This window comes from Chiloscyllium plagiosum, unplaced genomic scaffold (assembly GCF_037043375.1).
Source record: "Chiloscyllium plagiosum isolate Xiang-an unplaced genomic scaffold, Cpla_swu_hap1 HiC_scaffold_11, whole genome shotgun sequence".
Taxonomy (NCBI): Eukaryota; Metazoa; Chordata; class Chondrichthyes; order Orectolobiformes; family Hemiscylliidae; genus Chiloscyllium; species Chiloscyllium plagiosum.
The window spans coordinates 402968-525368 of record NW_028270149.1 but is presented as its reverse complement, the minus strand read 5'-3'; the positions used below and the strand labels follow the sequence as shown (position 1 = coordinate 525368).

The 122401-nt window shown below is 44.0% G+C and overlaps 2 protein-coding genes across 2 annotated transcripts; one reads left to right on the top strand and one right to left on the bottom strand.

The window, feature by feature from the left end:
- The first annotated feature begins 19075 nt into the window (after window positions 1-19075).
- Window positions 19076-95910, top strand: cab39l1 (calcium binding protein 39, like 1). Its single transcript, XM_043715212.1, has 6 exons — window positions 19076-19148; window positions 27320-27489; window positions 27569-27628; window positions 27729-27794; window positions 28159-28302; window positions 95722-95910. Exons 1-6 carry the CDS (start codon window positions 19076-19078, stop codon window positions 95908-95910), a joined length of 702 nt encoding a protein of 233 aa, XP_043571147.1.
- An 18471-nt stretch (window positions 95911-114381) lies between these two features.
- On the bottom strand, window positions 114382-120124 carry ccdc160 (coiled-coil domain containing 160). The gene has a single exon (XM_043714238.2). It carries the CDS (start codon window positions 120114-120116, stop codon window positions 119145-119147), a length of 972 nt encoding a protein of 323 aa, XP_043570173.2. The 5' UTR covers window positions 120117-120124; the 3' UTR covers window positions 114382-119144.
- Between the last annotated feature and the right edge of the window lie 2277 nt (window positions 120125-122401).

Sequence of the window (122401 nt, the reverse complement as noted above, 5' to 3'; positions counted from 1 at the left end):
GCACTTCTACCCTGGGAAAAAGGCTTTGACTTTCCATTCTATCCATGCCTCTCATAATTTTGGAAGCTTCTATCAGGTCACCTCTCATCCTGAAATGTTAAAATTCTCCTTATATCTCATACCCTCCAAACCAGGCAACTTCCTGGTAAACTGTTCCTGTTCCCTCTCCAAAGCCTCCATATCCTTCTGGCAACCACAACTGTGTATAATATTCCAAATGTATCCTAACTAAAGTTCTATACAACTGCAACATAACTTGCCAATTTTTAATATTCTATGCTCTGACCAATGAAGGCAAATATGCTATCTGCCTTCTTGCCTGCCTTATCTACTTGTGTTGCCACTTTCAGGGCACTGTAGATCTGTAAAGCTACTAAGAGTTCTGCCATTTACAATATACTTCCCTCCTGCATTATATCTCCCAAAATGCAACACTTCACAATTATCCAGATTAAACTCCATCAGTCATTAGTGCATTTTGAGAAGATTTGTAGCTCAGGTTGAGGTTCTCAATGTAAGTTTGCTCATTGAGCTGGGAGGTTCGTTTTCAGATGTTTCGTCACCATACTAGGTAACATCATCAATGAGCCTCCAGTGAAGCACTGGTGGTATGGCCTGCCTTTAAGTTTCCTTGGATTGGTGATGTCATTTGCTGTGACAAAGTGATTTCCTGTTCTTTTTCTCAGGGAGTGGTAAATGGGATCCAAGTCAATGTATTTGTTGATAGAGTTCCAGTTGGAGTGCCATGCTTCTAGGAATTTTCACACATGTCTCTGTTTGGCTTGTCCTAGGCTGGATGTATTGGCCCAGTCAAAGTGGTGTCCCTCTTCATCTGTATGTAAAGAAACTAGTGAGAGTGGGTCATGTCTTTTTGCAGCTAGTTGATGTTCATGTATCTTGATGGCTAGTTTTCTGCCTGTTTGTCCAATGTAGTGTTTGTTACAGTCCTTGCACGGTATTTTGTAAATGACATTAGTTTTCCTTGTTGTCTGTATAAGGTCTTCCAAGTTCATTTGCTGCTGTTTTAGTGTGTTGGTGGATTTGTGGGCTACCATGATGCCAAGAGGTCTGAGTAGTCTGGCAATCATTTCTGTGAGAGTGTCTAGTGCTTCTGGATGCATTTTGTCTGCTTATTTGGGTTTGTTGCTGAGAAATCAGCGGACTGTGTTCATTGGGTACCCGTTCTTTTTGAATACATTGTATAGGTGATTTTCCTCTGTTCTTCATAGTTCCTCTATGCTGCAATGTGCGGTGACTCATTGAAATAATGTTCTAATGCAGCTCCTTTGTGGGTGAATTCTTAGAAACATGGCACTCCAACCAGAACTCTATCAACAAACACATTGACTTGGATCCCATTTACCACCCTCTGAGAAAAACAACAGGAAATGACATCTCCAAAGGAAATGACATCAGCAACCCAAGGGAACTTAAACTCATGAATAAAACACAGGTCATACCACCAGTGCTTCACCAACAGCTCACTGATGATGTTACCTACTATGGTGACAAAACATCTGAAAATGAACCTTCCAGCTCAGCGAGCAAACTTACATCCATCTGCCATTTCTCTGCTCAAATCTCTAGCCTATCTATACCCTGCTGTATCACCTGCCAGTCCTCTTCACTATCTGGATCTCCCCCAACCTTTGTGTCATCTGAAAAAATATTAATCAGGCCACCTACATTATTGATCGTGTACATTTATGAGATGTTTGTTCTGTACTGTTTCTCTTGCAGAGAGGTTTTGCCATACTGGTGGTGGAATGTCTGTTGCAGAAGCAATGGGTAAATATTTTTCGGCTCCCTAAGTGCTTTTTTTTCAAATTAGACAAAAGAAAAATGCGTGGATTGAGTCAGACTCACACGCACCCAAGGTTTTAGTTTTGCTTTCAGTTGGGCTTTGGTGTTGCTATTGAAGCTGAAAGATACAGCTCTCTCTATGCTGCAGCAAAATACTTGAGCTCTCTCTCTTTTGTAGCAAAATACTTGAGCTCTCTCTCTTTTGTAGCAAAATACTTGAGCTCTTTCTCTGCTGCTAGATTGTTTCTTTCAGTGTTCTTTTCTCCTGGACTGGAAAGGAGATAGCACATGAGGAAATCTGTTTTGCTGAATATGATTCCTGAAGAAGGGCTTATGCCCAAAAAGACGATTCTCCTGCTCTTTGGATGCTGCCTGGCCTGCTGTGACTTTCTAGCACCACATTTTTCAACTCTGAATATGCCTTTGCCAAGGGTATGTTTATGGGATGCTACTGTATTGGAACAGTTGATGATTAGTAAGTGAATAATATAGTATTTTGTTAAATATTTCACTAGAGTTAAAATTATGCCAATCCATTTTTTTGTATTTTAATTATAAGAATAAAGTGTATTTTGCTTAAAGCCCAGTGGTAGGACCAATTGAATAACGTCTGGAATAGGGCATCTTAACTTGCCTTTAAATAAAATAAAAACTTAGGGTCTAGGCTATCTCCTTGATATATTTTGAGGCGGGTGGGGGGGGGGGGGGGGGAGTGTTTGGTCTGGTCGATAACACTACATTCTCCTCCCAATCATTTATGTATATTACAAAGGATAGGGTCTCAACACTGTTCACTGTGAAACACCAGTGATCACAGATCTCCAAGCTGTAATACGCCCTTCCACCACTATTTTCTGTCTTCTGTGACTAAGTCAGTCCTTTATCCATCTTACCAGCTCACCGTGGTTCTCATGTGACTTCACATTTTGTATCAGCCTGCCATGAGGGACCTTGTCAAAGGCCTTGTTAAATTCCACATGGACAATATCTACCATCTTGCCCTCATAGATCAAGTTGTCACTTCCTAAAAAACCTCATTCACATTTGTGAGACAATACCTTCTCCTCACAAAGCCATGCTGCCTAATGCTAATAAGTCTAACTTCTTTCCAAATATGAGTAAATCCTATCCCTAAGAATCTTCTCCAGTAATTTCTGTGCCATAAATATATGTCTCACCAGCCTGTAATTTCCCAGACCTTCCCTCTTCCCCTTCTTAAGCAAAGGAGCAATGTTGGCTATTCTCCAGAGAACGCAAAGACCCCTCAGATCCTGGGCACTTGTCTATCTTAATGCTTTTCAAAATATCTTTTTTTAATATTGACATGTCCTAGAATATCAACATACCTCTCCTGAGACTCACCACCCACCTTGTCCTTCTCCTTTGTGCGTATTGCTACAAAGTAATTGTTAAGGACCTCGCTCCCTTCATCCAGCTCCACACACAAATTCCTTCTTTGTCCTTGGGTGGACTTACCCTTTCCCTCGTGACCCTCTTCTCCTTATATATTTATATATTTATATAAAATGCCTTTGGATTTTTCTTAATCCTGTTTGCCTCAGACATTTCAAGGCCCCTTTTAGCTCTCCTAATTTCTTGTTCAAGTGCTTTCTTGCTTTCTTTATATTCTTCGAGCTCTGTCTGTCTTCAGTTTCCTAAACCTTACATCTGTCTCCTCTTTCTTTTTGTCTAAGCTTTCAATTTTTCTTGTCATCCAAGGTTCCTGAATCTTGCCATCCTTATCCTTCACTTTCATAGGAACAGGTTGGCTTTTAAAAGATTCCCACATGCTGGATGTGGGTTTACCCTCAAACAGCTGCTGTCAATCTACATTCCCCTGTTACCACCTATTATTGTGGTAGTTAGACTTCCCCAAATTTAATACCCAAGGGCTACTCTTGTCCTTATCCATAAATAACTTAAAGCTTACAGAATTATGGTCACTGTTCCTGAATGTTCCTTAAATTTTGATCACCTGGCCAGCTCATTCCTCAAAACCAGGTCTACTGTGGCCCCTTCCTTAGTTGGACTATTTACATATTGCTTCAAAAAATTGTCCTGAACTCACCATCAAATTCACCTCCATCCAAGCCCCTGGCACTAAGCAAGTCCCAGTCAATATAGGGAAAGTTAAAAATCAGCCATCGCAAAAACCCTGTTGTCTTTACATTTTTCCATAATTTGTCCACATATCTGTTCCTCCATCTCCCACTGGCTGTTGGGAGGCCCGCACTACAACCTCTTCAAAATTATTGCTGAGCTCTACCCATATAACTTCCCTGGATGACGCCTCTAAGGTGTCCTTCCTCTGTACAGCTGTGATATTCTCCCTCATCAGTAATGTAACTAACCCATCTCTTTTGCATCCCTCTCTATCTCATTTGAAACACTTAAATTTCAGACTATGAGTCCTGCTGTATTCACTGACCTCTCCCTACCTGTTCTTCCTCTTAGTCTTATTGGCCTTAGTCTCGGACTCTTCCTTGCTGACCTACAGCTCTGGTTCCCACCCTGCCTGCCCACACTAGTTTAAACCTTTCCAAGTGGCACGAGCAAACCTTCATGCCAGGATATTGGTGTTCCTCCAGTTGAGGTGCAACATGTTCTCCCTTTACAGGTTCCGCTTGCTCTGGAAGGTTTGTCAATGATCCACATATCTGAAGCCTTTCTTCCTACACCAGCTCTTGAGCCATGTATTTAACTACTGTCATCCTATTTGTTGCCTCACTGGCAAGTGGCATTGGAAGTAATTCTGAGATTACAACTCTAGAGGTCTTGCTTTTCACCTCCTGCCTAACTTCCTGAATTCCCTTTTTAGGATCTTGTCTCTCTTCCTGTTTTTGTTGTCAATACCATTATGGACCACAATCTCTGGCTGCTCACCCTTCCCTTTTGAAATATCCTGTGCCTGCTTAGAGACATCCTTGGCCCTGGCACCAGAGAGACAATACACTATCTTGGAGTCTCACTTGCAGCCACAGAAATGCCTCTCTGTGCCCCTGACTATAGTGTCCCCTATTGCTACTGCTTGCCTACACTTCCATTCTCCCTGTTGTACAACAGTATCAATCATCATGTCACCAAACTGGCTGCTGCTGCTTTCCTTGAGAGGCCATTGTCCTCCAATGGTATCCAAAACGGTTTTGCTGCCTGAGAGTAAAGATTGGCCACAGGTGACTCCTGCACAATAGTCTGCGCACACTATTCATCTTCCTGTGGTCACCCAATTCTTCTCTGTCTATGTAGCCCTTACTGGTGATGTGACCTGCTCACTAAACGTACTATCCACGACATTCTCAGCCTCATGGATTCTCCATAGTGAGTCCATCTGCAGCTCCAGGTGCTCCACGTGGCAAATCAGCAGCTGCAGCTGAACTCACTTCCTGCATATGGAGTCAGCATGGACACTGGAAGTGTTGCTGATTTCTCACATATTGCAGGAGGAGGAACATTTCACAGGCCAGAGTTCTCCTGCCACTATGAACCTTATCAACTATAAACAGACACTCCTAGACTTCCCTAGCAGACTACAACAAAATGTAAGTCTTTTTATTTTCAGAAATGTATTTTAGATTAGATTAGATTACTTACAGTGTGGAAACAGGCCCTTCGGCCCAACAAGTCCACACCAACCCGCCAAAAGCGTAACCCACCCATTCCCCTACATTTAACCCTTTACCTAACACTACAGGCAATTTAGCATGGCCAATTCACCTGACGTGCACATCTTTGGACTGTGGGAGGAAACCGGAGCACCCGGAGGAAACCTACGCAGACACGGGGAGAATGTGCAAATCCACACAGTCAGTCGCTCATAAAAATATACTTACGTATATATCATTCCTAAAGCAGTTCAATTCTGTACTGTCAGATATGGGGAAACAAACAAACAATGGAGTTTGACTCTATCTAGCAAACAAACCAAAGGCACCTCTTACTTGTACAAGACTATACTTTCACACATTTGAGACATTGGAAGGGTCTGATAACTGAACGGACGCCCAGTTAACTTTGGCAGAAAGACTTTCGATGGTGGTCTTTCCCCACTGCACCTAGGCAGAAGCTGTCCCAAGCATTAGTGTGTCCCTCAGCATGTAATCCTGGAGCTTGGAATGCCAACTACAAAAAGTAAATATTTTATCGTTCTCCAGGCCCTGCTCACTCAGTCTGCAAACCTGAGCCCTCTCTGTAATATGAATGAGTGTGTGAGTGTTGAGTTGGCATTAAGGACAAGAGTGACCATTGCGAATGTGTGGGAGGTCATGGGTTAGGAAAACTTGGAATGGATGTGATATTAGGGCTAGAAAGCCTAATATTTCGCAAAATGATTGAAACAGTCCCAGAAAATCATGGGGCACTTGGTATCACCTGTGGCAACCTCCCATCTGCATTTGAGAGCAGGGAGTAACAGAGAGGATAGCCCCCACTTGCAACCCTTGGAAAAAGAAATAGGGCCATTTAGGATATGTTTTACCAAGGTGAGTGGACCAAGCTGGGAAATTTCCCAATGTGATCCGTCAGCCTCCATTATGAAAATTCAGCCCAATGCTCCAACTTCAGAGTTTCACCATGATGTCATAGAGCCATAGAGATGTACAGCACAGAAACAGACCCTTCGGTCCAACCCGTCCATGCCGACCAGATATCCCAACACAATCTAGTCCCACCTGCTAGCCCCCGGCCCATATCCATCCAAACCCTTCCTATTCATATACCCATCCAGGTGCCTGTTAAATATTGCAATTGTACCAGCCTCCACCACTTCCTCTGGCAGCTCATTCTATACACGTATCATCCTCTGCGTGAAAAGGTTGCCCCTTAGGTCTCTTTTATATCTTTCCCCTCTCACCCTAAACTTATGCCCTATAGTTCTGGACTCCCCCTCCCCAGAGAAGAGACTTTGTCTACTTATCCTATCCATGCCCCTCATGGTTTTATGAACCTCCATAAGGTCACCCCTCAGCTTCCGACACTCCAGGGAAAACAGCCCCAGCCTACTCAACTCTCCCTATAACTCAAATCCTCCAACCCTGGCAACATCCTTGTAAATCTTGTCTGAACCCTTTCAAGTTTCACAACATCTTTCCGATAGGAAGGAGACCAGAATTGCATGAAATATTCCAACAGTGGCCTAATCAATGTCCTGTACAGCTACAACATGACCTCCCAACTCCTGTACTCAATACTCTGACCAATAAAGGAAAGCATAACAAACACCTTCTTCACTATCCTATCGACCTGCGACTCCACTTTCAAGGAGCTATCAACCTGCACTCCAAGGTCTCTTTGTTCAGCAACACTCCCTAGGACCTTACCATTAAGTCCTGCTAAGATTTGATTTCCCAAATGTACTTGTGATGTACTCTGCCATTCAATATGATCATGGCTAATCTGACTTTAATCTCAATGCGACATTCTCGCTTATCCCCAATTCCTTTGGAAATCAAGAAGCTATCTTCCTCTGCCTTAAAATTATTTAAAGATTCTGCATCCATTGCATTTTCAGAAAGGGAGCTCCAAAGACTCACAACCCTAAGAGGGAAAAACCTTTGTGTCAAGGTGCCACACAGGACGCTGCTAAATAAAATAAGGACCGATGGTGTTAGGGGCGGGATACTGTTCTGATTGTAGTTCACTAAAACCACAAACAGAACACAAGGTAGAACACAAGAACAGGGAATACTTTATGCATTCTCTCAGCTCCACAGTCAGTCCTAGACTGTCTCTCCCAGCTCACCTGACCATTCTCTTGGAGCAGCAACACCACACAATTACTGAGATAACACATATTGTTATGGATAGAGGATTGGCTGACTGGCAGAAGGCAGAGAGTGGGGATAAAGGGGTCTTTTTCAGGATGGCAGCTAGTGACTCATGGAGTTCTGCTGGGTCAGCATTGGGACTACAATTATTCACATTATTCACATTCACAATTATTAACAATCTGGATGAAGGAACTGAGGGCAGTGTTGCTAAGTTTGCAGATGACACAAAGTAAGTGCAGGGAGAGGTAGCGTTGGGGAAATGGGGAGGCTGCAGCAGGACTTGGACAGGCTAGTGGACTGGGCAAAGAAGTGGCAGATGGAATACAATGTGAGAAAGTGTGAGGTTGTACATTTTGGTAGAAAAATTAGACTATTTTTCTAAACAGGAAAGGCTTTGGAAATATGAAGCGCAAAGCAACTTGGGAATCTTGATTCAGGATTCTCTTCAGATTAACATGCAGATTCAGTTGGCAGTTAGGAAGGCAAATACAATGTTGACATTCATGTCATGACATCTAGCATACAAGAGCAAAGATGTACGGCTGAGGCTGTATAAGACTCTGGTCAGACTGCATTTGAATATTGTGAGCAGATTTGGGCCCTGTATTCTAAGGAAAAGAGTGCTGACATCGGAGGGGGTCCAGAGGAGGTTTACAAGAATGATCCTGGGGATGAAGGTCTTGTCATGTGAGGAGTGAATGAGAACCCTGGGTCTGTTCTCAATGGAGTTTAGAGGGATAACGGGGGATCTGATTGAAATTTACAGGATACCGAGAGGCCTAAATGGAGTGGACCTGGAGAAGATGTTTCCATTTGGAGGACAGACAAGGACCCAAGGGCACAAGCTCAGGGTGAAGAGACAACCCTTCAGAATAGAGGTGAGGAGGAATTTCTTCAGCCAGAGGGTAGTGACTCTGTGGAACTCAATGTGCAGAGGGCTGTGGAGGCTAAGCCATTGAGTAGCTTTAAGACAGAGACAGAGACAGATAGATTCTTGAATAGTAAGGGGATCAAGAGTTATGGGGAGAAGACAGGAGAATATGGTTGAGAAACATATCAGACAGGATCAAATGGCGGAGCAGACTTGATGGGCCTAATTGGATAATTTTACTCCTGCATCTTATAGTCTTAGGGTGGACCGATTAACAACTAGGGTAGGGTCTTAACAGAATGACTAGGGTAGGAATAGGTCCAGTCAAGGATAGTAGTGGGAAGTTGCGTGTGGAGGCTGAAGAGATTGAGGAGACACTGAATGAATACTTTTCGTCAGTATTCAATCAGGAACAGGACATTGTTGTCGATGTGAATACTGAGTCACAATTAAGTAGAATGGATGGCTTTGAGGTATGTAGAGAAGAGGTGTTGGAAATTCTGGAAAGGGTGAAAATAGATAAGTCCCCTGGGCCTGATGGCATTTATCCTAGGATTCTCTGGGAAGCAAGGGAGGAGATTGCAGAGCCATTGGCCTTGATTTTTATGTCCTCATTGTCTACAGGAGTAGTGCCAGAAGATTGGAGGCTAGCAAATGTGGTTCCCTTGTTCAAGAAGGGGAGTAGGAATAACCCTAGTAACTATAGGCCAGTGAGTCTCACTTCTGTTGTGGGCAAAATCTTAGAGAGAATTGTAAGGGATAAGATTTATGAACATCTGGATAGGAATAATGTGATCAAGGATAGTCAGCATGGTTTTGTGAAGGGCAGGTCGTGCCTCACAAACCTTATTGAATTCTTTGAGAAGGTGACTAAGGAGGTGGACGAGGGGAAAGCGGTAGATGTGGTGTATATGGATTTTAGTAAGGCGTTTGATAAGGTTCCCCATGGTAGACTACTGCAAAAAATACGGAGGTATGGCATTGAGGGTGAGTTGGAGGTTTGGATTAGGAGTTGGCTGGCTGGAAGAAGACAGAGGGTAGTAGTTGATGGCAAAGGTTCATCTTGGAGTGCCGTCACTAGCGGTGTTCCGCAAGGATCTGTTTTGGGACCATTGCTGTTTGTCATTTTTATAAATGACCTGGAGGAGGGCTTAGAAGGTTGGGTGAGCAAGTTTGCGGATGATACGAAAGTTGGAGGAGTTGTAGACAGTGAGGAAGGATGTGGCAGGTTACAGCGGGATATAGATAAGCTGCAGAACTGGGCAGAAAGGATTAGATTAGATTAGATTACTTACAGTGTGGAAACAGGCCCTTTGGCCCAACAAGTCCACACCGACCCGCCGAAGCGTAACCCACCCAAACCCATTCTCCTACATTTACCCCTTCACCTAACACTACGGGCAATTTAGCATGGCCAATTCACCTAACCCCTGCACATTTTTGGATTGTGGGAGGAAACCGGAGCACCCGGAGGAAACCCACGCAGACAAGGTGGCAAATAGAGTTCAATGTAGCTAAGTGTGAGGTGATTCACTTTGGTAAGAGTAATAAAAAGATGGGGTACTGGGCTAATGGACGGATACTTGGTAGTGTGGATGAGCAGAGGGATCTTGGTGTCCATGTACACAGATCTTTGAAAGTTGCCACCCAGGTAAATAGTGCGGTGAAGAAGGCATTTGGCGTACTGGCTTTTATTGGTAGAGGAATTGAGTTCCGGAGTACTGAGGTCATGTTGCAGTTGTATAAGACTCTGGTGCGGCCGCATCTGGAGTATTGTGTGCAGTTTTGGTCGCCATACTATAGGAAGGATGTGGAGGCACTGGAACGGGTGCAGAGGAGGTTTACCAGGATGTTGCCTGGTATGGTAGAAAGATCGTATGAGGAAAGGCTGAGGCACTTGGGGTTGTTTTCATTGGAGAAAAGAAGGTGACATGATAGAGGTGTACAAGATGATTAGGGGTTTAGATAGGGTCGACAGTGAGAATCTTTTTCCACGTATGGAGTCAGCTATTACAAGGGGGCATAGCTTTAAATTAAGGGGGGGTAGGTATAGGACAGATGTTAGGGGTAGGTTTTTTACTCAGTGAGTCGTGAGTTCATGGAATGCCCTGCCAGTAGCAGTGATGGACTCTCCCTCATTATGGGCATTTAAGCGGGCATTGGATAGGCATATGGAGGATAGTGGGCTAGTGTAGGTTCGGTGGGCTTGGATCGGCGTAACATCGAGGGCCGAAGGGCCTGTACTGCGCTGTATTCCTCTATGTTGTATGTTCCAACCAGAGTGAATAAATTTAATACAAAAGGCAAAAGAAGCAATGACGATGTGAAGAAAAGATTTTATGCAGTATGTGGTTGGGATTCAGAATGCACTGGCTGACAGGCTGGTACAACCAAAGCTTTCTCAAGGCAATTGGATCATTACCTGAAAAGGAAAGAAATATCAGCCAATGGGAAATGGTGGTGAAGAAGCACCAGATGAATTGCTTCCTTGGAGGGGCAGCAGGAGCAAAGTTGTGCCATACCTGCCGGCGGTTTGTAATGTAATTGAAACTGCAAGGTCTTTCCATTCACCGTCCTTCTTGTTCCTGACCCAGTTACTGCAATTGACAAGTTAAGTGCTGTTTCCCACTCACTCTCAATTTGAGGCTGGGCAGGAGTAGTTCCTGGATGGAGATAGGGATGGGGATGGGGATGGGGATGGGGATGGGGATGGGGATGGGGATGGGGATTCAGCAGGCCACCCAGCTCAGACATTGTGCAGGAAAGAGATCAACTCTTCAAGGACCCCTTTTCCACATTGGGTATACCTCAGTATGTGTTGCTCATGCAAATTCCCTCCCTCTATCTATCCATCAAGACTCCTAGGTTTCTTCCCTCCTACATGGCCCTCAGCACCTCTCCAGCATGGGAATTCGACACTTTGCCTGCCCTGCATTCTAAGACTGCCTGTAGGCCCAGTGCTGTCAGCTGCTGTCAATGTGCTCCTGGGGCAACAGTGGTGCCAGTCAATCACAATGGCTGCTGAATCTTTGAAGAGGAAGTTCTGTCTGAGTGAGGAGCAAAGTTCAATCTGCAGCTAATTCATCCTCCTCTGAGAATTGAATGTCTTTGGAGCTTCTGAATTGGTGATGATGTGTTCTTTGCCGACACATTAGGAAATGTTGCCATCCCATAGATCCTTTCAAAAGGACTTGGCCAAAAGTAGAGAGAGCTGGAAATGTGTTGCTGGAAAAGCGCAGCAGGTCAGGCAGCATCCAGGGAACAGGAGAATCGACGTTTCGGGCATAAGCCCTTCTTCACTCCGTTGCAACCCCAACCTCACTATCAAACCAGCAGACAAGGGAGGCGCGGTAGTAGTTTGGCGCACCGACCTCTACACCGCTGAGGCCAAACGCCAGCTCGCAGATACCTCCTCCTACTGCCCCCTTGACCATGACCCCACCCCCCCACCACCAAACCATCATCTCCCAGACCGTCCATAACCTCATCACCTCGGGGGACCTCCCATCCACCGCCTCCAACCTCATAGTCCCACAACCCCGCACCTCCCGCTTCTACCTCCTGCCCAAAATCCACAAACCTGACTGCCCCGGCCGACCCATTGTCTCCGCCTGCTCCTGCCCCACCGAACTCATCTCCTCATACCTTGACACCGTCCTGTCCCCCTTAGTCCAAGAACTCCCCACCTACGTTCGGGACACCGCCCATGCCCTCCACCTGCTCCATGATTTTCGCTTCCCCGGTCCCCAACGCCTTATTTTCACCATGGACATCCAGTCCCTGTACACCTCCATCCCCCATCACGAAGGACTCAAAGCCCTCCGCTTCTTTCTTTCCCGCCGTACCGACCAGTACCCTTCCACTGACACCCTCCTTCGACTGACTGAACTGGTCCTCACCCTGAACAACTTCTCTTTCCAATCCTTCCACTTCCTCCAAGCGAAAGGAGTAGCCATGGGCACCCGCATGGGCCCCAGCTATGCCTGCCTCTTCGTAGGATATGTGGAACAATCCATCTCAGGCAACAGAATCAACATGGACATCTACTACAAACCGACCGACTCCCACAGCTACCTGGACTACACCTCCTCCCATCCTGCCCCCTGTAAAAACGCCATCCCATTCTCCCAATTCCTTCGACTCCGCCGCATCTGCTCCCAGGAGGACCAGTTCCAAAAACGCACAACCCAGATGGCCTCCTTCTTCAAGGACCGCAATTTCCCCCCCGACGTGGTCAACGATGCCCTCCACCGCATCTCTTCCACTTCCCGCTCCTCCGCCCTTGAACCCCACCCCTCCAACCGCCACCAGGACAGAACCCCACTGGTCCTCACCTACCACCCCACCAATCTCCATGTACAGCGCATCATCCGCCGTCATTTCCGCTACCTCCAAACGGACCCCCACCACCAAGGATATATTTCCCTCCCCGCCCCTATCAGCATTCCGTAAAGACCACTCCCTCCGTGACTCCCTCGTCAGATCCACACCCCCCACCAACCCAACCTCCACTCCCGGCACCTTCCCCTGCAACCGCAGGAGGTGCAAGACTTGCGCCCACACCTCCCCCCTCACCTCCCTCCAAGGCCCCAAAGGAAACTTCCATATCCGCCACAGATTCACCTGCACCTCCACACATATCATCTATTGCATCCTCTGCACCCGATGTGGCCTCCTCTATATTGGGGAGACAGGCCGGCTACTTGCGGAGCGTTTCAGAGAACATCTCTGGGACACCCGGACCAACCAACCCAACCACCCTGTAGCTCAACATTTCAATTCCCCCTCCCACTCCACCAAGGATATGCAGGTCTTTGGACTCCTCCATCGTCAGACCACAACAAAACGACGGTTGGAGGAAGAACGCCTCATCTTCCGGCTAGGAACCCTCCAACCACAAGGGATGAACTCGGATTTCACCAGTTTCCTCATTTTCCCTCCCCCCACCCTGTCTCAGTCAAATCCATCAAATTCAGCACCGCCTTCCTAACCTGCAATCTTCTTCCCGACCTCTCTGCCCCCACCCCAGTCTGACCTATCACCCTCACCTTGACCTCTTTCCACCTATCACATTTCCGACGCCCCTCCCCCAAGTCCCTCCTCCCTACCTTTTATCTTAGCCTGCTGGACAAACTTTCCTCATTCCTGAAGAAGGGCTTATGCCCAAAACGTCGATTCTCCTGCTCCTTGGATGCTGCCTGACCTGCTGCGCTTTTCCAGCAACACATTTCCAGCTCTGATCTCCAGCATCTGCAGACCTCACTTTCTCCTCAAAAGTAGAGAGAGACATACATGGTGATATTAAATGAGGCAGAAAGTAAATCATGTTGATTACAGCAGAAAGCTGCAAAGAGAGTTTGATAGATTAAGTGACTCCACAAAACTTTGGAAAATAGGATACGTTGTGGAAAAATATGAGACTATCCACTTTGGATCCAAGATTCACATTATGAGATGCTAAGGACTGAAAAGGACCTGAGCGATTGAAGGTTGAAATCACTCAAATAGTGAATAGGTGCAAAATATTATTCAAGAGGCTATTACATTTTTAATTCTCTTGGTAGTGGAAATCTTGACTTTATTCTCACCAACAAGAAGCTGTTGATGCTTGAGGTGAACTGAAAAGATTGTTTCCATTTGTGGGAGAGTCTAAGACCACAGTAAGGGGTTGCCCATTGTTAAGAAACAGAGCAAAAGCCCTCACAATATATTAAGAGGGTAGCCTAGATCCCAACTGTTTCTTACTTCTAAAGGCATGTGTTAGGTGTTATGTTCTGGATGCAATTTGGTTGATCAAACTACTAGGTTTTAAGCAAAACACGCTTTATTCTTACACTATAGTTAATATATAAACAAAAGAAAGAAGAATTCTATTCTACTCTATTGAACTCTATTAGAAAACCTAAAGGAGAATAGCAAATTATTTAAATAGTAAACAACAACTCTTCCAATATATAACATCCCATAAATGGCACGGTGGCACAGTGATTAACACTGCTACCTCACAGCACAAGAGACCCGGGTTCAATTTCCGCCTCGGGCAACTGTCTGTGTGGAGTTTGCACATTCTCCCTGTGTCTGCGTGGGTTTCCTCAGGGTGTTCTAGTTTCCTCCCACAGTCCAAAGATGTGCAGGTCAGGTGAATTGGCCATGCTAAATTGCCCGTAGTGTCAGGTGAAGGGGTAAATGTAGGGGAATGGGTCTTGGTGGGTTGCTCTTTGGAGGGTCGGTGTGGACTTGTTGGGCCAAAGGGCCTGTTTCCACACTGTAAGTAAGGGATATTGACCAAATATGGGCAATTGGAACTAGCTGAGTGGGCACCATGGACAGCATGGACCAGTTGGGCCGAAGGGCCTATTTCCATGCTGTGTTACTCTATGACTCTATAACTTATTAACTGCAGATCGCACCTCATTCATATGCAGCTTTCTATTCTGTCATCTGCCGTGAACAAAGTAGATCCTGAAAATTCCCAATGTGGAAGTCAGAGCAGGTACCTTGCTGCTGGCTGTGAAAAGCCTTCATGTTGTTCACCAAGTAAAAACATCTCAGAGCATGATCCATGGGCACCAGCCACATACCCACCTTACCCATAGACATAGGCATATGGTAACTGCCAATGACTCTGGCTCTTCATGGCTCTTCTCTGATCAACCTGAAGGATGCTTAGGAAGTACTGCAGGGTGCACTAGCAATTTGCATTGAGTTGCTACTGAAGGACACTTTGTACACATGGATAGGTGCCCAGCTCAAGGATAAGACTGGGCTACATCTCAGGCTGCTCAACCACAAAGCTGGGTGCTCACCCAAAGTCCTGAAGAAGAGCAATAAAAGACTTGAGACATCAACTTCCTCATTTCTCTCTGCACAGATACTGCCAGATCTGCTGAGTTTCTCCAGCATTTTCTGTGTTTGTTCCAGATTTCCAGCATTCACAGTATTTTGCTTTTGTCCCTATTTTTTCTTGCCATACCTTGCTGTGCCATTTATTGCAGTCACACAAATAGGCAGCTTGCCTTGCAGGTCAGCAGTCCTCTTCCCATTGTCAATCTCACACCTGCAACATGTGCCAGCAGTTTACGGTGATAATACACTGCACATGCAGCAAGCAGGCAGCCAGGTCTTAAACAGTCCCTATCGAAACCCCCAGCAGTCAGAGGTCCTAGCACAGTAAGTCAAGAACAGCCTCCCATATGAGCCCAGGGATTGGCCATGATCAGGCTTCCAGGCAGGATGTTCCCAATCAGTGTGTCTGTGCCTCTGAAGTCTGGGAAGTGGATCTTAATAAGTCTGGAGTGGAAGTCTTGAGGATAGCATTAATGTGGACATGGAACTGTACAACAAAGGTCAGGGCACTTCTGCTTTGGGGCTGTCCAGTTAGGTCACTCAAAAGGAGTGGGCCATGGTCAGTCCACTGAATCTGTCCTGAGAAACTAAAGGAAAGAAAGTTTGGGGTATAAGGGGAGCCACTGCCAGGAGAAAGACACTTGGGAATCTGCTTGTGGGGATTGAGTTCTACAGACCTGGGGAAGGGTGGATAACAATTGTGACGGTAGTAACAGTATTTGTAAGGGGGTAGATTACAGGACAGTATTAGATGGGAACAGCATAACGTGGGAGGGGAGTAGTCATCCACAGTCAAGAACATCAGACCTTCAAGGGATGGACAGTGAATGATCACATTTGACATGGTCACCTCATTACTTTTGGATACAGAACCCAGGGAAAGAGTGGGGATGCTTGATCAAGAGGGTAAAGTTACCAGCCAAACTCATTGTCCTATGTAAGCCTTATTCATTTTGCATCCACTAGCTGCAGCAGTCTCTCAGCACAGACATCAATCCATGGTACATTCTACATGGCCAGCAGCACTGTGGATATAAAACTGGCTGAGTGATGGGAAACAGAGAGTAATGGTCAATGGATGTTTTTTGAGTTGGAGGAAGGTTTGTGGTGAAGTTCCCCAAGAGTCAGTATTGGGACCCTTATTTTTCTTGACAAATATATTAATGATCTTGATGGGGACAATTTCCAACTTTGCAAATTATACTAAACTTTGAAGAACTGTGAGGAGGGCAATGTGGAACTCTGTAAGGACATTGTCAAATTGATTGAGTGGATGGATAGGAGGTAAATGAAGTTCAATGCAGTGAAGTGAGAGGTGATGCATTTTGGTCAGAGGAACATTGAAAGGCAATATAAAATGAGGTACAATCTCAAGGGGTTGCAGGAGAAGGAGGACCCAGGTGTTTACGTGCAGAGATCATGAAGGTGGCAGGACAGGAATTAAGCATAGTGTTCTTGGCTTTATTAATTGGGACTTAGAATATGAGAGCAAGGAGGTGGTGTTGAGCTTGTACAAGACACTTGTTCAACCATAGCTGGAACATTGAGTACAGTCCTGGATGTCACAATATAGGAAAAATGCGAATGCATTGGAGAGAGATTGCAGAAAAGATTTACTAGAGTGGTTCCAGGAATGAGAAACTTGAGTGATGAGGACAGAGTGAGGAAGTAGAAACTGTTCTTTCATTGAAAGAATAACATTCATTGAGAGAATAATGTTAAGAGGAGATTTCATCAATGTTTTCAAAACATTGATGAACAGAGTAGATATAGAGAAGCTATTCCCACTTATAAAAAAATAAAGTAATAAGAAGGCATAGAAATAAAGGAATAAGAGGGCATAGAAATAAAGGAATAAGAGGGCATAGAAATAAAGGAATAAGAGGGCATAGAAATAAAGTGATGAGCAAACAAAGCAAAGGTGATGTAAGAAATACCTTTTCAATCAGCAAGTATATGGAATACACTGCCTGGAGAAGTGGAGGAGGCTGGTTCAATTAGGCATTCACGAGAATATTGGATGATGATTTGCACAGAAATGGTGAGTCAGGCTATGGGGGGAAAGGTAGGAAATTGGCATGAGGGGATAGCAGGAATGATGCACTGAATGGCCTCCTTCTGCGCTATAGCAATTCTGTGATTCTGTGAAATGAAGTTAGGCATCACATTGGTACAGTTAAATTCAGGATGTACACTGACTCACACAAACAGATGTATTGTAAAACCAGGAACAATTATGAAGTCATGAGATTTTATACACAGTGAAATATCACCAGTGCTATCCAAAGTGCCCTCAATTATTTTCGTTCTCTCCCACTACATCTCAGTGTTCCCCAGGTTGTGCAGCTGAAGGAAGGAGCCCTCTCAGTACTAGAATCTGTTACATTGAAGTTGGATAAGCAACCCCTGGGTGTTTGTGTCTGGATAGTCTAGAGACAAATTACTTAGAATTCCAAGGAGAAAGTGAGGATTGCAGATGGTGGAGATCAGAGTGAAAAAGTGTGGTGCTGGAAAAGCACAGCTGACCAGGCAGCATCCAAGAAGCAGGAGAGTCGATGTTTTGAGCATAAGCTCTTCATCAGGAAATTGGGGGAGGCCCAAGGGGGCTGAGAGATAAGTGAGGGCTGGGGGTGGGGGTGGGGGAAAGGTAGTTGGGAATGCGATAGGTAGATGAAGGTGGGGGTAATGGTGATAGGTCAGAGTGGAGGATGGAGTGGATAGATGGGAAAGAAGATGGATAGGTAAGACATTTCAACAGGGCAGTGCCAGGTTGGAGAGTTGGATCTGGGATAAGGTGAGGGGAGAGGAGATGAGGAAACTGGTGAAATCAACATTGATCCCTTGTGGTTGGAGGGTCCCAGGTGGAAGATGAGACATTCTTCCTCCAAGCAGAGGGAGGAGGAGAGCTTCTTCAAGGTAGGCATCCTTGCAAGAGGATTCGCAGTAGGTTAAGATCAACTAGGAGAAAGTGAGGACTGCAGATGCTGGAGTACCAGAGTTGAAAAATGTTGTGCTGGAAAAACACAGCAGGCCAGGCAGCATCCGAGGAGCAGGAGAATCGACGTTTCGGGCATAAGCCCTTCTGCTCCTCGGATGCTGCCTGGCTTGCTGTGTTTTTCCAGCATGACATTTTTCAACTCTGGTACTCCAACATCTGCAGTCCTCACTTTCTCCTAGTTCTTCCTCCAAGCGTTTGGTGGCTAGAATCTGGCAGTGTAGGTGGCCCAGGACTTGCATGTCCTTGGCAGAGTGGGAGGGGGGAATTAAAGCGTTTGGCCACAGGGCAGTAGTGTTGTTTAGTGTGTGTGTCCCAGAGATATTCTCTGAAATGTTCTGCGAGTTGGCCTCCTGTCTCCCCAATGTACAGGAGACCACACTGGGAGCAACAGATATGGTAGATATTGTGTGTGGAGGTGCAGGAAAATCCATCCAAGGTCCCGAAGGATCATTCCACATCAGACAGACACCTCCACACACGTTATCAACTGAGTCCACTGCACCTGATGTGGTCTCCTTTGCACTGGGTAGACAGGATGCCAACTTGCAGCCTGACCGGCTATGCTTTTCCAGCACCACACTTTTTGACTTGGAATTCCAAGGGTCAGAGGGAGCAGGCAGACTGGAGGTGAAGGACCAAGACAAGACTTCTGATGATTCATCTGGCTGGAGACCTCTTGGAGCCACCTTTTCTCCATGTGAAGAATGGGCATCCAGAGTGAGTGCCAGGTTCCTCAACTTCCACACGCCATGCTTTCAAGCATGTGACCAAGGTTGGGACAATGAAGTGCCAATGTATGGGGGTATCCAGCAGACCCTGAGGTGGGTAGCAGTGCAGGAGGTGGTGTTGCCAATGCTTCTTAAGGGCCTTGGGATCTCTTCCTCAGAGATCAAATAAATGGTATGGTGGAGAATATTCTGTTTCTTCTCAGAGATCATGGACATTCCACTTCAAGGCTCAAGAGAGAGAATGTGTTGCAGCCAATAGTTTGAAGTGGTGTCCTGCCATGGTAGGATCCAGAGACTGGTTCTGTCAGGATTATATTCACTGGCGTTTAGAAGAATGAGGGAGATCTCAGAAACCTATAAAATTCCAACAAGACTAGACAGGATAGTCAGGAAGGGTGTTCCCAAAGGCCAGGCAGTGCAGAACCAGGGGTTACAGTTTAAGGATTGGGGTAGCCCATTGAGGACTGAGATGAGGAGAAATTTCTTCACCCAGAGTCTGAAGAGTCTGTGGGATTCTCTGCCACAGAACATGTTTTCAATAAAGAGTTAGATATATTCCTTAGGAGTAAATTGAACAAAGGTTATGGGGAAAAAAGTGAGAGCAGGGGACTGGGTTGGATGATCAGCCATGATCATATTGAATGGTGGGAGTAGGCTGGAAGGGTTGAGTGGCCTATTCATATTTTCTTTGTTTCAGTGTGAGCAATGAATGAAACTGGAGGGTTACTGTGAGAGTTGCAGTGAAATGAAAAATGGCATTTATTCGGTTGGTGGGTCATGGGTCTATAGCATCCCCACAGAAGTGATCGTGGTCTTCTCCTGTGAGGGATTTGCTTTGATTCTTTGCTCAAAGTGGGTGAGAAGCCAGGTGTCAGGTCCCTCTCCATCTGACTTGGCTCTCTCTGCCTTTTTATGGGCTGTTTTCTCCAGGCATGAGTGAAAGACTGAGTAAGATAACAATGGTTGGCACAGCAATTTGTGCTGGTGCAGAGGGACAAAAGGTGTCCGGATGAGAAAACAGGCAGCATTGAGGCCACACTGGGTCAGTGATGGTGGGAGATTGGAGGTGAGTGAGAGTGAAAGAGAAAATGTGATTGTAACAGAGGCATACCATATGACTTGGAGCAAGGTGAGCGCAGCTGCAGAGAGAATGAGTGTGACGTTGCATAGAAAAATGAAGTGCAGCACTTACCCTGGAGGACAAAATTAGGTCATTCACCTTTTCGTGGCACAGCTGGCCATTCCTCTAGACTATGAGGACTGCATTGATCCACATAGTGACCTTGGACCAGATTACAATGGTCTAGTGGCATGGCTTCCTTTATCCTCTGGTCCTAAGGGCTTGTCAGTTTTTAAGTCAAATGGTTTTCTCAGAAGACAAAGAAACATGGAAAATAGGTGTAGAAGAGTCCAATCAACCCTTCGAACCTACACCACCATTCAATGTGATCATGGCTGATTGTGCAATTTTAGTATCCCATGCCCACTTTCTCTCCATACCCCTTGATCCCTTTAGCTGCAAGGACCACATCCAGCTCCCTCTCTGATGTGCCAATCCTGTATAAAAGAGAATATATCTAATGAACTGGCCCTAACAGCTTTCTGTGGGACAGAATTCCGCAAGTTCACAACTCTGGTGAATTCAGGCTTACCCCTTATTCTTCAACTGTGACCCCTTTGTTCTAGACCTCCCCAAACGTACGGATGCAAGATGGCGCCGGATATGGTCAACTCCTTGCGAGCTCCTGCATGCAGATCTAAGTTTCCTATTTCCCACAATCTTCTACACTCTTTAAACTTAATAGCATACTTTTAAAAATTACTAATAACTATGTTTTATCTAAACTCTTAAACTCAATCCCCCAGTTAATGAAAGCCAAAACACCATATGCTTTCTTAACAACCCTATCCACTTGGGTGGCAACTTTGAGGGATCTATGCAATTGAACACCAAGATCCCTCTGTTCCTCCACACTGCCAAGTATCCTGTCTTTAATCCTATAATCAGCATTCGAGTTCGACCTTCCAAAATGCATCACTTCGCATTTATCCAGGTTGAACTCCATCCGCCATTTCTCAGTCCAGCTCTGCATCCTGTCTATGTCATGCTGCAGCCTGCAGTAGCCCTCTATACTATCGACGACACCTTTGTGCATCTGCAAATTTACTAACCCACCCCTCAACCTCCTCATCCAAGTCATTTATAAAAACTACAAAGAGCAGAGGCCCAAGAACAGAGCCCTGCGGGACCCCTCTCAACACTAACCTCCAGGCAGAATGCTTTCCATCTACAACCACTTCTATCAGCCAGCCAATTCTGAATTCAGGTAGCCAAATCTCCCTGTATCCCATACCTCCTGACTTTATGAATGAGCCTACCATGGGGAACCTTATCAAATGCCTTGCTGAAGTCCATATACACCACATCCACTGCTCGACCTTCTTTGACCTGACTTGACACCTCCTCAAAGAGCTCAATAAGATTTGTGAGGCATGACCTGCTCCTCACAAAGCCATGCTGACTGCCTTTAATCACACTATGCTTTTCCAAATAGCCATAAATCCTAACCCTCAGATTTATTTTCAAAACTTTGCTGACCACAGGCATAAGACTGACTGCTCTGTAATTGCCAGGGATTTCCCTATTCCCCTTCTTGAAAAGAGGAACAACATTCGCCTCCTTCCAATCCTCTGGTACGACTCCCGTGGAGAGTGAGGAGGCAAATATCCTCGCCAGTGGCTTAGCAACCTCCTTTCTCGCTAAATCTGGTCTGACCTTGGGGACTTATCAACCTTAACGTTTTCCAAAATTTCCAGCACATCAACCTCATCAATCTTGATCTGGTCAAGACTGTATACCAGCTCCTCAAAGTTCTCATTCACAACAAGTTCCCTTTCCTTGGTGAAAACCGAAGCAAAAAACTCATTTAGGGCTTCCCCTATCTGCTCAGACTCCATGCACAAGTTCCCTATGCTGTCCCTGATTGGCCCTACCTTCTCCCTGATCATTCTCTTATTCCTCACGTATGAGTAAAATGCCTTTGGGTTCTCCCTAATCCTTCTTGCCAAGCCTTTTGCATGCCCCCTCCTGGTTCTCCTCAGTCCATTTGTGAGCTTCTTTCTAGCAAGCCTGTAATCCTCTAAAGCTGTGCTAGATCCTTGCTTCTTCCACTTTACCTAAGCTGCCTTCTTTCTTTTGACGAGAAGTTCCTCTGTTCTCGTCATCCAAGGCTCCTTAATCTTACCCCTTCTTACCTGTCTCAGAGGAACAAATTTGTGCATCACTCGCAACAACTGCTCCTTAAATAGTCTCCACATGTCTGCTGTGCCCTTTCTGTGGAACAATTGCTCCCAGTCTGTACTTCCCAACTCCTGTCTGATAGTGTCATAATTTGCTTTTCCCCAATTAAATATCTTCCCTCGGTAACTGCTCCTTTCCCTCTCCAAGGCTATGCTAAATGTGAGGCAGTTGTGATCACTGTCAGCAAAGTGCTCTCCCACCGTGAGATCTGACACCTGTCCTGCCTCGTTGCCAAGCAACAAATCCAAAATGGCCTCTCCCCTCATCAGTCTGTCTACATACTGAGTAAGGAAACTCTCCTGAACACACCTGACAAAATCTGCTCCATCCAAACCATCTGCACTAAGGAGGTTCCAGTCAATATTGGGAAAGTTGAAATCCCCCATAACAACAACCCTGCTATTTCTGCATTTTCCTAGAATCTGCCGGCCTATGAGTTCTTCAATCTCTCTCTTGCTATTAGGTGGTCGGTAGAAAACCCCTAATGCGGTGGCTGTTCCCTTGCTGTTTCTAACTTCCACCCATACTGACTCAGTAGACAAACCTTCCTCAACAACCTTTGTTTCTGTAGCTGTGATGCACTCTCTGATTAGCAATGCTACACCCCCTCCTCTTTCTCCACTCTCCCTGTTCTTTTTAAATGTTCTGGAACATTAAGCAACTATTCCTGCCCCTGTGAAACCCATGTCTCCGTTATGGCACAACATCGTATTCCCAAGTACTGATCCATGCTCTAAGTTCGTCACTCTTATTTCGGACACTCTTGCATTTAACCGATCCCTTTGTTTTATTGTGTGAGAAACCTTCCTGATAGATTCAATACATCCTGGCACTGCCCCATCTGTAACTGACCGCAGAAGTCCTTTGCTCCTCCCTTGCACCTCTTGGCAAATTTTACCTGCAGCATCGGAGGCTGAGGGGTCACCTTCTGGAGGTTTATAAAACCACGAGGAGCAAGGATAGGGTGAAAAGCCAAGAGTGACTGAGTCCAAAACTAGAGACCATAGAATTAAGGGAGAGGGGAAAGATTTAAAAGAGACCTCAGGTGCAACTATTTCATGCAGCGGTTGGTGCGTGTATGGAATGAGCTGCTGCAGGGAGTGATGAAGACTGGTACAATTGCAATATTTAAAGGGCATCTGGATGGATATGTGGATAGGATGGGTTTAGAGGGATATGGGCCAAAAGCTGGCAAATGGGACTGAGTTAATTTAGGATATCTGGCCAGCACTGACAGGTTGGACCAAAGGGTTTGTTTCCATGCTGTACATCTCTATGACTCTAATATAGTGTTACAGCTACTGAGAAGCAGCAGAGAAAGATCAACCTAATATCAAGAGTTCATAAGTCTGTTAACAGCGGGAAAGGAGCTGTTCTTGAATGTCAAAGTTTTGTGTCTTCTGCCCAACGAAAGAGAGTATAACTAAAGGTGGGAAAGGTCATTGATTATGCTATGCAAAAGTGAGGACTGCAGATGCTAGAGATTAGAGTCAAGGGTGTGGTGCTGGAAAAGCACAGAAGGTCAGGCAACATCTGATGAGCAGGAAAATCAATGTTTCAGGCAAAAACCCTTCATCAGGAAAGGTGATGTTGGCTGCTTTCCTTAGGGGCAGCACATTGGCTCAGTGGTTAGCACTGCTGCCTGACAGGGTAGGGACCTGGGTTTGATTACAGCCTCAGGCAACTGTCTGTGTGGAGTTTGCACATTCTCAGACCGCAACTTCCCTTTCCATGTGGTTAAAGATGCCCTCCAATGCTTCTCGTCCACATCCCGCCCCTCTGCCCTCAAACCCCACCCCTCCAGCTGTAACAAGGACAGAAACCCTCGGTGCTCACCTTCCACCCGAGCAACCTTCGCATAAACCACATCATCCGATGACATTTCCATCACCTCCAAACGGACCCCACCACCAGGGATCTATTTCCCTCTCCACCCCTTTCTGCTTCCGCAAAGACCATTCCCTCCATAACTACCTGGTCAGGTCCACGCCCCCCAACAACCCACCCTCCTGTCCTGGCACCTTCCCCAGCCACCGCAGGAATTGCAAAACCTGCACCCGCACCTCCTCCCTCACCTCCATCCAAGGTCCCAAAGGAGCCTTCCACATCCCATCAAAGTTTTATCTGCACATCCATCAGTATCATTTATTGTATCAGTTGCTCCTGATGCAGTCTCCTCTACATTGGGGAGACTGGAACCCTCCTAGCAGAGCGCTTTAGGGAACATCTCTGGGTCACCTGCACCAATCAACCACACCGCCCTGTGGCCCAACATTTCAACTCCCTCTCCCACTCAGCCGAGGACATGGAGGTCCTGGGCCTTCTCCACTACCGCTCTCTCACCACCCGACGCCTGGAGGAAGAACACCTCATCTTCCGCCTTGGAACACTTCAACCCCAGGGCATCAATGTGGACTTTATCAGTTTCCACATTGCCCCTTCCCCACCTCACCCCAGTTCCAACCTTCCAGCTCAGCACCGACTCCATGACTTGTCCTACCTGCCTATCTTTCTTTCCACCTATGCACTCCACCCTCCCCTCTGACCTATCACCTTCATCCCCACCCCCATTCATCCATTGTACTCTTTGCTACCTTCCCCCACCCTCCTCTCTGACCTATCACCTCTATCCCCACCCCCGTTCACCTATTGTACTCGATGCTACTTTCTCCCCACCCCCACCCCCATCTCATTTATCTCTCCACCCTGCAGGCTTCCTGCCTCTATTCCTGATGAAGGGCTTTTGAAACTTCAATTTTCCTGCTCCTCGGATGCTGCCTGACCTGCTGTGCTTTTCCAGCACCACTCTGATCTAAACTCTGGTTTCCAGCATCTGCAGTCCTTGTTTTTACCTACATTCTCCCCATGGCTGCATGGATTTCCTTCAGGTGCTCTGGTTTCCTCCCACAGTCTAAAAATGTGCAGATTAGGAGAATCTGCCATGCTAAATTGCCCGTAGTGTTCAGGGATGTATAGGTTAGGCACATTAGTTAAGGGTAAATGTAGAATAATAGGGGAATGGGTCTGGGTGGGATACTCGTCAGAGGGTTGGTATGGGCTTGCTGGACACTGTAGGGATTCTATGATTCCTGAGGCAGTGGGAAGTATAGATGGAGGCAATGAAAGAAAGACAGGTTTATGTGATGCGTTCACAACTCTCTAATTTATTGTGGTCTTGGGCAGAGCAGTTGGCATTACATGCTGTGATGCATCCAAATAGAATTCTTTCTCAGGATATATCCTGAGTGAGGCAATGCAATTGCCCTCACATGAGTGGTGTTCCCTAAGCTCAGTTGGACTGGCAAGAGCATCCATTTCCATCAGAGTACCCTGCAACTCATATGCTCCATTTGCTGCATTTTCCAATGATAAAGCCAATTGTAGCGTCTATTTGAAGTCCAGTTGGGCTTCAGCTCGTAGGTGCTTTTGCAAAGTTACATCATTAATCCCATATGTTATTAAGGATTAAACTAAAGTCACAGGCTTCTGTCAGTCATCTTGACCTCATCAAAAATCCTAATATGGATTCCCCAAGTTCACAACTTGCTGAGTAAAAGTGACAGCATCTCAAAAATTAGAGGCGGCTCAGGGTTGTAATATTCCTTTACTATGTCCATCAATTCTTGAAAGGTTTTAGTATCTGATGACTCAGGAAAAACAAGGCTCCTAATATCAGAAAAAGCTGCAGTTCCATGGGCTGTTAGGAGAATTACTTGTTTTTTTTGTCTGTCACAATGTTGTTTGCCCAGAAGAAATAATAGTCTTTCTGCAATACTGGGCTCAGTCCCTGAGGACAGGGTTGAATGAGTTAAGCTTCCCAAACAAAGGTATGATCTAAGAAATATTTACCCCAACTCAAAGATGACTATTATGAGTGAGTTTCTTCAGGATCATGCTTTATTCTCAATGCCACTGAAATAATTCCACAGAGGCGAGTATCTGTCCCCAAGTCACTCTTTATTTACATATGAACAGACTTTATCTTCAGTACTGCCTCATTCAGAGTCAGGTACCAGAATGTCAGTATCTCTGGCACTCACCCTTTTTTGTTCTTTTTTTTTCTTTCTTTTAGTGAATAGGATGTCTAACACTCCTACTTATTTTTCTTTAGCTCTTTTTATATGTAAGTAAGGACTCCCTGATTAGAATAGATTAACAGCCACAATCAGGGAAATCACAATCTATGTGGTCCAGCCGGCTTACCTCAATACAATTACTACAATTGGGAAAGGACATCATTTTGGAAAGGTAAAGCACAAAGCTTTTTAAATGAGATTAAAATTGCTTTTATGGCCTTAATAGCTAAACGTGAAAAGCCATCACAGAATCTATGCTACTGTCAACTAGTAACAGCCTCTGGACTTTGGTTTCTAATGGACAGAAAGCCAGCCGATGAGATTTCTCAGTATTTTCTGGGAATCAGAGAAAGTTCCAGAGATCAGTGTCTCTGATCTCTCATAAACCTTAAAATCTGAACCATTAACTCAATCCAATGATCTGGGTTAACTGATTCGCCACCTTAGCTGAAGGTCTTCCATTATTCTGCAGCTGACAGCAGCTTAATCTCATTGATAGAAAACTGAAGAAACTATGAGAAATCAACTCATTCCACCCTTTTACTCTTGATCTACAAGAGTGTTTTATTTTCCAATTATTTTTCCCACCCATGATACACCTGCTGTATCCCATTCTGTCTGTATTAATGCATGTTTGGGATTAAGAGGATATTGTTTAGTTCTGCACAGTAGTTATTCACCCAGTTCTGCTGTCTACCTAAAGAACAAGTTTGTTTTGAATAAATCAGTTTTGAATTTCTTGAAGAAATCTGGTGACAGTCTCCTTTTTTCTCGATGACAGCAAAAAAAAAGAAACAAACTGAGCATTTTGGTAATTTTGCACATCTGGTCTTGCTAGTGGAGGAGTCAGGCTTGATTTCCAGTGCACTTCTCTCAGAGCTTTGACATGTTAAATTGAAAGCATTTAAATCATTTCCTTTTTTGTTTCATAGATATGAAACACCAGAAATTGCATTAAATTGTGGCATTATGTTGCGAGAATGCATTCGTTATGAGTCTTTGGCAAAAATAATTCTCTACTCAGAACAGTTTTATGATTTCTTCCGATATGTAGAACTGTCCACTTTTGACATAGCCTCAGATGCCTTTGCTTCATTTAAGGTAAGTGATTGTTCCTTAGTAGATATGTGATTAATGTTATAGTCATTTTTCAATAACTGATATTTCACAATGTTTTCAGGATTTGCTCACCCGACATAGGCTTATTTCTGCACATTTTTTAGAAAAGAATTATGACAAAGTAAGTTTAATCAAAATTCTTAAATATCTTAGGACTGCTCAAATGATAAAGGCATGTACAAAAGTAGAAGGTCTGAACACGACTTTTGGCTTATTTTTAGATATTTATTGAATATGAGAAACTGCTGCATTCTGGAAACTATGTGACCAAGCGTCAGTGTCTGAAGGTATGGGAATTCTTTTGTCATTACATTCAATTCACTGCACTGCACTTTTATTTTTATTATAGTTTTTTCTGTTTCAGATACAACAGAATGGTTTGTCAGATTATTTCAGTGTGCTTACTGTGAATAGGTCAAATCAGGTAAAGATAGCAGATTTCCTTCCCTCGGCCTATCAGTGAACCAGCTGGGTTTTTAATGAAAATATGCTAATTTATGGTTATTACCAATACCAGCTTTTTCGTCAAATTTTATTTCATTAAATGGTTTTAATTTCTGAAGCTGCTGTTGACCATTGGAACTCTTGGCTCCAGACTGTTAGCCCATGCCTCTGGATTATTGATTCTAATTCCTTTTTTTTAACCAAAAGCTTCTAGGGGAATTGCTGCTGGATAGACATAATTACAACATCATGTCAAAGTATACCAGTAAACCAGAAAATCTGAAGCTGATGATGAATTTACTGAGAGACAAAAGCAGAAATATCCAGTCTGAAGCTTTTCATGTATTTAAGGTAAAATATTTTCATCTCAATCTCAATCCAGCATTAGCTGAAAGATTATAAAATGATAAGAACAGGAGAAGGCCATTCAGCCCATTAAATATTTCCTACTCTTCGGATGGATCATATCTAATCTACGCAGCAACACCATTTTCCTGCAGTATCACCATATCTCTTAATGTCACTTGTCTCCAGAAATACAGCAATTTTGGTCTTGAAAATGGTCAATGATTAATCTTCCACTGATTTCTGGGATAGATTTACTAGCCTCTGAAAAATACCCTATTCTGGATCAGTGGTGCTGGAAGAGCACAGCAATTCAGGCAGCATCCGAGGACAGGCAAAATCGACGTTGTTTTTACCTCTGAAAAATACCCTGCCCATCTCTGTCTTAACTAGCCTATGCTTTATTCTGAGATATGTTTCCTGATATGGACTCACAAGCCAGAAAAAATATTCTATTTATATTCATCCTCTCAAGCCCTATTACAACTTTGTAAATTTCAATGAGACCATATCTCACTGTTCAAGTTTTAAATATTCATTTCTGGAATTTGGGAATGACTGGCTGGGCCAGTCTTTATTGTCCATGTAGGAATGGTGATATGTTTCCAAGTCAAAACTGTGAATGGTCTGGAGGGGAACCTTCAGAGGGTGGTGTTCCTATTTGGAGTTTAATATAGGTAAGTGTGAGGTCTTGCATTTTGGAAAGTCAAATCAAGGTAGGAGTTTCAAGGTGAATTGTAGGGCCTGAAAGAGTATAGTGGAAAAGAAGGGACCTTGGAGTTCAGGTACACGATTCTCTAATAGTGGAGTCACAGGTAGACAGGACAGTGAGGAAGGTTTTTGACACACTAGCCTTCATCAGTCAGAGCATTGAGTATAGAAGTTCAGAAGTTATGTTGCAGTTGTTAATGTACCTACCTCAACCACTTCTGCTGGCGTTGGTGAGGCTACACTTGGGAGTACTGTGTTCAGTTTTGCACCCCTTATTATAGGAAGGATGTTATTAAACTGGAAAGAGTGCAGAAGAAATTTACAAGGATGTTGACAGGACTCAATGGTCTAAGTTATAGGGAGAGGTTGGACAAGCTAGGGCTTTTTCTTTTGAACATAGGAGACTGAGGGGGCATCTTGCAGAGGTGTATAAGATCATGAGAGGCATGGATAGGGTGAATGCACTCAGTCTTTTTCCCACGGTTGGGGAATCAAGGACCAGAGGGCATGAATTTAAGGTTAGAGGGGAAAGAATAAAAGGGAACCTGAGGGGCAACGTTTTTACACAGAGGATGATACACAGAGGATGATACACATGTGGAATGAGCTGCCAGCAGAAATGGTTGAGGTAGGTACATTAACAACATTGAAAAAGCATTTGACCAAATACATGGATAAGAAAGGTTTAGAAGGATATGAGCCAAGTGCAGGGAAATAGGGTTAACATGGATGGAGGATTGGTTGGCTTGGATCAGTTTGGGCCAAAGGGCCAGTCTCCATGCTGTAGGACTCTATGACTCTATCTGCTGCCCTTGTGTGTTCCCAGATGAGAATGGACAGGTATTTGGAAGGTGCTAACAGAGAAAACTTGGTGAAGTCCCACACTGGAGGTTACCATATATGCTTGTGTATAGGTCAATGTATAAGTCAGTCCCATTTTTTGGCCAAAAAAATCTTGTATTTTCCATATAGCTCATGTATACATTGACCCTAGTATATTGCATTATAAACATCTAATAAAGTTTGTCCAATGTGTGCAGGAGGGTTTCCTGACACAATATGTAGATAGGCCAATAAGAGGTGAGGCCATACTGGATTTGGTTCTGGGTAACGAACCAGGCCAGGTGTTAGAATTAGAGGTAGGTGAGCACTTTGGGGACAGTGACCACAATTCGGTGACTTTTACTCTAGTGATGGAGAAGGATAAGTGTGCAGTACAGGGCAAGAGTTATAGCTGGGGGCAGGGAATATATGATGCGGTGAGGCATGACTTAGGATGTGTGGCTTGGAAAAGTAAGCTTCAAGGCAAGGGCGTAATTGATATGTGGAGCTTGTTCAAGGAGCAACTATTGAGTGTCCTTGATAAGTATGTACCCGTCAGGCAGGGAGGAAAGGGTCGTGTGAGGGAGCCGTGGTTTAATAAGGAATTGGAATCCCTTGTTAAATGGAAGAGGGCGGCCTATGTAAAGATGAGGCGTGAAGGTTCAATTGGGGCGATTGAGAGTTATAAGGTAGCCAGGAAGGACCTGAAGAGAGAGCTAAGAGCAGCAAGGAGGGGATATGAAATGTCCTTAGTTAGTAGGATTAGGGAAAACCCTAAGGCTTTCTATAGGTATGTCAGGAATAAAAGAATGACGAGGATAGGAATAGGTCCAGTCAAGGATAGTAGTGGGAAGTTGCGTGTGGAGACTGAAGAGATTGGGGAGACACTGAATGAATACTTTTCGTCAATATTCACTCAGGAACAGGACATTGTTGTCAATGTGAGTACTGAGTCACAATTAAGTAGAATGGATGGCTTTGAGGTATGTAGAGAAGAAGTGTTGGAAATTCTGGAAAGGGTGAAAATAGGTAAGTCCCCTGGGCCAGATGGCATTTATCCTAGGATTCTCTGGGAAGCAAGGGAGGAGATTGCAGAGCCATTGGCCTTGATTTCTATGTCCTCGTTGTCTACAGGAGTAGTGCCAGAAGATTGGAGGCTAGCAAATGTGGTTCCCCTGTTCAAGAAGGGGAGTAGGGATAAGCTGAAACTTTATTGCTGGAACAGCACAGCAGGTCAGGCAGCATCTAGGGAACAGAAGATTCGACGTTTCGGGCACATGCCCTTCTTCAGGAATGAGCAGAGAGTGTTCAGCAGGAGAAGATAAAAGGTAGGGAGGGGGGACTTGGAGGAGGGGCGTTGGAAATGTGATAGGTGGAAAGAGGTCAAGGTGAGGGTGATAGGTCGGAGTAGGGTGGAGGCGGAGAGGTCAAGAAGAAGACTGCAGGTCAGGAAGGCGGTGCCGGGCTGGAGGGATTCGGCTGAGACAAGGTGGGGGGAGGGGGGATGAAGAAACTGGTGAAGTCCAAGTTCATCCCCTGTGGTTGGAGGGTTCCCAGTCGGAAGATAAGACGCTCCTCCTCCGACCGTCGCGTTGTTGTGGTTTGGCGGTGGATGAGTCCAATGACCTGCATATCCTCGGTGGAGTGGGAGGGGGAGTTGAAATGCTGTGCTACAGGGTGATTGGGTTGGTTCGTCCGGGTGGCCCAGAGGTGCTCTCTGAATCGCTCCGCAAGTAGGCGGCCTGTCTCCCCAATATAGAGGAGGCCACACCGGCTGCAGCGGATGCAGTAGATAATGTGGGTGGAGGTGCAGGTGAACCTGTGGCGGATATGGAAGTTTCCTTTGGGGCCTTGGAGAGAAGTGAGGGGGGAGGTGTGGGCGCAAGTGTTGCACCTCCTGCGGTTGCAAGGGAAGGTGCCGGGAGTGGAGGTTGGGTTGGTGGGGGGTATGGATCTGACAAGGGAGTTGCGGAGGGAGTGGTCTCTACGGAAAGCTGATAGAGGAGGGGAGGGAAATATATCCTTGGTGGTGGGGTCCGTTTGGAGGTGGCGGAAGTGACGGCGGATGATGCGCTGTACATGGAGATTGGTGGGGTGGTAGGTGAGGACCAGTGGGGTTCTGTCCTGGTGGTGGTTGGAGGGGCGGGGCTCAAGGGCGGAGGAGCGGGAAGTGGAGGAGATGCGGTGGAGGGCATCGTCGATCACGTCGGGGGGGAAATTGCGGTCCTTGAAGAAGGAGGCCGTCTGTGTTGTGCGTATTTTGAACTGGTCCTCCTGGGAGCAGATGCGGCGGAGACGAAGGAATTGGGAGAATGGGATGGCGTTTTTACAGGGGGCGGGGTGGGAGGAGGTGTAGTCCAGGTAGCTGTGGGAGTCGGTCGGTTTGTAGTAGATGTCCGTGTTGATTCGGTCGTCTGAGATAGAAACAGAAAGGTCTAGGAAGGGGAGGGAGGAGTCCGAGACTGTCCAGGTGAATTTGAGGTCGGGGTGGAAGGTGTTAGTGTAGTGGATGAACTGTTCAACCTCCTCGTGGGAGCACGAGGTAGCACCGATACAGTCATCAATGTAGCGGAGGAAAAGATGGGGGGTGGGGCCAATGTAGTTGCGGAAGATGGATTGTTCCACATACCCTACGAAGAGGCAGGCATAGCTGGGGCCCATGCGGGTGCCCATGGCTACTCCTTTTGTTTGGAGAAAGTGGGAGGATTGGAAAGAAAAGTTGTTCAGGGTGAGGACCAGTTCAGTCAGTCGAAGGAGGGTGTCGGTGGAAGGGTACTGGGTGGTACGGCAGGAAAGGAAGAAGCGGAGTGCTTTGAGTCCTTCGTGATGGGGGATGGAGGTGTACAGGGACTGGATGTCCATGGTGAAGATGAGGCGTTGGGGACCGGGGAAGCGGAAATCCTGGAGGAGGTGGAGGGCGTGGGTGGTGTCACGGACGTAGGTGGGGAGTTCTTGGACTAATGGGGACGGGACCGTGTCGAGGTAGGAGGAGATGAGTTCGGTGGGGCAGGAGCAGGCTGAGACGATGGGTCGTCCGGGGCAGTCAGGTTTGTGGATTTTGGGCACTAGTAACTATAGGCCGGTGTGTCTCACTTCTGTTGTGGGCAAAATCTTAGCGAGAATTGGAAGGGATAGGATTTATGAACATCTGGATAGGAATAATGTGATCAAGGATAGTCAGCATGGTTTTGTGAAGGGCAGGTCGTGCCTCACAAACCTTATTGAATTCTTTGAGAAGATGACTAAGGAAGTGGACGAGGGGAAAGCAGTAGATGTGGTGTATATGGATTTTAGTAAGGCGTTTGATAAGGTTCCCCATGGTAGACTACTGCAAAAAATACGGAGGTATGGCACTGAGGGTGAGTTGGAGGTTTGGATTAGGAGTTGGCTAGCTGGAAGAAGACAGAGGGTAGTAGTTGATGGCAAAGGTTCATCTTGGAGTGCCGTCACTAGCGGTGTTCCGCAAGGATCTGTTTTGGGACCATTGCTGTTTGTCATTTTTATAAATGACCTGGAGGAGGGGTTAGAAGGTTGGGTGAGCAAGTTTGCGGATGATACGAGAGTCGGAGGAGTTGTAGACAGTGAGGAAGGATGTGGCAGGTTACAGCGGGATATAGATAAACTGCAGAACTGGGCAGAAAGGTGGCAAATGGAGTTCAATGTAGCTAAGTGTGAGATGATTCACTTTGGTAAGAGTAACAAAAAGATGGGGTACTGGGCTAATGGTCGGATACTTGGTAGTGTGGATGAGCAGAGGGATCTTGGTGTCCATGTACACAGATCTTTGAAAGTTGCCACCCAGGTAAATAGTGCGGTGAAGAAGGCATATGGCGTACTGGCTTTTATTGGTAGAGGAATTGAGTTCCGGAGTCCTGAGGTCATGTTGCAGTTGTATAAGACTCTGGTGCGGCCACATCTGGAGTATTGTGTGCAGTTTTGGTCGCCATACTATAGGAAGGAGGTGGAGGCACTGGAACGGGTGCAGAGGAGGTTTACCAGGATGTTGCCTGGTACGGTAGGAAGTTCGTATGAGGAAAGGCTGAGGCACTCGGGGTTGTTTTCATTGGAGAAAAGAAGGTTTAGGGGTGACTTGATAGAGGTGTACAAGATGATTAGGGGTTTAGATAGGGTCGACAGTGAGAATCTTTTTCCACGTATGGAGTCAGCTATTACAAGGGGACATAGCTTTAAATTAAGGGGGGTAGGTATAGGACAGATGTTAGGGGTAGGTTCTTTACTCAGCGAGTCGTGAGTTCATGGAATGCCCTGCCAGTAGCAGTGGTGGACTCTCCCTCATTATGGGCATTTAAGCGGGCATTGGATAGGCATATGGAGGATAGTGGGCTAGTGTAGGTTAGGTGGGCTTGGATCGGCGCAACATCGAGGGCCGAAGGGCCTGTACTGCGCTGTATTCTTCTATGTTCTATGTTCTATGAAACTGCATGTTACCATTAACTTATTTTGCTGAAATTTCATAGATTTTTCAGAACGTATCTGCTTAATGAAGAAAGTAAGTCAGTGTTCCCATTAACCCACTTAAACTAAATCGCATTCGTTCACTCATACCAGTAACTCTATTCATTGCTCTTTGTTTACTATATCACATCTCAATTCGTTCATTACTCAGCTCACCTGGTTTACTACAGCACATTTTGATCGATTGATTCATTCAGACCAGTATCAAGTCTATCAGTACTAATTGCACTTTGTTCACTATACATCCAGAAGTTAATATCATTACAAAGTTAATCATTTTAATTGCGCCATTATATCTGAATAAAAGTGAGATATATTAACTACATACTGCTATATCTTTAATTCTTTGACATTTCATTGTACTGCTTTGTTCAGTTCCAAAACAATGAGGAATAACATTAAATCCACTCATAGAGGATTTTACAGGACACATTGTTCCTCTTTTAAAATCCAATTTTGTAGATAGGATAGTGAAGAAGGCATTTGGTATGCTTTCCTTTATTGGTCAGAATATTGAGTACAGCAGTTGGGAGATCATGTTGCGGCTGTACAGGACATTGGTTAGGCTACTTTTGGAATATTGCGTGCAATTCTGGTCTCCTTCCTATTGGAAAGATGTTGTGAAACTTGAAAGGGTTCAGAAAAGATTTACAAGGATGTTGCCAGGGTTGGAGGATTAGATACAGGGAAAGGCTGAACAGACTGGGGCTGTTTTCCCTGGAGCGTCGGAGGCTGAGGGGTGATCTTATAGAGGTTTACAAAATTATGAGGGGCATGGATAGGATAAATAGACAAGGTCTTTTCCCTGGGGTCGGGGAGTCCAGAACTAGAGGGCATAGGTTTAGGGTGAGAGGGGAAAGATATAAAAGAGACCTAAGGGGCAACGTTTTCACTCAGAGGGTGGTACGTGTAAGAATTGAGCTGCCAGAGGAAGTGGCGGAGGCTGGTACAATTACAACATTTAAGAGACATTTGGATGGATATGGGCTGGGTGCTGGCAGGTGGGACTAGATTGGGTTGGGATATCTGGTCGGCATGGATGGGTTGGACCGAAGGGTCGGTTTTCATGCTGTACATCTCTGTGACTCTATGACTATAATCAGTGTTAGGTAATTATTATAAGTTAATTTACAATTAGTGCTTTCTTTAGAATAATAGTGTGGGTGTGCAGTTTAAGTTTCATTTCTTTAATTCGAGCACAGCTTGTTGACTGAGCTGCTGTGTAACAGGGCCTTTCCTCCTTTGGCTACCCTACCCCTCTCTTCTTCTTCTCCTCACCCCCCCCCCCCCCAATTCAACACTAGGCTACAAAACCTCCAGCACCTTCCATCATCACGGCCCCATGCAGTATCATGACAGGGAGGTAGTGCTGGTCCCCGTCCCAATGACATCACTGCTCGCCAGTCAGAACACCTGCATGCCTGACGAGCAGGATGTAAGCCAATCAGAGCTGTGGCCTGTGGGCAAGGAACCCACAGAGAGATTGGGGAATCCATGTACTGTATCAGAGAATGTAGCAAATTGATGAAAGTTTGTGTTGCTGACTCAGACATGACAGGAAGGTGAGCAATAGAAGATTAGAATTCAGTAACTATTTAGGATTCTGCTTTACAGGGATTAGTTGTGTGATCAAATTGACTTCTGCTAATAATATTGTTCAAAGTTTGTGCGAAGATTTGTAGCTCGGGTGCTCGTTGTTGTGGTTCTGTTCGCCGAGCTGGAAGTTTTTGTTGCAAACGTTTCGTCCCCTGGCTAGGCGACATCCCAAGCACTGATGATGTCGACTAGCCAGGGGACGAAACGTTTGCAACAAAAACTTCCAGCTCGGCGAACAGAACCACAACAATAATATTGTATTTTGAATGACAGCATGAATTTCAGCCCTCGAAAACAATACCCCATGTATAAGCCGACCCCCAATTTCAGCTTAAAACTATTTTCAAAATTTGACCTATACGCGAGTATATACGGTATTTTTCAAAATTAAAGCACGTGGGACTGAAGATAATAGTCTAGCATGAATTAAAAATTGATTAACGTACAGAAAGCAGATAGTTGAAACAAATAGGTCATTGTCACATTGGCAACCTGTGACAATATGTACTGCAAAGTATATTCCTGATGAAGAGCTTTTGCCGGAATGTCAATTTTCCTGCTCCTCGGATGCTGCCTGACCTGCTGTGTTTTTTCAGCACCACACTAATATAAACTCTAGTTTTCAGCATCTGTAGTCCTCACTTTTGCCCTGCAAAGGTTATTGCTTGGGCCAAACTTTTGGATGTGGGGACCAATTACTAAATTTGCAAGTTTGCAAATGATATAAAACTTGGTGCGAATGCTGAATTAAAAACAGAAAATGTAGAGGAATTCAGCATGTCTGGCTACATCAGTGGAGAGAAAAACAGTTAACGTTTTGAGTCTGAAATGATTATTCTTCAGAAATGAAAGGACTGGAAAATGGTGTGTTTTTATTGCTGTTGCCAGAAAGGGAAAGGGGAAGAGCAACTGGAACATTTGGTTGAGGATGCCTAGAGCAAAAGATACAGGGAGTAATAATAATGGTAAAAAAGGGACTGAAATGCAAAATGAGTGCAATTGAAATTGTAATTAAGGAGAAAATAGGTCCACTCTCCTGAGAACAAAGTCAACAAGACACAAACAAAGATGGCTGTAGAGGATGGGGATATAAGAAAAATGAAGGAACATCACCTCATTTTCTACTTAGATATTTTACAGCCTTTAAGACTAAGTATTGAGTTCCACAATTTAGAGAACAATTTTCATCAAACTGAATGAGATCAAGAGGGTGACAGTCTGGTAGATGGAATATGATACAGGGTAAGTACGAGGTTATTCACTTTGGTATGAGGAGTGGAGGTGCAGTTTTTTTCTTAAAACGTGAGAGATTGAAAAGTACCTTGGTCCCTTTAGACATCAACATAAGTCCTTGAAACATAGATGGAAGGCACAGCAAGAAATTCAACAAGCAAACAGTGCATTAGCATTTCTTGCTAGACAGTTTGAGTTACAGGAACAAAGAAGTCTTGCTTCAGTTTTATAGAACATCAGGAAGGCTATACATCACTTTGAGGCAGTGCAGCAGAGATTCACCAGAATGATTCCTGAAATGGTGGGACTGTCCAATGAGGTTGTGGAAACTGGGCCTGTATTCTCTGAACTTTTGCTTTTGTGTGATTTAAAGGAAATTATGTTTCACCAATCTGTTGGGAGTTCTTTGATAAGGTAACATGTGCTGTCAATAAAGGGGAACCAGTGGACATAGAGTCATTGAGATGTGCAGCATGAAAACAGACCCTTCGGTCCAACTTGTCCACACCAACCAGATATTTTAACCTAATCTAGTCCCATTTGCCAGTACCCGGCCCATATCCCTCCAAACCCTTCCTATTCATATACCCATCCAGATGCCTTTTAAATGTAATTGTACCAGCCTCCACCACTTCCTCTGGCAGCTCATTCCATACACGTACCACCCTCTGCGTGAAAATGTTGCCCCTTCGGTCCCTTTTATATCTTTCCCTGTCACCCTAATCCTATGCCCTTGAGTTCTGGACTCCCACACCCCAGGGAAAAGGCCTTGTCTATTTATCCTATCCATGCTCCTCATGATTTTAGAACCCTCTGTAAGGTCACCCTTCAGCCTCTGGTGCTCCAGGGAAAAACAGCCCCTGCCTATTAAGCCTCTCCCTATAGCTCAAACTCTCCAATCTCAGCAACATCCTTGTAAATCTTGTCTGAACCATCTCAAGTTTCACAACATCCTTCCAATAGGAAGGAGACCAGAATTGCATGCAATATTCCAAAAGTGGCTCAACCAATGACCTGTATAGCCACAACATGACCTCCCAACTCCTATATTCAATGCTCTGACCAATAATGGAAAGCATACCAAACTCCTCCTTCACTATCCTATCTACGTGCGACTCCACTTTCCAGCAACTATGAACCTGCATTCCAAGATGTCTTTGTTCAGCACTCCCCAGGACCTTACCAGTAAGTGTATAATGCCTGCTCTGATTTGCTTTTCCAAAATGTAGCATCTAGTTTATCTAAATTAAATTCCATCTGCCACTCCTCAGCCCAATAGCCTATCTGATCAGGACCCCTCTATACTCTCAGGTAACCTTCAGTGTCCACTAAGCCTCCAATTTTGTTGTCAACTGCAAACTTACTAACAATACATCCTATGTTCACATCCAAATCATTTATATGTCAAAAAGCAGTGACACAGTAACAATGCTGTGGCACACCACTACCGTCCAGTCTGAAAAGCAACCCCAGTTCAGTATCCAAATGACTAGTTCTTCCTGTAATCCATGAGATCTAACCTTGCTAATCAGTCTCCCATGAGGAATCTTGTTGAACCCCTTACTGAAGTCCATATCGATCATGTCTACTGCTCTGCCCTCAATCCTCTTTGCTACTTCTTCAAAAAACTCAATCAAGTTTGTGAGACATGATTTCCCACATCCAAAGCCATGCTGACTTTCCCTAATCAGTCCCTGCCTTTTCAAATACATGTAAATCCTGTCCCTCGGGATTCCCTCCAACAACTTGCCCACCACCGACGTCAGGCTCACTGGTCTACAGTTCCCTGGCTTGTCCTTACCACCCTTCTTAAACAGTGGCACCACATTAGCCAACCTCCAGTCTTCCGGTACCTCACCTATAACTATCGGTGATACAAATATCTCAGCAAGAGGCCCAGCAATCATTTCCCTAGCTTCCCACAGAGTTCTGGGTACACCTAATTAGATCCCGGGGATTTATCCACTTTTATGCATTTTAAGACATCCAGCACTTCCTCTCTGTAATATAGACATTTTCAAGATGTCACCATCTATTTACCCACATTCTACATCTTCCATGTCCTTCTCCACAGTAAACACTTACGTAAAATATTCATTTAGTATCTCCCCCATCTCCTATGGTTCCAAATGCAGGCTGCCTTGCTGATCTTTGAGGGGCCCAATTCTCTTCCTAGTTACCCTTTTGTCCTTAACCGTATTTCTAAAATCCCCTTGAATTCTCCTTAACTCTATTTGCCAAAGCTATCTTATGTCCTCTTTTTGCCCTCTTCAGTTTCCTGTGAAGTATGCTCCTACTGCCCTTATACTCTACTGATTCACTCAATCTCTCCTGTCTATACCTGACATATGCTTCCTTCTTTTTAGGGTGTAGGTTTGCTCGCTGAGCTGTAGGTTTGATATCCAGACATTTCATTACCTGGCTAGGTAACATCATCAGGGGCGACCTCCAAGTGAAGCAAAGCTGTTGTCTCCTGCTTTCTATTTATGTGTTTGTCCTGGATGGGGTTCCTGGGGTTTGTGGTGATGTCATTTCCTGTTCGTTTTCTGAGGGGTTGATAGATGGTATCTAGATCTATGTGTTTGTTTATGGCGTTGTGGTTGAAGTGCCAGGCCTCTAGGAATTCTCTGGCATGTTTTTGCTTAGCCTGTCCCAGGATAGATGTATTGTCCCAGTCGAAATGGTGGGTTTTTTCCTCCGTGTGTAGGGCTACGAGGGAGAGAGGATCGTGTCTTGTTGTGGCTAGCTGGTGTTCGTGTATCCTGGTGGCTAACTTTCTTCCTGTTTGTCCTACATAGTGTTTGTGGCAGTCCTTGCATGGAATTTTGTAGACGACGTTGGTTTTGTCCATGGGTTGTACTGGGTCTTTTAAGTTTGTTAGTTTTTGTTTGAGAGTGTTGGTGGGTTTGTGTGCTACTAGGATTCCGAGGGGTCTCAGTAGTCTGGCTGTCATTTCTGAAACTTCTTTGAGTTATGGTAAGGTGGTTAGGGTTTCTGGCTCTGTTTGGTCTGCTTGTCGTGGTTTGTTCTTGAGGAATCTGCAGGTTTGTAGTTCTCCGTTGTCCGTTCCTGATCCCGCTATCAGGATTCATAGCAGAAGCGGTAATGCAAAGACTAGAACAAACAGCCCTACCAACCACCAAACCAAAAATCTGGGTCCGCTATGTAGATGACACCTTTGTCATCACAAAACGGAACAAGATAGAAGAGACATTTAACATCATCAACAACACCCTCACAGGCATAAAGTTCACCAAGGAGGAAGAAACCGACAACAAACTCGCATTCCTGGACGTCACAGTCGAAAGAAAGGACAACGGAGAACTACAAACCTGCGTATACAGAAAACCGACAAACACTGACCAAATACTTAACTACACCAGCAACCATCCCAACACACACAAACAAAGCTGTATCAGAACACCATTCCAACGAGCCACCACACACTGCAGCACAGACGAACTTTGGAAAACAGAGGAGAACTACCTATATAACGTATTCAAGAAGAACGGATGTTCAAAAAACACAGTGCGCAGATTCCTCAAGAACAAACCACGACAAGCAGACCAAACACAACCAGAAATCCTAACCACCTTACCATACATCAAAGAAGTTTCAGAAATGACAGCCAGACTACTAAGACCCCTCAGAATCCTAGTAACACACAAACCTACCAACACTCTCAAACAAAAACTAACAAAACAGTCCAAAGATGTGCAGGTTAGGTGAATTGGCCATGCTAAATTGCCCATAGTGTTAGGTGAAGGGGTAAATGTAGGGGAATGGGTGGGTTGCGCTTCGACGGGTCGGTGTGGACTTGTTGGGCCGAAGGGCCTGTTTCCACACTGTAAGTAATCTAAACTTAAAAGACCCAGTACAACCCATGGACAAAACCAATGTCGTATACAAAATTCCATGCAAGGACTGCCACAAACAATACGTAGGACAAACAGGAAGAAAGTTAGCCACCAGGATACACGAACACCAGTAGCCACAAAAAGACACGATCCTCTCTCCCCCGTAGCCCTACACACGGAGGAAAAAAAAACACTATTTCGACTGGGACAACACATCTATCCTGGGACAGGCTAAGCAAAGACATGCCAGAGAATTCCTAGAGGCCTGGCACTCCAACCACAACGCCATAAACAAACACATAGATCTAGATACCATCTATCAACCCCTCAGAAAATGAACAGGAAATGACATCACCACAAACCCCAGGAACCCCATCCAGGACAAACATATAAATAGAAAGCAGGAGACAACAGCTTTGCTTCACTTGGAGGTCGCCACTGATGATGTTACCTCGCCAGGTAATGAAACGTCTGGATATCAAACCTACAGCTCAGTGAGCAAACCTACACCCTAAACCTCAACCTGAGCTACAAACCTTCACATTCCTTATTTTTCTTAACCAAAACCTCAATTTCTCTAGTCATCCAGCATTCCCTACACCTATCAGCCTTTCCTTTCACCCTAACAGGAATATTCTGTCTCTGGACTCTCTAATTTCATTTTTGAAAGCTTCCCATTTTCTAGCTGTCCCTCTACCTGCAAACATCTGCCCCCAATCAGCTTTCGAAAGTTCTTGCCTAATACCATCAAAATTATCCTTCCTCCAATTTAGAATTTCAACTTTTAGATCTGGCCTATCCTCTTCCATCACGATTTTAAAACGAATAGAATTATGGTCGCTGGCCCCAAAGTGTTCTTCCACTGACACCTCAGTCACCTGCCCTGCCTTATTTCCCAAGAGTAGGTCAAGTTTTGTATCTTCTTTAGTTAGGTACATCCACATACTGAATCAGAAAATTTTCTTGTACACACTTAACAAATTCCTGTCCATCTAAAGCCTTAACACTATGGCAGTCCTGGTCTATGGAAAGTTAAAATCCCCTACCATAACCACGCTATTATTCTTACAGATAACTGAAATCACCTTAAAAATTTGTTTCTCAATTTCCTGCTGACTGTTAGGGGGTCTGCAATGCAATCCCAATAAGATGATTATCCCTTTCTTATTTCTCAGTTCCACCAAATAACTTCCCTGGATGTATTTTCGGGAATATCCTCCCTGAGTACAACTGTAATGCTTTCCCTTATCAAAAAAACTACTCCCCCTTCTCTCCTGCCTCCCTTTCTATCCTTCTGATAGTATTTGTATCCTGGAACATTAAGATGCCTGTCCTGTCCATCTCTAAGCAACATTTTTGTAATTGCTATGATATTCCAGTCCCATGTTCCTAACCATGCCTTGAGTTCTATATTGCATTTAGATTTCCAGAAGGCATTTGATAAATTGCGACAAAAGGTTAATGCAGAAAATAAAAGCTCATAGTGTATATGGTAACGTATTGGCATGGATAAAAAATATCCACCAGGAGCAAAAAGTAGGCATAAATGGGTACTTTTCAAGTGGGTAAGATTTATTGAGTAGCGTGTTAAAGGGGTTGGTGGAACCTCACCTCTTTCCACTTTATATTAATGGTTCAGATGAAGGGATCGAAAGTATTGGAGCTAAATTTGCTGATGACACAAAGATAGGTATGAAAAAGTAAATTTCATAGAAAATACAAGGAGGCGATAAAAATATATAGATAGGAAAAGTGAATGGGCAAAGATGTGGCAAATGGAGTAAAATGTGGAAAAATCTGAAGAGTCATAGAGTCCTACAGCACGGAGATAGGCCCTTTGGCCCAAAGTGGTCGACCAAAATGTCCACCTACGCTAATCCCATTTCCCTGCACTTGGCCCATATCTTTCTACTCCTTTCCTATCCACATATTTGTCCAAATCCTTCTAAAATTTGTTAATATACCCATCTGAACCACTTCCACTGGCAGCTCATTCCACATGAGTACCACCCTCTGTGTAAAAAAGTTGCCCCTCAGGTTCCCTTTTATTCTTTCCCCTCTAACCTTAAACTGATGCTCTCTAGTCCTCAATTCCCTAAACCTGGGAAAAAGACTGAGTGCATTCACCCTATCCATGCCTCTCATGATCTTATACACCTCTACAAGATCCCCCCCTCAGTGTCCTACTCTCTAAAGAAAAAGTCCCAGCTTGTCCTACCTCTCCCTATAACTCAGACCATTGAGTCCTGGCACCATCCTTGTAAATGTCTTCTGCACTCTTTCCAGTTTAATAACATCATTCCTGTAGGAAGGTGACCAAAACTGAACACAATACTCCAAATGCAGCCTCACCAACGTTCTGTACAACTGCAACATAACTTCCCAACTTCTAAACTCAATGCCCTGACTGATGAAGGCCAGTGTGCCAAAAGCCTTCTTCACTGCCCTGTTTACCTGTGACTCCATTTTCAGGGAACTGCGCACCTGAATTCCAAGGTCCCTCTGTTCCACTACACTCCTCAAAGCCCTACCATTCATTATGAAACTCCAACCTTGATTTGACTTTCCAACATGCAAGACCACATACTCATCTATGTTAAACTTCATTTGCCACTTCTTGGCCCACTTTCCCAGCTGATCAGGGTCCTGCTGCAATTTCTGATAACCTTCCTCACTATCCTCAATACCATCTATTTTAGTATCATCTGCAAACTTACTAATCATCATGACTTCTATATTCTTATCCAAATCATTGACACAGATAACAAACAGCAATGGGCCAAGTATGACCCCTGAGGCACTCTCCTAGTCACAGGCCTCCAGTTCGATAAGCATCCTTCCACTATTACTCTCTGCTTCCTAACATCAACCAGTTGTGTATCCAATTTGATAGCTCCCCCTGAATTCCATGCAATGTATCCTCCCAGAGCAGCCTGCCATGTGGAACCTTATCAAAGGCCTTACTGAAATCCATATAGACTACATTTATGTCTACCACCCTGTCCTCGTCAATCTTCCTGAGTCACTTTATCAAAGAACTCTAACAAATTTGTGCAGCACGATCTCCTATACACAAAGCCATGCTGACTACTGCTATTCAAACCCTGTCTTTCCAAATGCCTGTATATCTTATCTCTCAGAATCTTCTCAAATAACTTACCCACCACAGAGGTTAGGTTTACTGGTCTGAAGTTGTCCCTTATGCTTCTTTTTTATTCTTTCAGCAAATTATCTAAATGGTGAGAGGTTGCAGAGCTCGAAGATAGAGTCATAAAGTCAGAGAGCTGTACAACATGGAGACAGATGGTTTGGTTCAACTCGTCCATGCCGACTAGATATTCTAAATTAATCTAGTCCCATTTGCCAGCATTTGTCCTATATCCCTCTAAATCCTTCCTATCCATGTGTGCTGAGGAATCCAGGTATCCTTGCCCGTGAAATTAGTATGCAGGTGCAGCAACTAATTAGGAAAGCTAAAAGAATGACTACTTTTTTTTTGCAAGAGTAATTAAATACCGAAGTAAGGAGGTTATGCTTCAGTTATACAGGGTATTGGTGAATCTAGAGTACTGTGGACAGCATTGATTGCCTTATTTAAAGGAAGGACGTATGTGCATTGGAGTCAGTTCTGTATTAATCCCTGGAATGGAGTTTCTTGTCTTAGGATGAAATCTTGAACAGGTTCAGCTTGTATCTGCTAATGTTTGGAAAAATAAGAACTTACTTGATTGAAACATAAGACCGGAGGCATCTTGACAGATGTGCAGAGAACATTTTCTGTTATGGAGAATCTAGAAATATGTGTCAGGGTTGACCATTTAAAACAGAGATTAGACTCAAAATATCTTTCAGAGGGTTGAGAGTTTTTGGAACCTCCTTCCTGAAAAGGGGATGTACGCAAAGACCTTGAATATTTTTAAGGCAACGATAGACTTTTTTAGAGATTAGATTACTTACAGTGTGGAAACAGGCCCTTCGGCCCAACAAGTCCACACCGACCCGCCGAAGCGCAACCCACCCATACCCCTACATTTACCCCTTACCTAACACTACGGGCAATTTAGCATGGCCAATTCACCTGACCTGCACATCTTTGGACTGTGGGAGGAAACCGGAGCACCCGGAGGAAACCCACGCAGACACGGGGAGAATGTGCAAACTCCACACAGTCAGTCGCCTGAGGCTCATTTTATTAAGCAATGAGGTGAAAGGAGTGGATTTGAGGTTACAATCAAATCAGCCATGTTCATATTGAATGGGGGAGCAGGTCCAAGGGCCTGAATGGTCTACTTCTGCTCCTAATTCATATGTTCAGGTGAGCTTAAAAAGGGTGAGAGACTATCTTATAGAAGCTTACAAAATTCTTAAAGGAAAAGAGAGTAAAATGTACTTCTTTCCTTATGGTGGAGGTAAGGTTATTGATGAAGCAGCTGAAGATGGTTGGGCCTAGGACACTACCCTGGGGAACTCCTGCAGAGATATCTTGGAGCTGAGATGACTGACCTCCAACAACCATGACCATTTTCCTTTGTGTTGCCGTAATAGAGTCATCAAAAGGCCTTTTGGTCAACAAGTCTGTGCCAGTCAAAAACAAATCACTTAACTATTCCAATCCTATTTTCCAGCACTTGGTCCATAGTCTTGTATGCTTTGGCATCACTAGTGCATATCTAAATAACTCTGCAATGTCATGAAGATTTCTGCCTGTACAACCCTTACAGTCAGTGAGCTCCAGATTCCCACCATCCTCTGGGTGAAAACAGTTTTCCTTGCGCTCAGTGTAAACCTCCTGCCCCTTACCTTAAATCTATGCCGCCACCCCCCCCCCCCCCCCCCCACCCTCCCCCAGTCTCTGATACGTCATTCAAAGGGAAAATTTTCTTCCTCTTTTTCGGTGGCAGTTGGAGTGGGAGGAGTGACAGTGAGAACCAGAGGCCCGACAGGAAGGTAAATTTAAAATATAAAAACTTACCTCATGTATAGGTAGAGCGCACACTGAGCAGGTGTGGACAGTGGGCTGCTGGGTAAGTGAGGCTTTATATTTGGACGGTTGCTTTACCCAAAACATTACTTGGGTAGTGTCTCCCACCCATCCTCCTCCTCAAACCACAAAAAAAAAGATTTTGCGTACAGGATTGGTACGGTGAGTTTTTTACTAGTCTCGTTGGGAATTTAGAACAGTGGGAATGGAGGTTAGGGAGGTTGAATGTTCCTCCTGCAGAATGTGGGAGGTAAGGGTCACCACTAATGTCCCTGCTGACTACATCTGCGGGAAGTGCACCCAACTCCAGCTCCTCGAAAACCACGTTAGGGAACTGGAGCTGGAGCTGGATGAAGTTCAGATCATTCAGGAGGCAGAGGGGGTTATTGAGATGAGTTACAGGGAGGTAGTTACAAGTCAGGTAAAAGAAGAAGGTAGATGGGTTACCATCAGGGGACAGAAAGAGAACCGGTCGGCAGTGCAGGGATCCCCTGTGGCTGTTCCCCCTCAATAACAAGTATACCAGTTTGGATACTGTTCGGGGGAGGGAGTCTGGCACAGAGTCTGTCCCTGTTGCTTAGAAAGGAAGGAGGAAAAGGAGCAGAGCATTAGTCATTAGGGACTCCATAGTTAGGGGGACAGATAGAAGGTTCTGTGGGAATGAGAGAGACTCATGGTTGGTGTGTTGCCTCCCAGGTGCCAGAGCTCGTGATGTATCGGATCGTGTTTTCAGAATCCTTGAGGGGGTAGGGGAGCAGCACAAAGTCATGGTTCACATCAGCATCAACGACATAGGTCGGGAAAGGGATGGGAATTTAAGGCAGAAATTCAGGGAGCTATGGTGGAAGCTTACAGCTAGAACAAACATAGTTGTTGTCTCTGGTTTGTTACCTGTGCCACATACTAGCGAGGCGAGGGACAGGGAGGGAGAGGAGTTGAACATGTGGCTACAGGAATGGTGCAGGAGGAAGGATTTTGGATTACTGAATAATTGGGGCTCTTTCTGGGGTAGGTAAGATTGCTACAAACAGGACGGTCTTCACTTAAACCAGAGGAGTACCAATAACCTGGGGGGATTTGAAGTAATTCATCAGAGCTAGTCCATTCCACAACCACCAACACCACTCGGCCTCCCCACAGCACCTTAACATGTAACCACAGAAGGTGCAATGCCTGTCCCTTCACCTGCTCCCTGCTCCTCATCAACGGCCCTAAATAGTCTTTCCGGGTAAAGCAGGACTTCACCGGTACCTCCTCTAATCATGGGGATTGTATTCACTGCTTAGAAAGTGAGGACTGCAGATGCTGGAGATCAGAGTCAAAAAGTGGATGCTGGAAAAGCACAGCTGACCAGGCAGCATCTGTTGCTTGACCGCTGTGCTCTTCCAGCACTAAACCCCTTGACTGTATTCACTGCACTCAATGTGGCCTACCCTAAATTGGAGAAACCAGTTACAGACTGGGTTACTGCTTTGCGGATCACCTCCAGTCTGAGTACAAGCCATAACCCTGATCTTCCCGTCGGCAGTCATTTTAACACAGCCTCCTGCTCACATGCCCACATATCTGTACTCAGCACGCTGCAGTGTTCCAGTGAATCACAACTCAAACTGGAGGAGCGGTATCTCATCTTCAAGTGAGGCCTTTTACAACCTTTTGGACTCAGTATTGAATTCAACACGTTCAAATTGTGAACCATTTCTTCCCTTTTTCTTTAGCTTGTTAAATTCTGTTATCATGTCCTCTCTCCCCTCTCCCCATCCTAGTGGGAGTGTCTGTCCTTTCAGTTCTGGCAGGAGGCGCACTATTGTGCAGCCATTCTCACCTTCCAATCACTTAACCTGAACTAATAACAGATGTTCTCCACCAGCATCTTCCACCCAATACCCCCACACACACACCCCCTACTCCTCCAAACTATACCATAAACTCTGACCTCTCCATACTTCATTTCAGCTCTGATGAAGAGTAATCTGGACTGAAAACATTGGCCTGCTCTCCACCCATGGATATTGTCCGACCCCACCACCCATTTCAATTTCCCCAACCACTCCCTTTCCCAGATGACCATCCTTGGCCTCCTCCATTGCCAAATCAAACCACTGCGCCAATTGGAAAAGCAACACCTCATCTTTGACCCGGGCAGGCTACAGCCTGGAGGACTCTACACTGAGACCTCCAGTTTCAAATGACCTCCTTCCCCCTTCCCATCGCCTCTTCCTTCCACACTTACCTGCCACCGATTGATTCCTCCCATTAACCAACCAGACCAACCTCTACCTGTCTTCGCCTATCCCCACTTCACCACTCTGCCCCTGTCACCTCCTTTATCTGCAGCACCCCTTACACGGCACGGTGGCAGTGGTTAGCACTGCTGCCTCACAGCGGCAGAGACCCGGGTTCAATTCCCGCCTCAGGCGACTGACTGTGTGGAATTTGCACATTCTCCCCGTGTCTGTGTGGGTTTCCTCCGGGTGCTCCGGTTTCCTCCCACAGTCCATAAATGTACAGGTTAGGTGAATTGGCCATGCTAAATTGCCCATAGTGTCAGGTGAAGGGGTAAATGTAGGGGAATGGGTCTGGGTGGATGCGCTTTGGCGGGTTGGTGTGGACTTGTTGGGCCAAAGGGCCTGTTTCCACACTAAGTAATTTAAAACCCACCTCCAGTCCTGAAGAAGGGTTACACCCGAAACATCGACTTCTCCACCTCCAACTGCTGCCTGGCTTGCTGTGTTCTTCCAGACTCCAGCCTGTCTACTTTGGATTCCAGCATCTGCAAGTTTTTTTTTGTCTCTGATAGCTGTAATCTCCAGCATTTGCTGTTTACACCATGTTGTTCAATGCATTTCTCTAGCTCACTGTTGGATTACCAAAGTAACTACACATCCATCCTACTGCACATAATACCAAGACACTGCCCATGAAGATGATGCTGTTCCTGAGTGGGATGCCTGGGGATTGTAACTGTTGGAGCTGCAATTTGTTTTTGGGGCCCTGCACCTGGGGAGGGGCAGGTCTCCATTTTATGCAGTTTCAGCATGACCTCCCTGCTCTTAAACTATATGCCATGGCTAAGGAAGTCAAGTATCCCATTGGCTTCCTTAGCTACTTTATCTACTGAACCCTACTATTTTAAGAAACCACTGAACATGCACACTGAGGTCCCTCTGATCTTTGATGCTTCCAGGGTCCTACTGTTCATCATGTATTCCTTGCCTTGTTTGTCCTGCCCATGTGCATCACCTCACACATAAAGTCCTCCTGTAAAGCTATCCTCCTCTCTATTTACCACCCCACCAATTTTCATATTATCTGTGAACTTACTGATAACCCTCCTGCATTCAAATCAAAATTGTTTATATAAACCTCAAACAGGAAGGGCCCAATACTAACTCCTGTGAGACCCCACTGGACACAGACATCAAATTAGAAAAGCACCCCTCAACCACCACTGTGTGCTTTCTGCCACTCAACCAATTCTTGATCCGAATATCCAAATTTTCTTGGATCCCATGGGCTCTTACCTTTCTCATTAGTCTCCCGAACAGGATCTTATCAAAAGCCTTGCTGAAGTCCAAATAAACTTAATTGAATACATTACCCTCATTCACAAAACTGGTCACCTCTTTGAAAACATTCATTCAAGTTGGTCAGACATGACCTCCCCTTAACAAAACATGCTGACTGGTCTTAATTAATCCCTGCCTCTTCAGTGTAGATTAATTCTGTCCCTAAGAATTGCTTCTTAGATATGATTCCAATGAGTGGAGAGTTTTCCCATTGAATTCCATTGACCCCAGTTTTCTAGGGCTCCTTGATGTTACATGCAGTCGAAACAGGCCTCGATGCCAAGGGCTATCACTCCCTTACTTCTGGAATTTAGCTCTCTTTTCCATGTTGGACAAAGGAGGTAATGAAGTCAAAGTTGAACAGCCCTGGGGGAAGCCAGACTGAGCATCATGAGAAAGTTATTGCTAAGGGAAAAAGTGAGGACTGCAGATGCTGGAAATCAGAGCTGAAAATGTGTTGCTGGAAAAGCGCAGCAGATCAGGCAGCATCCAAGGAGCAGGAGAATCGACGTTTCGGGCATGAGCCCTTCTTCAGGAAGGGCTCATGCCCGAAACGTCGATTCTCCTGCTCCTTGGATGCTGCCTGACCTGCTGCGCTTTTCCAGCAACACATTTTCAGCAAAGTTATTGCTAAGTAAGTATCATTTGATAGTTTCTTGGACTACTTTTGCTAAATTCTAAAATGCTGAAAATCCTCATGTTTACCATTTTATTTGGCATTCAATATAAACCATTACAATTTATAAAAATGCTTTGTATCCAAATTTGTTGTTGATACAAAGATAAATGAGAAAGTGAGTTGTGAATAAGACATAATGAGCCTACAAAGGAATACAAATGGGGCGGCATGTTGGCTCATTGGTTAGTACTGCTGCCTCACAGCACTGAGACACGGATTTGATTCCAGCCTCAGGTGACTGTCTGTGTGGAGTTTGCACATTTCTCCCTGTGTCTGCATGGGTTTCCTCTGGGTGCTCCGGTTTCCTCACACAATCCAAAGATGTGCAGGTCAGGTGAATTGGGCATGCTAAATTGCTCATAGTGTCAGGTGCATTAGTCAGGGGTAAATATAGGGTAGGGGGGTGAGTTACTCTTCGGAGGGTCAGTGTGGACTTATTGGGCCAAAGGGCCTGTTTCCATACTGTAGGGAATCTAATCTAATCTAATCAAATAGGTTAACTGAGAGGCAAAGATCTGACAAGTAGAATGTATAGTGGGAATGTGTGAAATTGTCCATTTTGTAGAAAAAGTAAAAAAGCATGTTATGTCAATGGTGAGAGGTTGCATGGTTCTGCAATGCAGAGAGATCAGAATATCCCAGAACACGAATGACATAAGGTTCTTACAATAAGCAATCAGGAAAGCAAATAGAAGATAGAACATTGCAGCGCAGTACAGGCCCTTTGGCCCTCAACGTTGCGCTGACCTATGGAACCAATCTGAAGCGTATCTATCCTACACTATTCCAATTTTATCCGTATGTTTATCCAATGACCATTTCAATGCCCTTGAAATTGCTGAGTCTACTACTGTTGCAGGCAGTGTGTTGCATGCCCCTACTACTCTCTGAGTAAAGAAACTACCTCTGACATCTGTCTTATATCTATCACCCCTCAATTTAAAGCTATGTTCTCTCGTGCTAGCCATCACCAACTGAGGAAAATGGCTCTCACTGTCCCCCATATCTAATCCTCTGATTATCTTATATGTCTCAATTAAGTCACCTCTCAACCTTCTTCTAACGAAAACAGCCTTAAATCCCTTAGCCTTTCTTCATAAGACCTTCCCTCCATACAAGGCAATATCCTAGTAAATCTCCTCTGCACCCTTATCAAAGTTTTCACATCCTTTCTATTACGCGATGACCAGAACTGTATGCAATACTCCCAGTGCAGCTGTACCAGAGTTTTGTAGAGCTGCTGCATGATCTTGTGACTTTGAAACTCAAGCCCTCTGCCAATAAAAGATAACACATCATATGCCTTTTTAACAACCCTATCAACCTGGGTGGCAACTTTCAGGGATCTATGTACATGGACACAGAGATCTCTCTGCTCATCTACACTACCAAGAGTCTTACCATTAACCCAGTACTCTTTATTCCTGTTGCTCCTACCAAATTGAATCACCTCACACTTTTCCACATTAAACTCCATTTGCCACCTCTCAGCCCAGCTCTGCAGCTTATCTATGTCCCTCTGTAACTTGCAACATCCTTCGTCACTATCCACAACTCTACCAACCTTAGTATCATCCACAAATTTATGAATCCATCCTTCCATGCCTCTCCAAGGTCATTTATAAAAATAACAAACAGCAGTGGCCCCAAAACAGATCCTTGCGGTAACTCACAAGCAACTGAACTCCAGGATGAACATTTCCCATCAACCATCAGCCTCTGTTTTCTTTCAGCTAGCCTGTTTCTGATCCAAACTACAAAATCACCTCAATCCCATGCCTCCGTATTTTGTGCAATAGCCTACCGTGGGGAACCTTATCAAATGCCTTACTGAAATCCATATACACAACATCAACCGCTTTACCCTCATCCATATGTTTGGTCACCTTCTGAAAGCACTAAATACGGTTTGTGAGGCACGACCTACCCTTCACAAAACCATGTTGACTATCCCTAATCAACTTATTCCTTTCTAGACAATTATAAATCCTATCTCTTATAATCTTTTCCAACACTTTACCCACAACCGAAGTAAGGCTCACTGGTCTATAATTACTAGGGTTGTCTCTACTCCCCTTCCTGAACAAGGGGACAACACTTACTATCCTCCAGTCTTCTGGCACTATTCCTGAAGACAATGTTGACAAAGATCAAAGCTAAGGCTCTGTAATCTCCTCCCTGGCTTCCCAGAGGATCCTAGGATAAATCCCCCCCCTGCCCAGGGAACTTATCTATTTTCATACTTTCCAGAATTGCTAACACCTGCTCCTTGTGCACCTCAATCCTGTCTCGTCTGGTCTAGTCTGGTCTAGTCTAATAGCCTGTATCTGTGTATTCTCCTCGACAACATTGACTTTTTCCAGTGTGAATGCTGATGAAAAATATTCATTTAGCACTTCCCCTATCTCCTTAGACTCCCCACTACTACCCTTGATTGGCCCTAATCTTTCTCCAGTCATTCTTTTATTCCTCATATACCTACAGAAAGCCTTAATGTTTTCCATGATCCTGTCTGCCAATGACTTACGATGGCCCCTCATGGCTCCTCTTCGCTCTCTCTTTAGGTCTTTTCTGGCTAATCTGTAACTCTCAATCACCCTAAATGAGCCTTCACATCTCATCCTAACATAAGCCTTCTTCTTCCTCTTGACAAGAAATTCAACTTCTTTCATAAACCACAGCTCCCTCGTTTGACCACTTCCTCCCTGCCTGACAAGGTGCATACTTATCAAGGACACGGAGTAGATATTCCTTGAATAAGCTCCACATTTCAATTGTGCCCATTCCACGCAGTTTCCCTCCCCATCCTATGCATCCTAAATCTTGCCTAAATGCATCATAATTGCCTGTCCCCCAAAATTAACTCTTGCCCTGCAGTATATACCTATCCTTTTCCATCGCTAAAGTGAACATAACTGAATTGTGGTCATTGTCACCAAAGTGCTCACCTACCTCCAAATCTAACACCTGGCCTGGTTCATTACCCAGTACTACATCCAATGTGGCCTTGCCCCTTGTTGGCCTGTCTACATACTGTGTCAGGAAATCATCCTGCACACATTGGACAATAACTGACCTATCTAAAGTACTCGAACCATCTTATACACACTCCAGGAATTCATACTTCATAGCATTAGTTAGACCCAGTCAATATGTAAATTGAAGTCGCTCATTCTTTTTGGACTACCACATGACACACAAAGCTGTCATTTCTGATTTACACCAGGGCCGCACACCATCACTACCATTTGGTGGGTGACCAACTCCCACCAATGAATGCTGTTGATTTTGGCGGATGTGGGATTCATGACTACAGTTACTAAATACAACAATTTGTCAGCAATTTTCTAATAGGTTATTAAGCAGCAAGAAGCAGCAATTTAGATATGATATATTAGTTAATTAGATTAAAAAAAGTATAAAACCTTGATAATCGGAGATGGGATCACTGCTACTAAAGGAAAAACAGGCTGTCAGTGCAGAATGTTTCAGTCTCATTAAAGCTGTGGGGCAACATCCTGCTCTGTAACCAAGGTGTTAGGGAACTTGTCCCTCAGTTGTCTTTCTCTGCTTCTGGTCCATCCTCTCTCTGGAGAAAACTACTTTCTGAGGACCACTTGAGCAGGACTATTAGATAAAGACTATTCAATGAGGACTGCACAGTGAAGACTGCCTAATGAGGGTCTGCTTGATGGCGACTGTTCAACATGGAGACAGTCAGCCAAATCAAATCAGCCTCCCTATCCTTATATTCACAACACAGTAAAATTAAAACATTCGGTGACCCTCAAAATTGATCTCAATGGTTCCTAAGCAGACATGAGGTTTACAGCTTAAACAAAATAATTTATAATTTATTTAAAATATAATAATTTGAACAGAGTAAGGTTAAACAAGAACATCTAATTAATTATGGTTCATATTTTTTTTAAGCATTTTGAAATTGGGGTGTAATGGGGCACACATTTTGAAGTTGACCTTTGAACAGTGACTAATGGTGTAGCAGTTTTCATTTGTACTGAGCAGTCATATTATGCAAGTATACTATCAAATATTAGGTAGCCTTCGGCATCCATTAACTTTGATATTAGCTGCCAAACAAACAGTCAGACAGACATCGTTAAGGAATAAATTATAGAAAACGAAAAGAGATATAACAGGCCAGTTCACTTTGGCAGTTTCCACAATGTATAGTAACACAGGCACATGGGATTGTAGCTTCCTTGATTTCTGATGACACTGATCAGTGCAAACAGCTTCTGGTAGGCTCCAAGTAATATTCATTTATTACTGAGGTGAGATTCTATTCTCCAAACTTTCAATAAATTGATAATGGGAGGATGACCAAAGAGCAATCAAACTTCCATCTTGTCGCTCTGGCAGTTACAATCATTCGCCAAAAAGCACAGTTCAAAACCAGTTCAAACTTTGGTTTCGCTTTCTGTTTTTACAATATTCTCTTTGTTAGACTGAGTGGCACTAGGCCCAGGTGATGGCACTTGCTAACATTGGAATGTTTGCCAACATGACCTCTCAACTCCTGCATTGAGTATAAGAGTTGGGAGGTCATGTTGCAGTTGTGCAGGACATTGGTTAGGCCACTTTTGGAATATTATGTGCAATTCTGGTCTCCCTGGTATCAGAATGATGTTGTGAAACTTGGAAGGGTTCAGAAAAGATTTATAAGGATGTTGCCAGGGTTGGAGTGTTTGAGCAATAGAGGGAGGCTGAGGCTGTTTTCCCTGGAGCATCAGAGGCTAAGGGGTGACCTTATACACAGAACATAGAACAATTCAGTGCAAAACAGGCCCTTTGGCCCTTGGCGTTGCGCCGACCTGTGAACTAATCTAAGCCCATTCCCCTACACTATGCCATCATCATCCATGTGCTTATCCAAGGACTGTTTAAATCTCCCTAATGTTGCTGAGTTAACTACATTAGTAGGCAGGGCATTCCACGCCCTTACCACTCTCTGAGTAAAGAACCTGCCTCTGACATCTGTCTTAAATCTATCACCCCTCAATGTGCAGCTATGCCCCCTCGTACAAGCTGATGTAATCATCCTAGGAAAAAGACTTTCACTGTCTACCCTGTCTAATCTTCTGATCATCTTGTATGTCTCGATTAAATCCCCTCTTAGCCTTCTTCTCTCCAATGAGAACAGACCCAAGTGCCTCAGCATTTCCTCATAAGACCTTCCCTCCAGGCCAGGCAACATTCTGGTAAATCTCCTCTGCACCTTTTCTAATGCTTCCACATCCTTCCTGAAATATGGCGACCAGAACTGTACACAATATTCCAAGTGAGCCCGCACTAAAGTTTTGTACATTTCTAGCATGACATCACGGATCTGGAACTTAATCCCTCTACCAATAAAACCTAACACACTGTATTCCTTCTTAACAGCACTTTCAACCTGGATGGCAACTTTCAGGGATCTATGTACATGGACACCAAGATCCCTCTGCACATCCACACTACCAATCGCCTCACATTTAGCTGCATTGAACTCCTTTTGCCACCTCTCAGCCCAATTCTGCAATTTATCCAAGTCCACCTGCAACCTGTAATATTCTTCCACACTGTCCACCCCTACATCGACTTTAGTGTCATCTGCAAACTTACTAACCCATCCACCTATGCCTGCGTCAAGTAATTTACAAAAATGACAAACAGCAGTGATCCCAAAACAGATCCTTGTGGTACACCACTAGTAACTGGACTCCAGGCTGAATAATTTCCATCAACCACCACTCACTGCCTTCTTACAGAAAGCTCGTTTCTAATCCAAGCTGCTAAATCACCCTCAATCCCATGCCTCTGCATTTTCTCCAAAAGCCTACTATGTGGAACTTTATCAAAGGCTTTAATGTAAGTTCATGTATATCACGTCAACTGCCCTACCCTCATCTACATGCTTGGTCACCTTCTCAAAAAACTCAGTGAGGTTTGTGAGACATGATCTGTCCTTAAAGAAACTATGTTGACTATCTGTAATCAAATTGCTAGATGATAATAAATCTTATCTTTTATAATCCTTTCCAAAACCTTTCCTACAACAGGCATAAGACTCACTAGTCTATAATTATCTGGGTCATCTCTGCTGCCCTTTTTGAACAAGGGCACAACATTTGCAATCCTCCAGTCCTCAGGTACTAAATCTGTAGACAATGACGACTCAAAGATCAAGGCCAAAGGCTCTGCCATCTCCTCCCTAGCTTCCCAGAGAACACTTGGATAAATCCCATCCAGCCCAGGGGACTTGTCTACTTTCACACCTTCTGGAATTGATAAAACCTCCTCCTTACTAACCTCAATCCTTTCTAGTCTAATAGCCCATATCTCAGTCTTCTACAATGTTCTCCTTTTCCTGCATCGAAACAGATGAGAAATATTCGTTTAGCACCTCTCCGAACTCTACAGGGTCCTCACTCAACTTCCCACTTCTGTCTTTGACTGGCCCTATTCCTACCCTTGTCATTCTTATATTCCTCACATACCTATAGTAAGCTTTAGGGTTTTCCTTTATTCTACCTGCTAAAGACTGCTCATGTCTCCTCCTTGCTCTTCTTAACGCTCTCTTTAAATCCTTCCTAGCTAATCTGTAACTCTCCATCGCCTCATCTGAACCATCTCATCTCAACGTCATATAAGCCTCCCCCTTCTGCTTAACAAGAGATACAATTTCTTTAATAAACCACAGTTCCCTTACCTTATCACTCCTCCCTGCCTGACAGGGGCATACCTATCAAGGACACACGATATCTGTTCCTTAAACCAGCTCCACATTTTGTTGTCCCCATCCCCTGCATTTTGCTACCCCATTCTATGCCTCCTATGTCTTGCCTGATCGCATTATAATTGCCCTTCTCCATCGATAACTCTTAACCTGTGGCATGTACCTATCCCTTTCCATCGCTAAACTAAATGTAACTGTATTATAGTCACTAGTGCTATAGTGCTCACCTACAACTAAATCAAACATCTGGCCTAGTTTATTACCAAGTACCAGACCCAGTGTGGCCTCCCCTCTTGTCAGCCCTTCAACATACTATGTCAGGAAACCCTCCTGCATACGTTGGACAAAAACTAATCCATCCGACGTACAAGAATTATAGCACTTCCAGTCAATGTTGGGGAAGTTAAAGTCCCCCATAATGACTATCCTGTTCCTTTCACTCCTGCCCAGAATAATTTTGCCAATCCTCTCCTCCACATCCCTGGAACTTTGCAGAGGCCTACAAAAAACCCCCAGTAGTGTGACCTCTCCTCTTCTGTTTCTAACCTCAGCCCATACCACTTAATAGACCAGTCCTTGTTAAAAGTTCTTTCAGCCATTGTAATACTATCCTTGACTAACAAGGATATCTCCCCCTCTTTTACCGCCTTGCTGTTGTAGGACATAGAACATAACAGCGCAGTACAGACCCTTCAGCCCTTGATGTTGCGCCGATCAGTCATACTAATCTGAAGCCCATCTAACCTACGCTATTCCATGTATGTCCATATGCTTATCCAATGACGACTTAAATGTACTTAAAGTTGGCAAATCTACTACCGTCGCAGGCAAAGCATTCCATACCCTTACTACTCTCTGAGTAAAGAAACTACCTCTGACATCTGTCCCATATCTATCACCCCTCAATTTAAAGCTATGCCCCCTCGTGCTCGCTGTCACCATTCTTGGAAAAAGGCTCTCCCTGTCCACCCTATCTAACCCTCTGATTATCTTATATGTCTCTATTTAGTCACCTCTCAACCTTCTTCTCTCCAATGAAAACAGCCCTCAAGTCCCTCAGCCTTTCCTCATAAGATCTCCCCTCCATACCAGGCAACACCCTAGTAAATCTCCTCTGCACCCTTTCCAAAGCTTCCACATCCTCCTTATAATGCGGTGACCAGAACTGTACACAATACTCCAAGTGCGGCCGCACCAGACCTTTGTACAGCTGCAGCATAACCTCATGGTTCCGGAACTCGATCCCTCTATTAATAAAAGCTAAAACACTGTGTGCCTTCTTAACAACCCTGTCAACCTGGGTGGCAATTTACAAGGATGTGTGTACCTGGACACCGAGATCTCTCTGCTCATCCACACTACCAAGAATCTTGCCATTAGCCCAGTACTTTGCATTCCGATTACTCTGACCAAAGTGAATCACCTCACACTTTTCCACATTAAACTCCATTTGTCACCTCTCAGCCCAGCTCTGCAGCTTATCTATGTCTCCCTGTAACCGACAAAATCCTTCGTCACTATCCACAACTCCACCGACCTTAGTGTCGTCTGCAAATTTACTAACCCACCCTTCTACGCCCTCGTCCAGGTCGTTTATAAAAATGACGAATAGCAGTGGATCTAACACCGACCCTTGTGGTACACCACTGGTAACTGGACACCAGGATGTACATTTCCCATCAACCACCACCTTCTGTCTTCTTTCAGCAAGCCAATCACTGATCCAAACTGCTATGTCTCCCACAATCCCATTCCTCCGCATTTTGTACAATAGCCTACTGTGGGGAACCTTATCGAATGCCTTGCTGAAATCCATATACACCACTTCAACCAGTTTACTCTCATCTATCTGTTTGGTCACCTTCTGAAAGAACTCAATAAGGTTTGTGAGGCACGACTTACCCTTCACAAAACTGCTGACTATCCCTAACCAAATTGTTCTTTTCTAGATGATTATAAATCCTATCTCTTATAACCTTTTCCAATACTTTACCAACAGCTGAAGTAGGGCTCACTGGTCTATAATTACCAGAGTTGTCTCTACTCCCCTTCTTGAACAGGGGAACCACATTTGCTATCCTCCAGTCTTCTGGCACTATTCCTGTAGACAATGACGATTTAAAGATCAATGCCAAAGGCTCGGCAATCTCCTCCCTGGCATCCCAGAGGATCCTAGGATAAATCCCATCCGGCCCAGGGGACTTACCTATTTTCGCACTCTGCAGGATTTCTAATACCTCTTCCTTGTGAACCTCAATCCCACCCCCAGTCTAGTAGCCTGTATCTCAGTATTCTCCTCGACAACATTGTCGTTTTCTAGAGTGAATACTGACAAAAAATATTCATTTAGTGCTTCCCCGATCTCCTCTGACTCCACACACAACTTCCCACTACTATCCTTGATTGGCCCTAATCTTACTTTCGTCATTCTTTTATTCCTTAAATACCTATAGAAAGCTTTAGGGTTTACACTGATCCTGTCTGCCAACAACTTCTCATGTCTCTTCCTGGCTCTTCTGAGCTCTCTCTTTAGGTCTTTCCTGGCTACCTTGTAACCCTCAAGCGCTCTAACTGAGCCTTCATATCTCATCCTAACATAAGCCTTCTTCTTCCTCTTGACTAGAGATTCCACTTCCTTCGTAAACCGTGGCTCCCATGGTCTACAGCTTCCTCCTTGCCTGACAGGTACATACTTATCTAGGACACACAGGAGCTTTTCGTTGAATAAGCTGCACATTTCTAATGTGCCCATCCCCTGCAGTTTCCTTTCCCATCCTATGCTTCCTAAATCTTGCCTAATCGCATCGTAATTGCCTTTCCCCCAGCTGTAACTCTTGCCCAGTGGTATACACCTATCCCTTTCTATCACCAAAGTAAACATAATTGTGATCACTATCACCAAAGTGCTCACCTATCTCCAAGTCTAACACCTGGCCGGGTTCATTACCCAGTACCAAATCTAATGTGGCTTTGCCCCTTGTTGGCCTGTCTACATACTGTGTCAGGAAGCCCTCCTGCACACACTGGACAAAAACTGACCCATCTATAGTACTGTTCTTAATGAAAGATCTAAACCCTGGACCCTGCAACATCCATTCCTGACCCTGCTCTATCCACGTCTCCGAAATGGCCACAACATCGAAGTCCCAGGTACCTATCCATGCTGCAAGCTCACCAGCCTTTTTTTCAGATACTTCTGGCATTGATGTAGACAGCAAGCTGGTTGGTGCGTGTCTGCCAGTATACACCTGTGACCGTGAAATCCTGTCCATGCCCTCCCTACTGTCACCTTCCCGTGTACTGGAACTACACCACAGGTCCCCCTGCTGAGCTAGTTTAAACCCACCCGAATAGCACCAGCAAATTTCCCATCCAGGATATTAGTACCCCTCTGGTTCAAGTGAAGCTTGTCCTGTTTGAACAAAGAAAGAACAAAGAAATTTACAGCCCAAGAACAGGTCCTTCAGCCCTCCAAGCCTGAGCCGATCCAAATGTATTGTCTAAACCTGTCGGTCAATTCCTAAGCATTTGTATCCCTCTGCTCCCCACCTACTCACGCATCTGTCCAGACGCATCTTAAATAAATCTACCGTGCCTGCCTCTACCACCTCTGCTGGCAACACGTTCCAAACGCCCACCACCCTCTGTGTGAAGTACTGCCACGTGTATCCCCCTTAAACTTTCCACCTCTCACCTTGAAAGCATGACCTCTCGTTATTGAATCCATCACCTGGGAAAAAGCTTGTCTCTATCCACCCTGTCTATACCCTTCATGATTTTGTAACCTCAAACAGGTCCCCCCTCAATCTCCTTTTTTCTAGTGAAAATAAACCTAACCTATTCAACATCCCTTCATAGCTAGCACCTTCCATACCAGGCAACATCCTCGTAAACCTTCTCTGCATCCTCTCCAAAGCATCCACATCCTTTTGGTAATGTGGCGACCAGAACTAGACACAGTATTCTAAATGCGGCCGAACCAATGTCTTGTACAATTTTAACCTGACTCGTCAGCTCTTATACTCAATACCCCGTCCAATGAAGGCAAGCATACTATATGCCTTCTTGACCACTCTATCCATCTGTTCAGCAACCTTCAGGGTACAATGGACCTGCACTCCCAGATCTCTCTGCCCATCAACTTTTCCCAAGGCTCTTCTATTCATTGTATAATTCACTCTCGAATTAGTCTTGCCTAAATCACCACACATTTATCTGGTGGTAAGCCATCTGCTACTTTTTCGCCCAACTCTCCTGAGTATCTATGTTCTCATGTATTCTGCTACTCCTGCTTTCTGCTACTCCACCAATCTTTGTGTCATCTGCAAACTTGCTGATCATACCAACAGTGCCCTCTTCCAGATCATTTATGTATATTACAAACAACAGTGGCCCAGTAGAGGTCCCACCTTCCCCAGAATGAGCCCCAATTATCCAAGTACCTGAAACCCTCCCTCCTGCACCATCCCTGCAGCCATGTGTTCAGCTGATATCTCTCCCTGTTCCTCGCCTCGCTATCACGTGGCACGGGTAACAAACCAGAGATAACAACTCTGTTTGTTCTAGCTCTCAGCTTCCACCCTAGCTCCCTGAAATCCTGCCTTACATCCCTATCCTCTTTCTACCTGTGTCGTTGGTACCTGTGTGAACCACAACTTGGGGCTGGTCACCCTCTCCCTTCAGGACCCAAAGATACGATCAAAGACATCACGGACCCTAGCACCTGGGAGGCAACACACCAATCGTGAGTCTCATTCATTCCCAACAAACCTATCTGAGCCTCTAACTATTGAGTCCCCAATGACTAACACTCTCCTCCTTTTCCTCCTTCCCTTCTGTGCAACAGGGACAGACTTTGTGCCAGAGATCTGCACCCCACTGCATGCCCCTGGTAAATCATTCCCTCAACAGTATCCAAATCGATATACATGTTTTTCAGGGGAACGACCACAGGGGATCCCTGCACTGACTTTTTTGCCCCTCCTTCGAACAGTTACTCAGCTTTCTTCATGCCTTGAAGTAACTACTTCCCTGTAACTCTTATCTGTCATAGTCTCTGCCTCCCGAATGATCCAAAGTTCATCCAGCTCCCGCTCCAGTTCCCTTGGAGGAGCAAGAGTTGAGTGCACTTCCTCCAGATGTACATATCTTGGGACACTAATGGTGTCCCTTACCTCAAACATCATGCAGAAGGAACATTCCTCTCCCTGCACTGCCCATCCCTGCTTGTCTCCTTATCAGAAAGTAAAAAAGAAGAGAAGCTTACCTGATGTGTCCCTGCTGTTTAAGGTTAGAGGAGGTGGAAGGGTGGGAGGCCCTACAAGGGTAGGGTCTCAGGTTTAGAAACATTCACTTCTATAGCTGAGGGGAAAAAAACAGTCTCTCCTATCCCATAAACCTCTGCTCTCCAATGTCAGATGTAAAGATTTAAATTAGTGACTCATCTTTCCCAGCAGGCTCCTGGTCCAAGCTCCCATTCTTCCTGTTGCTGAAAACTGAAATACAGATTTATAAAAATCACGAGAGGCATAGACAGGGTGAATAACCAAGGTCTTTTCCCCAGGGTAGGAGAGTACAAAACTAGAGGTTGATGATGAGAGGGGAAAGTTTTCAAAGGGATCTAAGGGGCAACCTTTTTCACATAGAGGATGGTGCGTGTATGGAATGAGCTGCCAGAGGAGGTGGAGGAGACTGGTACAATTACAGCATTTAAAAGGCATCTGGAATGGGTATATGAATAGGAAGGGTTTAGAGGGATATGGGCCAAGTGCTGGCAAATGGGACTATATGTGTGCATGTGGGTGTGGGGAGGGGGGGTGGTGGAGGTGAGCGAGTGTGTGTATTTGTGTGAGTGTGAGTGTAAAGAGGTATAAATCTGTGAGAGGGTGCATGTGAGAGTGTGTGTGTATGTATGTGTGTGTGTAGGAGTGTCTGTGTCTGTGTGTGTGTGTATTGTGCAATGGGGTCACCGGTTGAGGCCGTCCCCATGGGTATCAACCTTGGCTATCAGCCTCTGCTTGGCCACTTTTCGTTGTTGCCTCTATTTGAGGTTTGGTAGTTGTTTAAAGACAAGAGGTGGAGGTGTGAGGAAGGTCTTGGCAAGGTGCTCATCCTCATTGATAATGTGCTGCAGGCTGCGAAGAATGTGACGTAGTTTTTCAGCTCCTGGGAAGTACTGGACAACGAAGGGTACCCTGTCGGTTGCAGCTCGTGTCTGTCTCCTGAGGAGGTCGTTACGGTTTCTCACTGTGGCACGTCGGAACTGGTGATCAATGAGCATCGTACCCCGTTCTTGTGAGGGCATCCTTCAGTATTTCCAGGTGCTGGTCATGTTCCTCCTCATCTGAACAGATCCTGTGCATGCATAGGGCTTGTCCATAGGGGATGGCTCTTTTAATATGTTTCAGTTGGAAGCTGGAGAAGTTTAGCATTGTGAGGTTATCTGTGGGTTTGTGGTAGAGTGAGGTGCTGAGGTGCTGAGGTGCCCATCCTTGATGAAGATGCATGTGTCCAAGAATGAAACAGATAGTAGAGGGTAGTCCATGGTGAGTCTGATGGTGGGATGAAACTTGTTGATATCACTGTGTGGTTGTTTCAGTGACTCCTCGTCATGGGTCCAGAGGGAGAAAGTGTCGTCAATGTACCTGGTGTATAGTGTTGGTTGGAGATCCTGCACAGAGGAGAAGTCTTGTTTGAACCTGTGCATAAAAATGTTGGCATAATGGGGTGCAAATTTGGTCCCCATGGCTGTTCCATGTGTCTGGATGAAGAACTGGTTGTCAAAGGTGAAAATGTTGTGGTCGAGGATAAAGAGTTTTAGAATGATGTTCGGAAATTTGCAGTTATTGGTGTTGAGTACTGAGGCTGTTGCCGTGATGCTGCCATTGTGTGGGATGCTGGTGTAGAGTGCTGACACGTCCATTGTGATGAGGAATGTTCCCAGTTCAACTGGTCCATGGGTGCTGAGTTTCTGTAAGAAATATGTTGTGTCATGACAGAAACTGAGGGTCCCCTGTACAATGGGTTTCAAGATGCCTTCATCATAGCCAGAGGTTCTCACACAGGGCGGCACAGTGGCACAGTGGTTAGCACTGCTGCCTCACAGCGCCATGAGACCCGGGTTCAATTCCCAACTCAGGCGACTGACTGTGTGGAGTTTGCACATTCTCCCCGTGTCTGCGTGGGTTTCCTCCGGGTGCTCCGGTTTCCTCCCACAGTCCAAAGATGTGCAGGTCAGGTGAATTGGCCATGCTAAATTGCCAGTAGTGTTAGGTAAGGGGTAAATGTCGGGGTATGGGTGGGTTTCGCTTCGGCGGGTCGGTGTGGACTTGTTGGGCCGAAGGGCCTGTTTCCACACTGTAAGTAATCTAATCTAATCTAATCTAATCTAATCTAATCTAATCTAATCTAATCAGGGTCCCAATGTCTGATACAATGGGATGTCCTGGTGTATTGGCTTTGTGTATCTTCGGAAGGCAGTAGAAGTCGCCTACGTGAAAAGTACGTGGAATGAGGACACGAAGGGAACTCTGAAGGACTGGATCCAAAGTCCTGATCAATGTGTTTAGTTCATGGGTGTGCTGTTTGGTTAGATCAGCTGGTAGTTGCCTGTAGTGTTCCTGATTGTTCAGTTGTTGGTACACTTCCTTGCAGTAATCTGTTCTATTCTGAATGGCGATGGCTCCTCCTTTATCTGCTGGTTTGATGAGAATGTTGTAATTGGTTTTGAGAGCATGGATGGCATTGTGTTGTGATCGGATGATGTTCTGCTTTACTTTGTGGGTACAGCTGATGAATCTGGCGTTTATACACACACACACACAAAAGTTTGTGGGATGAATTTGTACTTGCAGAATTACATTTTACCTTGCTCAAAAACTACATGAATCCATGTAAGAGTCTGTAAATCCATTTTTTAGATTAGAAATAGTCTGACCATTGTGGCACAGACAGTCACACAGGAAAGCTCACACCTTCAATGCATTATCTGGACTGAAATGACACCAATTGTTAAAGTTCACTTGAGAATATAACTTTTAAATGTTCTGCAATTTACATTTGAAACCAACATGTTCTTTCTGAAAGATGAGAGACTTAACAAACAATCCAGGTCTTTTTCAATATATAGTTTCACTTACATCACACTGTAAACTTCTGCTATAAATTCTGTGTCTTGTGATCTTATACTCCACAACCACCTGATGAAAGAGCAGCGCTCTGAAAGTTAATGCTTCCAAATAAACCTATTGGACTATAACCTGGTTTTGTGTGATTTTTAACATTGGAATGTTAGTTTTCATTCCTACTAAGAACAAAAAGTTTCTTATTCTCAAGAACTTTGCATATAACTAGGTAGTATGGGGCTGAAAGATCTTGTGGTTATGATTGTTGAAGGCTAGTTACAACTAACACAGTTAAGATGAGGTCTACACAGCGCTGCACAGAACATATTGAATACTGAAAGCACATATCTTTTAAGGGGACTTCAGTTTCCCACAGTTCTGCTCCTTGAAGTTCTTTAATTTCATCAAACTGATTCGATTTTGATCTAAGATCCTGAATTGATTTGGTTTCTTACCTGGAGGATTATACCATTTCCCTTTCCTGTCTAGTCTTTTTAAATGATGAATATGCTGGGACATTCATTTCCTGATCATGGGCAACCAGTAGCCTCAATTTATACCTATTTACATCAATTTGAGGCTTCAAATTATCAATCTTGTTGCAAATATTGTGTGTATGCAGGTAAAATGCCTGTAAATCTGCCCCTTTAACATTATTCTATATTCTGATACCATTTCTTACTTGTCTTTGGTTCATCTGTTTCCGAATTTTCCTTGTTACATTTCCTGCTTCCAGTCTTGTTACCCTCCAATTTGAGATGCTTGTTAGGTTCCCATGCCCCTGCCAATTTAGTCTAAACTCACCCAACCATACTATTTTCCTGCAAAGATATAAGTTTAAATCCTGCCGAGGTGCAACGGGTCCATCTTTTACAGGTCCCAGTTGCCTATGAACCAGTCCTAATTGTGAGAAACCTGATGCCCTCCCTCCAATCGTCATCCTCCTGCTACATATTCAATTGCTCAGTTCCGTTACTCTGCTCAGTCCTGTTGCAATTGTTATGGTCCAGGGGGCTAGACTCCATCAAAATATTTTAAGAAGGTAGCCAAGACCATAACTTTCTCTTATTTGAAAGGTAAATGTGAAATGGGTGTTCCAGGTGCGATGCAACTGGTCAAATCATTTTGATTTAAGCAACATAGAACTTACTTAAGCATGACCATTGAAACACGAAGAAAAAGTGGAATTCAGAACAACTGAACTATTGAAAAACTTAACCGACCTGATACAGCAACTTAACTAAGGAGCTGTTCCAATCCAGTAACATCCCATAACGTACCCCTTATCAAAAAGGTAAACTCAAACACTGATTCTTACAGGCAGAAGGGAACAACATCTAGAGAGAGATTTACATAAGAACATAAGAGCTAGGAGCAGGAGTAGGCCGTCTGGCCCCTCGCGCCTGCTCCACCATTCAATAAGATCATGACTGATCTTTTCATGGCCTCAGCTCCACTAACCCACCCTCTCACCACAACCCTTAATTCCTTCATTGTTCAAAAATAAATCTTAGCTTTAAAAATATTTACTGAAGTATCAACAACTACTTCACTGGGCAGGGAATTCTACAGATTCACAACCCTTTGAGTGAAGAGGTTCCTTCTTAATTCAGTCCTACATCTGCTCCCCCTAATTTTGAGGCTATGCCCTCTTGACCTAGTTTCACCTACCAGTGGAAACAACCTCTCTACATCTATCTTATCTATTCCCGTCATAATTTTATGTTTCTGTAAGGTCCCCCTCATTCTTCTAAATTCCAATGAATATAATCCTACTCTACTCAGTCTCTCCTCATAAGCAAATCATCCTCGTGGAAATCCTCTAGTGCCAAGTAAGGAAACCAACACTGCACACAATCCTTCAGGTGTGGCCTCACCAGCACCTTGTACAACTGCAACATAACCTCCCTACTTTTAAACTCAATCCCTTTAGCAATGAAGGACAAAATTCCATTTGCCTTCCTTTTGTACCTGCAGACCTTTTGTACCTGCTGAAAATGTGTTGCTGGAAAAGCGCAGCAGGTCAGGCAGCATCCAGGGAACAGGAGAATCACGTTTCGGGCATAAGCCCTTCTTCAGGAATGAGGAAAGTGTGTTCAGCAGGCTAAGATAAAAGGTAGGGAGGAGGGACTTGGGGGAGGGGCGTCGGAAATGCGATAGGTGGAAAGAGGTCAAGGTGATGGTGATAGGTCAGACTGGGGTGGGGGCGGAGAGGTCAGGAAGAAGATTCCAGGTTAGGAAGGCGGTGCTGAGTTCGATGGATTTGACTGAGACAAGGTGGGGGGAGGGGAAATGAGGAAACTGGTGAAATCCGAGTTCATCCCTTGTAGTTGGAGGGTTCCGAGGCGGAAGATCAGGCGCTCTTCCTCCAACCGTCGTGTTGTTGTGGTCTGGCGATGGAGGAGTCCAAAGACCTGCATAACCTTGGTTGAGTGGGAGGGGGAGTTGAAGTGTTGAGCCACAGGGTGGTTGGGTTGGTTGGTCCGGGTGTCCCAGAGGTGTTCTCTGAAAAGCTCCGCAAGTAGGCGGCCTGTCTCCCCAATATAGAGGATGCAATAGATGATGTGTGTGGAGGTGCAGGTGAATTTGTGGCGGATATGGAAGTTTCCTTTGGGGCCTTGGAGGGAGGTGAGGGCGGAGGTGTGGGCTGCTGCACCTGCAGACCAACCCTCTGTGATTCATACACAAAGACACCCAGGTTCCTCAACATAGCAGCACGCTAAAACTTTTTACCATTCAAGTAAATGTTGTTTTTACTGTTACTCCTCCAAAAACATTTATTTATTAACATTCCATTCCATTTGCCAGACCTTTGCCCACTCACCTAAACTATCTATGTTTTTCTGTAAAAGTTTCACCGTCCTCTGCAAAATTTGCTCTGTGACTCATCTTAGTGTCATCTGCAAACTTTGACACACTACATGTGTCCCCAACTCCAAATCATTTATATAAATTGTGAATAATAATTGCAGTCCCAACACTGATCCCTGAGGCACACCACTAGTCACTGATTGCCAACCAGAATAGCACTCACTTATCCCGCTTTTTGCTTCCTGTTTGTCAACTAATCCTCTATCCATGCTAATACTTTACCCATAACACCATGCATCTTTATCTTATGCAGCAGCCTTTTGTGCGGCACCTTATTGAAGGCCTTTTGGAAATTTAGGTATACACCACATCTACTGGCTCGCTGTTGCCCACTGTGTGTATAATGTCTTCACAGAATTCCAGTAAATCAGTTACACATGACCTGCCCTTCATGAACCCATGCTGCATCTGCCCATCTGGACAATTTCTTTTTAGATGCCTTGCTGTTTCATCCTTGATAACAGACTCAAGCATCTTCACCAGTACAGAAGTTAAGCTAACCTGTCTATAATTCCCCATCTTTTGTCTACTGCCCTTTTTTAAAACAGTGGTATCACATTTGCTGTTTTCCAATTTGTTGGGATTGCCCTAGAGTCCAGCAAATTCTGGAAAATTACCACAAGTGCACTTGCTGTTTCTCCTGCTGTCTCTTTTGTGTCCTGGGATGCATTCCTTTAGGGCAAGGAGACTTGTCTATCCTTAGCTCCATTACCTTGCCCAACACTACCTCTTCTGTAGTAATGATTACAGAAGAGGTCCTCATCTACCTTAGTCTCTTTGTCAATTGCTGACATGTCATTCATGTCCTCCACTGTGAAGACTGACACAAAATACCTATTTAGTGCCTCAGCCATTTCATCATATCCCATGACTAAATGCCCCTTCTCGTCCTCTAAAGGACCAATGTTTACTTTAGCCACTCTTTTTTGTTTTTATATATATTTGTAGAAACTTTCGCTATCTGTCTTTATATTCTGTACTAATTTTTTCTTATGTTCTATTGTACTTTTCTTTATAGCTCTTTTTATGGCTTTCTGCTGACCTTTAAAGCTTTCCCAATTTTCTAGTTTCCTGCTGATCTTGGCCATTTTGTATGTCTTCTCTTTCAATTTGATAGCCTCCCTTATTTCCTTAGCCACCCATGGAAGATTACCCATTTTCTTACAGTCCTTCCTTTTCACTGGAATATACTTTTGCTGAGCACTTTGAAAAATTGCTTTGAAAGTCATCCACTAGTCATCAACTGTCCCACTATAAAGTCTTTGTTTCCAGTTTACTTTACCCAAGTCCTCCCTCATCCTATTGTAGTCTCCCTTGTTAAGCGCAGGACCCTGATACTGGATTTTATCTTCACACTCTCTATCTGTATTCTGAATTGTGATGATGCCTTCTAAGAAGATCCTTAACTATGAAGTCATTTATTATTCCTGTTTCATTACACGGGACCAGATCTAGGATAGCTTGCTCCCTCATTGATTCCATTACATACTGTTCAAGAAAACTATCATGGATACACTCAACAAACTCCTTCTCAAGGCTATCCTGACCGAGCTGGTTCGACCAATCAACATGTAGATTAAAATTCCCCATAATAATTGCAAAACCATTTTTACAGGCACTAGTTATTTCTTTGTTATTATTTGGTAGCCTATAGACTACGAGAAAGTGAGGATTGCAGATGCTGGACATTAGAGTCCAGAGTGTGTTGCTGAAAAAGCACAGCAGGTCAGGCAGCATCCGAGGAGCAGGAGAATTGATGTTCCTGGCATCAGGAATGAAGGGTTTAAGATAGACTATGCCTATCAGTGACTTATTCTTCTTAGAATTTCTCATTTCCACCCAAATGGATTCAACCTTAGTCATAGAATCTTATAGCATAGAAACAGACCCTTCTTCTCCAATTCAATAGGCAATAGACAATAGACAATAGACAATAGGTGCAGGAGTAGGCCATTCTGCCCTTCGAGCCTGCACCGCCATTCAATATGATCATGGCTGATCATTCCTAATTAGTATCCTCTTTCTGCCTTATCTCTATAACCCTAGATTCCACTATCTTTGAGACCTCTATCCAACTCTTTCTTAAATGAATCCAGAGACTGGGCCTCCACTGCCCTCTGGGGCAGAGCATTCCACACAGCCACCACTCTCTGGGTGAAGAAGTTTCTCCTCATCTCTGTCCTAAATGGTCTACCCCATATTTTTAAGCTGTGTCCTCTGGTTCGGCACTCACCCATCAGCGGAAACATGTTTCCTGCTGCCAGAGTGTCCAATCCTTTCATAATCTTATATGTCTCAATCAGATCCCCTCTCAGTCTTCTAAACTCAAGGGTATACAAGCCCAGTCGCTTCAGTCTTTCTATGTAAGGTAATCCCGCCATTCCAGGAATTGACCTCGTGAACCTGCGCTGCACTCCCTCAATAGCCAGAATGTCTTTCCTCAAATTTGGAGACCAGAACTGCACACAGTACTCCAGGTGTGGTCTCACCAGGGCCTTGTACAGCTGCAGAAGCACCTCTTTGCTTCTATACTCAATTCCTCTTGTTATGAAGGCCAGCATGCTATTAGCCTTCTTCACTACCTGCTGTACCTGCATGCTTACCTTCATTGACTGGTGTACAAGAACACCCAGCTCTCTCTGTACTGCCCCTTTACCTAAATTGATTCCATTGAGGTAGTAATCTGCCTTCCTGTTCTTTCCACCAAAGTGGATAACCCTACATTTATCCACATTAAACTGCATCTGCCATGCATCTGCCCACTCACCTAACTTGTCCAGGTCACCCTGTAATCTCCTAACATCCCCATCACATTTCACCCTGCCACCCAGCTTTGTATCATCAGCAAATTTGCTAATGTTATTGCTGATACCATCTTCTATATAATTAACATATATTGTAAAAAGTTGTGGTCCCAGCACGGATCCCTGCGGTACCCCATTGGTCACTGCCTGCCATTCCGAAATGGAGCCTTTTATCACTACCCTTTGTTTCCTATCAGCCAACCAATTTTCAATCCAAGCTAGTACTTTGCCCCCAATACCATGCGCCCTAATTTTGCTCACTAACCTCCTGTGTGGGACTTTATCAAAAGCTTTCTAAAAGTCCAGGTACACTACATCTACTGGATCTCCCTCGTCCATCTTCAGAGTTACATCCTCAAAAAATTCCAGAAGATTAGTCAAGCAGGATTTCCCCTTCATAAATCCATGCTGACTCTGTCCTATCCTGTTACTACTATCCAGATGTGCTGTAATTTCATCCTTTATAATAGACTCCAGCATCTTTCCCACCACTGAGGTCACCTAACTGGTCTATAATTTCCTGCTTTCTCTCTCCCACCTTTCTTAAAAAATGGTATAACATTAGCCACCCTCCAATCCTCAGGAACCGACCCCGAATCTATCGAACTCTGGAAAATAATTACCAACGCATCCACGATTTCCCGAGCCACCTCCTTCAGTACCCTGGGATGTAGACCATCAGGCCCCGGAGACTTATCAACTTTCAGACCTAACAGTCTCTCCAACACCAAATCCTGGCAAATATAAATTCCCTTCAGTCCAGGTCCTTCAGCCACTGTTACCTCAGGGAGATTGCTTGTGTCTTCCCCAGTGAACACAGATCTGAAGTACCCATTTAATTCTTCTGCCATTTCTTTGTTCCCCGTAATATATTCCCCTGTTTCTGTCTTCAAGGGCCCAATTTTAGTCCTAACCATTTTCTTGCCTTGCACATACCTAAAAAAGCTTTTACTATCCTCCTTTATATTATTGGCCAGTTTACCTTCGTACCTCATTTTTCCTCTGTGTATTTCCTTCTTAGTAATCCTCTGTTGCTCTTTAAAAGCTTCCCAATCCTCAGTTTTCCCACTTATCTTTGCTATGTTATACTTTTTCTCTTTTAACTTTATATGTTTCTTAACTTCCCTCGTCAGCCACGGCCACCCATGCCTCCTTCTGGGATTCTTTTTCCTTTGTGAGAAGATTTGTAGCTCGGGTGCTCGTTGCTGTGGTTCTGTTCGCCGAGCTGGAAGTTTTTGTTGCAAACGTTTCGTCCCCTGTCGAGGTGACATCCTCAGTGCTTGGGAGCCTCCTGTGAAGCGCTTCTGTGGTGTTTCCTCCGGCATTTATAGTGGCCTGTCCCTGCCGCTTCCGGTTGTCAGTTTCAGCTGTCAGCTGTAGTGGCCGGTATATTGGGTCCAGGTCTATGTGTTTGTTGATGGAGTTTGTGGATGAGTGCCAAGCTTCTAGGAATTCCCTGGCTGTTCTTTGTTTCGCTTGCCCTATAATGGTAGTGTTGTCCCAGTCAAATTCATGTTGCTTGTCGTCTGCGTGCATGGCTACTAGGGATAGCTGGTCGTGTCGTTTCGTGGCTAGTTGATGTTCGTGGATGCGGATCGTTAGCTCTCTTCCTGTTTGTCCTATATAGTGTTTTGTGCAGTCCTTGCATGGTATTTTGTACACTACGTTAGTTTTGCTCATGCTGGGTATCGGGTCCTTACTTTTGGTGAGTTGTTGTCTGAGAGTGGCTGTTGGTTTGTGTGTTGTTATAAGTCATCAACTAGCCACGAAACGACACGACCAGCTATCCCTAGTAGCCACACACGCAGACGATAAGCAACATGAATTTAACTGGGACAACACTACCATTATAGGGCAAGCCAAACAAAGAAAGCCAGGGAATTCCTAGAAGCTTGGCACTCATCCACAAACTCCATCAACAAACACATAGACCTGGACCCAATAAAGCGGCCACTACAGCGGACAGCTAAAACTGACAACCGGAAGCGGCAGGGACAGGCCACTATAAATGCCGGAGGAAACACCACAGAAGCGCTTCACAGGAGGCTCCCAAGCACTGACGATGTTAGCTCGACAGGGGACGAAACATTTGCAACAAAAACTTCCAGCTCGGCGAACAGAACCACAGCAGTTTTCTTCCTTTTAGGAATGAACTGATCCTGCAACTTCTGCATTATACACAGAAATATCCGCCATTGTTCCTCCACGGTCATCCCTGCTAAGGTATTCCACCATTGAACTTTGGCCAGCTCCTCCTTCATAGCTCCATAGTTCCCTTTATTCAACAGAAGTACTGTCACTTCCGACTGTACCCTCTCTCTCTCAAATTGCAGATTGAAGCTTAGTGTATTATGGCCACTACTTCCCAATGACTCCTTCACTTCGAGGTCTCTGACCAATTCTGGTTCGTTACACAATACCAGATCCAGAATTGCCTTCTCCCTGGTCGGCTCCAGCACCAGCTGCTCTAAGAATCCATCTCTGAGGCACTCCACAAAGTCTCTTTCTTGAGGTCCAATACCATTCTGATTCTCCCAGTCTACCTGCATGTTAAAATCCCCCATAACAACTGTAGTAACATCTTTGCGACAGGCCAATTTCAGCTCCTGATTCAACTTACATCCAACATCCAGACTACTGTTTGGGGGCCTGTAGATGACTCCCAAGAGGGTCTTTTTACTCTTAGTATTTTGCAGCTCGATCCACACTGACTCTACATCCCCTGACTCTAGGTCCCCCCGCGCAAGGGACTGAATATCCTCCCTTACCAACAAAGCCACCCCACCCCCTCTGCTCATCAGTCTGTCCTTACAATAGCACGTGTAGCCTTGAATATTCATTTCCCAGGCCCTGTCCACTCGAAGCCACGTCTCAGTTATCCCCACAATATCGTATCTGCCAATTTCCAAAAGAGCCTCAAGCTCATCCATCTTATGTCTAATGCTTCGTGCATTCATGTATAGTATTTTTAATTTGTTACTGCTCTCACCCTTCCCATCAACCCCTATTTCACTCAACCTTACAGCATGATCCCTTTCCGAGTTTTCTGCCTCATTGATACAGTTGTCTTTCTTGACTTCTCTTATTCTAACTTTCCCTTCAATTTCTTTTTTAAACATCCAATTTGTCCCCTCCCCCCGCGCTACTTAGTTTAAACGTAGCTGTGTTGCAGTAGAAAACCTGCCTGCCAGAATGCTGGTCCCTAACCTATTAAGGTGCAAACCGTCTCTCTTGTAGAATTTATGCTTACCACAAAATATACCCCAGTGATCCAAGAACTTAAATCCTTGCTTCCTGCACCAGTTCCCCAACCACACGTTCAAGTCCATTATCTCCCTGTTTCTGGCCGAGGAACTGGAAGCAAACCGGAGATAACTACCTTGGACGTCCTGCTTTTCAGCCTTCTTCCTAGTTCTCCGAAGTCCTGCTGTAGTATGTTCCTCCTCTTCTTCCCGACATCATTTGTGCCGACATGTACCACCACATCTGGCTCTTCACCCTCATCCTTGAGGATTTCCTGCACTTTGTCCGCGATGTCTTTCACCCTGGCACTAGGAAGGCAACACACCATCCTTAAATCCCGTCTGCTGCCACAAAAACCCCGGTCAGTTCCTCTCACGATGGAGTCCCCTATTACCACGGCTCTGTGCGATGTCCGATTCTTCCGCTCTGCCTCTGCACCAACTTTTGATTGACAGACCTGGCCGCCTTGCGAACTGGCAGTGTCATCAGTCTCTACTGTTTCAAAAGCTTCAACTTGTTCCTGACAGGTACTTCTCCCGTGGTCTCTTGCACCTGTCTCCTCTCTGCCTTCCTTATCGTCTGCTCTCTTCTGCTCTCTTCTGGCATGATTGGTGTAATAACCTCGCTGAAGGTCTTGTCCAGAAAGATCTCGTTCTCTCGGATGAGCCTAAGGTCCTCGAGTTCTTTCATCAGCGCTGCAATATGCTCGGTCAATAGCTGAATGTGCACACACTTTCCACACATATACGAGCCAGACACACCAGAGTCGTTGACCTCCCACATCAAGCACGTAGCACACTGAACCAGCTGGTTCAGAGGAAATCAGAAGAATCCTTTACTGAAGGATACTTGCAACACTTCTGAACTCCAACATCTTGTGACTACTACAGCTAAAAACAAACTTGAAAAACCTGAACTAGGAGAACTGGTCACTCCCCTTTCATTGTTAAAGCCCTTAGCCTTTTTGGCACCTCTGCCTGTACGACCTCTCTTCAAAATAAAACCAAGAACAAAATAACCTTTTTAAAGTGACAGCATCGTTTCACATGAAACAGAAAGTAATCTAGAGGTTACTGCTTTTGAGGTCTTGCTTTATAATATGTCTGAACATCCAAAATAGGAACAGACATAGACTGTTCGGTCCCTTAAGACTGCTCTACTATTTAAAAGATTATGGCTAATTCATTTGTGTTTTGAGTTCCACATTCCCATCTCTCCCCAATAACCCTTTGATTCCTTTACCAAAAATGAATTTACCTACTCAAATAAAACAAAGAACTGCAGATGCTGAAAATCTGAAACAAAACTAGAATTTGCTGAAGAAACTCAGCAGGTCTGGCTAGTTTTGAAACTTCAAAAAAGTACAGCACAGAAAGATTTGGATATTCTTGTGCATGAAACACCAAGTTAGCATGCAGGCGCAACAAGTAATTATGGCAGCAAGTGGAATATTGGCTCTTACTACTGGGGTCTTAGAATTTAAAAATAGAGAAGTCTTATTACACCTGGGCGTGTGTTGGTGAATACTGTGTAGTTTTGGGCCTAGTGTTTAAGGAAGGATGTACTGGCAATTCAAAACAGATTTGCTTGGCTTAAACAAAAACAGAAATTGCTGGAAAAATTCAGCAGGTCTGGAAGCATTTATGGAGAGAAAGCAGAGTTGACATTTCGGATCCAATGACCCTTCTTCAGTACCTTTCTTTTGCCAGGCTAAACCCTGAATTAAAAGGTTTGGTTGATAAAGAACAGCTAAACAGATGAGGCATTTATTTATTAAAGTTTCAGAGATTGAGGGGCTATCTTCTCAAACATGCAAGATTCTGAGGTGGTTAGACAGGGCAGACATTGAGAAGATGTTTTCACTAGTGGGGGATTCTTGAATTAGAGACATAATTACAAAATAAGGGGATATTAACCTAAAACTGACATCTGAAGGAATTTATTTTCCCCAGATAGTAGTGAACGTCTGTAATTCTCTGCTCCAGAGAGTTCTGGAGGCTAAAGTATTTAAAGAAGATGTAGAGTTTTGAAATATCAGGGAGATGAGGGCTATGCTGAGTTGGTACAGAAGAGGAGTTGAGACCTTGGATAGATGAACCATGATCTCACAGGATGGCAGGGCATATTTGAAGGTCTGAATGAACTACTCCTGTTCTATGTTCTTATATTCATAAGAAAATCCAGGCTTCATTAATTGGGACATGGAGTACAAGAACAAGGAGGTGGTACTGAATTTATACAAGACACTGGTTAGACCTCAGCTAAAATATTGTATACAGTTCTAGGCACCACATCATAGGAAGAATGTAAACGTATTGGAGAGTGTGTGGAAGATGTTTGCGAGAATGGTTCCAAAGATAAAACTCCTTCATTGGGAGAAGTTGGGACTGCTTTCCTTGGACAGAAGTCAGAGTAGACTTGACAGAAGTTTCCAAAATCGTGAGGGGTTCGGATAGAGTAGATCGGCCAATACTATTTTAGTTGTAAGAAGGATTAAGAATCAAAGACTGTTTCTAGCCCTTCTCCTCAGATTATAACATCTTAAGACTTATTTTCAGCTCTGATAGCCTGGGAATGTCTTTCCAATTTCTTTCAAACTCGACCAACTCTCTGTCTGGTAAGTTATACAGTCAAATAATCATACAGCATGGAAACAGACCCTTCGATCCAACTCATCCATGCCGACCATGTTCCCAAACTAAACTCATCCCACCTGACTGTATTTGGCCCATATCTAATTAGACTGTTCCTATTCATGTACCTGTGCAAATGCTTTTAAGTTTTGTACCTGTACCTGCATCCACTGCTTCCTCTGGCAGATCATTCCACATAAGAGCCACCTTGTATATGTAAAAGCTGCCTCCTAATTTTGAGCTCCCCTATCCCAGGGAGAGGATCTTTGCTATTCACCTTATCTGTACACCTCATGATTTTATAAACCTCTATAAATGTCACCCCTCAACCTCCTACACCAGCCTATCCAGCCTCTTTGTATAATTGAAACCCTGCAATCCCAGCAACATCCTGGTAAATCTTTCCTGAACCCTCTTCAATTGAATAATATCCTTCCTACAGCAGGGCAACTAAACTATACACAGTACTCCAAAAACAGCCTCATCAATATCCTGTACAACCTCAACATAAATCCCAACTCCTATACTCAATGGTTTGACACTGTTAAAGAACTATGAACCTAAACCCCTAGGTGCCTCTGTTCAACAACATTACCCAGGGCCTTACCATTAATTGTATAAGCCCTGTGCTTGTTTGTTTTACTAAAATGCAATACCTTGTATTTATCCAAATTAAATTCCATCTGCCACTCCTCAGCCCATTAGCCCAATTGATCAAGATCCCTTTGTAATCTTAGATAACCTTCTTCAGTGTTGACCATATCACTAATATTGGCCAAAGTTAAAAATCACACAACACCAGGTTATAATCTGATGGATTTATTTGGAAGTTTGAGCTTTTGGAACACTGCTCCTTCATCAGGTAACTAGTGGGGCAGGGACATTGATCTTTTACTTATAAATCCTGTGTCTTACGTCCCTGCCCCACTAGCAACCTGACGAGGAGCAGTGTTCCAAAAGATTGTACCTCCAAATAAACCCATTGGTGTTGTATGATTTTTAAACTTTGTCTACCCCAGTCCAACACCAGCACCTCAACATCATGACTAACTTTAATGTCATCTGCAAATTTACTAACTATGCATCCTAAAATCTCATCCAAATCATTCATATAAATGGCAAACAACCAACTCACCGCAAGGATGATATCACTTCTGAGTGTATCCTGACCATCTGTTTCATACCATAAAATTCAATTTCATAACCATTCGGTAATTAATTCTCCTGCTAGCTGATGAGGCCATTAAACTTTTTCAATATACTTTCCTGGAAAAGCTGTCTATTGACTACTGCTCAAAATATCTTTCAGATCTTGGTTTAATAAATGTGCCACTTTCTCAGCTGAAATCTGTAATCCAACTTTCCTCCAGTTTCAAATGCAAGGTCCTAAATAATGACAATTTATTACAAATGTACATCACACCTAAGACAGTCATTCACATTTTCATCACTTCTCTTCTTTGAAACCATCAAAGCACGAAGTGACTATCCTGGTCCAGTGTAAATGAAGCAGGGAAATCGAAAATAAAATAAAGAACATGGATACTGGAAATCTGAAATAAAAACAGCGATTGCTGGAGAAGCATAGCAGGTCTGGCAGCATCCATGGAGGGAAAGTGGAGTAATGTGTCGAGCAACACATATGCTATAGACAGGATAGGGAGGAAAAGGAGTGAATAGATAGGCAGAAATGGACCCCAGAGTGAGACAGCGAGAGAGCTGGTCTGGCCCGAAAATTACTGAACTCAATACTGAGTCCACAAGGCTGCAGGGTCCCAAAAGGAAAATGAGGAGCTGTCCTTTCAACTTGTGCTGAGCTTCACTGGAGCACTGCAGCAAACCCGAGACAGAGATGTTGGCCAGGGAACATGGTGGTGTGTTAAAGTGGCAGGCAACTGTAAGCTCAGAGTCTTTTTTGTGGGCAGAACTTAAGTTCAAAGTAGTTGTCAGTTTGCATTTTATTTCCCCAATGTAGAGGAGACCACATTGTGAGCAGCAAATTCAATAACTAAATTGAATAAAGAGCAGATAAATTACTGCTTCAACTTGGAAAGAGAGTGTCCACATCCTTAGATGGTAAGGAGGGAGGAGGTAAATAAGCAGGTGTCACACATGCTGCAGTTGCAGGGGAAATGCATTGGGTATGGGGAGGGGGTTGTTGGGAGTGGAGGAGGAGTGGACCACGATGTCCTGGAGGGAACAGTCCCTTTGGAAGGCTGACAAAGGAGGGGAGGACAACATGTATCTGGTGGTGGCATCCCCACTGGAGGTGGCAGAAATGGTGACTTATGATCTTTTGGATGTAGATCTGGTGGGTTAGAAAGTGAAGACTAGGGGCACCCTATTGGTGTTGTGGGAGGTTTCCATTTTAAATGCTTGTTTTCATAGTTTGATTGTAAATTATAACGATGGCAATAACAAGGGCTCATGATAGTCATAAACTGAAATTTGCCCTGACATCTCTTGGCCTCGTGAGAATTCAATTCTCTCTCCCTGATCCAGCAAACAAGATCTTCAATGAAAGGACCATGATTGTGACCAGTTTAAATTCAAGGTGTGGAATCATCCCAGCTCCTGAATACATGGGTAATGCTGTGAAAGTTGGAAAAATACAATGAGAATGAATCATGGCATTCTCAATATTGAGCAAAATGAGTCTGATTTTCCACTTAAGGTTTTAGCAGCTTGATGAAAATCTCACCAGTGAGGGATGTGCGGTCTTTTGCATGCATTAACACCTCAATACTTATTAATTTGCATCATTTACAGATCACTGAATTGTTACCGTGCAGAAGGGGCCATTCAGCCCATTGTGATTGCATTAGCTCTTCAATCAAGCATCTCAAGCCAATTTCCTGCTGTTATCCTATCCCCCTGCAGGCTATTTCAATACAAATAATCAATCAACATCTACTCAACTGCTGCAATTGAACCTGTCTCCACCACATTTCCTGGCACTACATTCCAGACTGTAACTATTCCAGGAGTGTGAGGTTTTTCTCACATCACCCTTGCTTTGTTTGCACATCATTCTAAATCTGTGTCCCCCAATTTTATACCTTTTGCTAATGGGAACAACTTCTCCCTATCAAGTACAATTTTCCCAGTATCAGTGAGAAACTGAACGGTGCTAATTCCTGACTTTAAGGAGAGAGGGTAATCTGGTACTGCAGATTGCCTATATCTTCTCTGGTCAAATATTCTCTGGCCAACATTCCCCAACATTGTTGTGGTTCTGTTCGCCGAGCTGGAAGTTTTTGTTGCAAACGTTTCGTCCCCTGTCTAGGTGACATCCTCAGTGCTTGGGAGCCTCCTGTGAAGCGCTTCTGTGGTGTTTCCTCCGGCATTTATAGTGGCCTGTCCCTGCCACTTCCGGTTGTCAGTTTCAGCTGTCCGCTGTAGTGGTTGGTATATTGGGTCCAGGTCGATGTGTTTGTTGATGGAGTTTGTGGATGAGTGCCATGCTTCTAGGGTTATTTCACTTTTTAGATTGGAATCAATCTAAACACCAGGTCATAGACAGAGAACACAGGGGGCTAACACCTTCAACATATTGTCTAGCTATCACCATTGTTAACAGCTAACCCGAGAATGCAACTTTAAAAAAAAGGGTTTTGTGATTTACACATGAAAGAAGTGAAACTATCACTGTATTCTAACAGATGAAAGGCTTAACAGACAATCAATTCTTCAATGTATAATTTCAGTTACATCACACTGCAAATTTTTGCTATAAATTCTGTGTTACGATCGAGCCCTCCACTATCACCTGATGAAGGAGCGTCGCTCCGAAAGCTAGTGTGCTTCCAATTAAACCTATTGGACTATAACCTGGTGTTGTGTGGTTTTTAAGATGATATGAGTTGGACTGACTTGGCTATGATAGATTGCGGAATGTTATTGACAGGGATGATAGTGGAAAGGTAAATGGCAAACATACAAAGAGCACATGGGTGAACTGCAACAATTGTTCATTCCCATCTTGCACAAAAACAAATCAGTAAAGTCTACTTTTTGTCATTTACATAAATGATTTGGATGCGAGCATAAGAGGTACAGTTAGTAAGTTTGCAGATGACACCAAAATTGGAGGTGTAGTGGACAGCGAAAAGGGTTACCTCAGATTACATCAGGATCTTGACCAGATGGGCCAATGGGCTGAGAAGTGGCAGATAGAATTTAATTCAGATAAATGCGAGGTGCTGCATTTTGGGAAAGCAAATCTTAGCAGGACTTATACACTTAATGGTAAGGTCCTAGGGAGTGTTGCTGAACAAAGAGACCTTGGAGTGCAGGTTCATAGCTCCTTGAAAGCGGAGTCGCAGGTAGATAGGATAGTGAAGAAGGCATTTGGTATGCTTTCATTTATTGGTCAGAGTATTGAGTACAGGAGTTGGGAGGTCATGTTGCGGCTGTACAGGACATTGGTTAGGCCACTGTTGGAATATTGCGTGCAATTCTGGTCTCCTTCCTATCGGAAAGATGTTGTGAAACTTCAAAGGGTTCAGAAAATATTTACAAGAATGTTGCCAGGGTTGGAGGATTTGAGCTATAGGGAGAGGCTGAACAGGCTGGGGCTGTTTTCCCTGGAGCGTCGGAGGCTTATAGAGGTTTACAAAATTGTGAGGGGCATGGATAGGGTAAATAGGCAAAGTCTTTTCCCTGGGGTTGGGAAGTCCAGAACTAGAGGGCATAGGTTTAGGGTGAGGGGGGAAAGATATAAAAGAGACCTAAGGGGCAATGTTTTCACGTAGAGGGTGGTACGTGTATGGAATGAGCTGCCAGAGGAAGTGGTGGAGGCTGGTACAATTGCAACATTGAAGGGGTATTTGGATGGGTATACAAATAGGAAGGGTTTGGAGGGATATGGGCCGGGTGCTGGCAGGTGGGACTAGATTGGGTTGGGATATCTGGCCAGCATGGACGGGTTGGACCAAAGGGTCTGTTTCCATGCTGTACATCTCTATGACTCTATGACTCTAAGATGCCCAAACCATGGCTTAACAAGGGAATTACAGACAGTATTATATCCAAGGAAGAAGCACCGGGGCGGCACGGTGGCACAGTGGTTAGCACTGTTGCCTCACAGCGCCAGAGACCCGGGTTCAATTCCCGACTCAGGTGACTGACTGTGTGGAGTTTGCACGTTCTCCCCGTGTCTGCGTGGGTTTCCTCCGGGTGCTCCGGTTTCCTCCCACAGTCCAAAGATGTGCAGGGTCAGGTGAATTGGCCATGCTAAATTGCCTGTAGTGTTAGGTAAGGGGTAAATGTAGGGGTATGGGTGGGTTGCGCTTCAGCGGGTCAGTGTGGACTTGTTGGGCCGAAGGGCCTGTTTCCACATTGTAATGTAATCTAATCTAATCTAAAATCTAAAAGTTGACCAGGAAGAAAAATAAACAATAGACCTGAGGAGTGGGAGCAGGTTAGAATTCAGCAAAGGAGGTCAAAGGCATTATTGGTTAAAAAAAAGTACAAAACTAAACTTATGAGAAATAAAAAAACTGACTGTAAATGTTCCTGTAGGTGTGTGAAAAAAAGTCAGTGAGAACAAATGGCGGTCCCTTCCAGTCAGAAACATGTCAATTTATGATGGAGAACAAAGAAATGGCTGACCGACTAAATACATACATTGTTTCTGCGTTCGCAAAAGGAGTACAGAAAAAACATCCCAAAAGTATTGGAAAACACGATTTAATAAGAGGGAGGAACTGAAGGGAGTTAGTGTTCGCATGGAAATAATGTTGGCAAAGTTGATGGGGTTGAAAGCTGATAAATCCCCAGGACCTGATAATCTACATCCCAGAATATTTAAGGAAGTGGTCCACGAAATAGTGGATGCATTGGTGGTCATCTTCCAAGATTCTCTCGAATCTGGAACAGTTCCTATAGATTGGAGGATAGTTCATGTAACCCCACTATATTAAAAAAATAGAGAGAAGACTGGGAATTAAAGACCAGTCAGTCTGATGCCAGAGGAAGTGGTGGAGGCTGGTACAATTGCAACACCTAAAAGGCATCTGGATGGGTATATGAATAGGAAGGGTTTGAAGGGATATGGGCTGGATGCTGGCAAGTGGGACTAGATTGGGTTGGGATATCTGGTCGGCATGGACAGGTTAGATCGAAGGGTCTGTTTCCGTGCTGTACATCTCTATGACTCTAAGTGATCAAAAGTGTCAGACAGTGCAAGTAAAGTGTCAACATCTGAATAACAAGCAAAGAGATGACCTATAATCCAATTAATTGGGGCAGAGATAAAATTACAAAAAATTAAAAATAAGGTGATGCAGGAGGCAAACCAAATGACTCTCAGCATGAGATTCTTATATCTAAGTAACAAGTAATCCAAAACTGTACAAACTAATTAAGATAGATTAATCATAAGTAATCAAGATGATGGTGTCAAAACGGACAGTAAGAAAGATTTTATAAATACAGAACAGTGTGGTAGGGTCACATGTAATGCAGCATGAACCCAAGGTCACGGCTGAAGTCATCTTCATGAGTATGGAACTTGGCTATCAGTTTCTGCTCGGCCATTGTGCTTTGTATATCTCGAAAGCTACCCTGGAGGATGTTTACCTGAAGATCAGAGGTTGAATGTCCTTAACCGCTGAAGTGTTTCGACTGGGAGGGAACATTCCCATCTGGCAATTGTTGTGTAGTGTCCATTCATCCATTGTCGTGGTATCTGCATGATCTCGCTAATGTACCATGCCTTGGAGCATCCTTGCCTGCTGCGTATGAGGTAGGCAACATTGGCCAAGTCACAAGAGTGCCAACTGTGTTTGTGTTGGGTGGTGTTCCCATGTACGATGGTAGTATCCATGTTAATGATCTGACGTGTCAGATCAGAGGTTGCCATGGCAGGGTTGTGTGGTGTTGTGGTCAATGTTGTCCTGAAGGCTGTGTAGTTTGTTGTGAAAAATGTTCTGTTTAAGGCTTGGCGGTTATTTGAAGGCGAGAAGTGGAGACATAGGGATGATCTTGGAGAAGAGATGTTTCTCGTCATTGATGACATGTTGAAGGCTGTGAAGAACATGACATTGTTTCTCTGCTCCGGGAAAGTACTGGACCATGAAGGGTACTCAATCGGTCGTGTCCTGTGTGTTTGTCTTGAGGAGGTCATTGTGGCTCATATCCATTCTTATGAGAGCGTCCTTCAAACCCTTTAGGTCTCTGTCACGTTCCTCCTCATCTGAGCATATCCTGTGTATGCACATGGTTTGTCCGTAGGGGATGACTTCTTTAACATGTCTATGGTGGAAGATAGAGAAGTGCTGCACTGGGAGGTTATCCGTAGGCTTGTGGTAGAGTGAGGTACTGGGGTGTCAGTTCTTGAAGGAGATGCATGTGTCTAAGAAGGAGACTGATTCTGAAGAGTAGTCCATGGCAAGTCTGATGGTGGGATGAAACTTGCTGATGTTGTGTAGTCATTTAATTGATTCCTCGCCATGAGTCCAAAAGGAAGAAAAATGTCGATGTATCTGGTATATAGCATTGGTCGGAGTTCCTGTGCAACAAAGAAGAGTTGCGTGAACTTGTGCATGAAATTGTTTATGTATTGGGGTGCACATGTGGTCCCAAATGACTGCTCCGTGTGTCTGGAGGAAGAACTGGTTGTCAAAGATGAAAATATTGTGGTCGAGGATGAAGCTGATGAGTTGTAGGATAATGTATGGAAATTAGCAGTTGTTGGTATCGAGCAATTGAATATAATTTAATTTATTGTCACATGTACCGGGGCACAGTGAAAAGCTTTGTCTTGCGAGCAATACAGGCAGATCACAGAGTTAAATAGCATAGATAAGTAAATACAGTAGCGCCTCGACATACGAACGACCCCGTTCACGAACAAATCGGTTTACGAACAGCATTGTACATAAAATTTTGCTTCAACATACGTACAAAATTCAAGGTACGAACGAAGGTACGAGCAATTCGTCTTTGGAGCGTGCGCAGTTCGTCTTTGGCGCGTGCGCTGTGAACACTATCCGAACAATGGGAAAAATTGATTCCGTTCGCGAACTTTTCGGTTCGCGAACCGGGTCCTGGAACGGATTAAATTCGTAAGTCGAGGCGCTACTGTAATAGGTAAACAGCAGCAAAAACACAAACACAGATATAGGCAAATGTTAAGAGTTTGAGAGTCCATTCAGTATTCTAACAACAGTAGGGTAGAAACTGTTTCAAAACCGGCTGGTGTGCATGTTCAGGCTTTTGTACCTTCTCCCCCGATGGTAGAAGTTGTAGAAAAACATTGCCAGGGTGGGATGGATCTTTGGGAATGCTGGCGGCCTTTCCTTGACAGCGGGCCTGATAGATGAATTCTATAGATGGGAGGTTGGCCTTTGTGATTGTCCAGGCTGAGTTCACCACCCTCTGTAACCGTCTCCGATCTTGAATGGTACAGTTGCCATACCAGGTGGTGATACATTTGACCAACTATGGTGGTGTCATCAGCAAACTTGTAAATGGCATTAGTCTGGTATTTGGTGATGCAGTCATGGGTATACAGTGAGTAAGGTAGGGGGCTGAGTACGCATCCCGGGTGTGGGGGGGGCGGGGGGGGGGGGGTCCAATGTTGAGTGTAAGTGAGGATGAATAATTGTCCCCAGTCTTCACTGATTGTGGTCTGTGGGTCAGGAAACCGAGTATCCAGTTGCAGAGAGTGGGGCTTAGGCCGAGATCACTAAGTTTAGTAATCAATCAGTCTCGAGGGGATAATAATGTTGAAGGCTGAACTGCAGTCAATAAGCAGGATTCTTACGTAGCTGTTTTTGGTGTTAGGATGTTCTAGGGAGGAGTGAACGGCAAGTGATATGGCATCTGACGTGGATCTGTTGGTCCAATAGGCAAATTGGAGTGGGTCAAGAGTACTGGGGAGGCTGGAGTTGGTTAATGCCATGACTAGCCTTTCAAATCACTTCATGACCACTGTAGTTCGGGCCACTGGGTAGTAGTCATTGAGACATGCTGCATGAGCTTTCTTAGGCACAGGGATGATGTTGGCCCTGTTGTAAACAGGCAGGGACAGTGGCCTGCTGCAGGGAGAGGTTGAAGATGTCAAAGAAAACCTCTGTCAGTTGATCTGTGCTGAGCATACGGCTTGGTACTCCGTCAGGTCCCATCACTTTCCTTGGATTCACACGAAGGAAAACTGATCTGACCCCTGATGTAGTGACTGTTGGGATAGGTTCGTCAGGAGTTGTCGGAATAGGTGTTACCTCTCTGCCAAAATTCTGCTCACAGCGGGCATAGAAGGTATTGAGACGATCTGGGAAGGATGTGTCCTCGTCTGATATCTTGCACTGTCTCTTTTTAGAACCTGTGATGTCCTTCAGTCCTTGCCATAGTGGCTGGTGTCTGTCTGGGTCTCTAGTTTGAATCAGTATTGGTCGTTAGCTGTCTTTATGGCTCTGTGAAGGTCATAGTTGGATTCCTTATGTTTGAGTTGGTCTCCTGATCTGAAGGCCTCACGCCTAGTTTTTAGCAGTTTCTGTATGTCCTGATTCATCCAGGATTTCCGGTTGGGGAACACCCGGATTGACTTCCTCGGTATGCAATCCTCCACACGCTTGCTGATAAAGTCTGTGACGGTGGTGATGTACTCGTCCAAAGTACTTGTGGCCTATTTGAACACGGCCCAATCAGCTGATTCCAGACAGCACCAGAGTTAATCCTCTGCCTCCTCCGACCAGCACTGGACCTTTATCTGCGAGGGGGTCTCCTGCTTGAGCCTGTAAGCTGGGAGAGAAACAGGGCATTGTAGTCAGAGTTCCTGAAATGAAGGCAGGGGATAGAGCGGTAGGCATCTTTCATAGTGGTGTAGCAGTGTTTTGGTGTAGCAGAGTACTGAGGCTGTTGCAGAGATACCATCAATATTGGGGTGGGGGCTCGGTGCAGGGATGCTGGTGGAGAATGCTGAAATATCTATTGTGACAAGGAAGGTTCCTGATTTGACTGGTCCATGGGTACTGAGTTTCTGTAAGAAATCTGTCGTGTTGCGACAGAAGCTGGGGGTTCCCCATACAATGAGTTTCAAGATGCCCTCGACATAGTCAGAGAGGTTCTCACACAGGGTCCTATTGCATGATACGATTGGCTGTCCAGGTGTATTAGCTTTGAGTATCTTTGGAAGACAGTAGAAATCTCCAGTGTGAGAAGTACATGGGAGAAGAGGGTATAGGATACTCAAGGTCTTGAGTAGTCAAAGGTCTTGATCAAAAGATGTGTGTGTTCTTTGGTTGATCAGCAGGCAATTGTCTGTAATCCTCCAGGTTGATCAGTTGTTGATATGCTTCTTTGCAGTAGCCCATTCTATATGACAATGGCTCTTCTTTTGTCTGCTGGTTTGATGGCAATGTTGCAATCGGTTGGAGAGCATGGTTGGCATTGTGCTCATGTGATGTTCAGTACTATCTTGTGAGCATAGCTGATGAATCTGGCAAGGATATCCCAAGACATCATATATTGGCAAGACTATGCAGATGCTACAACAATGGATGAATAGACACTGCACAACAGGGTGGGCATGGTGCCTCAGTGGTTAGCACTGCTGCCTCACAGCACCAGGGACTCAAGTTCGATTCCAGCCTCAGGCAACTGTCCATGTGGAGTTTGCACATTCTCCCCGTGTCTGCGTGGGTTTCCTCCAAGTGCTCCAGTTTCCTCCCACAATCCAAGGTGAATTGGCTATGCTAAACTGCCCATAGCATTAGGTGCACTAGTCAGGGGTAAATATGGGGAATCTGTCTGGGTGGGTCACTCTTCGGAGGGTTGGTGTGGATTTGTTTGGCCAAAGGGCCTGTTTCCATACTGTAGGGAATCTAATCTAAACAAATCACCAGACAGGAATGTTCCATCCCAGTCGGAGATCACTTCAGCAGTCAAGGACATTCAGTGTCCGGTCTATGGGTAAGCGTCCTCCAAGGCAGCCTTCGTGATACACAATGATGAATCGCCGAGCAGAAACTGATAGCCAAGTTCCATAGCCATAAAGATGGCCTCAACAGTGAACTTGGGATCATGTAACCCCACCATATTGTTATATATTTGCAAAACATCCTTCCTGTCCTATTTTGACACTATCACCTTGATCAGTTGTTATGATCTAACTTAATTAGTTTGCACACTTTTGAATTACTTGTTACTTTGGTTAGACCCTGAGCATGCGACTCATACCTATCATGTTATTCCAGCCATTTGGTTTTTCTCCAGCATCACCTTACTTTTTGTAATTATCTCTCTGCCTCAAATAATTGGATTATTGGTCATTACTTCACTTACGATTTAGCTGTTGATCCTTTACACACACTGTCTGACACTTGATCACCTGCAGAGACTTATTCAGCCTATTGGCACTCCACTCACACCATGTGGATAATCTATTAATCTCTCTGCTCATTCATCTCTCTGTCTATGTGCTTCTCTCTCACTTCACCTGATGAAAGCTTGTGATTTCAAATAAACCTATTGGACTATAACCTGGTGTTGTGTGACTTCTAACCTTAAAATAAGCATGCAGGTGCATTAGGCAGTAAAGCAGGCAAAATAGTATATTTTTAAAAATGAAAAAACTGCAGATGCTGTAAATTAGAAACAAAAACAAATTGCTGGAAAAACTCAACAGGTCTGGCAGCATCTGTGCAAAGAAAGTAGAGTAACCGTTCTTCAGAATGAAAGGAAAATGGGAAGGGAACAAAGTGGAGCAGATGGTATTTGGCCTTCATAGTCAGAGGATGAGTACAGGAGCAAGGACAACTTGCTGCAGTTATCCAGGACCTTGGTGAAAACACACCTGGAGTATTGTATGTAGTTTTGGTTTCCTTATTTGAGGGAAGATATTCTAGCTCTAGAGGGAGCAAGTTTGCCAGACTGATTCCTGGGCTGGCATGACTAGCCATTTGGATACAGAACTGGCTCAAAAGTTAAACAACAGAGGGTGGTAGTGGAGGGTTGCTTTTCAGACTGGATGCCTGTGACCAGTGGAGTGCTACAAGGATCGGTGCTGGGTCCACTACTTTCAATCATTTATACAAATGATTTGGATATGAGCATAAGAGGTATAGTTAGTAAGTTTGCAGATAACATCAAAATCGGAGAGGTAGTGGTCAGCAAAGAAGATTACCTCAGATTACAACGGAATCTTGATCAGATGGGCCAATGGGCTGAGAACAGGCAGATGGAGTTTAATTTAGATAAGTGAGAGGTGCTGCATTTTGGGAAAGCAAATCTTATCAGGAGTTATACACTTAACGGTAAGGTCCTTGGGAGTGTTGCTGAACAAAGAGACCTTGGAGTGCAAGTTCATACCTCCTTGAAAGTGGAGTCACAGTTGGATAGGATAGTGAAGTAGGCGCTTGGTATGCTTTCCTTTATTGGTCAGAGTATTGAATACAGGAGTTGGGAGGTCATGTTGCAGCTGTACAGGACATTGGTTAGACCACTGTTGGAATAACATGTGCAATTCTGGTCTCCTTCCTTTGGAAAGATGTTGTGAAACTTGAAAGGGTTCAGACAAGATTTACAAGGATGTTGCCAGGTTTGGAGGATTTGAGCTATAGGGAGAAGTTGAACAGTTTGGGGCTGTTTTTCCTGGAGTGTCAGAGGCTGAGGGGTGACCTTATCCTTATAGAGGTTTATAAAATCATGAGGGGCATGGATAGAATAAATAGGCAAAGTCTTTTCCCTGAGGTGGGAGAGTCCAGAACTAGAGGGCATAGGTTTAGGGGGAGAGGGCAAAGATATAAAAGAGACCTAAGGGGCAACTTTTTCATGCAGAGGGTAGTACATAAATGGAATGAGTGGCCAGAGGAAGTGGTGGAGGCTGTTACAATTGCAACATTTAAAAGGAATCTGGATGGGTATATGAAGGGGAAGGGTTTGGAGGGATATGAGCTGGGTGCTGGCAGGTGGGACTAGATTGGGTTGGGATATCTGGTTGGCATGGACGAGTTGGACTGAAGGGTCTGTTTCCGTGCTGTACATCTCTATGATGTAGGTATAATATTAATGTCATGCAGAGCAAAATGCCTGTCCTCTTGATTCATAACAAGCTGTCTGTGCTAAAAGGCAAGGCAAAATGAAGCCACTGTGTCTGAGTCCTAAATGAAGAAACAGTGCACTAAAAAGGTAAAGTTAAAAATCACAATACCAGGTTATAGTCCAACAGGTTTATTTGGAAGTACTGGCTTTTGGAGTGCTGCTCCTTTGACATGTAGCTAGTGGGACGAGAACTTGGTGTTATGTGATTTTTTTAAAAAAGCTTTGTCCACCCAGTCCAACACCCACACCTCCACATCATGGCTAAAAAGGTAAGGCAGGGAAGCTGAGTTTCCAAGTAAGTGAACACTAAGGGCTCTTTGACACCCCCTGTTTTATTAGAACAAAGTTGCAGGAGTAGGCCATTCAGCCCTTCGAGCTTGCCCTGGCATTCATTGTGATCAAGGCTGATCATCCAACCCCATCAGCCTGTTCCTGCTTTTCCCTATATCATTTGACCCCTTTAGTTCAACTCCATATCCATATCCAATTCCTCTCTGTGATAGTAAAGTCTGCAGATTCATCACTCTCTGGGTGAAGAAATTTCTCCTCATCTCAGTTCTAAATAATTTACCTCACATCCTTAGATTCTGACCCTTGGTCCTGGACTCTGTCATCAGCAACATCCTTTCTATATTTACCTTGTCTAGTCTTGTTACAATTTTATAGGTTTCTGAGATCCTCTCCCATTCTTCTAAAAGCCATTGAATATAAGCCTAACCAATTCAACTCTTTCTTGTATATCAGTCATAGAGACGTACAGCATGGAAACAGACCCTTCGGTCCATGCCGACCAGATATCCCAACCCAATCTGGTCCCACCTGCCAGCACCTGGCCCATATCCCTCCAAACCCTTCCTATTCATATACCCATCCAAATGCCTTTTAAATGTTGCAATTGTATCAGCCTCAACCACTTGCTCTGGCAGCTCATTACGTACTACCCTCTGCGTGAAAAAGTTGCCTCCCGGGTGCCAGGGTCCGAGATGTCTCGGACCATGTCTTCAGAATCCTTAAGGGGGACGGTGTGCAGCCAGAAGTCGTGGTGCACATTGGCACCAATGACATACGTAGGAAGAGGGGTGGGGAGGTCATTCAGGAGCTCAGGAAGTTAGGCTGGAAACTAAAAGCTAGGACGGACAGAGTCATCATCTCTGGGTTGTTGCCGGTGCCACGTGACAGTGAGGCAAGGAATAGGGAGAGAGTGCAGTTGAACACATGGCTGCAAGGATGGTGTAGGAGGGAGGGCTTCAGGTATTTGGACAATTGGACTGCATTCTGGGGAAGGTGGGACCTATACAAGCAGGACAGGTTGCACCTGAACCAGAAGGGCACCAATATCCTGGGAGGTAGGTTTGCTAGCACTCTTCGGTGGGGGGGTTTAAACTAATTTGGCAGGGGGATGGATTCTGGACTTGTAGTCCAGCAAGTAGGTTAGCTGTTTTTCAGGATGTCCAAGAATGTAGGGAGGCTGTGGAGAAGGTAGCACTGACAGGGAATACTTGCGGACACAGAGATGGGCTCAAGAGTGTACACTTCAACGCAAGGAGTATCAGAAATAAGGTGGGTGAACTTAAGGCATGGATCGGTACCTGGGACTACGATGTTGTGGTCATCACGGAAACGTGGATAGAAGAGGGACAGGAATGGTTGTTGGAGGTTCCTGGTTACAGATGTTTCAGTAAGATTGGGGGGGTTGGTAAAAAAGGAGGGGGGGTGGCATTGCTAATTAGAAATGGTATAACGGCTGCAGAAAGGCAGTTCGAGGGGGATCTGCCTTTGGAGGTAGTATGGGCTGAAGTCAGAAATAGGAAAGGAGCAGTCACCTTGTTGGGTGTTTACTATAGGCCCCCCAATAACAGCAGAGAGGTGGAGAAACAGATTGGGAAACAGATTTTGGAAAGGTGCAGAAGCCACAGGGTAATAGTCATGGGCGATTTCAACTTCCCAAATATTGATTGGAAGTTTTTTAGATCAAGTAGATTGGAAGCGGCGGTGTTTGTGCAGTGTGTCCAGGAAGCTTTTCCAACTCAGTATGTAGATTGTCTGACCAGAGGGGAGGCCATATTGGATTTGGTACTTGGTAACGAACCGGGACAAGTGATGGGCTTGTTAGTGGGTGAACATTTTGGCGATGGTGACCACAATCCTGTGACTTTCACCTTGGTTATGGAGAGAGATAGGTGCGTGCAACAGGGTAGCTTTTACAATTGGGGAAGGGTAAATACGATGCTGCAAGACAGGATCTGAGGAGCATAAATTAGGAGCACAGACTGTCAGGGAAGGATGTTGTTGAAATGTGGAACTTTTTCAAGGAACAGATACGATGTGCCCTTGATATGTATGTACCTGTCAGGCAGGAAAGAGATGGTCGTGTGAGGGAACCTTGGTTGACGAGAGAGGTCGAATGTCTTGTAAAGAGGAAGAAGGAGGCTTACATAAGGTTGAGGAAACAAGGTTCAGACAGCGTTGGAGGGATACAGGATAGCCAGGAGGGAGCTGAAGAAAGGGATTAGGAGAACTAAGAGAGGGCATGAAAAATCTTTGGCGGGTAGAATCAAGGATAACCCCAAGGCCTTTTATGCGTATGTGAGAAACATGAGAATGACAAGAACGAGGGTAGGTCCAATCAAGGACAGTAGTGGGAGACTGTGTATTGAGTCAGAAGAGATAGGAGAGGTCTTGAATGAGTACGTTTCTTCAGTACTTACAAATGAGAGGGACCATATTGTTGAAGAGGAGAGTATGAAACGGACTGTTAAGCTAGAGGAGATACTTGTTAGGAAGGAAGATGTGTTGGGCATTTTGAAAAACTTGAGGATAGACAAGTCCCCCGGGCCTGACGGGATATATCCTAGGATTATGTGGGAAGCAAGAGAGGAAATTGCAGAACCGTTGGCAATGATCTTTTCGTCTTCACTGTCAAAGGGGGTGGTGCCAGGGGACTGGAGAGTAGCGAATGTTGTGCCCCTGTTCAAAAAAGGGAATAGAGATAACCCCGGGAATTACAGGCCAGTTAGTCTTACTTCGGTGGTAGGCAAAGTAATGGAAAGGGTATTGAGGGATAGGATTTATGAAGACACTGGAAAGACACTGCTTGATTAGGGACAGCCAGCACGGATTTGTGAGGGGTAGGTCTTGCCTTACAAGTCTCATTGAATTCTTTGAGGAGGTGACCAAGCATGTGGATGAGGGTAGAACAATGGATGTAGTGTGCATGGATTTTAGTAAGGCATTTGATAAGGTTCCCCATGGTAGGCTTATGCGGAAAGTCAGGAGGAATGGGATATAGGGAAGTTTGGCCAGTTGGATAGAAAACTGGCTAACCGGTCGAAGTCAGAGAGTGGTGGTAGATGGTAAATATTCAGCCTGGAGCCCAGTTACAAGTGGAGTTCCGCAGGGATCAGTCCTCTGCTGTTTGTAATTTTTATTAATGACTTGGAAGAGGGAGTCGAAGGGTGGGTCAGTAAATTTGCAGACGATACGAAGATTGGTGGAGTTGTGGGTAGTGAGGAGGGCTGTTGTCGGCTGCAAAGGGACTTAGATATGATGCAGAGCTGGGCTGAGGAGTGGCAGATGGAGTTCAACCCTGTCAAGTGTGAGGTTGTCCATTTTGGAAAGACAAATAAGAATGCGGAATACAGGGTTAACGGTAGGGTTCTTAGTAAGGTGGAGGAGCAGAGGGATCTTGGGGACTATGTTCATAGATCTTTGAAAGTTGCCACTCAGGTGGATAGAGCTTGTAAGAAGGCCTATGGTGTATTAGCGTTCATTAGCAGAGGGATTGAATTCAAACGTCGTGAGGTGATGTTGCAGCTGTATAGGACCTTGGTTAGGCCACATTTGGAGTACTGTGTGCAGTTCTGATCGCCTCATTTTAGGAAAGATGTGGAAGCTTTGGTGAGGGTGCAGAGGAGATTTACCAGGATGTTGCCTGGAATGGAGAATAGGTCGTACGAGGATAGGTTGAGAGTGCTAGGCCTTTTCTCATTGGAACGGCGAAGGATGAGGGGTTCTTGATAGAGGTTTATAAGATGATCAGAGGAATAAATAGAGTGTTACAAGGGGACATAAATTTAAAGTGAAGGGTGGAAGGTATAGGGGGGATGTCAGGGGTAGGTTCTTTACCCAGAGAGTGGTGGGGGCATGGAATGCGCTGCCTGTGGGAGTGGTAGAGTCAGAATCTTTGGTGACCTTTAAGCGGCAATTGGATAGGTACATGGATGGGTGCTTAAGCTAGAACAAATGTTCGGCACAACATCGTGGGCCGAATGGCCTGTTCTGTGCTGTATTGTTCTATGTTCTATGTTAGGTCCCTTTTATATCTTTCCCTTCTCACTAAACCTATGCCCTCATCTGACAGCCGCTTACATTGGACTGCATGTGCTTGAACTAAATAGTCATGTCTGGACGTGTAAGGGGAGCAGTCTTCAGTTCAAACAAAGGGAACAATGGTCAGTCAGGTGCTTCTCTGTTCTCAGAGAAGAGGTGAAGAAGTGTCCTGAATGAGAGCGTAGAAAATGCCGAGGGCACAAAGAGTTGGTGGTTTGCAGGACGTGAAGTAGGTGACAGCTATTGAGGATAGTGTCCTAGACCCAATCATCTTCATTAATGACCTTCCCGCCATAAGGTCAGAAGTGGGGGATAAATCAATGGTTGCACAATGTTCAGCACTATTTGTGACTCTTTGGATCCTAAAACAGTCCATATTCAAATGCAACAAGATCTGGACAATATCCAGGCTTGGGCTGACAAGTGGTAAGTAATATTCATGCTACACAAATGCCAGGCTATGACCATCACCAATAAGACACACAATCTAATCACTGCCAATTGACATTTAACGGTGAATCCCCAACGATCAACATGGTTGGGATTACCATTGACCAGAAACTCAACTGGACTGACCACAAACCTGACAAGATCAGGTCACCTTCTGACTCCCCAAAGCTTGTCCATCTACAAGGCACAAGTCAGGAGTGTGATGGAATACTCCCCACTCGCCTGGATGGATGCAGCCCCACAACACTCAAGAAGCTTGACACCATCCAGGACAAAGCAGCCCACATGAATGGCACCACATCCACAAGCATCCACTCCCTCCACCACCGACACTCAGTAGCAGGAGTGTGTATCATCCACAAGATGCATTGCAGAAATTCAAAGATCCTCAGACAACACCTTCCAAACCCACGACCACTTCCATCTAGACAGAAAAGGGCATCATTTTTATGTAAACACTCACCATCCTGACTTGGAAATATATCACCATTCCTTCCTTGTTGGCGGGTCAAAATCCTGGAATTCTTCTCTAAAGGCATTGCGAGTCTACCTACTGCACAGGGACTGCGTCAGTTCAAGGATGCTTCTCACCAACACCTTCTCAAGGGCAGGACAAGTAAATAAATGTTGACCAGCCAGCGATAATTATGTCCCACGAATGATTAAAAACAAACTGAGAACAGGAGCAGGAGCAGGAAAATCAATGTGTCCGGCAAAAGCCCTTCATCAGCTCTATTCCTGATGAAGGGCTTTTGCCCGAAATGTCGATTTTTCCTGTTCCTTGGATGCTGCCTGATCTGCTGTGCTTTTCCAGCAACACTCTAATCTAGAATCTGGTTTCCAGCATCTGCAGTCTTTGTTTTTAGCAAAGTTAACAGTCAACTCCAGAGCCACAACAATGTGGTTATGTGGAGGCCAGACCAAGTAAGGATGGCAATTTTCTTCCCTAAATGACTTTAAAGAACCAGATGGGGCTTTCCTGACAATTGTCAAATTGTTTCATGGTAGTCATTGGATTCTTAATTCCAAATTTAAAAAATATGAATTCAGATTCAACCATCTGTTGTTGCTGGATTCAAAACCAGGTTCCCAGGACACGACCTTGGTCTCTAGGATTCTAGACGAGCAACAATACCATGAGCCTCTGCCTCCCTCCTTGTCTGCACCACTTATCGAATTGCAGCAAACATTCCTGTTGTCTCATACACTTATTGGAATATTGCTATTTTACTAATTGTGGTCATATGATTTTTTTCCAAAAGCTTTTTGTAGCAACTTCCAATATATCTCAACCAGTTTTGGACATCTTGTTAAAGAATCAAAGTAAGCTGATCGAATTTCTCAGCAAGTTTCAGTGTGTTCGGACAGATGATAAACAATTCTCTGATGAAAAGAATTATTTGATCAAGCAGATACGAGATTTAAAAAGACCTGCTGTGATAGCTACTTAAGTTGGCTTTCCACTTTAAGTGCACTGGAGAAATGAAGGTGTAGGGCAATGTCATTCACACAAGGAATGAAGCCATGCAACTGTTAACTCCAGATAAAGGCTTCTGTTTATGATCTGAACTGCTGATTCTTGTAAAGTATGAATTTGCTTTTGCACTGTTGGTTTTTACATGGCAACAAAATCTGCAGATGTGTGCACATCTGTATTGATTTCTTTTTTAAATTAAGTAGTTTAAATAACTGAATGGTAGCTCACAATCTATCATTGAAACTTACATCCCCAGCTAGGTTAGGAAGGATAGAATACAGACATTTTGAAATGCTGGAGTTGCTTGCATCTCCCACACTAATAATTGTCAAATTAAAATCAATAACCTACCACTGATGAGAATGCAACACAGTTTTAATCACATGCACTAACTTTAGCAGAAAGTGCCTTTTGATGAACATACTTCAGGTATATATATTTACAAACATTTAACACCAATCAATATGCGAGGAAGCAAAAGAGTTAAGGATAAAAAAAGTTGCAGTCTGTCTGGTAAAGTTATGCAAATGAAAAGTAAATATAGACAGGATTGTAGTTCATGTTGATGTTACCATTGGACAAGTCAGATCCTAAACTGAACTCTGACCTGGTGGATCTTTTTGGGTTTTAATGAGGTGGTCTGGCACTGAAGCACAAGCATGTAATGTTGCAGATTTTGTTTTAACAATGAAACATTTTTAGGCAAAAAAGACATAAACCAAATTATTCACATTTAACACAGTAAATTATAATCCCAATCCAACAGCACCCTTCACAGCACTCAAACACCAAAGAGAATTCCCTTCTGGGTCACATCTTTAGGGTTTAACGTTATGGATGCTTCAATCTCCACTCTTGAGAATTAGATAGCCTTTTCCTTGAATTCTCGTACAATTGAACTTTGTCTTTCTCAGCTTCAAGTAACATTTTCACGTTTTAACCCAATACTTCTGTTCTGGAATTTTTAAAACAAGTTCTTTGGACTGAAGTAACCTACTTCTTTAGGAGCAACTGTTTTATACATCCAGCTTCCATCATGATTTCTGCAAAAACACTTTTCAAACTTTGAGTGTTGCCCTAAACTGAATCAAAATTCTGGGTTCTTCCAGCTAAAGCCAAATGTACAAACGTTTAAAGGTTTTAAAAAGTACACAGAATGCCTCAACTGACCCAACTTTCAGACACAGATCAACTTTCAGTACTTAACAAGAATTCCTATTTAGAGTCATAGAGATGTACAGCATGGAAACAGATGCTTCGGACCAACCTATCCATGCCAACCAGATATCCCAACCCAAACGGTGGCACAGTGGTTAGGACTGCTGCCTCACAGCGCCAGAGACCTGGGTTCAATTCCCGCCTCAGGCGACTGACTGTGTGGAGTTTGCACATTCTCCCCGTGTCTGCGTGGGTTTCCTCCGGGTGCTCTGGATTCCTCCCACAGTCCAAAGAAGTGCAGGTCAGGTGAATTGGCCATGCTAAATTGCCCGTAGTGTTAGGTGAAGGGGTAAGTGTAGGGGAATGGGTCTGGGTGGGTTGCGCTTCGGCGGGTCGGTGTGGACTTGTTGGGCCGAAGGGCCTGTTTCCACACTGTAAGTAATCTAGTCCCACCTCCCAGCACCCGACCCACATTCCTCCAAACCCTTCCTATTCATATGCACATCCAAATGCCTTTTAAATGTTGCAATTATACCAGCCTCCACCATTTCCTCTGGCAGCTTATTCCATACACGTACCACCCTATGCGTGAAAAAGTTGCCCCTTAGGTCCCTTGTATATCTTTCCCCTCTCACCCTAAACCTATGCCCACTAGTTTGGACTCCCCCCCCCCCCCCCCCCCCCCCAGGCAAAAGACTTCATCTATTTATCCTATCCATGCCCTCAATTTTGTAAACCTCTATAAGGTCACCCCTTAGCCTCTGACGCTCCAGGGAAAACAGCCCCAGCCTGATCAGCCTCTCCCCATAGCTCAAATCCTCCAAACCTGGCAACATCCTTGTAAATCTTGTCTGAACCCTTTCAAGATTCACAACATCTTTCCGATAGGAAGGAGACCAGAATTGCACGCAATATTCCAACAGTGGCCTAACCAATGTCCTGTATAGCCGCAACATGATGTCCCAACTCCTGTACCCAATACTCTGACCAATAAAGGAAAGCATACCAAACGCCTTCTTCACTATCCTACCTACCTGCGACTCCGCTTTCAAGGAGCTATGAACCCGCACTCCAAGGTCTCTTTGTTCAGCAACACTCCCTAGGACCTTACCATTAAGTGTATAAGTCCTGCTAAGATTCGCTTTCCCAAAATGCAACACCTCGCATTTATCTGAATTAAACTCCATCTGCCACTTCTCAGCCCATTGGCCCATCTGATTAAGATCCTGTTGTAATCTGAGGTAACCCTCTTCGCTGTCCATTACACCTCCAATTTTGGTGTCATCTGCAAACTTGCTAACTGTACCTCTTATGCTCACATCCAAATCATTTATATAAATAACAAAAATAGTGGACCCAGCACCGATCCTTGTGGCACTCCACTGGTCACAGGCCTCCAGTCTGAAAAACAACCCTCCACCACCACCCTCTGTCTTCTACCTTTGAGCCAGTTCTGTATCCAAATGGCTAGTTCTTCCTTTAAACCGTGAGATCTAACCTTGCTAACGAGTCTCCCATTGGGAACCCTGTCGAACGCCTTACTGAAGTCCATATAGATTACATTTACCGCTCTGCCCTCATCAATCCTCTTTGTTACTTCTTCAAGAAAACTCAATCAAGTTTGAGAAACATGATTTCCCACGCACAAAGCCACGTTTACTATCCCTAATCAGTCCTTGCCTTTCCAAATACATATACATCCTTTCCCTCAGGATTCCCTCCAACAACTTGCCCACCATTGACGTCAGGCTCACTGGTCTATATTTCCCTGCCTTATCCTTACTACCTTTCTTAAAGAGTGGCACTACATTAGCCAACCTCCAGTCTTCTGGCATCTCACCTGTGACTATCGATGAGACAAATATCTCAGTAAGAGGCCCAGCAATCACTTCTAGCTTCCCACAGACTTCGAGGGTAACCTGATCAGGTCCTGGGGATTTATCCACCTTTATGCATTGCAAGTCATCCCGTCACTTCCTCCTCTGTAATATAGACATTTTGCAAGGTGTTACCATCTATTTCGCTACTTTCTCTCTCTTCCATATCCTTTTCCACAGTGAATACTGATGCAAAATACTCATTTAGTGTCTCTCCCATTTTCTGCAGCTCCACACAAAGGCTGCCTTGCTGGTCTGGGAGGGGCCCTATTCTCTCCCTAGTTACCCTTTTGTCCTTAAATGTATTTATAAAAACCCTTTAGATTCTCCTTAATTCTATTTGTCAAAGCTATCTCATGTCCCCGTTTTGCCTTCCTGATTTCCCTCTTAAGTATACTCCTATTTTGTCTTTATACTCTAAGGACTCACTCAATCTATCCTGTCTATACCTTACATATGATTCCTTCTTTTTCTTAACCAAACCCTCAATTTCTTTCATCATCCAGCATTCTCTATATCTACCAGCCTTTCACCCTGACAGGAATATACTTTCTCTGGATTCTCATTATCTCATTTCTGAAGGCTTCCCATTTTCCAGCCATCCCTTTACCTGCGAACATCTGCCCCCAAACAGCTTTTGAAAGTTCTTGCCTAATAGCATCAAAATTGGCCTTTCTCCAATTTAGAACTTCAACTTTTAGATCTGGTCTATCCCTTTCCATCACTATTTTAAATCTGATAAAATTATGGTCACTGGCCCCAAAGTGCTCCCCACTGACACCTCAGTCACCTGCCCTGCCTTATTTCCCAAGAGTAGGTCAAGCTTTGAACTTTCTCTAGTAGGTACATCCACATACTGAATTAGAAAATTGTCTTGTACACACTTAAATTCCTCTCCATCTAAACCCTTAACACTATGGCAGTCCCAGTCTATGTTTGGAAAGTTAAAATCCCCTACCATAATCACCCTATTACTCTTACAGATAGCTGAGATCTCCTTACAAGTTTGTTTCTCAATTTCCCTCTGACTATTAGGGGGTCTATAATACAATCCCAATAAGGTTATCATCCCTTTCTTATTTCTCAGTTTCACCCAAATAACTTCCCTGGATGTATTTCCAGGAATATCCTCCCTCAGCCCAGCTGTAATGCTATCCCTTACCAAAAACACCACTCCCCCCTCCTGTCTTGCCTCCCTTTCTATCCTTCCTGTAGCATTTATGTCCTGGAACATTAAGCTGCCAGTCCTGCCCATCCTTGAGCCATGTTTCTGTAATTGCTATGATATCCCAGTCCCATGTTCCTAACCATGCCCTGAGTTCATCTGCCTTCCCTGTTAGGCCCCTTGCATTGAAATAAATGCAGTTTAATTTATTAGTCCTACCTTGTCCCTGCCTGCCCTGACTGTTTGACTCACTTCTGTTCTCAACTGTTCCAGTCTCAGATTGATCTCTTTCCTCACTATCTCCCTGGGTCCCACCCCCTCCACCTTACTAGTTTAAATCCTCCCAAGCTGTTCTAGCAAATTTCCCTGCCAGTATATTAGTCCCCTTCCAATTTAGGTGCAATCCGTCCTTCTTGTACAGGTAATTTCTAACCCAAAAGAGATTTCAATGATCCAAAAATGTGAACCCTTCTCCCATACACCAGCTCCTCAACCATGCATTTATCTGCTCTATCCTCCTATTCCTGCCCTCACTAGCTTGTAGCACTGGGAGTAATCTAGATATGACTACTCGAGGACCTCCTTTTTAAATTCCTGTCTAACTCTCTGTCATCTCCCTTCAGAATCTCAACCTTTTCCCTTCCTATGTCATTGGTTCCAATGTAGAAAATGACCTCTTGCTTATTAAAGGTAAATCAACTCTAGCTACAAAGAAACAATTATGATCCATCAGAATATAACTCTACTATTTAAAACTCTAATGTAAACAACCACTGAAGGAGAAATAAGTATTACCACTGAGAACATAGAAAGCTCCTGACTTTATGGGAATTGATGGCTTCTCCTTATCTTGTTCACAGCCCAAAGCTGGTTAGCTGCCTGAGTCAATCACGTGGGTGTCAGTTGGAAAAAGCCATTTGTCATCATTAGCTGGAACTATTCCACAGACCAATCAGCAACTTGTTGCCAGCTGAATCATACCTTTAGCTCCAAACCATCTGCACTTTCTTCTGCTTATCAAGCACCTGCTTTGGTTTTCACATCAGGTTTTCCCAATATCTTTATTTCATTTCCCAATAAATGGGTGAGTAATCTGGAAGATTAATGAGGAGCTATGTCATCAACATGGATGGAAAGATTCTCTCTAATTTTTTTATATAGGTATTTTTATTGAAAAAAGAAAAATTTAAAGATTTTTTTACAAAATTACAAAAATAATATAAACGAGTGTATTCCACTTTACAATATGATAACAACACCAATATAAAATTAAATAAATAACCCATCTAACTACTAATCTATTCTACAAACAACAAAAACATAAAATAGGATATCATACATTACTAGCAGTAAATGACAAAATAATTAAATATCTAGATACATGTTCAAAATAGATTTATATCAAGTCATAATAGAACCCATATTTATACAGGATTCCTCCTCCTGGGGGCCCCTGAACCAGCCAGAACCATTTCCACAGCTAAACAAAAGACCTGGACAGTATGGCCAAAATGTCTGTGTTGATGTAGATCAAAAAGGGCTGCCATGTTTTATAAAATAATTCCATTTTTTAGAGCACCATTTTCGTGAGGAAGTCAAGGGAGATATATTCCATGATTATCCTGTGCCAGTTTGAAAGTCCTGGGGGGCCTTCAGATACCCAATTCACTAAAATAGTTTTCCTCGCACAAAAGAAGAGGATAGTAAATAATTTCCTCCGTATACATTCAAGCAGGGAAAATGTGGAAAGCCCAAAAGTAGGAATGTTGGATCTGATCCAATCTCCGTACCCAAAATCTCTGTCAAGGCATTTGCTACTCTATCCCAATACCTATGGATCTTATGGCATGTCCATAGACAATGCGTGAGTGTGCCAACTTCTTTTTTACATTTAGGACACATTGAGGATGCTCCTGCCTTGAATTTTGAGAGTCGTTCAGGTGCCATATAAGTCCTGTAAGTATCTTTAATTGAGTAGCCTGAGTTCTATTACAAATAGAGATCTTTCTGACATTTTCCCAGATGTCCTCCCACATTTTTTAAGAGATTTCCAACCCTAATTCTTGATTCCAGGTTTTATATAATCGTTCCATGTCCTTCGAGACCTTATTGTATAGTGAATGATAAAAGTACTGACCAAGGGCGGCCCCATCGGCCATAGTACTGTCCTTTTCCTATCCAATTTGTAGGGATTAACTATCAGTGTGGTCTTCTTTTTGTATAAAGTCTCGTATTTGAAAGTACCGAAGGATGTCCTTGTTAGGCAGTCCAAACTTCTGATGCAATTGCTCAAAGGACATCAAAACTTCTCCATCAAACAGGTCTCCCAAGCAGGAGATACCTCTGGACTCCCAAATTTTAAATGTAGCATCCATCAGTCCTGGCTGAAATCCCGATGCTCCCACTATGAGGGTATTAGGGGAGGCTTTTTGCAGGTTACCCTCATCTTGCCGCATTATCCTCCAGGCTTTAATTGTATTTAATACAATAGAGTTTTTACAGCAGTCCGTAATAACTCTCATCTTGTCCATAAATAATAGATTGATGAGGGGGCATTTTGCTTGGAAAGTCTCAATATCCAACCAGATTGATTGTGGGGTCACAAGAAACTCAATCAGCCACATAAGATAATAAGGAGCTCAATTGATACCTCCTGAAATCTAGAAAGTCCAGTCCTCCCCTTGCTTGTGGGAGTTGCAGCTTTTCTAATTTGATAAGGGGCCGTCTATGATTCCAAATAAAGGAGGAGCCAAGCCAGCCGTGTAGCTTACGCAACCCCTGTTTCAGCAGCATCGGGGGAGCGTTTTCATAGGATATAGAAGATGAGGTAGAGTATTCATTTTAACTAAGCCTACTCTGCCTAACCAAGATTTTGGGAGATCTCCCCAGCGTTGAAGGTCCTGCCTTATTTTCTCTAATAAGTGCACAAAATTGGCTTTATACAGCTGACCAAATACTGGGGTGATAAAAATACCTAAGTACAGAAAACCTTCTAGTGACCACCGAAAGGGAAAGCAAGATCCGTCTGGTAGATTGGATACATTGGCAAGACCTCCCAACGGCATGGCCTCCGATTTCATAAAATTGATTTTATGACCTGAGAACATACTAAGTAGATTGATCACTTGAATTAAGCGGGGCACGGATATCAAAGGATCACTTAAGAGGAGGACATCATCCGCATAGAGAGTAATTTTGTGCTTGCCCAATCCAACCCTTGGAGCCGTTATATTAGGGTCAGCTCGTACAGCTTCTGCTAGTGGTTCAATCACTAGCATAAATAGTAATGGTGAGAGAGGACATCCCTGGTGACAGCCCCTGCCAATGCTAAAGCTATCTGATCTTAAACTGTTGGTGATCGCTGCTGCTTTGTGATCATTATATAATAGTGAAACCCGTTTAGTAAAGGCCTCTCCAACAGCGAATCATTCCAACGTATAAAAAAGATATGGCCATTCTATTCGATCAACTGCCTTCTCTGCCTCTAGGGAGACAACTAGATCGAGTATCATTCCCTGCTGGCAGGCTTGTATCATATTTAAGACCCTTCTAATGTTATTAGTTGACCTGCGACCCTTTATAAACCCCGTCTGGTCCTCTTTTATTATGAATGGTAAAACTCTCGCCAGTCTTAATGCTAATATTTTTGAAAGAATTTTAAAATCCATATTTAACAAGGATATGGGTCGGTATGATGAGCAATCTTCTGGGGCCTTTCCCTGCTTAAGAATGAGAGAAATATTTGCTTCTCTCAACGAAGGCGGGAGGCAGCCCTGACTGTGTGAGTAATTATACATATTTATGAGTGGCCCGGCCAGTTCCCCTATTAATTCTTTATAGAATTCAACCTAGTCTTGACTTCCTATATACTGCAGCATGGTCAGAAATAGTTATATTACCTATTTTACAAGACAGTATCGAATTCAGAAGGGTCGAAGGGGCAAAAAACATATCAATTCTGGTATGGCACTTGTGTGGATTAGAGTAGAAAGGAAAGTCTCTACCCTGGGGATGAAGACACCTCCACACATCTACTAGTCCTTCCTCTTTGTTCAGATCCGTCAATTGTCTAGATCTCAGAGATATACTCGCAGTGCTTTTAGGTATCCTATCTGTCTCTGGGTCAATAATACAAATAAAATCTCCTCCTATAATTGTATGGCGGACCCCAAAAGCCATCAACTTAGAGAATACTTCCGTTACAAATTTAAAAGGGTGTGCCGAGGGGCAATAAAGATTTAAAATTCCATATACCTCTCCATGTATTAGGGCTTTGATCAATATATACCGTCCAGACTCATCTTTTATCTGGCTTAACATTTGAAAAGGAAGATTCTTCCGAATAAGAATGGCTACTCCCCTACTTTTTGAACTGAAAGCTGAAAAGAAAGCCTGACCAAGATTCTCTCTAGTTTAACTGTGGTCAATTAGCAATCTGCCTCAAGGGAATCTTTCCACACTGGGCCAATGGGCTGAGGAGTGGCAGATAAATGTGAGGTGCTGCATGTTGGGAAAGCAAATCTTAGCAGGACTTATACACTTAATGGTAAGGTCCTAGGGAGTGTTGCTGAACAAAGAGACCTTGGAGTGCAGGTTCATAGCTCCTTGAAAGTGGAGTCACAGGTAGATAGGATAGTGAAGAAGGAGTCTGGTATACTTTCTTTTATTGGTCAGAGTATTGAGTACAGAGTTGGGACATCATGTTGCGGCTGTACAGGACATTGGTTAGGCCACTGTTGGAATATTGTGTGCAATTCTGGTCTCCTTCCTATTGGAAAGATGTTGTGAAACTTGAAAGGGTTCAGAAAAGATTTACAAGGATGTTGCCAGGGTTGGAGGATTTGAGCTATAGGGAGAGGCTGAACAGGCTGGGGCTGTTTTCCCTGGAGCGTCGGAGGCTGAGGGGTGACCTTAAAGAGGTTTACAAAATTATGAGGGGCATGGATAGGATAAATAGGCAAAGTCTTTTCCCTGGGGTCAGAGAATCCATAGGTTTAGGGTGAGAGGGGAAAGATATAAAAGAGACCTACGGGGCAACTTTTTCACACGGAGGGTGGCACGTGTATGGAATGAGCTGCCAGAGGAAGTGGTGGAGGCTGGTACAATTGCAACATTTAAGAGGCATTTGGATGGGTATATGAATAGGAAGAGTTTGGAGGGATATGGTCCAGGTGCTGGCAGGTGGGACTAGATTGGGTTGGGATATCTGGTCGGCATAGATGGGTTGGACCGAAGGGTCTGTATCCATGTTGTACATCTCTATGACTCTATGCTTGTGAAAAGCAATAAAGATGGCACAAGGTGATCTTGCTGTCAAGGTATACTGTATTGGGCATATCGCCCAGTACTGCACCACATCTCATATAAAGGCTGTGTCTTTATACTTTTTGTAACTTTGATTGTGAACTGAAATGGAAAAAAAACTGTTTTAAAACCTTAGAACTGTTGAAGGATTATTGCACATTTTGAAAGCAAATAATCTGATACTCCTGGCAAGCATTGTCTACACAGCAGATTGAACTCACCACGTGCTCCAAACGATATCCATTTGAAGAAAAGGCACCAATGTCTCAGGGCACGCTCCATGAGCAAAAGAAGGCTGGACACTGGGTAAAGCACAGGAAATTTATGTTTCACTGTCTGAGGAAGTTTCTTGGGATTATGATGTGTGTGGCTGCATATTAGATAATACCATAGCCAGACAGAAAGTTCTGGAATTTATGGAACAGCATGGGCGAACCAACATTGAAATTCAAAAGAAGTTGCGTAATTTGACAGGTGGATACTAGCATTAGAAGCTGAAATCACATGTGAAACTCTCAGAGAGGTTATTCTCTTAGAGGAATTTAAAAATTCATTACCTTCCATAATCAGAATCAAAGGGGTTCTCAATGCTACTTGGGTGACAACATGGGCGATCATTACAAGTTAATCCATAAAACTAAATGTATTTTCTGTTACTTTCAAAAAATTGAAAAGGATAGAACATGGGAGAGTGAAAGGAAAGTGTGTAGCTAAGATAAGGACTGGAGAGCTGGAAATGCTTTAAAGTCTTGTCCTTAAATCAGAAAGGAGAGCTCTGTGGGTGGAGGTGATAATCAGAAGTCAAGGTGTTTCTATTGTAACCAAGTGTGACACTGTAGTGATTGATAGTCTGGTATGGAGGGAAGGCCTTATGAGGAAAGGCTGAAGGACTTGAGGCTGTTTTCATTAGAGAAAAAGGTTGACAGGTGACTGAATTGAGACATATAAGATAGTCAGAGAGTTAGATAGGATGGACTGTGAGATTCACAACTCTTTAGGAGAAGTAATTTCTTCCCATCTGTTTTAAATCTGTTATCCCTTTTCCTAAAACTATGCCTTCTTTTTGTGGGCGGCATGGTGGCACAGTGGTTAGCACTGCTGCCTCACAGCGCCAGAGACCCGGGTTCAATTCCCGTCTCAGGCGACTGACTGTGTGGAGTTTGCACGTTCTCCCCGTGTCTGCGTGGGTTTCCTCCGGGTGCTCCGGTTTCCTCCCACAGTCCAAAGATGTGCAGGTCAGGTGAATTGGCTATGCTAAATTGCCCGTAGTGTTAGGTAAGGGGTAAATGTAGGGGTATGGGTGGGTTGCGCTTCGGCGGGTCAGTGTGGATTTGTTGGGCCGAAGGGCCTGTTTCCACACTGTAAGTAATCTAATCTAATCTAATCTAATCTAGATTGCCCCACGATGAAAATTCCTCTCTATGTATGCTTTGGCAATTCCCTTGAGCATTTTGTATACCTCAATGAGATCTCTTCTCATTTTCCTAACCTCCAGAGAGTACAGGCCTAAGTTAGTCAGAAACCAAACCCCTCAGTCTCTGGAATCAATCTAGTGCACTACCCTGAACTGCCTCCAATGCAAATACATTCCTCGTCAAATAAGGGGACCAAAGTTGTAAGCAGTAATCTAGGTGTGGTGTCACTAATGCCTTGTACCGTTGCAGCAACAATTCCCTACATTTATACTCCATTCCTTTAGCAATAAATGACAAAATCCCATTTGCCTTCCTTATTACATGCTGTACCTACAAATGGTGGTTCAAATGGCACATTAGAAGAGTAGTCAGCACTGCTGCCTCTCAGCACCAGGGAGCCAGTTTCATTTCACCTTTATGCAAACTCCATACAGACAGTTGGCCATTCTCCTTGTATCTGTGTGGGTTTCCTCCCACAGTCCAAAGAATTGCAGGATAGGTCGATTAGCCGGGGTATGAATGAATTAATGGTTTATTATCACATGTATTCTATAGTGAAATACCATAAAATACAGTGAGATGTTTTCATTTGTCACCATAATCCAGCACTACTTTGACAGTTTAAGAGTAAGAGAAAATGAAAAGAAGGAGCTTAAAGAGAAGTCTGTCTACATTCACATTCTGAGCTGAACGAGGTTTGAGAAGATCTGGAGCTCAGATTGAGGTTTTGGATGTAGATTTGCTCACTGAGCTGCAAGGTTCATTTTCAGACATTTCGTCACCCTACTAGGTAACATCTTCAGTGGCCTCAGGCGAAGCAATGCTGAAAATTCCTGCTTTCTATTTATATGTTTGGGTTTCTTTGGGTTGGTGATGTCATTTCCTGTGGTGATGTTATTTCCTGTGGTGAAGTCACTTCCTGTTCCTTTTCTCAGGGGTGGTAGATGGAGTCTAACTCGATGTGTTTATTGATAAAGTTCTGGTTGGAATGCCATGCTTCTAGGAATTCTTGTGCGTGTCTTTATTTGTCCTAGGATGGATGTGTTGTCCCAGTCAAAGTGGTGTCCTTCCTTATCTGTGAGAGAGGGTCATGTCGTTTTGTGGCTAGTTGATGTTCATGTATCCTGGTGGCTAGTTTTCTGCCTGTTTGTCCAATGTAGTGTTTGTTACAGTCCTTGCATGGTATTTTGTAAATGACATTAGTTTTGCACGTGGTCTAGTATAGGGTCTTTTGAGTTCATTAGCTTCTGTTTTAGTGTATTGGTGGATTTGTGGGCTACCATGATGCCAAGGGGTCTGAGTAGTCTGGCAGTCATTTCTGAGATGTCTTTGATGTAAGGGACAGTGGCTAGGGCTGGCTCAAAACCACCACCACCTCATCCAGCCCAGTGATTAGAGACAGTCAACACAGCTTTGTGCATGGGAAATCACAAACTTGATTGAGATTTTTGAAGAAATAACAAAGAGGATTGATGAGGGCAGAGTGGTGGATGTGATCTATATGGACTTCAGTAAGGTTTTCGACAAGGTTCCCCATGGGAGACTGGTTAGCAAGGTTGGATTTCTGGAATACAGAGAGAACTAGCCATTTGGATACAGAACTGGCTTGAAGGTAGAAGACAGAGGGTTGCTTTTCAGATTGGAGGCCAGTAACCAGTGGTATGCCACAAGGATTGGTGCTGGGCCAATGAGCTGAGGAGTGGCAGATGAAGTTTAATTTAGATAAATGTGATGTGTTGCATTTTGGAAATAGCAAATTGTAGCAGGACTTATACACTTAATGGTAAGATCCTAGGGAGTGTTACTGAACAAAGAGACCTTGGAGTGCAAGTTCATAGTTCCTTGAAAATGGAGCCGCAAGTAGATAGGATAATGAAGAAGGCATTTGATATGTTTTCCTTTATTGGACAGAGCATTGAGTGTAGGAGTGTAGGAGTTGGGAGGTCATGTTGCAGCTGTACAGGTCACTGGTTCGGCCACTTTTGGATTAGTATGTGCAGTTCTGGTCTCCCTCCTATCAGAAGGATGTTGTGAAACTTGAAAGGGTTCAGGAAAGGTTTATAAGGACGTTGCCAGGGTTTGAGGATTTGAGCTACAGGGTGAGGCTGAATAGGCTGGGGCTGTTTTCCCTGGAGCATTGGAGGCTGAGGGGTGACCTTATAGAGGTTTACAAAATTATGAGGGGCATGGATAGGGTTAAAAAAATGTCTTTTGCCTGGGTTGGGGGTGTCCACCCAGAACTAGAGGAAATAAGTTTAGGGTGAGAGGGGAAAGGTTTAAAAAGGATCTGAGGGGCAACTTTTTCACACAGAAGTGGTGTGTGTATGGAATGAGCTGCCAGAGGAAGTGATAGAGGCTAGTACAATTACAACATTTAAAAGGCATCTCAATGGGTATATGAATAGGAAGGGTTTGGAGGGATATGGGCCAAGTGCTGGCAAATGGGACTAGATTGGGTTAGGATATCTGGTCAGCATGAACGAGTTGGACCGAAGGGGCAGTTTCTGTGCTGTACATCTCTATGACTCTATGACTCTAATGTCAAAGTCGCTGATCTTCAGAGACCATATTTCACTGCTGGGCTTACCTAGCTGACATCACCTCAGGGCTTGCTCGCTCGCTCAGCTAGCTACTGATGAAAGAACAGTACTCTGAAAGCTGGTACTTCCAAATAAACCTGTTGGGCTACAACCTAGTGTTGTGTGATTTTTAACTTTGTCCACCCCAGTCCAACCATCACCTCGTCATTTTGAATGAATAAGATAAATTGTCAATGTTGGATTGCATCTCCATGTTTCTAGAAACACATAGGATAGAACAGAAACATTTTTAAAAATTCACAGACAAAAATAGAAAACTGCACAGATAAATATTGAACAACTAGAGTGTTTCAGGTGGAGATGAAATATTGATATTGTTACCTTTACAATGTGGATCTTTGAAAGTGAAATGCAGGCCATAAAACCATAAGATATAGGAGCAGAATTAGGCCGTTGAGTCCATTGAGGCTGCTCTGCTATTCATTCATGGCTGATATGTTTTGTAACACCATTCTCCTACCTTCTCCCCGTAATCCTAGACTCCCTTACCAATCATGAACCTAACTATCTTAGTCTTCAATACACTCAATGACTTGGTCTCCACAGCTTTCTGTAGCAATAAATTCCACAGATTAACCACACTCTGGCTGAAGAAATTCCTCCTCATCTCAGTTTTAAATGGTCGCCCCTTCACTCTGAGACTACACCCTCATTCCTAGTCTCTCCTAATGGAAACATTTTCTCTATAAAATCATAGCATCATACAGCACAGAAACAGGCTTGAGAAGTAATTGCGGGGGCCCTGGCTGATATTTTTACATCATCGTTAGCCACGGGCGAGTTCCTGGAAGACGGAAGATAGCGATAGTTGTGCCTTCATTCAAGAAGGGCTGCAAACAAAAGCCAGAAACTATAGACCAGTAAGCTAAACATCTGTGGAGGGTACATTACTTGAGAAGATTCTGAGGGATAAGATATATATTTGGAAAGACAGGGTTTGATTAGGAGTAGTCAGCATGGCTTTGTGAGTGAGAGATCATGCCTCACAAATTTGTTGGAGTTCTTTAATGAAGTGACCAGGAATGTTGACAAGGGCAGGGCGGTAGACATGGTCTTTATGGATTTCAGTAAGGCCTTTGATAAGGTTCCACATGGTAGGCTGCTCTGTAATGTTAAATTGCATGAATCTAGAGTAAGCTGGCAAATTGGATACACAATTGGCTTGGTGGTAGGAAGCAGAGGTAATAGTGAAAGGATGTTTGTTGGACTGGAGGCCTGTGACTACTGGAGTGCCTCACAGATTGGTGCAGGGCCCATTGCTGCTTTGGATGAGAATGTACAAGGCATGATTAGTAAGTTTGCAGATTACACTAAAATAGGCAGTAAAGTAGACAGTGAAGAAGGTTATCAGAAATTGCAGCAGGACCTTGATCAGCTGGGGAAATGGGCTGAGAAATGGCAAATGGAGGTTAATATAGGTAAGTGTGAGGTCTTGCATGTTGAAAAGTCAAATCTAGGCAGGAGTTTCATAGTGATTCATACGGCATTAAGGAGTGTAGTGGAAAGGAGAGATTTTGGAGATCAGGTACACGGTTCTCTGAAAGTGGAGTCACAGGTAGCCAGGGCACCAAAGAAGGTTTTCATCAATCAGGGCACTGAGGATAGAAGTTCAGAAGTTATGTTGCAGTTTATACAGGATGTTGTTGAGGCAGCATTTGGAGTATTGTTTTCAGTTTTGGTCACCTTGTTATAGGGTATTATTAAACTGGAAAGAGTGCAGAAGAAATTTACAAGGATGTTGCCTGGATTCAATGGTCTGAGTTATAGGGAGAGGTTGGACAAGCTGGGACTTTGTTCTTTAGAGCACAGGAGACTGGGGAGACCTTATAGAAGTGTATAAGAACATGAGAGGCATGGATAGGGTGAATGCACTCAGTCTTTTTCCCAGGGTTGGGGAATGGAGGACTAGAGGGCACCAGTTTAAGGTTAGAGGGGAAAGAATAAAAGGGAACCTGAGGTGCAACTTTTTTTACACAGAGAGTGGTACTCATGTGGAGGTGGTTGAGGCAGATACAATAACAACATTTAAAAGGCATTTAGACAAATACATGGATAGGATAGGATTAGAAGGATATGGACCCCCAAGTGCAGGGAAATGGGGTTAACATGGATGGATATTTTGGTCAGCATGGACCAGTTTGGGCCAAAGGCCGGTCTCCATGCTGTAAGACTCTATGACTATGACTCTAAACAGACCCTTTGGCCCAACCAGTCCATGCCGAAAATAATCTCAAACTAAACTACTTTTAATCGTATACGTCCTGCCCTTGTTTGTTTTTACCTCACATTTATCCAAATTAAACTCCATCTTCCACTCTTCAGCCATTGACCCAATTGATCAAGATCTCTTTGCAATCTTAGATAACCTTCTTCACTGTCTACTATACCACCAATTTTGGTGTCATTCACAAAATTATTAACGAGACTATCTATATTCTCATCTAAATCATTTACATGAATGACAAACAAAAGTGGACCCAGCACCAATCCCTGTGTAACACTGCTGGTCACAGACCTCCAGTCCAAAACAAAACCCTCCACCACCCTCTGTTTCCTGCCATTAAGCCAATTTTGTATTCAAATGGCAAGCTCACCCTAAATCCCATGTGATCTAACTTTACTAAGTAGTCTATCATGCAGGATCTTGTCAAGGGCTTTACTAAAGTCCAAGTAAAAAATGTTTACCACTCTTCTCTCAAACTTCTTGGTTACTTCCTCAAAAAACTCATATCAAGTTCATGAGTCACTATTTCCCTCACATAAAATCACATTGAATATCCTGAATCATTCTTTGCCTCTCCAAATACATACAAATCCTACCCTTCAGAATCACTTCCAACAACTTACCTACTACCGAAATCAGACTCACAGGTTTATAGTTCCCAGGCTTTTCCTCACATTCCTTCTTAAATAAAACAGAAAGTGAGGACTACAGATGCTGGACAGTCAGAGTCGAAAAGTGTGGCGCTGGAAAAAGCTCAGCAGGTCAGGCAGCAAACGAGGAGCAGGTGAATCAATGATAAGGGTATAAGCCCTTCATGACAAAATTCCAGATGAAGGGCTTATACCTGAAAAGCTCCTTATCCTCAGATGCTGCCTGATCTGCTGTGCTTTTTGCAGCACCACACTTCTTAAATAAAGGCACAGCATTAAGCACTCTCCAGACATCCAGTACCTCATCGTTTGTTAAAGGCAATACAAATATTTCTGCAAGAGTCCCACAATTTCCTCTCTAATTTCCCACAGTATTCTGGGAGACACTTCATCAACCTCAGAGATCTATCCACCTCCACGTTTCCTAAGACTGACAGTAATCCTCTACAGTAATATATGATTTAGATGAGAATAGAGAAGGCATGATTAGTAAGCTTGCAGATGACACCAAAATTGGTAGTCATGATTTGGAGACGCTGGTGTTGGACTGGGGTGTACAAAGTTAAAATTCACACAACACCAGGTTATAGTCCGACAGGTTTATTTGGAAGCACTAGCCTTCGGAGCACTGCGTCATCATCAGGTAATTGTGGAGAATAAGACTGTAAGACACAGAATTTATAGCAAAAGTTTACAGTGTGATGTAACTGAAATTATATATTAAGACCATAAGAAATAGGAATGGAAGTAAGGCCATTTGGCCCATCGAGTCCACTCCGCCATTCAATCATGGCTGATGGGCATTTCAACACCACTTACCTGCACTCTCTCTGTATCCCTTAATTCCTTGCGAGATTAAGAATTTATCAATCTCTGCCTTGAAGACATTTAACAGCCCGGCCTCTACTGTGCTCTGTGGCAGTGAATTCCACAGGAAAATATTGAAAGTGACACAGATTGTTTGTTAAATCTCTAATCTTTTAGAATGACCATGTTGGTTTCAGTTCTTTCATATGTAAATCGCAAAACCTTTTTTAAAAGTTAAATTTTCAAGTGCACTTTAACAATTGGTGTCATGTCGGCCCAGATAAGGTATTGAAGATGTTAACCCCCTGTGAAGCGGTCTGCGCCACAATGATCAGACTGATTCTAACCTAAAAATGGATTTACAGAATCTTACAAAGATTCATGCAGTTTTTGAGCAAAGTAAAATGTGATTCTGCAAGTACAAATTCACAAAAGCACAAAGGGATTTTGATAAAATGGGTCAATGGCAGAAAATGGCAGATGGAGTTCAATTTGGCTAAATGTAATTTAGTGCAACAAACAGGGGCAGGACTTAGACAATTAACGGGAGGGAATTGTATAGTGTTGTAAAAAAGAGGGACCTTAGGGGTTCAGGTACCTAATTCTTTAAAGTTTGTAACACATAGGGAGAGAGTGGTTAAATCGTGTTTAGCACTTGCCTTCATTGTTCAGATCATTAAGTATAAGAGTTGGTTCGTCAGGTTGGACAGGACTTTGGTGAGGCCTCTTCTGGAGTACTGCGTACAGTTCTGGTCGCCCTGTGAAAGGAAGGATATTATTAAGCTGAACAGGGTTCAGAAAAGATTTACCAGGACGTTGCTGAGTCTAGAGGGTTTGAGTTATAAGGAGAGGCTGGTTAGGCTGGGAATTTTTCACTGGAGCGTAGGAGGTTGAGGGGTGACCTTATAGAGGTTTATAAAATAATCAGAGGTACAGATAAGGTGAATGACAAGTGTCTTTTTCCCTAAGGTGGGAGATTTCAAGCCAAGGGGGCATATTTTTAAGGTGACAGGAAAAAGATTTAAGACATGAGGGGCAACTATTTTTTTAATACACAGTGTGTGGAATGAACTTCCAGAGAAAATGATGGATGTAGATACAGTTACAATGTTTAAAAACATTTGGATAAGGACATGAATAAGAAATGTTTGGAGGGATATGGACCAGGAGCAGGCAGGTGCGACTAGATTAGTTTAGGATTATGCTTGGCATGGACTGGTTGGACCGAAGAGTCTGTTTCCATGCTGTATGACTGTATATGAACTGTTTTTAAAACATCAATATTTATTTCCAAGTTCTCTAGCCTACATTTCTTTCTCCATGGTAAAAACCGATGCAAAATATTCATTTAATATCTCTCCCCATCTCTAGAGGTTCAATACAAAGATGACCTCCTTCATTTTTAAGGGGCGCTAGTCTCTCTCTAGTTGCTCTGTTGTTCTTAATGTACTTGTAGAATCTCTTTGTATTATCCTGAACCTTATCTGCCAAGGCTCTCATATCCCCTCTTTGCCTTCCTGATCTCCCTCTTAAGAATCCAAACCTTTAACACCATGATAGTGCCAATGTTTAGAGAATTAAAATCATCTACTATTACAACCTTGTTATGCTTACACATCTCTGAGATCTCTCTGCGTATTTGTTCCTCAATTTCCCTCTCACTGGGGGGTCTATAGTACAATCCTATCAAGATGATCACTCTTTTTTTATTTCTAGTTTCAACCCATATATTTTCAATAGACAATTTTTCAGACAACACCATTCTCCCTCCTCTTTTGCCTCTCTTTCTATCCTTCCTATAGCATCAAAATTTGGAACATTGAGCTGCCAGTGCTGTGCATCCCTCAGTCAAGTTTCTGCAATAGCATGACATCCAAATCCCATATTCCCAAACATGCCCTGAGTTCATCAGCCTTCTCTGTAAGACTCCATGCATCAAAAGAAATGCAATTTAATTCTTGACTTACTTTGCTAAATTTTCTATCTAACCTTTTATATTCACTCTGTAAAGCTTTGATCTTTTCCTTAATTATGTCATTCCTACCAAAGTGTACAATAACTTCCAGTTCTTCACTCTCCCCTTTAACAATATGCTTCAAATGTTTTGTGAGAAGCATTTAATTCTGGCACTAGGAAAGCATCATCCTATTCTAGATTCACATTCACTGCTGCAGAATCTCCAGCCTATGTCCTTGACAGGAGAGTCCTCAAAACAATTATTTTTAAAAATTTTGTCAAACCCATCTATCATAAGACTCATTCTTAGAGTCCAAGACCTGACTGTCTCTTCTATTTTCCTCTTGAGAGATTATCCTTTTCAACAGTACCCAAAACTGAGTATCTGTTTGAGAAAGGAATAGCCACAGGAGACGTCTGCACTACCTTCTTACCTTTCCTAACAGTCACCCATCTATCAGACTGATCCTGCTGTGTAATCACTTCTCTAAATCTACTAGCCATCTAACTCCGTGTTTCTTGTATACCCTCAATTACATTAAGCCTAAAAAGAACCAGCTTACAATAGTACCTTTATATGAAATAAACTAACTTTCTTTACACAAAGAATTAATATTAAGCATGCAAAAAGTAAGAAATTTAAAAAAGCAAACATATAAATCTTAAATACAATCAACTTAGCTGACAATCGAATTTGAAAAATTCGAATTCAAGTGGTTCAGCAGATGGCTTTTAATCTTCTGATATATTTTTAAAAAACTCACTCCAGAATTGTCCATGTGCAGGCATCTCCAAAAGCTTGGTAAATACAACTCCATTAAAAAAAAAACTCTTCTCTGTGATATAAATAAAAGTCTATTTAGCAATGTTAAAATAATTCTCTCTTCTATGCACGTAATTTTAGAGAAAAAAATGAGTCTCCCACAAGTAGGTCACTCCAAAAGGTCCATTAACAGAACTCCATTTGAAAAAATTTGTGTTTTTTTGGGTTTGCTTTTGTTGCATTTTTAACTATAAATAAACCAAAAATGAATCTAAATAAAAAAACTCATACCACTGAAATGTAATAACTAATAAATTTGTATAGATTTGTATAAAAAAGATATGTATAGGTCTTGCCAAAGTTCCATTAACACAATTCTGTTTGAAAAAAAGAACATTTTTTCATGATAAAAGAATTTTAAAAATTCTTATACTACTGAAACATATTAACGATAGCTGTGGAGGGAATGGGTGAGAGCAGAAATGCAGGAAATGTGTTGGACATGGCTGAGCCCTCTGTCAGCCATAGTGGTGCAGAATCCTCAATTAAGGAAAAAGGTGGATATTTCAAAGGATCCCCTGCAGGTGGCAGCATCATTAGAACGAATATGATGGAGACAGGAATTGGGAGAATGGAATGTAGTCCTGACAGGAAGCAGGGTTAGGATGCATAGTCAAGGAAATCAAGGAAGTCAATAGGTTTGTTATGGATATATGACCATAGAAATAGAAAGGCAACCCTTCCTCTGAACCCCAATTCTTAGCAGGTATTTAGGGAGTCAGCGGGGATGAAGGGTCTTTTCAGGATGGCAGCTGGTGGCTACTGGAGTTTCACAGGGGTCACTGTTGGGATCATACCTATTCATACTATTTATTAATGATCTGGATGAAGAAACTGAGGGCATTGTTGCTAAGTTTGCAGATGACAAAGATAAGTGGAGGGACAGGTTGTAGTAAAGAGGCAGGAGAGCTGCAGAAAGACTTGGACAGGCTGGGAGTGTGGGTAAGCAAGTGTCAAATGGAATACAATGTGGGAAAATGTGAGGTTATGCACTTTTGGTAGGAAGAATAGAGGCATGAACTATTTTCTAAATGGGGAAAGACTTTGAAAATCTGAACCACAAAGGGATTTGGAAGTCCTCGTTCAGGATTCTCTTAAAGTTAGCCTGCAGTTTCAGTTGACAGTTAGGGAGGCAAATGTAATGTCAGCATTCATTTTCATGGGGCTAGAATACGAAAGCAGAAATGTATTGCTGAGGCTGCGGAAGTCTTTGGTCAGACAGCATTTGGAATATTGCGAGTAATTTTGGGCCCCATATCTAAGGAAGGATGTGCTGGTATTGGAAAGGGTGCAGCGGGTGTTAACAAGAACAATCTTGGGGATGAATGGCATGTCATTATGAGGAGTGGTTGAGAACTCTGGGTCTGTTTTTGATCAAGTTTAGAAGGATGAGGAGGAATCTGATTGAAATTTACAGAATACTGAGAGGCCTGGACAGAGTGGATGTAGAGATGTTTCCACTAGTAGGAGAGACTAAGACTTGAGGGCACAACCTCAGAGTGAAGGTTCTTGATGAGTAAGGGGATTAAGGATTACAGGGAGAAGGCGGGAGAATGGGGTTGATAAACACAGCAGCCATAATTGAATGGTATAGCAGACTCAATGGACCAAATGCCCTAATTTTGCTCCTATATTTTATGATCTTATACTCTCTCATGCTGAATAATCTGTACTCAGTAAAGGACTTAGTGTTATCCCCTTATGCCCTGCTGCAATAAATTTGGGCATGACATGATGTTGAACCATTATTCTGTCACCTTCACCTCTGCACCCATTTCTTTGGACAAGTCTCCACTCCCCGACAGACCTCTCCTCCAGCTTCCAATATTCTCCCTCCATCTTGACCCCTCCCTCTTATTCTCTTACCTGCACACAACCTATTCATTCAGAACTGTCAACGTGACATCAGTTAAATTAATTTCTCTGCTGTCCCCACTGATTTGAACCTAATCTCCTCTAAACTGACAGCACTCCATCTTCTCAGATCCAACCCTGACATTTTAATCCAACCTGCCATCAAGGATAGTGTTGTTTTTTCTTGCATACTGACCTCTATCTTGCAGAGACTGAATGTTCAGTCTCCGAGACACCCCCTTTTATCTGCCCCCGGACACTGACCCTTCCAGCGAACATCGACTGTCACTATCCTCAACATTTAGGGATCTCTCTCCCCCTGTCCCCCACCCCAGCTCGCCACTTCAGTTCCCCCAAATATGAATGACCCACTTCTAAATTCTTCCTAAAATTGACGAACAGGGCTTTCTGTGCAGACCCATTGTTTCAGCCTGTTCCTGCCTCCTATGGAACTTATTTCTTCCAACCTTGACTCATTTCTTTTCTCTCCTTATCCAGTCCTTTCCCACTTACATCTGCGATTCTTTTCACACTTTACATCAGTATCAAAACTTCTAGTTTGCTGCCTCCACCTGCCTCTTCTTCACTCTGGATGTGCAATCCCTCTACACCTGAGGAAATTCTTTGTTGAGAAAAAATGCAAATGGTGAGAATCTGGAACTCACTGCTTGTAAGGCTGGTAGAAACCCTCACAGCACTTAAGAAGTATTTAGATGTGTACTTGCGATGCCAAGCAGACAAGGTCATGGTTGAAGAGTGTGGCGCAGGAAAAGCACAGCAGGTCAGGCAGCATCTGAGGATCAGGAGTGTTGACGTTTCAAGCATAAGTCCTTCATCCAGAATGTGGGGTGAAAGGGGTTGAGAGATAAATAGGAGGGCGGAGGTGGAGCTGGGGGTAAGGTAGCTGGGAAAGCGATAGGTAGATGCCAGCAAGGAGTTATTGTGATAGGTCGGAGGGGAGGGTGGAGTGGATAGGTGGAAAGGAAAATAGACAGATAGGACAGTTTAAGACAGCTATGCCAAGTTGGAGGGTTGGATCTGGTGCGAGGTGGGGGGAGAGGAGATAAGGAAACTGGTGAAGTCAATGTTGATGCCTTGTGGTTGTAGGGTCCCAAGGTAGAACATGAGGCGTTCTTCCTCCAGTCAGATTTGGTGGTGGTGGAGGAACCTGATACTTGCATCGCCTTGGCAGAATGGGAGGGGGAGTTGAAGTGGTCGGCCACATGGTTCCCTCCCCACTGACCTATCCTGTAATATTTAATGATTTAATGGCAGTAGCTATTTTAAGCAGTAACTGATTGAAGATCTCTTCAAAAGTTTAATTTTAGTTTATATTCAGTAACTGAAAGCATTAAATAAAAAATAACAGATGATATCACTTATTTAAAAAGTCAACTTTAAAGTTTTGAGCTAGGTCCAACGATGGTAAACTAGAGCAATGCTTGCGCAACAATTCCAGAACTTGCTTATTTTGAGCATGTTGACATCTCTCCTTTTTCAGTTCAGTCTTTACTGTGTCCAGTTCTGTTTGTCGTTTCTTCAGTTCTAAGCTTGACTTTTCTTTCCATCTTTCCAGCAAACAGACCTTTTCCAACTGATGCTCCAGTTCCACCTGTTTCCAATTGGAGATGAGTTTCTCCTTTTCAAGGTGGTGATCCTGTGTCTCCAGCCTGTTCCATTGCAGTTGGGAGCTCAGGTTATGCATGGTCACTATCTTTTCTTGTAAATCTTCTTTAAGACCTCGAATTTGCAAATCCTTTTTAACACTTTCTTGCATGGTTTGTCTTAGGTATAAGGCATTGTTCTGTAAATCTAGTTTAGTCTTATGAAGTTCGGTCTCTTTGATTTCCAGGCAGACAGTTAATTTCTTGTTGCGTGCCTTCAGCTCTTCTGCCTGAAAATGCACAAGTGCCAGCTGTGCTTTTAAATGTTGTTGCTTAGTGTCTTTTCTACACTTCATTTCATGTAAAGTTGTTAGTTCCTCAGTGTTCCAGATACACTGCTCTTCCATTCCATCAATAATATTCTCAGCATTTCTATCTGATTTGTCTGATTTAAACATGCCAGCATGACTGTTTCCACAGATCTGTAATTTCAGGTCTTCAATGGGAGTTTGAGTATCTGTTACTGATGCAGTCCATCCTGAACTGTAAGCTTTTCTTTTAAATTTCTGCTCTTGTTGAAAATTCTCAATTTTCTGCTGATAAATGGTTTTAATTCTTTTGACTCTCCTGACTGCGAAGTTTTCAGAAACGAGTACCAGCTCCGAAGTAACACCCTTCCCAATAAGATCTTGCACATTGAAATGTGGAGGAAATAATGCTTCAACCCAATGTTGTTCTTCCATCTCTTGGAATCTCTATGAAACAAAATCACTAAACAGTTACCACTTAAGACCTAAGTGCAGATATCTCAGGTTAGTCAGCTCCAAATACAAATACACAGCAGATGAAGTAATAACATGCTTAATGTGAAGTTATACACTTTGGTGTGAATAACAGAAAGGAAGAGTATTGTTCAATGGTGATACATTGGAAAGTGTGGATGCCCAAAGGGATCCTGATGCACTTGTACACCAGTTAATGAAAGTAAATAGGCAAGTGTAACGTGTAATTAGTAAACAAAATGGTATGTGGATCTTCATTGGAAGAGGAGGAGGTTAGAAGGAGGGATGACAGTGTGTTGCTGGAAAAGCACAGCAGGTCAGGCAGCATCCAAAGGGCAGGAAAATCGATGTTTTGGACCAGAGACCTTAATTTTTCCTGCTCCTCGGATGCTGTCTGACCTACTGTGCTTTTCCAGCAACACACTCTCAACTCTGATCTCCAGCATCTGCAGACCTCACTGTCTCCTTAGAAGAAGGTATGTCTTACTGCAGTTAAACAGGACTTTAGTGAGACCATACCTGGAGTGCTGTGTGTAGTTTGGTTACCTTACTGAAAAGGAGGTGGACTTTGGAATATGCAACAATGCAGAGTGGCCGAGCAGAGACTGACAGCTAGGTGTGATACCCATGAGATGGCCTCAACTGGGACCTAGGGTTCATGTCACACTACAGGTGACCCTCTACATTATACACTCTCATACAGACACAAGCACACATATAAACACCCTTACATACTCTCACATTCACACTCTCTCAGACACACACACACCGCTCCCCAACACACACCACACCCTCTCACAGGCTTATACTCTGTCACACTCATGCTCAAATTCTACCAGGCACGCACATATACAAACACACAGACTCTCACACACACTGTCTCTCTCTTTCGCCCTCTCTCACATGCACACGCACACATAAAAGTCCATGGGGTGAATTTGCATTTGCAGAATTGTATTTGCAGATACATTCTATTTTTGCTCAAATATCACACAACCCGCAGGCAGTCAATCCAGTCTGACTCAACATTGGGATACAGACTCTAACCTCACACCTTTGATACATTGTCTGAGCTGAGATGTCACGTTTTTTTATAAAACCTTAAATTACCTTGAGGGTGGCACAGTGAGTAATCAAATCAAAATGTGACTTAAAAGTAGTTCTAGAATTAACATATTAATGAACCGAAACCTACAACCCATTCTAAAAGATGAAAAATTAACAGCAATCTCCCCCCCTCCCCCCTCTCCATCCATCCCTTCGTCCCTCCCCCCCTCTCCATCCCTCCCCCCTTCCGTCCCCTCCCTCCACCCCCGTTCCCCCTTCACCCCTTCTGCCCCCCCAACTCCACCCCTACCATCCCCCCCTCCGCATCCTCCTCCTCCCTCTCCATCTCCCCCTCCGTCTCCCACTCCCCTCCACTTCCTCAACCCCTCCCTTCCACCCCCATCTCCCTCCTCCCGCCCACCCACCCCCTCCCCCCTCACCCTCCCGCCCTCACCCTCCTCCCGCCCGCGCACCCACCCCCTCCTCCCCTCACCCTCCCCTCCTCCCCTCACCCTCCCCTCCTCATAGCCCCCCCTTGCCACACCTCCCCATCCCCCTTGCCCCGCCCCTCACACCCCTCGCCATCCCCCGCACCCTCCTTCCTGTTCCCCCCCCCCCTCGTCCAGCCCGTCCCCATCTGCCCCCCTCCACCTCCCGTTGCCCTCCTCCCCCTCCCCCTCCCCGTTCCCCCACCTCCCTGTCCCCCTCCCTCACCCCCCTGTCCCCCCTCCCCCTCCCCGTTCCCCCACCTCCCTGTCCCCCTCCCTCACCCCCCTGTCCCCCTCCCTCACCCCCCTCCAGCCCAATCTATCAAGGCCAACTCATGCCTCATATCTTCATAGTTTCCTTGAGTAAGATTGAGCCTCTGTTATGATGTGGAGACCCCGGTGTTGGACTGTGACCTGGTGCTGTGTGATTTGTAACTGTCATGTCCCCAAGGAGTGTTGTGCAGCCAGCCGGCAATGGGATTTGAATTAAATCAAAACAAAATCTAGAATTAAGATTCTAATAATGGTCATAAAACCACTACTGATTGTCAGGAAAAACCCATCAGGTGTTTAATGTCCCTGAGGGAAGGAAAGTGCTGTCCTCACCTGGTCCGGTACCTGTGACTGCAGACCCACAGCAATGTGGCTCACCCCTCAACTGCCACATGGGCAACATAACATAATATAATATATTATATTATTATATAATAT

Coding starts and splice junctions, on each gene's coding strand:
- ccdc160 (XM_043714238.2), bottom strand. CDS start 120,116: ATGGAAGAACAACATTGGGTTGAAGCATTATTTCCTCCACATTTCAAT.
- cab39l1 (XM_043715212.1), top strand. CDS start 19,076: ATGTATGGGGGTATCCAGCAGACCCTGAGGTGGGTAGCAGTGCAGGAG. Junction 27,490..27,568: donor ATGCCTTTGCTTCATTTAAG/GTAAGTGATTGT, acceptor CAATGTTTTCAG/GATTTGCTCACCCGACATAG. Junction 27,795..28,158: donor CCAAGCGTCAGTGTCTGAAG/GTATGGGAATTC, acceptor TTTAACCAAAAG/CTTCTAGGGGAATTGCTGCT.